Here is a 102,320-nt window from a genome sequence, read left to right as displayed (position 1 = left end):
GCTTCTGCACGAATGGGCCGGCTCGACCGAAGAAAAACCACGTTCTCACAGAAAACCGGCGTGAAACAGCGCTTGCGCTGTGTTTCGCCGAGTGAGTGAATTTACCGGAGGCCCGATTCGCTAACCTATTCCCTTCCCTACCCTCCCCTATTCCCTTCCCATCCCTACCCTCCCCTATTACCTCTTAAAAGGCCTGCAACGCACCTGCAGCTCTTCTGATGCTGCGAGTGTCCATGGGCGACGGAAGTTGCTTTCCATCAGGTGATCCGTTTGCTCGTTTGCCCCCTTATTTCATAAAAAAAAGACTGGTCCAAAGAATGATATGGACTATGGACTAACATAATATCGTTTTACCCACGAACATCTACAGAAAGTGCTAGAAACTACAGCTTCTTTCCTTTTTTTTCTTCATAATCCAGCACTAAACTAAGCCGGGTTTGATCAAACCTTCAAACGCGTCGGAACACGATCAAACAGCGCGTCAAACACAACGAAAATATGAAATTTCATCAAACAACCGTTCAAACTAGCTTTGTAAACTAATGTAAACGATCAAATCGGTTTGAGTCAAGTCAAAACTCAAACACGTAAATTTTGGTTTGACTCAAACCGATTTGATCGTTCACATTAGTTTACAAAGCTAGTTTGAACGGTTGTTTGATGAAAACGGCAAACCGTTTGATCGTCTTCGGGGCCCTTTACGCGAACATTTTTGTAAGGTTCAAGCTTGGTTGAGTTGGTTCAAGCATTTACACACACAGAGTCTTGTGGGTCAAGTGTGCGCATTTTAACTTTGATGCTTTAAAAAACTTAAATATTATTAGTACAATGAATCAAAACTGTTGTATTTTTCAGTCGCTTATATTTTAAGAAACTTTAAACTATCTATTTCAACTTGACACTGAATCGTCGATAGAAATTAAATAATTCTTTTAAGTAAGTACCTATATAATTATTATAATTATAAGCCAATAGGTGCGAAGTTTATAATGCCTATAAAATAGGCTGCTTACATAAGAAATTACGCAGATTTAATGAAATATTGTAATAATAATGTTTTGAGATCATGATTATGTCACACAATCGCTTCGTTCTCACGCACTTTTACAAAGGTAACGTTTCGGGCGATAAATCGTTATGCACTGAGTGTTCAAATTTCGTACGAATATTTTAGTTTTTCGTATTCGGAAATCCGAATACCTACATGGAATCAGTAGAAAATACATTAAGACTGGGTTGCACCAACTGACTTTAACTGTAACTTTAACTTTGACTACAGTGCAAAATGTCAAATCTTTAGGTAAAGTTAAAAATGGACGCCATCAAGACGCCATATTTAACCATAACCATAGAGCTCGACAAATGCACGTGGCGAAAAAAGGAACTAACGCTGTCATCATACAAAAACGCCATTTTTGACAGTTCTCCTTTACCAGCAGCGCCCCCGCCCACGCGCATTTATAACCTTGTTGGATCAGCTGTCATCTGTCAATTTCTCCGGGCAAAGTTAAGGATAAAGTTAAAGTTAAATTTACCTTAACTATAACCATAAATTTAACTTTAAATTTAACTTTACCCACGCCTCTGGTGCAACCCAGTCTAAGTAACTGCCGCACACGTTTGTTTTTAGGGTTCCGTACCCAAAGGGTAAAAACGGGACCCTATAATTACTGAGACTTTGTTATCTGTCTGTCCGTCTGTCTGTCCGTCTCACGTCTGTCTGTCTCCAGGCTGTAACTCAAGAACCGCTATAGATAGACTTTTGAAATTTTCACAGATTGTGTATATCTGTTGCCGCTACAACAACAAATACTGAAAACAAAATAAAATTAATATTTAAGGGGGGCTCCCGTACAACTAACGTGATTTTTTCGGACTTTTTCGCTCTATATCAATACTGGCAAGAGGTAGGCACTTAATATTTAATAATAATATTAAAATAAAAAAAAATAAGGGGCTCCCAATTCCCATACGAAAAAATTTTTTTGCCTATTTTTGTTCTGTATCGGTATGGAACCCTTCGTGTGCGAGTCGGAATCACACTTAGCCGATTATTCTCCGTACCGCGTACGTACGTTTCCAGCGGGGCTAAAATGGTCGCTTTGAAGAATCATATTATGAATCATGTTATGATTCATTCTTTTAAAATCGCAAAATGCAAGTATGCTTGCAATTCATATTTAGTAATTCGTACTAATTTGACATTTGTCAGTTCGACAGATCTCACCGTTCACGAGTCACGGTATTCCAAATCGTAATTTCACATTAGGAAATCGAATACGGAAAACGTGTGTACATGCGGCCAGGCGCCAGCCTTAGGCTGCGTTTCCACCAGAGATGTGACTTGCGAGGATGATGTGTTTCTGAGAACCAATAGAATCGTTTCATTGACATCGCTCAGGTGTTGCTATTGGATCTTAAAAAAACACGTTCCTCGCAACACATCTCTGGTGGCAACGCAGCCTTAACTTTTAGTCTTGCTGTTGCAGTACAAGTTATGAAATGGCTTTGTCCTCACTTCATAGTCCTAACTCCTATCGTTTGTTGTTGTAGCTACCGTTAAACCCCCGAGCACACAGGATCGACAGTGGTATCCATCTCATATCATTCATTAAATTGAAGTTTAATCAACATTTAATGTTAATTAAACTTCACATTAATGAAGAGTTTAACAGATATAATGTATGGGGCTTATGTCAAAATTTTGAATTAATTACATATTTTAAGTAAGTAATTAGTGTTCCACTCTGAGTGCGGCAGTTGTCTATTTATTTGAATGTAGAGCTATCCTCGGAACTTTATAGCGTTTGCCGTTTGGGTCAACGAAATATATTTTGTCAGAAAAAGTAAAAGTAGGATTCACCGCTCGATTACAGCCTCGATTGTATACATTATATTTTTATGTAAGTAAATAAAAACTTTGGATAGATTAAATAACTAGAAAATGATACCGGCCATTTGAGTCATTATCCAACCGATTTGAATATTTGGATGGCTAAAAACTTTTAAATATTCCCTTTTGGTGATGTAACGGATTAGAAAGAAATAATTTACCTAGTTTTATTTACGATATTGTTTATTTTTGTTTGAATATTTATGTTGTGGCACGGTTCGCTTTTAGAACATTATGTAATTTAGGTTATATGCGGTAGGCCCACTTATTACACGTAAACTTTACGCAAAGTACTAGTAAAGTATTGAGATTAAGCCAAAAATGATTTTTTTAAACTATTAAGTCTTAACAAGCTGCGAAAAACAATTTGGTCAAAAAACTCTAGGTTCCCCTGAAGGTTTTGTCGGGGGTTAGTTTTTGTGCTCTATAAAACAAAAACTACCTTTAAGCTCTCAAACTCGTACATGATAAATGTTTACTTTTCCATAAATCGGATACCTACTGCATAATGCGTTTAAGACCAGTGATCCTAGATAATAAACCTTTTAGCGTTAGATATGACTTAGATTAGCTCTGAGAATATCTTAATAAGGATCAACGCCGCCAGCGCTCTGACTCCGACTTTCACTGGAAGGATATGCCGCGAATCTTGATTGCAATTTGCACCGCCAGGTTTCGGGTTCTTTAGGAAGGTTAAGGTATTTCTAGGGCTCCAAAAAAATAATATGTTTTTAGAGTACCTCCTACATTCATTTCAAAGGAAAGTTGAAGTGAATTGGACAACGAAGAAACTGCAGGAGCCAGGAGGAACGATAGTACCTACCTCTGATATTACTAGTGTCTAGTACTTTAGATAGGCAAAACGCTCATATAATCTACATAGATGTCCAAATGCCCGGGCTATTTAGAACGTTTAGGGCCTGTCCGCACTGCGGATGAAAAAATTATTACATTCGCGTGAATAAAATCCGCGCGGATAAAATTTGTAGTGCGCTATGCGGACGTGCCGATATGGGCGATAGTAATGGGCCAAATACGGGTCTCATGCTTGAAGGAGTCAGCTCACACCTGACCGGCGTCTGTTGCTAATCGCTTACATAAGGTTAACACTTTACCCGGCGATTACGAGTGTTTAGTGTCAGTACAGAGTTGTTACAGAGACAGTAAAGGCCACGGCACATCACACGAGCCGCGGCGGCGACCCACATACCGCAGTTACATAGCGCCCGTAACCCGCAGTACAAAGGTTGAATAATTAGCTTACATAAATATCATAAAACAATGTAAACGGTCAAGTATGAATATGTAACCCTAGTCTTTAACTCCTTACGTGTTCAAGTGATAAGATATTATCTTCTACACCAAAGATAAATTTTAAAATCCACTGCTCTTAATAAATACACACCATCAGAAAAATAAAATAACTGGATTTCAAAGATATTTATTAGCCTTCTGATATAATATAAATAGCAGCCTACATTTTTTGTCCCCATATGTTTAAATCTTCTCTATACAGTCACGAGAATAAGTATAGGTATTATAATCTAGATTTTAGATTATAATACTGTTACGTGCTAGGGTTCGAAGGATTTGGAGAGAAAGACCTGCTGACTCTCTTGAAGACTTTATTCACTAAGTCCAGGTCACACAAGCACACACTAGGTCACAACACTTAGCACTAAGTCCAAACACTAATCACTAGGTCCAATCACTAAGCACTATCACTGTCCTAGGTCGTAGCCAAGTCGTAGGTTTCACTGGTTCACTCACTATTGATCACTTGTGTTCACTCCGAAATCGCCTTGATGATCGCTCGCACCGAACTGAACTCCGGGCCGTCTACCTGCGGCTTTTTCTATGGCGAGAGGAACTCCAGAAAGTTCCCGATACACGTAAACAAGTAAACAAGTGTGGGAACTTTCTAGGAGGCTCGAGCATGTACCACAATAAACATAAACAACTAAACACGTAAACACGTACACAAAATAAACGGGTAAACACGTAAACAAATGTTGGTTTTCTAGAAGGTTCGAGTATGTACTTGCGCACCTCATGCCATCTAGTATTGAGTAGGGGATTTATGTTGCTTGTGTTCCCTCGGTAAGTTTCGCTGGTTTGTCGCTAGATGGCACTACGTGTCCGTATACCATGTACCGTAACAATCCTATACTTATTACTGTGATGCAGGTACTTACATAATATAATTACCTATGTAAAGTAAGTAGTAGTGTCCAATCAAAATTCAGGCCACGACTTAGATATTAACCAAAAATAGAACCTTACCTTTGGTAGCGCTTATAGTAGCGACCAAGCGACTGTGTTCCCGCACCTCGTGTGAGAGTTCACCAGATCACCTGGACGCTGCGTCTGTTGTGACAGTGCCTTGACCCGACACCTGACACGCGGGCCACGGCCTGCGACCCTGGCCCATTGTTCAGTTCCGCACACCGGAGACAGAGGTAAACAATCACGCTAATCAGCTGTGCCATCTCGGAAATCTCTATTCCTCTTATTCTATTGTCAATTCTGTCCATCATTGGTTGTTATCAGAATGACGAGATGACAGAAAGAATGGATACGGAACAAGATTTTTGACATTTAAAGCTATCATTTATTTATTTATTTCCGAGATTGCATGACAACAGGCTGATGGGATTGACGCCATTGGCGTTCTACCCCTATTGATAGGGACCAAAACCTTAACCGTTAGCCGCCAATTTCCTATGAATAGGTATTATTTTGAAGAGTCTATCAGGTCCATATGCGCCAGTCTGGGTTTAAGTTATTGATCGTGGATTGACAATCAAAGGTCTCAGAGGAAGTAGCAGCACTTTAGATGATTTTTAAATGTAGGTATGTATAATACTAGCGACCCGCTCCGGCTTCGCACGGTATAAAATATATTACAGCCTATGTCACTCACTGAATAAATGATTAAAATCGATTCAGTAGTTTTTAATTATATTCATTACTAGATGACCCGCGCGGCATCGCCCGCGTAAATTAGGAATTTTACGGAAACCGTACATTTTCCCGCAAAAAAATAGCTTATGTCCCTTCACGTGGTCTTACTGTATATCTGCTATAAAAGTTGCTCCAGTTATAGTTCGTGATAAAAAACACTTTTCCCCGTTTTTTCACATTTTCCTCTGTTTCTTCGGTCCTATTAGTCTTAGCGTGATACTATATTATTATAGCCTATAGCCTTACTCGACAAATCAGCTATCTAACACTTAAATATTTTTTTAAATCGGACCAGTAGTTCCTGAGATTAGTACGTTGAAGCAAGCAAACAAACTCTTCGGGTTTATAATAATAGTAATTGTATAGATTTTTTTAAATCGCTTGACAAACTCGAGTCTCGATCTCAAAGACTATGAAAAGTACCAATAATAGGGTCATAATCATGGGACGATGCATGGTATGATGGTTTATGGTAGTGATGATGATGATAAATGTAATTTGCATAGTAGCATATGCTTTCCGTTCTTAAAACAACGCCGAAACTCCCACCCTTATCTATAAAGAGTCAGGAGTTCTTTCAGCACCTGCCGAACCATGGGTGGGTGTCGCTGGGTCCAAAATCTTACTTGTTGGTAGCAAAATAATTAATATGCTCAGAATACTTTGGAATACTCGGAATAATTTCGAAACATGTACTGACTTCGGTATAAATAGTAATCGGCCAAACTCTTTCGGACACACAAATAAATATAACACACATTAAGTAAGATTAATTATGTCTAATGACAGAAAATATAATTATAAATGCTTATTCAATTATTTCGACTTTAGAGGTTAAGGCGACGCCTTGATAATTTGGCTTTAGCGATATCGATTTTTCTCAGCAATGACTATAGCTAAGAAATTAAAGTTCATTGTCAGTATTCATCATGTTTTTGTCTTTGAATTACCCATAGCATAACACGATTGGTCAACTTTTATAACAGAATAATCAATCAAAAAGACCTCTGTAAAAAAAGGGAGGGAGGGATTTTGCCAACAGAAGAGAGTGATTTAAGCTTCCAAAATTTGTATTTTGTACATAAATTGGTTAAAGCATACACTTTAATAATTTGCTTATATGAAATATATTTATGGTTTTTAAATTACGCGACAAAAACCATTTTGTCGCTTACACCCTTTCCATTTTTTGCTGTTCCATTGCTTGTTTTCTATGAGAGGCCGGGCCGGCCAAAAACCAAGCAATCTAAAACATATCCAACACGGTTTTTTACTTTAATGCGGCGGCACCTTAAGTAGTAATAATAGTAATAAGTAATTAATTAGCGTAAATAATATTAATTAACTTCTATTATTTGGCATAATTGTTGCAAATGTCACCGATACTATAAATGTCATTAAAATTATGAAAATGTCGACTCAGGCCCATAAAGTTAAAATACCCAATTTCGCTAGGTATATTAACTTTATGCTCAGGCCAATACCGATATGTCTTGAATATCAAACGTGTGCCTTTGCGTTTACTAAGGCTCTACAATCAACAATTTTAGCTAGGTAAGGCCATACATACAATGAATTTTGTAATCTTGAACTTGATTATTGTTAAGAGGATACACGGGGCTAGAGAAATAAAAAAAAAAGTACGTGTAATAGCTATAGCTGTCTCCCTTACCTCAAGCCTATACCGCAGAACGCGATAGAGACAACGGCAGAAAATCAACGATTCGTTGTCCCCTGATTCCTTCTCCAAAACCTAACCGATTTAAGTACTTTTACATTAATGATTAAAGAAAGGCTTGAGCTGTGTTCCTATGTTTTATATATTTTTTTGTATAATCTAGCCAAATCTGTTTTCTGGATGTTTGAACACAGCGGAAAATCTGGCCATTTTTTTGGGTTTTTGAACGTTCATATCTTAAATAATTAAATTATGAAATAAAAGATAACATAGGGACATTGTATTAGGCCGGGCCGTAGACACAGTATAGCAATATGACATCTAGGAATATTGCTATACTGTGCCGTAGATATTCAGGAAAAAAATTATAACTCTACTAGCATTATCCAGGGAGGAAACAGGGGACAACGTTTGTATGGAAAAAAGAGCGTTGTGGACTCCTCTTAAAGATTGTAGAGGCTAAGAAATTGCTAGTCGATATCGACATTCGACATATTATTATTAAATTGTTTTTATCTCTACATAGAGCGGTACCGGGAATCGAAGCGAGATCAACATTCGCGCGACACACATTTTGGGCGGCTGTCGCAAACCTGCCCTTTCGGGTAAACAACTTGCACAATGTACAAGGAAGTGTGCCCATGCCCACTGCCCACTGCCCACTGCCCGTATGCTCCACATTTCCATTTTTGGGATTTTCTTCTGTGCGAGTTATTACATTACCTTAAATCACCGAGAGTATGCGAGCGAGCTAAATATTACGGCAACTGTGTCACCGCGAGTTTCCGCAGGATACGTTCGCGGAACGGAAAATCTCCAATTAGATTTACTTTTAAAATAATACTAGTAATTTGGGGAGCAATCGAAATCTGCATTATGCAAAGTCCATTACTATTAATAACGCGTAATTTAATATAACGAGCTAGTTCCTCGTCTAATGATTCGGCGTCGGAGGGAAACCGAGTCCCGCGAAGGTCGGTCTCCCGATTTCGTGCGGGGGCAGCGCCGGCGGTCAGCTGCGGGCAGCGCCGGCCGCCAGTCAGCATCGGTCGTGGTAGCGCGACAGTCATGTGTGAGTGTCAGTGACGCAACAGAAGATGGCGCTGTGCAACACTTTCAGGTACGTCAAATAGTGCGTAAAGCCGAGCGCGCGTTTGGTGGATTTGAAAAAGGATTTTTTTTAATACTTATAATCTCAATGTAATTTATGCGGAAATTCGTTACAATTTATGTAAAATCTAGAATCTAGTCGTTAGAGTAAATAGAGTTTGTTTACATTAATTTTATCTCGCGCCAAAAATGTAATCATAGAGGTTTATCCAAGGGTTTAACCCGTAAATTTAACCCAATTTTTTTTTAAAACAGGACTTGCAGTTTTCAAAATCAACACATTAAATTATGCTAAGATAGGATAGGAGAGTGGAGACCTTTCAAGTTTCAACCTGATCTTGGCTTGAGTTTGGCTTTAACTCTACCATGAACCATGTATACTTTGCTTATTTTTCGACAGTCAAAATCAGCCTAAATGTTTGTAAGTTTTTATGTAGATAGTTAATGTAATTTTAGAAATTTTGCTGTAGGCATCGTGTAGAGTTCAATTAACAAAATCGGTAAGTTTAGTAACCACTAACCTTATTAGTATGCGCGAATTTAACTGCACTGGCCACCGGTCGGGTTGCACATTGCACTTGTCAATGTGTTACAAAAACTATGTTAATGAATGGTTGCCCACTCGTCTTTAAAGGTCACTTCACACGTAGACGCGGTTGCAAATCAGGATAGTGATTTAAAATTTATTGTTACTTCGATGGATGATCAATTGATCGTGTACATTGATCTGGTAATTCAGTATATTCAAATAGATATAGGTAGGCCGGTTTGAATTATTATGATACATAATATAGTAAATAACGAAATATATTATTACGACCTCTGTGGCTCAGTTCAGTCAAGCCGGGGGTCGCGAGTTCGAATCCCGCCGACGGAACAAAAAGTTCATAATGTTCCTGGGCCAGACTGACGTGGTGTGAAGCGTCCATAGGTATTATTATTATGATATTATTAATAATTATTATATACACAGGCTGTAATATACAGTCAATTACTAATCGAACATTGCTTAGGTACTTTCGTTAAGTAAGTATAATAGTTAAGTGGCATTTAGTCGCGCTAAATGCCACTTAACTATTATACTTACTGCGGTCTCTGAGTGCCGCAGTAAGTATAATAGTTAAGTGATTTCAAAAATTGTTTCTGAGAGTCAACTAATTGACCAGAAAATTCTAGAAGATGCGTAACCAGTGGATAAGGTAATAATTCAGTCGCTAGTGTTGCGCAAATCAAACAGTGCGGGGCTGGCCATACAGCAGTCGCCGGTCACTACACACGCATTACGATGACAGCTGATGTGTTACATGCATATCCTTAATCCTAGGTATCTACTTACTACATAACTACGTAGGTAGATGACAGGCCACTGTTTATGCCGAATTTTGTCACAGACTAGAAGTACTAAACTAATGAATACTAAGGAAAAAATCGATCTTTCACAAAATTTTGAAAATAATAGTTAAATTTATCGTAAGTCGTAACTATAGTGTGAGTTATTATCGGTCCAAATAGCATGCCTCGAAATTATGATGTTCAATGATAATAGATGATGTGAAAATTACATGTTATGGAAAACTAATAATGATAATAAAAATTTGTAGTCCATAGTCTCTACCATAGATAATACAATATATACTAATATTATAAAGTGGAAGAGTTTGTTTGTTTGTTTGAACCCGCTTATCTCAGGAACTAATGATCCGATTTGAAAAATATATTTCAGTGTAAGATTAGCCTATTTATTGAGGAATATATTTATATATAATTATAGGCTATATTTTATCACGCTAAGACTAATAGAAGCGAAGAAATAGAAGAAAATGTGGAAATAACGGGGGAAATTATTTGAAAGGGCTTATTTGAACGCGCTAATCTCAGGGACTAGTCTGATCTGAAAAATTCTTTCAGTGTTAGATAGCCCATTCATCGAGTAAGGATATAGGCTATGTTTTATCACGCTAAGACCAACAGGAGCGAAACAATAGAGGTAAATGTAGAAAAAACGGGGGAAATTATTTGATAGGGCTTATCTCACGAACTACTGGAGCAATTTAGGCTATTTTTGGCGGGATAATTTGTCTGTGAAATATCTAAATTAGGCGGGAGAAGCCGCGCGGAACGTAGAGAGAGTCTCTACCATAATGAAATTCTAATTAGGATATTCTAGCTAGCTTTTTTCCAACGCAGATATTAAAGTAGCCGTGCGGTAGTACTTAGCAGTCGTCAGGTTCAAAATACAGTCGAGCCTTAAAATTCGTACTAACACTAAGTTATTTTGAGTAGAAATTCGTGAGAGCGGCATTGGCCATTGTGATGCAAATGAGCCAAAAGCCAATTACATGTAATTGTTCACGACTTATATCTCGAAAGTGATAATTATATGAATTAAAGTGTCATTTACAACTTACAAGCAACTACACTCAGTTGCCACTACTCTAGGTACGTCTTATTTTATGTGCTTAGACATTTCTTTTAGCAATGTTATGTGATTTGAGAAGTAAATTGTATCTTTATCTAAAAGTTCAACACGGTATGTAGCTAGTAAGTATCGTTGCATAGGCCATAGGCCATAGGCCATAGGCTGTTAAATTATATGGCTTGACACGCTATGTCTAGATTGCTGACTTAGCTTTTTTAAATTGGCATTTCTTATAAATAGGAAAAGGTACCTTATTATCTACTAGGTACTATCAGAGAAGTTGATTCCTAGTAATTTGGTCGCATTAAGTCAAACCCATCCGAGGTTAACATTGAATTGACATAAGCCGACCACATGACGTAGGTCCGTCAGCTGCCTAGGACTCAATTTCCTCGATGGTACTTATAGTAAGTACGTAGTAGTCATTAGTATTAATCGAATAAAATATGCTTATTCACAAGTAAAACATTGTAGAAGAAAGAGGACAATGGTAACCTTACAGAGAGTTGCAATACAAGAATTTTTTCTTGTTTCATTCAAGCTATAGTTGGATAGTAGATAACTTCATAACTGTAATTAACTTATGAATGAAAATTATGCAAGATAACATTTATTCACATTACCTTCCTAGATCTATTGTGCATTTTGAGTAGTTGATTAAATATAAAAAATACGCTTTAATAGCCACTTTGCGATGTAGAGTCTATACTCGAACCTTTTTTTTGATGACGCAGGGAAAACCCTTTATGGGTGCCCAGGGTGGGGATGTGTCTCGGTTAGCTGAAGCACCCCGGGGCCTCTACTAAGACCACCTGCGATTTGCCATCAGCCGTATTAGGAGGTATGTCCTGGATCTATCAAACACAGGAATACCCTCCACTATAACACTTATAGACTTGACTCTATCGTAATGTGAGTCTACACATAGAGTAGCCTACAATTACGTCTGTACCTACAATTACGCCAAATATCAAGTTTGTAGATTTTCCCATACCTTAAAAGAGCCGCTACGTATGTACATTTTATACCTAAGTCTAATAGTTAATACATAATAATAATTAGAGTCTAATTTGCTTCACACTACAAAGCTACATTTACAGTTTAAAAAAAATAATTAATTACTGAAAGAAATTTATTATAATAACAGTCATTAATTATATTAATATATTTTTAGATATTTTTAGTTTTAGACTTTAGTTGGAACGGGGTCCTTGCATTGCTTTCGAATTTCAAAAGCCTGCCTATGACTGGCAAGTAATTACTCGTTTTTATTAATTGAAGGCACGACTGTACATAATTGTCATCGGTTAATTTTGCTTCTTAATTTACTTTTAATCTGATTCATAGATGAAAGTTTTTGCTCACATGAATATGTAGAACCAAAGATAATAGAAAAATGCTAATAGATAATAGAAAATGCTAGTTTTTTTGTCGTTTCATAATCAAGAATATATTTATATATAATTATAGGCTATATTTTATCACGCCAAGACTAATAGGAGCGAAGAAATAGAAGAAATTGTGGAAATAACGGGGGAAATTATTTGAAAGGGCTTATTTGAACGCGCTAATCTTAGGGACTACTAGTCCGATCTGAAAAATTCTTTCAGTGTTAGATAGCCCATTTATCGAGTAAGGATATAGGCTATGTTTTATCACGCTAAGACCAACAGGAGCGAAAAAATAGAGGAAAATGTAGAAAAAACGGGGGAAATTATTTGATAGGGCTTATCTCACGAACTACTGGAGCAATTTTTCTGTTATTTGGCACAGATAAGAAGTAGACCACGTGAAGGATCATAGGCTATTTTTGGCGGGTTTCATAATATGTTGCAGGAATGCTATTCCATGTGTCAAACAGGATTAGCTCTATTTTAGGTAAATTATCGCAAGTTGATGGAAAATCCAGTTGTTTCTTATTGTTTAGGTGTTTTATTTATGCTAAAGTGGTACAGTTAGGCAGTGAGTGGGTGTAAGAAAACTCTTATTAGAAGAGCCATATTAATCCTATGGAAGTGGCTGCATGCGGCTCGCGAGCCGCGGTGTGCCGACCCCTGCCCTATGGCATTAAAAAGTCCGCCATACTTACTTCGTGAAAAAAGTGTAAAAAATTCAGGTAGTCGTTTTTGCAATACTGCAGAGTCAAATATATTGCGGAGAATCTTGCCAAATATATTGCGGAGTTATACTCGTGAACTACATCAATTTCGGACTTCAGTAGTTGGTACATAAGATTACAAGACATAAGATTGTAATGTTATTCATACAACAACACTTACAATAATTGAATAGTGTTTAAGACCGAATTACGTTAATATTATGTTAATGTGGCAGGTAATTTAAATGTGTTACAATTTATATTTGAGTAATACACGTGCTGTGTTTGATCTACATCGTCGCTGCCACTTCACAACTTATTACACTTATAACAGATTTCAATGATGTAAATGTCGAAGTTGAAGAAATGTTAAGGAAAACTATTATCAAAATAATTATTAGACGAGGCCTAAGATTTTAATTATGACAATTGTTTACACTTTTCTGGGGCCTGATTGTGACATGCTTCAGTTTTATTGCAGCAAGTCGCCAACGAAATGACACAGTCTCAGATCGAAGTGATATTATAAGTATGAGAATTGAGCCCCTGGTTAATTAAAATGGAATTTACTAAACTAGTTAGAGCAGTTATAGTAGTCAGATACGAGTAGAGATCTTGAACTCTATTTTATTTGCACAGCTGTTAAGTGCAAAGAGGAATCCTATTTTTTCGACCATGAACACTAGTAGTAAGTACTAACACACCAGTCGCTAATGTTGGCATAAGTAGTTATTATTTTCAATAAAAACAATTTAAGAGAAAGTTAAATAAATCATATTATCCTGAACTCTTTGTAAAAAGCTAAAGCCCTACCTAAGCCTAAGATTCGAACCGAGACCAAACTTGAAAGCCCCAGTTACAATTTACACTTAAAGCTCAAGCCGCGTACGAGTATGAGATAGTAAAATTACCACCTCATTGTCTGGGTGTACTCTATATGTGCCAAGGGTCTTCGTAGAACCTAAAGGTCGATGAACGTTCCCACAATCACCATTTAGCACTAACGAGGTGTTATATAAGGTGGTGGTGTGACCGACATACGGACGGGACGGACTGGTGAGGCCTGATCGACTCAACTTGACCAGAACAACACGTTATTGACGCGGCCTCAAATATTGCCAATCGTTTCTCCATCAATTAAAGTATAAAATGATATTTAAAAACAGGTAAGACGTTATGCAAAAATAACAAAATTTTTAGGACTACAAAATTAATTTAATATGTAAGTGTATAGTTTCGATAAGTAATGTTCAGTTTTGTTAATCAATTCTCCTTTTTAGCTTGTTGTGAGGTAAATCTTAGACCTTACAATGTCCAGTCTATGGTAGAGCCACTGGTTAACTGGTTCAGTGGGTAGAGCAGTCTACTATTCTTATATATCTTAATATATATATTTCTTGTGTGCGTGTGTATGTGACTGAACTCCTCCTAAACGACTGGACCAATTTTGATGAAATTTTTTGTGTGTGTTCGTGGAGATTCGAGAATGGTTTAGATTTACAGTTTGGTCTACTGGAAAATGTTTTTTCAATTAATTTCTTATTTATAAGGAGTTGTTGATTTTGGAATGTTTTACATTAGATCCGGATGGACGTTGCCATGGTGACATAATTATTTAGTCACTGCAATAATAATATGGGCGAAATACTTTATATGGCAAAACAACGTTTGCCGGAACAGCTAGTATAATATATTATTATATACTACATATATATATTATTAATTCTGAGGGTGCAGGTTCGACGATGGGCGAACGTAATGTTATCTCATGGATAATGAGCATCTTGACCACTGCGCCTTGTACTTAATTAGGCCCAAGGAGTTTACTTCAATGTAAAGGTCATTGGATCTAACACCTGCAGAACAATAGACGGAGGTATTTCAAACAGTTACGTTATTTTCATAACGCTTCGAGCATTGTCTATTGTTTAATGGCTCAAAACAATCTATCCCATACTCTTTGTCTGATTTTACATAATATACTTACTTGCGTAATGCACTACAATATGCAGGTATTCTTATCAGCTCGAGCCCTTATGGGTTCTACTTAATCCTAAGATCAAATCGAGCTCAAGCCCCACGGTTATGTTTTACATAAAATATGTTTTTATATTGTCCATTATTATAGTATGTAATAGAGATATTATGTAGGCTCTACATAAGCGAGCTATTAATAAAATACTTACATCATTAATTTGAAACAATGAGACAAGATTTATTTTCCTACAATGTTGTCTTGTAAACGGCGTAATTGCGAGCGAATCGCACGTTTCACTAGTTTTAATGGATAATAAAAACAAACAATTGCCCAAGTTCCGTTTATAGAAACAATAAATCAATTAAACATTAATCGACGTTACGTGAAATCTGTTGCAGGCTTCTTGCGGTGAGCGTGGCACTGGTGGTCCTCATCAAGAACGCAGAAGGGTTCTCGTTCCGAAGGACCACGACCCTTCGGAGGGCGGCGGACCTCTATCCAGACGAGACCAGAGCATCTGAAGTCAGGGAAGCGCGAGTGACGAATGCACACAACGGCAACGTTGCTTACGACAGAAATAGAACAGAAACCATACCCAACGTCAGTAACAAAACTTCGGGTACGAAAAGAACAAACGAGGCACCTGCAACGCCCAAAAAGAAGACATTTCAAGATGCTGTGACAACGTACAGACCCGCAGCTAAATCTGGAGACAGGAACGTGAATAATAAAGCAGTGAAAGACGACGCAGGTCCGAAGTCAACTAACAAGAAGACACCTCATTTACAAAATAAAAACATTTCGAATAAAAGTACGGAAATAATATCGAACGAGAAAACTAGAGAAAAAGTATACGAAAAGCAGGCGGCACCGCTGCCTTCGTGGAAGAAATATACCTTTATAAATCGAAATAAAGTTGAAGAATCCGCTCCAAGCGCAAAAGATACAGTCGTTAAAGTAGATGTGCCTGAAGTTCTCTATTCGGCTTCATCCTTAAGAGACACCATAACGTCTGATATACCATCACTCGAAAAATTAAAAAATGATTTGCTTTCCAATAGTAAGTCAAAATCAGTGGGACAAAAACAAAATGCGTCTTTCGCAAAAACGACATCCGAATCGAAGGGAAACGATAATTCCAAATGGAGTGTAGAGTCCAAACGAGCTGGCTACTTAGATTATTCAGAAAAGAATAAGGAGATTGAAACGGATAATTCAAAATCTACCACCGCCAGTGTCGAAAAATCGCCTAGCACTAAACAAGAGTCACCAACTCAACAGGTAAACCTAAAATCAAATTATGCATTATTTGAAGTTACGCTTAGGGAATTATAAAGTGAGGAACAATATTTAACTATCTTTTTTCTTTATTTCAGACGAAAGACTCACTAATCAAAGAGATTTTATTAAGGGAAAGTGTCGACAACAATGTGAGAAAAGATCAAGAAGAAAAACAGGAAAAATTACAATTAGCGACGCAAATTTCCATCACAGAAAAAAACGAGACACAAACAAGCATCGAAAAGTCTAAAAATGCATCTCTATATACGGTAAGCCCTAACTATAAACCTCTTAAGAAATTAGAAGTTCAGCCACCGAAGCCGTTCCTCAGAGACCCCGACGACAACAGCTGGAGAAACGAGAGCATCAGCTCATTGGGAATCGTGTTCAAGCCCAAGAACTCTTCGAAAGCATTCACTGAGGTCTTGAAAAACAAGACGGAGTCGGAATGGAACACCTTGTTGGAAAAGGAACGGAAGAACGACCTACCTGATTTGAGGGAAAGGCTCGAACAAATGGCCAAAATGAGAAAAACTAAACGAAAGAAAATCGATTCGATGGGCAACGTCGTTTATGTTGACTACGAGGAGAACGTCACTTCTAACGAAAACACCAACGAAAATAACAGTTCTAATGAAAACAGCAATCCCCTTCAAGGCGACATTATAATTCCTCTTCTAAGCTTCGACCCTCAATTCTTTTTGACCGGTTCTAAACTCCCCGACTCCACTCTGTCGGATCTGACAAAAACGGACCCCTTCACGACAACAGTCGCGACGAGCATCAACAAAGAAACCACGAAGGCTAGAAAACCAAAGAAAAACTACAACATACCGGATTACTACGAGAGTTCCGAGGACGAGGATCTAGATTACTTGGACCTCGCTAAAATAGATATCAAGAAATTCACCACGCAAAAGACCACACAGACACCGTTCGACACCTCGACGTGGCCGGTCACCACCTACAGGAACACAAACAATGACGCTCCCGAGCGCAAGCCCAATCTTCAATACTTCCCGCCGCTGAGGAACAAAAAGATAAGCATCGTTAAGTACAACGCTCCAAGGGAGGAAATAGACAAATACGTCAACCCCATAGATCAGGCGAACTTCGTGTCGACAAGAAAGCCAACCACGACTTATGTTCCTGTACAATATCCCGAAACGAACGCACCCTTCAACGATAAGTACTCGCCGTACGGCGTGGACGGTTTCGACGAGCTGCCGGTGACCAACAAACCGACTACGATCGCTAACGACATATATCTGAGGCAGCCCCCGAGAATAGACGAGGATCGAATTGACGAGCAGAGATTACAGGAGCGTAGACTAGGTGAGCAAAGAATTGGGGAACATAGAATAGGCGAACAAAGAATAGACGAACCCAGAATAGAAGTACCGAGAATAGAGGTGCCGAGAATAGAAGAGGAGCCCATCAATCGGTTCAAAATAGTCAGCGACGAGGGAAACCAGAACCGAGGGTCGTACGTCATCAAGAGTTACGACGATTTCATCAACGAAGCCGAGAAGGCGAACGAGTTCGATAGCCAGTTAGAGTACGGGCCGTACACGGAAGCGACGTCGGAGACCGTCACCACGGACGAGCTGGTCAAGCCGGACCACCTGAACGAGGACCTGGACTACGACACCAAGTTCCGCAAGGACGTCATCAACAGATTCGTCGAGAACTTCAACAGGAACACCGCGAAGTTCAAGTCGGAGTTCCCGATCATATTCAACAGCAGCATCGTCCACGACACGCACGGGGACGGCAAGGAGGTGGCGTCGTCCCGGGCCTTCCTGCGAGGCCTGCACGGGCACGCCAGGAGACAGAACAAGAAGTACAACCTGTACGACGTCAACCAGGTCAATACGACGGCAGAGCCGACCTACGAGCTCCACTACTTCATGCCGCAGCAAGACGATAAAGACGCGCGATACAAGTTATGATACGGATCGCCTGTACTTTATAGGTAGTCGGTGGACTTTCGAAGCGAGCGTCTATAGCGTCAGTGACGTCGCGACTGTGAAAAATTTATGGTTTTGCGTCAGTGACGTCACAGACTCCACGTTAGGGCGTTCGCTGCGTTGAGCGTGTGTCCGGCGCGATAATTTCGATCGCGCGGGTGTACAGTCGATACCTATAGATTTTTATAGACATACTATAGCCAACAGACGACGACGCCGACGTGTACAAAGGCGTCAGACAATCAGCCCATTTGTCACGTCTAGTTTGTTGACCAGTCGGCCGCGGGGCGGGCACCGCTGCACGCGCCGCGTGCGACGGCTGAACCGCCTCACGCAGCGCTGCTCTGTGGGATGACATGAAACAAGCACGCCTCGCGGGTGGTCGCGCCGGGCGCACGCTCAACGCAGCGAACGCCCTGTGTCGTACTCGACGCCGAACCGTACATTTTTCACAGTCGCGGCATCACTGACGCTTAAGACGCCCGCTTCGAAAGGCTACCTTTAGTCACGCCACCAGAAGTAGCTAATAGTCGATATAACCAAAATTACACGCCCCAAAGGTTCGAGTAGTTCTTCAAGACTTTTAGGTTAATAATTGTAATTACCGACTGATGTAACTCCGAGTTTAGCGTTAAGTAATTTATGTAATATAGCTCTGTACTTCGTAGTATTTATTGATCGTATTTAAGATATCGGGCGGACGAAAGTGAAATCCGTACAGCAGATAACTGTCTTGCTGATTTATGCGAGGTTAAATAATTAATTGTCGGTTTGCGTGTCAGCGATCCTCGCTCTGTATCAATTTAGTTTTCGTCCTAGTTTCTCAGGATACGTCGATCGAGCCATCGACGTATTTATTTTAAATTTCCTTAATAAAATCATTAGACTCGCTTATAAATATTGAAAGGATTAAGTGGAGCAGAGTCATCAAGCCATGTCGTTTCTCGAACGTTAACAATTATGTAGGTATCACGCTTTAGTTTAACGAAGACATAAATTTTGTAGTATCGAGGATCTTATCTAAACAGGCCCGAGCGAAACGTTTATCCGACTATTAAGTTTGATTTCTAAACCTAATGACATTATTATGATTTAATATGTAAAAATTATGGATGACCCGCTGTCTGCGTCTCGAACTTAGGGTCGTTTCACACCGAGACTCGAGGCGACGCGAGAATTTTAGTGACTACTTAAAAAAAATGTCACTCAAATTTATATTTTTTACTACCCCAGAAATTAAACGTTCAATACTTGCAGTGATGTCACTGTCACCGTTTACTTAAGTAGTTAAAAGTAAACTAATTTAATTTTGGTGTTGTCTCGGTACCTATGCGGACTGTTGAACTTACAGCACTGTAACTCCATCATCGCTTAGGAAACCAGCAGCCTCTCCATATCCTTTACTGTGAGGACTGACGATAGTGCATTGTTGACGTCATTTCGTCACATGTCAGGGTGATAGCACTGTGGTACTTTCAACCTGCTGGACTCTAAACACGTGTTTAGCCGCTGTGGCGAGGACCTTTACGGGTCGTTTGCATCAATAATTCGTAAGCATCTCTCTATGTAAATGTGTGATCTAATCGTTATATCAGATGCGATATTAAACGCTCAACTGTTTAACATACGTCGCTCGGGTTATTTAAATATAAATATGTTTAGAAAGCGCTGGGAGAGGCCGTCATGAGACATTGTTTGGTTCCGATGTAATTGGAAGTTTTGTTTCATTAGCCTACCGTTGCATTGTTTGTACAATTATCATATTTTCGTCATACGTTTGTAACGCGACGTTGCGAAGTGGAGTTTTAATGTCCAGTGCTAGCGTGCTGCGTGCTAGTAACTTGTTGGATCACTTGCCCCTGCGCGGGCTCCAGTGCCAGCGATGTGTTCAATAAATAAATGTACCAATAATGGAATTTTATTATCAAAACCCCCCACTACTGGAATACTGACCTGGTTACACTTACAAGCGTTACTAAGGCTAGTTTTTAAGACTTAGTAGAGTACTGAATACTGATTATTCATTTAACACGATATGTAATGATCATACAAGTAGTAGATATTTGAAAAACAAAATAAAGAAAATGTATGGACTTCGTCTTGATTTTGTTCGTATGTTCTAAGTCTTGGTCTTGTTAATCTTGATTTGGCATTGAATCTTGTTCTTGGATAACTTGATTGTATAGTTTTAATATGAAGTGGTTAGGTCATATAGACAAACACAAAATACTAAAGATTATGACCATTTTCTAAAAACTTTTTACGCACCTTATGACTTACTTAAATAAGTACTAAAAAATATTTTAGTGTTATGTTTTGTGGCACGCAGCCTCTTAACTTGGAATTCAATTGTTTACGCGGTCGCATCCGACCGCTTGGGAGTTTACGAAAAATAAAATAAAATATTACATATTGTTTGAATTTCTGTACCATGCTGTATGTTTGCGAAACGCAAAGAGAATATAATCACTACGTACGTAACGGTCCGTTCAAAAGTTTTTGCATCTATACAAAGAAGATGGCGGACTTATTGCGTATGTGTGCATGTACCGCAGTGCAACGTCATGGAAAATTACGATTTTGACTACTTTTACGTAATTATTATCAAAATGATAGTGTGAAACTAAAAAGAGAACAATATTTTACACTTATTATATGAAGTATCTCATTGGAATACAAAATACTTAGGCGTAAAAACACTAAATCTTTCCCTTACGGACTGAACTGAATGAACATGCAAACTTTGTATATCACTTTTATATCGATAAATGAATAAAACCAACGGAAAATTTTACGTGTACAGGTAGTAGAATACCTAAATATTAATAAAATGTATCATTTTCTAACCTTTAGTAGGGAAAATCCAGTAATTCAACACTTTTCACAGAAAACGATGTTGACTCATCGAGAACGGAAATTGAAGTAACTTTGATCGGCTAATGGCGCCTAAATTTGACAGATTGAATAAAGGTGAAAATAGTCTGTGATAGATTATTTTACTGGGAATACGATGCGAGCAATAAAAAACAGTAATACTTTATTATAAGATTTATTTCAGCGAAAACAATGACCCATGTACCGCCCGCACAGATCTGTGTTTAAGCCGTTGGAGGGGCTTACACAGATCTGTGCTTAGGCGGACGAGAGGTTAAGTTAGGAGTAATTAAAAACCATATTTGAGCGTTTTAAAATACCATTTTATTGACATTTCAGTAAAGTATGCAACAGCACTCGACGCCGCAGCGGGCGAGGTGACTACTGGACTGACGTTGGCTGCGGGACATACAGACATTTGGCCTCACCGAGTTTAACAGAAAAAAAAGAAACGTCAACTATTGTTGTGTCAAAAAAGATATAAGTATTATTTTTTAATTATGGGGAATATAATAAGTTGATAGTGTCTGTATGTCCCGCCCCCACTCACATCGAGTGTAAATGCATTCTGGATCCAATAAATAATACAATTTTATTTAAAAAAAGATCTCAAAATAAAAAGACAAATTTAAAAAATGAACACATAGCTCTTTGGATAAACAAGAAGTCAGATTATATACACCACTGATGTGTCCATTTTGCAACAAAATAAAATATAACAAAAGTGAAGGGACGAAACAGAGGTATATTATATTGCGGAGGTTTAAGTGCGGGCTGTCCAAATTATGTAATAATATACACGATATATACATTTATACACAATACATAGGAGGAGAATCGTACCTGCAATTCTTTTATACACAATAAAACGTCAAAACAAAAAAGTTGCGTAAACCAATAACGTATTGATATCCAACCAAATGTGCATTTCAGACAAAAACTTATAAAGTAACATGGAGAGAGGAGATTAAACAGAATGTCTTTTATTGAACACTATAAACAATATTATGAACAGCTCGCACTTAGCAGACATAGGCCTAGCAGTATACAGTAGACTATTATAGTAGACTATCAGATAAATTGTTTCATTGGCAGATGTCGGACCTACTTAATTTGATCAGATTGTATTACACTATCGACGGATGACGGCTAACATCGATCTGATATAACACGACGAAATAACTTAGGTCCGCCATCTGCCTAAGGATCAAATTCCCCGATAGTAAATATACAAAATGTCAGCAAATACAAAACATATGATACGGTCAAGCTGTAGCAATTGTCTCGAGCCGGCTCCGACTGGTAACGTTAACATACACTAGTATATAACTTCACCGATATGTCCTATTCGATTATATGTTAAAGCTCACTCACGTACAATTGCTTAGGATGTATCGAGATGCAACAAAACGTGCGAGCGAGACGCACTACATGGACGAGCATCTACCTGTCCCGCTTTCACGTTTCGTTGCAGTTCGATGTTGTCAGCGCTAGGTGTAGTAAGTAACGGTTGTAGCAAAAAATCCATAGCTTTTTTGCTATAGTCGTTACACTGTTTACATGTCGACTATATATTTGGACTAAGATGCTATCGACAAGGCCAGTATTATAATTATACGTAGTTTAAGCTATGTTGTTTCATCTTCCAATCACAGGTGACCCCTTGTAGAAAGAAAGAATCACTACGGTAAGTTTTAGTATTTGAATAGGTTACAATTTAGACCTAATATTTACTATACATTCTGCGTACCTTATACAGTGTATCGGAGAGGCGTGTAGAAGCCGAAAGTAATAATTTCTAATAACATTTACGCACTTTTAGACCAGAATTTCACTTACTTTAAATTCCAAAAACATAATATAGAAATTAAACGCTGTTTTCCTATACCGATGTCGTTTTGGTAGTTGGAATATAACAATAGTAACTAAACGATAAACACGATGTAAACGTAATAAATAAAGCACATAATAGCGCCACGCCACTACTCTACAAGCTATATACATAGAGCACTACACTACAATAACTTTACTCAGAAATGTAGTTATGTAGTAGTTTACAATTCGATATTCAGGGCTCCCGTAAGCGCCAGCGATAGATTGTTGGCAATAAATACAAAAATAATAGCTAATGGATAAAGAGAAATTCGACAACTGACCTTATGTTTGTCTTTTTCACACGAACAAGGAAAATAAGTTGGTATCTCGCTTACAATTACTATGTTACTACTATGTATGCGGCAAAACTGCCGAATTTCACTCTATCCTGTGATCAGACCATAGTATTTAAACTGTTTAAGATCCAGTCCTAGTTCTGCTTTCCCACTTACATGAAAACTGGGACCATAATTTAATACTCATATTTCAATTATTTTAGCAACATACTACCGGCGCCATCTAGCGGCGAGCAAGATCTTTTTGCTATCAAGCTTATTTCGGAATAAAGTTATCCTAGTGTTAATGCTAGGGGCACACCGCACCATCCGCCGCCCGGGCCGTTGAGCAAACAATATCCTATACCTGTATACTTGTACCGCACAGCCAGTTGTTACCGACCCTAAACTCACATACTAGCAAATAAAATTATAATAAAGCTGACAGTTGAATTGGCGTCGTCAGTGAAAAGGGTTTTTATCAATGGATGCAGCGAAAGCTAATCAAGCGAGGCTTTTTATAATGGCATTATAAACAATACTGTAATCAAAATAGCGAGGCAGTTGATACAAATCGTGACATTGTATATCAAGTTTTGTGCCTCGATTCGCCGTTTGGACATTTCGCATTGCATTTACTATAAATATTCAGATGTAAATAATATCAATAAATTCACAAAAAAAGTGTCATCTAACATCAATTCAACTGTCAGCAATCCTCCTTTGGCAATCCCCCCTCTATTCCTTCCCTCCCCGCTAGAGCCCGGGCCGCCGCGAGCCCACACCGTTACATTAGCCAGTCTTTCGTTTCCACTACACTACACTCTGATTTGTAATAGCAGGCGGTAAAATAACAGCAACACTGTATCTACTAAATTGATCAAAAAGAAGGCCCTTATTAATAAAAAGATACACAGTGTATACAGCTGTTTTAGTTAAACACTGTTTTGTCAGTGTCTGATACGCTACAATAGTTGATTGTCAGAAGACAAAACATTGCATAACAATAACGACTATACTATACGACTTTGCATCTTTTTGATAATAACGGAACGTTCAGAAACATTCATTTCATCTTACTCCTTCTTTGTAAGTTAGTAGAGACAGAACTACTATAATTTGACTGACTGTTATTACAAATCGTACTATACGCGGATATGGTCCGAAGCGGAGCGGAAACCAGTGTTCATTCGCACTTTTTTTTTTTTAATTTTATGTTTTTTTTTTACCGGGAGTGTGGACGTAGCTCGTGACTAAAACAACCAACATTGGCACCCACTTTTGGCACCGCTCGACCAAACCGAAGCAAAACCTCGTCCGAACTGACCGATTTTTAGGGTTCCGTATTTCGTACTTACATCATCTATTTCTGTATTTTATATCCTGTGATGCTAAGACAAACTATAATGTGAAGGCTTAAATTTCGAAACTTCTCGATTCGTACTTTCGGTGCTGTTTAAGCCCACTATAGTCTAGTATAGCGAGCAAAACGATACCGTCGCAATCCGGATTCAGACTTATCGGGGTCAGCACCCAAACGAAATAGGAACATAACACGCCACCCCACCCGACACGGCGCTAGCACCCGCCTCACACCCTACGACACGATATATCGGATGGATATCCCTACGACAAATATAAAAAACTCGCCATCCTGAAAAAACATCACTGGCAAAACAAATAATTTTTTAATTTGTGTTGCTATATCTATATAAGAAGAAATACTTCTGGTAGAAGAGATGGATTTTTTTGAATGAAAACCATATTTTTTGATTTAGATTTTCCATCATATAAGTAAATGTATTAAAATAGGCAAGTTTTTTATATTTCTCGTGTGGCAAAACTAAATGCAACGCTGTATTTGTTCTGGCAACATAAATACTGAATGTCAAATGCTGCACTCGTCCGAATATAATATTAATTGACTTCATATGATATTCAGGAATTCTAAAGCGCTCTTTGAAATAAAATATTGAGTAACATAAAATTGTAGTGACGTATTAAATGCTTTTATATCTTTGCTAATATAAAATTAATAAAAACGAAACATGTAACGTATACGATAATATATATATATAACGCGTAATATTCGCATTCGGACGAGCATGTATAGATATATCTAGCTTCTCGTACAAACGTAACAGTGAGTATGTTTATATCTGCGTATACTTAACCATATCCGTACCTAGAGGAAGCCTCGCTATACATATATCTAATTAAATATATTTAAATATCATTTCGTTACATTTACACATTCATACAAACACTACACTAAAGCGACCTCCGAGTCCGAACCGACCACATCCGACAACTTAAAACGATAATGTGACTTCAACAATTTCAACCAGGGGCCCGTAAGAATGCCCAGCAAAATGGAATGGAATGGAATTTCCCTATAAAAATAATCATGGACAAGTGTAATCCATTTAGGCTTGGGAAAAACTAAAGGAAAGCACTTATTCAGATATATTTTTAAATAAAGAAATATTTTAACTTAATTAGAAGTTATGGAAAATTAATTACGCATATCTTGCGCACACGATTAACTGCTTATCTGAATGTTAATATGGAAAAAACATACTAAAGAAATCATTTCATCGGTGACTCTCTTTAAAACGTTATTTATGTGTGACAAATTAAGTGTTGCAAAAAATTACCTTAACGACTTAAGCAATATTTAATGTAGCAAGGATCCGTAATTAGTTTAAAATCTTTATAGACAACCTTTTTGCTGGGCCCACCCGTGAGCCGTGGTCGCTCGGAGTAAGATTCATTTTCGACTAGCACTATGTTCCGTCGGCGGAACGAATATATTTGTCTACGTGACTCTCGCCCTAACGTCGTAAAGCTCAACTCATCAAATCACAAAGTGTCTATACTAACAAAGTTACACTCGAATAGTATTCACATTGCAAAAATACCGGTACGTAGTTAAATCTCTTTCATAAGACCACTTCTATGTCTAATTACCTAGGGCGCCTCGCGCCCGCTCGAGCGGCGCGCGCGCACGCACGTGCACGTACGCCGTTACGTGTACGTCCGCTCGCGTGTACGTATTCGTTGCGTGCGCGCGTGCCGCGTCGCTCGGTTTAAAAAAAATATAGTAAGCTATACATATGGGGTTCCGCAGGGTTCCGTAGCGGGCCCGCTACTGTAGATATAGGATAAATGCCTGTCGCGGTCGGGGCGCGCACTAGCTGGCCGCCGCGCCGAAGCTGCCGCGCAGCGACTCCTCCATCAGCCGGCACACCTTGTCCTGGTCGCCCTGGAACAACATAAAAGAAAATATAATACAGAGATTTTTATTATGTACAGTTAAAGAGTTAACAATCAGGCAAACAAAGTGGCAAGTGAGAGTTAATAATGACTTTGAATGTTTAAAAAAAATGGCTATCAGTTTCACCTCCTATGCGATTCTGCAGGCCTTGTACAAGCGATGCGGCGATGTGATTGACTCGAAATTAGCTATTCGTAAGAATTTGTTGTAACATCTGCCACCATATGTATCTTTCACGAACACGAACTTCATTGCGTATGATCAAAATGTTGACATTACAAGTGTTTAATAAAATTCAAACGTCAAAATTGTGGATAAGCAATAAAGTGCATGTTTAAGTTACATAATTAGGGGGGCTAAACCGATCACGCACCTCGTGCAGGGCCAGATTTATATATTTTATGAACATAGATCACTTTCATTTTGCCACTCCTATGTACGAACTCTGCCGCCATCCTAGGACGCTGCCGCCCCCTTTGGGAAACCATAAGATGCTGCCGCCCATAGGCTGTGGCCTATTTTGCCTATACGTAACCGACACACCAGCTGCCGGTACGTCTTGTCGTCCATCCGCAGCAGCACCGTCAGCATCAGCTCGCGCTCTGCTGCCGGCGCGGGCGCGGCGGGCTGGAGTGAGTGAGAACCCACCTCGTGTATGAAGCCGAGCTGGACCAGGTCGGCGGCGAGGTCGGCGGCGGCGTCTCGCGGCGACACGGCGCACACCAGCTGCCGGTTCATCTTGTCGTCCATCCGCAGCAGCACCGTCAGCAGCAGCTCGCGCTCTGCGGCTGTGGCTGGTGCGGCGGGCTAGAATAAGACATCCATTTTACAGTGCCGGAGCTTTTCTGTCAATGTCAGTCAATGTGCGCGATTCATTGACGCGCTAGTTTTGGTTCCGACTCACATAATGATAGTTGAAATTGATCAGGGTGGCGCGAATGTGGTTAAAACTTTGTAAATGACACATTACAAGGTGGCAGCGTTCTTTTTGCCAAGTCACCCAATGATAATTTCAAAGATGTCAGCGACAACTTTATATGTATACAGTTCGCTTGTCGGCTATATTATTTACTGATTTGTATAATTACATTTTGTCGTTTAGAAAAAAAATCTTGTTAATGTAATTAGTAAACAGGAACTACTCCAAACACAAACCACCTAGGTTTTTTAGATAATCAGCATACAACATTCACCTTAACACTACACATGACGTGTACAACCCGACGGCACTCGCGTTCTCGCGGCGGCGACGGCGGCGACGCCTGTCGCTCGGGCGACGCCGCGCGCCGTCCCCCGCCGTACGCCGTCAGCGGGTAGATGCCGTACCTGTAATGAATGACAGTTAGTGCTGTTGGAATTTGAGAAATTTAATATGATTTATAATGTGGCGAATATGAGTGGAAGAATTCCGATGACATTATCAATGCGGCTCGCATGCCGCATTGGAAGGTCTTCCGACTGAACGTCTTCCGTTTGGTCAGGCCGAAGCTCCCTAACGACAGGACGTCTAGTTGATCTCAGAAACTTCAATAACGGGATGCGGGATTGTGGCGCTAGTTGTACCGCTACCGTAACATAGCAATTATAATTTTTTGGTTGCAAATTAAAATAAATTTGTGTACTTTGAAATTTTGCGTGTTGTCTCAGTTTTTTGTGATAATAATTGCACAATTGCATAAGATATTGATCATCATTCTTTTTCGCCACGCCCATCACCTCGTCGTGATGGTGCGACCACGCCCTCCGCCCCCGCCGCTACTCACCGCACGTCCTCGACGAACTTGTCGAGCTTCTCGGCGTGCGCGAGGTCCCGCGCCGCCAGCTCCACCCGCTGTCCGCCGAGCACGCACCACGCCAGCGCGCCATTCGCGCCCATCACCTCGTCCGTGATCGTCTCCGACACGTTCGCTGAAACATTACGATACGAAATAAAAATTATGTAGCTACGGGCACATTTACAGCGGTGTTTCTGTGCTAACATTTGTTCGGGTATAAATCTGCGAAACTCTTACATGATCAGATAGGTAATATTGTCGCTGAGTAAAGTCTCATTCCTAGGACTCAAAGTATCTATACTAAATTTTATGCAAATAGGTTGAGCGGTTAAGGCGTGAATATGTGACAGACAGACAGACACACTTTCGCATTTATAATATTAGTAAGGATTACCATTAGTATTAACGAGCGTGTGCGCGGCGAGCAGCTTGAGCGAGTGCACCTCGAACAGCAGCGGGTGGAACAGCAGCTCGCGCGCCGTCGGCCGCCGCGCCGGGTCCGCGTGGATACATCTGTTATGATATAATGTGGCTTGTTATTGATGGAGATTATTGAGGGACTGTTCTGTGATTTTATACACCTAAGCTTAAATATTGATACCTAAATTCCACATCTGGTAGCCTGCAGACCTCTGTGGCAGTACTTTTCATGAAAGAACTGCCATCAAGCTTTCGCTTTCTGGAATAAATTCTGAAGAAACCAATATCTCGATTGACTTATTTGAGTAATGATTCTGCTGCTGCGGAGTGCGTACTTCCTCTCACACAATTCTCGAGCGACGTACCTCGTTCAACCTTCAACTCCCTTTATATAAACTTTTGTTATCTTGAAAGTTGTTTGTTAGTGGTATCCCATAACGTTAATAGTTCACCTGTATATGAAGTCCTTCTGTCGCGGCTCCTCCAGCGACTCGACGGTCCGGGCGATGTGGTCGTCGGTGACGTGGCTGCCGGAGTCGCCGTTTCCCTGGATCTCCAGCGCCGCCGTCTCCAGCGCGCACATGCCGAACGAGTAGATGTCCATCGCTGGTGTCACCATTTGTGACGCTGGAGATGGACGGAGTGAGTAAAGAGTACAAAGTTGGCAGGTAGAGGTTAAACAATGTTACACAATGAAGACTGATGATGGTTGAAATTGTACGTAATGCAACATCATTCAAAAGTTACTCAGCCAGTTGCGCTTTATTTTGTAGCTAAAGTGACTTTGATTAACCTGGCTTTGCCAAACTTAGCCATAGCAATAGATCGGCATCGAGCCCTGTTAATATCCTTAAACTCTATAATAATCCTTAGCTCATGATATTTGCTGCATTTGCCTGATGCATCAATAGAAAGAAGCCTGCTGGAGCTACGTCTGACACTTAAAGATGGCGCAAGTAGACATAACACATCAGAACAACTTACATCCATACTCCGGCGCGATAAGATGCATGTTCTTCATGTTCTCCCGGCACGTCTTGACGTGATGGTGGATGGCGTCGGGCGCCACGGAGCCGATCTTGACGAGGCCGTTGTGTTGGATGAAGATGGTGTCGCACGTCAGGTTGCCGTGGACGATGGGGGGGACGCACTCGTGGAGGTAGCTAGAAATATAAAGTTGGTAACTTAAAATATGGACATGGAGTTAGTCAAAGTGGGTGTGCAATTTTTGGATAGCACTTAATAAAATGTTGAAAGTCGTAGAAAGTAGAACCTAGTGTCAAACTTCACATAAAAGATGCAGGGCTTAATTTCCAAGCGCCAACATCATCAAATCGCTAAAAACTAAAAGAAAAATACAATAGAAATAAAATACATTATGTTTGGGGAGGTTTTGTGTTGTCTAAAAAGGCATATGTACATCTATTTAGATTTGCATAATTAGATCTAAAAGCATGTCTTTCTCTGTTTCGTACTTAACCTCTTGCTGTTACAGTACCTGAGCGCCGACAGGATCTGCGTGCACCAGCGCTTCCACGCCTGCAGCGGCAGCCGCTTGACGTTGCGCTTGGTGCGCTTGAGGAACTGCTTCAGCGACCCACACGACATGTACTCCGTTATGAAGATCACCTGGAAAAGCCAGCGTTGCCCTTTATAATACAGAAGTAACTAAGAAATATGCCAGAATTTCTGATTTCAGTCATTTCAGTGCCTGCCTTTTATAATACAGAAATTACCAAGAAATATAGAGTACCAAATTATTCCAGAATTTCTGATGTCAGTGACTGAATTTCGGAAAATTGTTAATTCTAGAGAATGTCAATGTTAAGTAGACAATGATGCTAAGGGCCTAAAAATGTCAGTTGCTATCGACGACAGCATGTATGACCAAAATATAATTGCGTTTTGCCTACACTAGAAGTTCACATTGCAGGAACAAAATGATGGATTATTTTCACCAATCTATCCACCTATAGAAATAAACTATTCCAACATGATAAGACCATCCCATGGTACCGGTCACCACTCACCCTCGGCTTATCGTTGTGCGTGTCGGTCCAGTAGCGGTGGAACTTGACGATGTTGGGGTGTTCGAGGCGAGTGAGGCTGTCGAACACCGTCTGGATCTTGTCCTCCTGCGCCTTGAAGTTCTTCCTCTCGGAGAACTGCACTTCGTTCCACACCACCTCGACTCCCTCCTCGGTGTCCATGGCGAGGTGCGCGCAGTCGATGCCCGGCACGTCGCGCTGCTCAACCTGGAAACAATAACAAAACAACAGGTTAGCTCTTGCTTAGTCTCACTCTGTCATACACCCATCTTTGTATACAGACGGAGTCTCTAGGATAGACACTATACTCTCTAGGGTAGAGCCCATCTTTCTTGCTATTCATTAGATATCATAAACTGATATTTATGTAAAGACATTCTTATTACTAAGAGACGTTCTATGCAAATTTATTTTTTTAAACGTCTTCAACGTATGAAAACGAAGAAACGTGATCTCATTGGACAGTTGTGACATTTTCAGGGTTGCATGTTTTAAAAAACGCCGACACGTCTTACTACTAAACATAATTTAGATTTGTATTACACTTATAGAAAGAAACCTTTATTTTTGCTCATGTACCAGAAAATAAACTCTGTACAAGAGAATATCAGGTTCTCACGTGAACACGACAGACACGATGGACGTAGAACACATCGGCATCGCGCTACATGTCTACATCGCGACAGCATCAGACCATCCATCATCCGAGTCGATACTTTGTATCGGCAATATCGCGAGGTTAGAGCGAGTGCTTCTCATATTATGAGTAATTTGCAAACAATGATCATAGTTTACATAAGACATGTGTTGAAGTATTGTAAAGTTATGGAAATCTATGTCTGTTAAGCTTGCAGTGAGTCATTGTAGAAATATCAATATAGAAATACGTCCAATGTGTCATTCGAGTTTGTTGTTGATTGGTTATATCTTGACTGAGACGTACATTTTGTGGTGTGACCTTGTAAGTTGTAGAGTAAGGACATGCAGAGTCAGAATTTCTTATCTCTTCGTGACATCAAATAAATTCTTTAAAATGCGGATTTTATATTTATTAACCAAGCTACTCTTCTAAGTACCGTTATCTTAATCATTGGATAAACTTCACTCTGCTATCCGTCTATCTTTTAGGTATTATGTGTAGTGGACGATTGATAGGATCACGATCGCATGGTGTGCTTTTTCCACCGTCAATCAACCTCGGTGTGGCCGTCGCATTAGTCGCCAGTCGTGTTGTCTTACATATCGCGTGTAACAGTACCCCCGTCGTGATTGTTACACGGAGCTCGTCGATATTTGCTCAGCTTTCCGAAAGGCATTAGTAATTGTATACCGACGACGACGACGACGACGACGAACAAATCACATTTCGTACGTTTCCCGTTACCCGCAATTACCAGATTACGTTACAGACGTTTACGTCACGTTAAGATAACAATGTCATGTGTATCAATTCCTTTTCCTCGACTTTTGGAAGTATTTGTGCCTCAAATAACGTGGAAAAAAACTTGAATCTACAATACTTATTCGAGTAATTGGAGAATAAATGATTACTACTACTTTTACATTTATAAATAAATTAATTTGTATTTCTGCACAAATTAGACGTGAGAGAGCCATATTCGGCACGAATGGGCCGGCTCGACAGGAGAAATACCACGTTCTTACAGAAATCCGGCGTGAAACAGCGCTTGCGCTGTGTTTCGCCGAGTGAATGAGTTTACCGGAGGCGATGGGCGACGAAAGTTGCTTTCCATCAGGTGACTCGTTTGTACCCGTATGAACATAACGTCTGGATAAAAAATGATATTCATAACACAAGTCTGTATTAACATAACATGGGATTAGACGATTTGATGCATATTGACTGAGCTCTATATCCACAGTATAATATAATGTTATGCGAGGTACTAAAGACCTTTTATAACATCACAAATTGGTCCTCCTACGGATAACCAAATCAAATTGCACAATGCACATGCTGTTATGTGTATTTTTGATCATGTATTTCGATGTATATGATATACCCCAAGTGAGCCTCGTGTATAAATAGGCGGTGTTTTGCACTGTGAGTTGTGACGTCACACTGCCATTACTATTCATTACTGCGTTTCGTACACTATACACTTATACAGTATACACTATACAGTATACACTCATGTTCCATATTCAAATCAGATGCGGGCGTGACGTAAAGCAGCAAAGTACTATAATTCGGTATTTTCGATCCTGCTTACAAATAAAATTGCACCGTATGTACTTTATATACTATTGTGGATTTTCTTCTACTCTTCAGTAGAGACTAGAGACGTACAGTAGACAATCTTTCTTTTCCTCTCTAGTAGAGGTGTTATATATATTTTTTAATGTCCTTCTCATTCAAGCGACTTTTCTAACCGATCTAACGTATTAGACAAGATAAAATACGCGCTGCTTACAACGTTTCGCGTCTGTATACACAGTAAAGACAATATTATGTTATTGTACTGTAATATCAAGAGCCAACCAGTCCTCTACTCCTCTCTTACTCAGACAATTTACAAATCAACGTTTAATCCAATATAAACGTGGCGTGCCAACCGAACGCGGAGCACTGTCGAGGGCAAAAGTTCGGACGGACGCGCAAATAGATCCCGTCCGCGTCTCCGCTACATCAATCTCTGGAGGGGACAGACGCGGGGACGAGGGGGAAGATGTAGAGGGAGGCAAGGGGAAAGGGGGAAGGAGTCGCGAATACCGCGGATAAATTAGCTAGGACATTTGCAGGAGCACGACATATAAGTATTGTAGTAAGATTTATACTCTAGTATAAAGATGATCTTCGTCCGAATCGCCGAAGGAGATATTAATTAATAATAATGAATAGCCTATAGAAACCACAGCAACACTAGGATAATTCCAACACATTTATTCGTTACAAAAATATATACAAACAACCAAAATTATTGTAACCGAAGTCTTGCAGACTGCCTTGTGCATTGATATAGAGCAGATGCAACTCATGGGAAGTGTCAAAACATCTAAATTAATTAAATTTTATTTAATTACTAGCTGTCGCGGCAAACGTTTCTTTGCCATATAAAGTATTTCGGCCGAATTATTTTATTTAAGTGACTAAATAAGTATGTCACCATGGCAACGTCCTTCGCTATCCCGTCGCACAAACAAGGGTCGCCGTCAGTCTCGAGTTGTAATAATTTACTATTATTTATTCAACAAATGCACTTATCAATATAAAAAGTACCCAGTAGCCGATTCTCAGACCCACTGAATATGCATATAAAATTTGGTACAAATCAGTAAAGCCGTTTCGCAGGAGTACGCTATCTAACATTGTGTCACGAGAATTTTACATAAATAAATTAATTTGTATTTCTGCACAAATTAGACGTGAGAGAGCCATACTTCGGCACGAATGGGCCGGCTCGACAGGAGAAATACCACGTTCTCACAGAAATCCGGCGTGAAACAGCGCTTGCGCTGTGTTTCGCCGAGTGAGTGAGTTTACCGGAGGCGATGGTCGACGAAAGTTGCTTTCCATCAGGTGACCCGTTTGTACCCGTATGAACATAACGTCTGGATAAAAAATGATATTCATAACACAAGTCTGTATTAACATAACATGGGATTAGACGATTTGATGCATATTGACTGAGCTCTATATCCACAGTATAATATAATGTTATGCGAGGTACTAAAGACCTTTTATAACATCACAAATTGGTCCTCCTACGGATAACCAAATCAAATTGCACAATGCACATGCTGTTATGTGTATTTTTGATCATGTATTTCGATGTATATGATATACCCCAAGTGAGCCTCGTGTATAAATAGGCGGTGTTTTGCACTGTGAGTTGTGACGTCACACTGCCATTACTATTCATTACTGCGTTTCGTACACTATACACTTATACAGTATACACTATACAGTATACACTCATGTTCCATATTCAAATCAGATGCGGGCGTGACGTAAAGCAGCAAAGTACTATAATTCGGTATTTTCGATCCTGCTTACAAATAAAATTGCACCGTATGTACTTTATATACTATTGTGGATTTTCTTCTACTCTTCAGTAGAGACTAGAGACGTACAGTAGACAATCTTTCTTTTCCTCTCTAGTAGAGGTGTTATATATATTTTTTAATGTCCTTCTCATTCAAGCGACTTTTCTAACCGATCTAACGTATTAGACAAGATAAAATACGCGCTGCTTACAACGTTTCGCGTCTGTATACACAGTAAAGACAATATTATGTTATTGTACTGTAATATCAAGAGCCAACCAGTCCTCTACTCCTCTCTTACTCAGACAATTTACAAATCAACGTTTAATCCAATATAAACGTGGCGTGCCAACCGAACGCGGAGCACTGTCGAGGGCAAAAGTTCGGACGGACGCGCAAATAGATCCCGTCCGCGTCTCCGCTACATCAATCTCTGGAGGGGACAGACGCGGGGACGAGGGGGAAGATGTAGAGGGAGGCAAGGGGAAAGGGGGAAGGAGTCGCGAATACCGCTGATAAATTAGCTAGGACATTTGCAGGAGCACGACATATAAGTATTGTAGTAAGATTTATACTCTAGTATAAAGATGATCTTCGTCCGAATCGCCGAAGGAGATATTAATTAATAATAATGAATAGCCTATAGAAACCACAGCAACACTAGGATAATTCCAACACATTTATTCGTTACAAAAATATATACAAACAACCAAAATTATTGTAACCGAAGTCTTGCAGACTGCCTTGTGCATTGATATAGAGCAGATGCAACTCATGGGAAGTGTCAAAACATCTAAATTAATTAAATTTTATTTAATTACTAGCTGTCGCGGCAAACGTTTCTTTGCCATATAAAGTATTTCGGCCGAATTATTTTATTTAAGTGACTAAATAAGTATGTCACCATGGCAACGTCCTTCGCTATCCCGTCGCACAAACAAGGGTCGCCGTCAGTCTCGAGTTGTAATAATTTACTATTATTTATGCAACAAATGCACTTATCAATATAAAAAGTACCCAGTAGCCGATTCTCAGACCCACTGAATATGCATATAAAATTTGGTACAAATCAGTAAAGCCGTTTCGCAGGAGTACGCTATCTAACATTGTGTCACGAGAATTTTACATATTAGATAATTTGTTATAATTAAAGCTATTTGTTTACAGTTTACACTGACTGTTGTATTAAACCAATCCCGATCCTACATAGTAAAACGAAATGTACAATTTATAACTTATTTTATAGCAGCTACGGAGTATCAAATAAATTGTTATTTTGGTCCGTTTCATAAGCTGAAAAACTTTACTTTCGTTTGTGCTAAACATTCATAATTTTAGATTATTGGGTATATTGGACCGGTTGGACGATTTATATGCGTCAAAAAGCTTGAACCTGAAGAAGACTTAGCTAGAATCACTCTCGAGACTAATTTCTTAGAAGTCCAAATCTATTTTAGAACGATAAATATACAGACATGTTTATTGTCTATAGCAGAAAAGTGTGTCGTGTCCGAGTGAGGTCGGTGGTCGGCGGTCTCGTTCCTCGAAACAATGGGCAAGATTGTGTTGGTTGCGAGTTGCGATAACGTCGTTATAAACTTGTATGCACTTTGCACGGACCTAGTTTACTCGCTTCGATAACAAATAAGCACCAGATTAAGGTGACGCCGCGATTAAAGTAAAAAATCGTTTTGGATATGTTTTTGATCGAAACAAGAAATGGAAAGGGCGTAAGCGCCAAAACGGTTTTTGTCGCGTAATTTAAAAACCATAAATATATTTCATATAAGCTTTAGGCAAATTATATTGTATGCTTGAACTAATTTATGTACAAACTGTGGAAGCTTAAATCACTCTCCTCTGTTGGCAAAATTAGAATCCCTGTTTTTATAGAGGTATTTTTGATTAATTATTCTGTGTTATAAAAGTTGACCAATCGTGTTATGCTATGGGTAATTCAAAGATAAAGACATGATGAATACTGACAATGAACTTTAAATAATATTATAACTATTAAGTATTAACGTATCGATTTAAAAAAAAAAAGCTTGTTAGGGTTCCGTAGTCAACCAAGTTTTCTTGATTACAGAACCCTAAAACGGAAACCTAATCAGCTGATTTTTTTTATATTGATATCTAGGTTAATGGTTATATTATAATTTAAGAGTATTATTGTCCTACAAATAGAACAATCCATATTTTAGGACCATCAAATCAAAGTATGAAATCCTTTAGCTATCTCTGTTAGCTACCACTTTCGAGATTATTCGCAAATAAAACTGAAGTCCGTCTATAGTAATAAAAATAAAAAAATGTTCCAGGGAACCCGGACCATACGAAATAGAACATTTAACCTAATTCTAACTTTGAACCCAGGTGCAAGTGGAACCTCTTCAACCGCGACCATTAATTACAGGTACATTTAAGCGGGGAGTGGAGCACCATGGGATTTTAGTAGGTAGTTCCTCGGAGTGTCCCACATACCCCGGCCGATGCCCCAATCCGCCGGGGATGCGCAAAGCATTTCCCCATGTAAAAAAGGTATTGCGTAGTACTACACAATAGTCTACATGTGTACCTACTACCTAGTACTTGTATGTAGTGTGTAGTAAACACAAGCGTGGTCGTTATCGGCGGTCGTTCACACGTCGGGCGGCGCACGCGCACCACGAATTGCACCCGATAACGACACACACGTGATTTATTGCCAATGTGTTACAAGCATATAGGGGGTGACAGACGTGCGAGTAAGTACGCGGACTTATGGCTCAACGATCGGCGATTAAGAAATCACCTGTGTGTCAGCAAAGAGCCGCGAGCCGCGAACCTGGGGGCATGGTAATCCAGTGTGAGCGATTCCCGTGTGTCACCGACGCGAGCCGAGTAAGTTCGCGAACTTTAAGTTCGTAAACCCGCGTGCTTTAAGTTCGTACGTCTATCAGGCGGCAGGCCTTTATAACTTATAAGGTGTACAATAGATGAAGAGTAACAAAATTAAAGATTTCCTTTATCAATCCTTCAATTTCTCTTAAGACTAGGGTTCCACGGTCAGTCTGGCATCAGTTCAGTCCATCAGTTTCAGACTGACGTCAGAATGATGGCCGGTATGAAAGTACATGATAAAAAAATGATCAGTCTGTCAACCATAAGTACGGTTACACAATCATTTTTTCCTCAGTCTGGATCAGACTGATAGACTGAACTGATACTTAGTGTGACACTAGTCTAAGCCGCACTCCTATACTAAGGCCCGTAAAAATAGTCAGTACTCAAGATGCATCTCGGTCTCAAGGCTCTGTGTATTGGTTGGCTGTCAAAATTTAGACCAATCACAGAGCCGAACCGCGTCTTGAGACCGGGTCGCATCTTAAGTACTGACTATTTATACCGGCCTTAGAGCATTACATTACATTACTACCTCCCTGAGCAACAAGCGTTTAGAATTTAGATGCTGCTAAAATAAGCCTATTGGCTTCATCTAAGCTTTTTTACTTACGGTCATGATTTCATTTCGTGATAGATCTTGCTATGATTGATCGGGCTTCAGAATAGCCGTAACTAGATTCTAAAACTTACAAGTTGTAGACTGTAGTTGCTAGAATAGATTTTCAATTTATTTGGACCTTCGAGTTTTTTACCTGCCTATTAAACCTTTAGGTTTTGCATCAGCTAGTCACTGACTGAATACGATCAATCATTGCGAATATTATCGATACAGATACAACGCTTTCTAGATAATACTGGGTCATAAGGAAAAATATTAAAAATATCTCTACAGAATACCGATATAGCTTCTACCGTTACAAATTACACGTGCTGTTACCTAACTTGAGTGTTATTTAACATTACAATATTAGGCAGGCACATACATGACACAATATATACAATTATACATATTTATTATTTACATTTAGACATTGTATAAAAAGTCGAAATTGTGTCTGTCTGGGACGAGACACAAATATATTGAATAATAGAGCAGTGTTGCGTATGTAACATGTAGAGTCTGGACTCTGGAAACAATACTAATAATGGATATTGTATTTGTTTGTACATAACCAAGGGTAAAGTTAAGTAGTTTCCATTATTTTTCATACGCGGCCTACCTAAAATAATAAATCTACGATGGACCAATACAAGTGATGACGAACGTGTAGAGGGATATATTGATTGCCCATTTTAGACGTGTGACGCTGAAGATAGTTTCACAATCATGGTGACAAATCACAAGGAAAATGACAATTAAAAAATATAATACCGACGAAAACCATCTTCCTACTAAGGGACATTATAGATTAAGACACACCATAGTTAAAACATACAACAAGTACGTGTTAACTCTCGTCTAGGCAAACATTTCATCCGTACATAAAACCTGCCGATTATAACCTAACCACCAAGTCTATACATATGATATTAGGTATCCCCTAACCAGGTGTATCTGATATGGCGATGGCACTACGACCTGCCGGCCTTCGCGCCCATCTATGGTCTAGACTCTAGATAAACATTTCATCCGTACATAAAACCTGTCGATTATATCCTAACCACTAAGTCTATATATAGGTATCCCAACGGCCGGCCTTCGCGCCCATAACATTAACACGTCACCGCAATATAAGGAAGGGAATCTGACGGATAACATTTCAATCGGAACGAGGCCCCAGTCTAGGCCGGGGGGTGGCTGTAGGGAATTGCATTGCAGGGAATACGTGGGAGAGCCATGCTTCGGCACTAATGGGCCGGCTCGATCGGAGTAATACCACGTTCTCACAGAAAACCGGCGTGAAACAGCGATTGCGCTGTGTTTCGCCGAGTGAGTGAGTTTACCGGAGGCCCAATCCCCTACCCTATTCCCTTCCCTTCCCTACCCTCCCCTATTACCCTATTCCCTCTTAAAAGGCCGGCAACACACCTGCAGCTTTTTTGATGCTGCGAGTGTCCATGGGCGACGGAAGTTGCTTTCCATCAGGTGACCCGTTTGCTCGTTTGCCCCCTATTTCATTAAAAAAAAATTGCCCGTAAATAAATACGTCGTTGGTTTCGGCAAAAATACTTCAAAAATATAGTGTGGATATTATCCAATATAAAATATTTTAGGACTTCTCGCCGCGGCGGGAGTCTAGACACTAGACCCTTTAGTAAACAACTTATCGTTCACTTTACTAGCTGTTATTATATAAAACTAGGTATATTATAAGGTGGCGGCGCTATAATGAGACATAATATTCAATCATCAGGCGGCGGCGTGACAGGGCCACAATTAAATTGTTACACATTTACAGCGGCTATTATTAAAGTAGGAACCGTCTGACGTTTGTGTTGACAAATAAGATCAAATAGACCATAGAGAATGGAGCATACGTGAAGTTGGCACTCGCCGCAGTCTCGAATCTCGTGAAACGTAATAAATCGCGACATGTGGCACGTTTTCAGGTAATTTTTTTAATACAATAATTGTGTAAATAATAATAATTAAATTGCTCTTGAATTCTTAAATGCATTCACTTATAGCCTTTTCCTTTTATCCAAGGTTCGCGGTCTTTCTCTGTCGAATGACTTTTCCAAAGTGCAAACATTGTACTGTTTGTCATGTAAATACTTTTGTTTACATACTAAGCTATAGGGAAATAAGGCAGTATGCATTTGGAAAATAGTTGAATAACAAACTACATAAAAGCCGTTAGAAAATGTCATACATTCGCGTGAATAAAACGCAGCCATCTCCCGGCCTACAGCGGTAGGTGTGTAAACACTAAACAATTTTTTGCGGCAGGCGGCAGGATATTCGCAACTAGCAGAAACCTGTAACTATGGTTGGCCGGTACTACGTAGTTGGTAGTACTACGAGTCTACGATACCAGAGTAAATACGATAATAGTGCAACGTATGTCGGCCACTCGACCGGAAACGTTCGGAAAATCTTGGGAATTCATCATCATCACCGACTGCGCGCTATTGAGCCAAATATCTGTTATTAAATGTAGAGCACTCGCTTTGCTGTAGGACTAACTGGTAATTTGACCTAAAGGACGCGGACGGACTTGTCTCAAAATATTAGGAGGTTTTTTGACTTCAACTTTTACTAACAATATCCCTGCCGCAAATCCGTCTCTTAAAGGTTAGGCAGATACAGTCCATTATCAGAATTTGCAGGCCTCAGTTAGTATTACCGCGTATTAGTTTTGCGGTGTTCGTGGTGTGTGCTCGGTCAACATTGGCGCGCGAACAATATTTATGCCTCCAAGAAATCGCGCACTTCCTTATGTACCCGCAGTCATTACGTTTTGTGCGTCAGTTCCATTTTATTGATGCGGCCTGAATGTTTTATTCTAAACATAAGGAAATTAAAGAATTTTAGAATAACTAACTAAATTATTATACAATATGAGGAAACGGTGTCGCTCTATCCAAATCCGAAAATTTAATAGACCGGTATTTGTTTCATAAACTGTCTGAATTTATTTACTTACTACAACTCTCACATACTTGGCTACATAATATCAATTTAATTCTTTCTTTCTAATAATTATGACCGTTCCATCTGTATGCTGTATGCTGTACCGCCTGTACCCAAGTACAATCAGTACGAGAAATCCGCACGCAACTGCAGAAATTTGCAGTATTTCATAGATAATGTTATAATTGTGTTGTAATTATGAGCCGCTCCTTATGAAGAGAGTTTACGAGCGTTTTTTAGAGCCGCGAATAAAAGTTAATGTCGGCTATCGCTATACAGTATACAGTATACTCAACCGCTATGAAGTCCTCTCGTGATTATTGCAGACCGCACCCAGTGCCGGGGTGCACGGACATTATATGGGGAATGACAAAAGAAATAGAATGCGGGAAATGTTTTCTAAAGTTCTTGAAGATGGATGCGTCTTGAGAAAACCTGGGAAATTTCCACATAACAAAATATATCCTGCATATTTTTCTCTTTACTAGAATAAGTGAGATATTGAAGTCGCTTCCCGCTGCCTATCTATATGCTTAGATATTTTATACAAAACGCAACGGATTTTAATGCTAGTTTTGTTAATAGATACTCTGGAGAGGCTCCCATACATAACTGCGAATTCGCATAGGCGATGTCATTTTTATTATGAGTTTTGTCGCAGATATTGCGATGCGCTGCGAATTCGCAGTTTTGTGTGAGAGCCCTTAGAGGCGGGTTTACTAGTTAATATTAATCGTGCCAAGCCTTGCGAACTGCGGGTTACGAATATTATACAAACAGTTCTATAACCATGCGTGGCATATACCCCAGTGATGTGGTGATGAGTTACATAACACGTAGAGAGGTCAGCGGGAAGCCGGTCGCGGCGCCAGCAACACTCCCTGACATTGAACCTCGCTGCCCCCCTGCTCCCCCCCTCTCCCCGGCCGTCGGTGACGTGCCGTGACGTCACAGTGACGTGTGTCCGTCTGATTAATGTCGGCGTAGCACGTGCCGGCGGCGTGATGGATCGCGTCCAACACAGTCACAAAGTCCTTGCCTTGCCTAAATTGGTCCGGCGAAGATAGCAGATAGTTTCTATCAGATTGGTGTTTATCGACCTGGCGATATTGTATAGGTAAAAAAGTTTATTCACCGTGTAACTGAAATGAAGAAGTGTCCAAGTGTGTGCATTATACAATATACGCAGGAGAATTCTTTTCTTTACTCTCATAACCCTGGCGAAAGATTAGGTGTAGGACCGACTTCTTACATGCATTTCTTGCATCCATTTGACGTATGGTATGGTTTCTTGTCAGATAATCAAAAAATCAGCCTGCCAGCAATGTCCTTACTAAACTACTTATAACATCAAGAGCTTCAAACCACTGAACTACAGAGGTATTTTAGAGGAATGACACAAATATTGGACGAAGTTCCTTATCGCGCGTACGGCGTAACTGCTAGATAGGCTAGACAGAACGATATTTGACCTCGACACTTTTTTATTAGTATCTGCATGGTAGGGGCAGAGGGCGTTGATAGTATTCCTGTGTGTCAACTAGATGGCGTTTTTTGAGAATAAACCGACGCGTTGTTTATATTTCTGGGCGTCAGCCGTCAATAGATGGCGTTTTTTTTAATATATTTTTTTATGTATAGAGGTTTTTTGAATATAAGAAATAGCTTCGTTCCATTAGGGTGTCCCTTGACACCTCTGAAGTTTTTATGAATACACTACATAATTATAAAGGCACACAAGTTATAATTCTAAAATATATACGATAGAGTTGAAGGACACGCAGACTTTTTTACCTACACAATGACATAACCTTTAACAGAGGTGTTATCAGTTATCAGTTATCACCTAAGTTCTCATTGTCTTAGCATTACTAAAGTAGAAATACAAATTATTAGACATACTGACAATTTAGAAAAATCAGGAACATAATAATAGTCTTTGTCAATACACACATACACACTCATTGATGCGTATTCACTTATACAACCTTCACCCCCCCCCCCCCCCCCCCCCCCTCCGTCCCTTTTGTCCTTTCTTCTAGGCACTAAGCGAGTCTAGAAACTGCATAGTGATAGTATCAGTAGCAATCTATCTCTTGTATTTATCGTGTACATTATCTAGCATAGCCCGGTCGGCCGCGACATAATATTTTATGTCCTACAATAAGTTTTACATATCTCCAGGTCTTAATGTAAATCAATAAGTTACAGTTGACTAACACCTCTACAATTCAGAGGTAGAGTCAGTCCAAGCAAATTACTAGGGCTGAACTGCTGATAACAAGACATGAAATATTTCAATTGCAAATTCAAATATTTCATGTCTTCTTCAAAAAATTATGAAAATATCGAGAAAGAGAAAGAAACATATTTAAAACAGATTACAGAACCCATTTTTACCCAAATCACTTTAAATTACTCGTTATAAAAATTCGTGAGCTTTAATAGGATGGACATTAACCTACTCACCTACTACTCACTATAAAAAAACTTGGTTCTAAATCTGGTCTTGCATGTAAATCAAGTCTCTCGCATCGGAACTCACACTACTTATAGTTAATCCTGTTCGTCCGCAAATAGTATGATAATGTGGTGACAATGGTGTCCGGTGTCAACGACCTCCGGACTCCAGGCCTGGCGACACTCCAACATCCTCAGGACTATTCAGGACTAGTGATCATCGTCACCTTAAAACCTAGGGGGTCTAGATGGATTAAACCAAAAATCTATATTGATATTATGAATGCGAAAGCATACCTTTGTTACCTCTTCACGAATCACGTATAAGCCAATTTTAATGGAATTTAGAGGTACATTATGGCTCCGAAAATGACATAGGAATTAGGATAGATGTTATCCCGGGAAATGTAATATATTATTATATTAATGTCAGCGCAACGAAGATGGGCAACATTTAACAAACTTTTGGAGAGTTTAAGAGATATTTCTTTAATTAATTAAAACAAACAGTAGTTTGAAACAAAGGGGCAAGTGTACTATAGTAGGTATAGAACCTCATATACAAGAGAATTGGCGGTCTGCGGCGTCTGTTAGTGACCTATTGTGGACTTTAATTAATGTTATAATTATAGAACAGTCGGGACTGCCTGTATCTATAGTTTAGTTCAAACAAAGTAAAGCATATTCAACCAAGATCACCACCATTTTAAAAAGTAAGTTTTCGCTCTTAAAGTGCTTGCAATAAAATATACTAACCGATCCGATAAATATTATGTTCATTTACATATTATAAAACAAAGACGCTTTTTTGCCCTCATGTCCCTTTGTTCCCTTTAATCTTTAAAACTACGCAACAGATTTTGATGATTCTTTCAGTGTTAGATAGCCGATTTATCGAGGAAGGCTATAGGCTATATTTTATCTAACTAACACTATTAGGAGCGAAGAAATAGAGGAAAATGTGGAAAAAAACGGGGAAAATTATTTGAAAGGGCTAACTTGAACGCGCTTATCTTAGGAATTACTGGTCCGATTTGAAAAATTCTTTCAGTGTTAGATAGCCATTTATTGAGGAAGGCTATATTTTATCACGCTAAGACTAATAGGAAAATGTGGAAAAAACGGGGGAAATTAATTGAAAGGGCTTATCTCGCGAACTACTGGAGCAATTTTTATGTTATTTGGCACAGATAAGAAGTAGACCACGTAAAGGATCATAGGCTAACGATTTTAAACATTTTTTTTTTAAATGTATTTATTCAAGTATTTTAGAAACTTGTTTCCTTATTCTAAAAACCGCCAAACTGCATATCAGTTTGTTGGCGATATTTGCAATACATATTTTATATAATATATCTTATTAAAGAATATAACGCATGTTATTAACAATATTAATAAATTAAAAATTATATAACAAAATATTTTTCTTCTTTCATTTAAAACAAAACAAAACCTTATAATGTAACATAATATAAGCTTAAAATTAATAATAACAATCAATGAATAATCAAGTGCTCTTATAAAATAAACTTTATTACTATTTAAGTATACTGTGTACATCCTTTTTCAGTGGCTATATAGTTTATACCCGTGCGACGCCGGGGTGGGTCGCTAGTACTATACTAAATAACGCCTCCATGGTCTAGTGGTTAGAGCGTCGCTCTCGACTCCGGAGGTCGTGGGTTCGAATCCCGCGTTGGAAACATGTTATTTCCAAGTTTGGTTAGGACAATGCAGGCTGATCACCTGATTGTCTGACAAGTAAGATGATCCATGCGTCGGATGGGCATGTAAAAAGTCGGTCCTGCGCCTGATCTCTTGCCAGTCGTGTCGGTCTTCCGTCCCACTGGGTTATGAGAGTAAAGGAATAGAGAGTGCTCTTGTGTACTGCGCACACACTTGGGCACTATAAAATTACTCCTGCGTACCTGGTCTGGTTTCAATGAAACCGGCCACCGTCACCGAAACCGGTGTGGGGAGTATTATTATTACTAAATAACACCGATATCGTATGGCAATCGTATCGAAGACGGATCGGATGAGATGAAAAAGCTGCTGGGGTTTGTGTTGTGTAATGTCTATCAGCGGAGTTGGAAAAAGTGTGAGTGAGCGTGACGTCACGTAAATCACAACAAATCAAATTACCAACGTGTCACTTGTCACGTTTACTCTCGATATGAGTAACGGGAATCCTATTAGGACCTGTTTGGTTGTAAATGTCAGTTGACTTACTGAATAAACAAATAATGTGCAGCAAAATACCTACTACGAAGAAAATAAATTATGCCCAGGTCTCGGTCAAGGTCAAGATGTTTTGGCAGAGCTCCCACAATTTCAAACTGATAAGGATAGCTTTTTATCGTGGAAATTGCAGTACTTATAGAAACTCCTATTTCTTAGATTTTTTTTACAGTATGAACTTATGTCTAGAAACCTCTATTTCTCAGCTAATTCGCAGTAGGAACGTCCAGAAAACCTCTTCAGCTCTTTTGCAGTAGGAAATTCTAGAAACCCTTATTTCTCATCCAATTTCCGACAAAATCTGTATTAGTAGCAGTAAAAGTTTCAACGCAAACGCGTTGCTAGAACTCAAACAAAACAAGCACACAACTTCATATGGCACCGTCGCATCCAAGTCCACCGGATAAATCCGTCGGATGCGGCTATTTCAAGGCTCACTAGTCTCAATCTACATAGCTCGGAAGAAATGTGGGTAGATACTGAGCTCTTTCACGCTTAAATCCTTAAAGAAACTTTATCTACAATGTTACAGTGTGTCATGACTTTGGCCGACTAGCCGATTAGTCGGCTGCAAGGAAGCGGACTAATCGGCCATGCCGATCATGGTTTCGGAAGTTTCGTGACGCTTTTTTACTGCTGTTTCGCGTCGCACACGCCGCCTGCTAACGTGGTAAGTTTAAAATAAAATAAAATAAATAAACTTCGCGTACGTTACTTTATTGTGTTTAGCTATGATACAGTAATGGGCATTGTCCAAAAAAAATCACATGTACTTTTTATATTTTTTTTTCGTTAAAATAGGGTATTTTAAGAATATAAATTAAATAATTTTAAAATTCATTGGCTAGTTTTTTCTCAATAAATTTTTAAAGTTTCGCTCTGACGTCATCATCGGCGGCCAATAATTGACCTCTGCAGTATGTTTTTTCCTTTCAATCTTATTTATAATGGCTGGTTCGTCAAATGCAAGTTCTCATTATGTGAAAGCTGATACGAGAAGCTTACCAAAAGTTCGAAACGTAATGTTGGTCGAATTTATTGCTAATTTAACGCCATTGAAGGTCAAACAAAGGTTAAACATATTTGTCCAAAAATATAAGTAACTAATGGGTATTTTTTTCGTTTATATACAGAAAAACGATCACTGGCCTTATTCCTCGAAATGTTTTTGTAATGAGCAAAATTAAAAAAAAATGGACAATCCCCGGTTTTCATTAAATATTTCATGTACTTACATGAAATCTCGATTCAATAGTACATACTTAATTTGTTGTTAAAATTATATTTACAAAAATAATATCTTTACTAGCAAGTAATTTCAGAAACACTTCATTTAATTTTAAAATGTGTAACACTGAGTGTGATCTGAACACATTATAAATAATAATCAAGGTTTTTCTTTAATATCATTTCAATTATAGCAAAAAAGTAAAAAGTCGGCGCTTTTTACCGACTATTCGCCGACTACAAAAGAGGCCGAATAGTCGGCTTTACTGACTAGTCGGCACATCTCTACTTTTCGCGCTTAAACAGCAGCAGTGAGCAGCAGAATATTTGGTATACAGATATTTTGAGTCCCAGAAAAGAAAATTGGAATCGGAAAGCTTATAACTAAGATCTACAAGATCAGTGCTTATTGCTTTACCTATTTACTGTTAATACTATTAGGGATTTTACCTAAGCAAGATGTTCGCAACTATCATTTTCATATGCAATTTTTACTTTCATATAGATAAGGTGTGTTATCGCGTCGAGTGCCGCTATCGGTGACGTCACGACATGTTCCACTTTTGAGTTATCACTTATCGCAGTGCAACGACTTGCAACATGATAAATTATTGACTACAATTTCTCTGCAAAACAATGGTGAAATAAAATATCAGTTGCAAATAATTCTGCAATTGCTTTTACACAAAGTGCGATCATAGAACACGTGGAAATTCGGCCATTGACCTATTGCTACCTGTCCCTTTCAATAACGTACGAATATCAAACTATTTCGTTTTCACAGGTATGCGATACTCGATAGCTATATGTTTGTGTGTGTAAGATAACAACTCTACAAATATTGTAGAACCTGGGACAAGGTTTTAAACGTCCGCGTCCGTATGGTTTCCCAAGCGAATACGGCAGTCTCGCAACATAGTCATTAGTCGGCCTAGTCCAGGGGAATAAACAGGTCTGGTCTCTAGTCTAGGATCTAAGTCTGGGACCAACTTCGTGCCGGTTTCCTTACGAGTTTTTTTTTAAATGAAATAAGGGGGGCAAATGAGCAAACTGGTTACCTGACGGAAAGCAACATCCGTCGCCCATGAACACTCGCAACATCAGAATGCTGCATGTGCGTTGCTGGCCTTTTAAGAGGGAATAGGGGAGGGTAAGGAAAGGAATAGGGAAGGGTAGGGAAGGGAACAGGTAGGGGACTGGGCCTCCGGTAAACTCACTCACTCGGCGAAACACAGCGCAAGCGCTGTTTCACTCCGGCTTTCTGTGAGCCCGTGCTATTTCTGGTTACGATGTTTTCCACACGAGAAAATGGAAGAGAATCATCAACAAAATAATGAGGGAATTAAGATGTGTTTGCAAATAGATTTTTTCGTTAATTTTGTGGCTCGTCTCACGGTATGAACTACAGTTATGTATATTTACATATCACAGTCTAAAACAAAATCTGCAATAATATTAAGTGATGGATGGAGACTGGAGAGGCTCGCCATGTTTATTGATGAGCCGACCCTTCATCGTCGATTAGAACAGAAAAATCAAAACAATTTTATTACATTTGTCTGCTTCTCTACATATTGGCAAATATTATTTTTGGAAATAAATAAAGCAAGTCTGTTTAATAGTTTCGAAATTAATGTAGTTTTCACTTTGGCCCATTGGTAGATAATACAAGCGATTAGAAGTTTATTACGGTAGCTCAAGCCGGGGGTCGCGGGTTCGAATCCCGCCGACGGAACAAAAAGTTTTCAATGTTCCCGGGTCTGGATGTGTATTAAATATGTGTATGATATAATAAAAATCTTAAATATACGTATAGTATAAAAGTATTAAATATATTTCCGTTGTCTGGTACCTGTAACACAAGTCCTTTAGGTACTTAGCACGGGGCCAGACTGACGTGGTGTGAAGCGTCCATAGATATTATATTATATTATATATTATATTGCGTATGATTGGCCATTGTGGTTTTAGAAACCGTTATTTTAAATACGTAATACGTCATAATATGTAACTTACATTGAAGCGATGAAGACTATAAAACAAAGTTGCATAATGCATAGTTTGTAGTTCTACATGGTATGCAAAATTTCTTTCATCCTAAGATGCATTATTATGGATATGGATTCATAGTTATTTTAAACGTAATATTATGCTTCTGTTGCCGGCCTATAAAAAGTGGCTTGCGATTTTCCTCATTAGATTCTGTACTGAAGTATCGTAAAACCCCAGTTACCACACAGGTTGTTTATATAATACGCATCTAACTTCACTGGGTTCAAGGGAGTTTGTCGCTGCGACTGCTGAATCACATTTGCCACAATATATTCTATTAGGGGCACATAAAATAAACAAATCGACTTATCACACTCACGAGATATTTATAGCGGGCGGTGTTACGCGATTGTGGACTTTGTTAGGGGGTGATAAGGGATATAGGGAGGACGGGAAGTTCGCGAATATACGAATTGCGCCCAGTAGGGCTCTTATATACAAAGTAATGGTTTCTCATCTTCATTTGAAACTACGAATATTATGTTAATACATGGCCAAGTAACGCTACGCCACGACGATATACCGCCCGCGGCCCGCATCTTCGTTCAGTGCCGAAATTAGTTTAAGAGAGCGACTAACCCAAAAAATCAAACATCGTCCTTCTCTCTTCACACTCACGCCCGTCTTTTATATGCCAGGTGAAAAGGACTACGCGGATTCATCGCCAAATTAGTTTTTTCTCTATAACTCGATAAATATACAACATTTAAAAAATCCGTTAGGTCGATCTCTCAATGATAGAATTTTATACAATGTGTTAAAATATTAACTTAGTTTAATGCACGGTTATGGCAATAAATGAAAAATTCATGAAAATTAGATGCATCTTTGTGATTTTTTTCTATCGATAATATTTTAAGATATCGTGTTTTTGTTTAGATCTAATTCTCGGAAATATAATGTAGTATCTAATTTCAGAAAATGAAACAATTCGGGGCTTACTTTCAAGTATGAAAATGAATTATAAAATCGACACTTTAGGGTTAGTCGCCCCCTTAAAACGCGAAAATCATTTTTAGGAAGTAAAAAGGATACTATGTCCTTTCCCGGGGCCAAGGTATGAAAATATCAAGAATTAATTTCGTCAAAATTGCTTAAGGCGACGCCTTGATGAATTGGCTGTAGCGATGTCGATTTTTCTCAGCAATGACTAAAGCTAAGAAATTAAAGTTCATTGTCAGTATTCATCATGTCTTTGTCTTTGAATTACCCATAGCATAACACGATTGGTCAAAAAGACCTCTGTACAAAAAGGGATTCCTATTTTACCAACAGAGCTAGTGATTTAAGCTTCCAAAATTTGTACATAGATTGGTTCAAGCCTACGAATAATAAAACTATTTATTATTCGTAGGTTCAAGCATACACTTTAATTTGCCCATAGCTTATATGAAATCTATTTATGGTTTTTAAATTACGCGACAAAAACCATTTTGTCGCTGCGCCCTTTCCATTTTTTGCTGTTCCATTGCTTGTGAAGCAATCTAAAACTTATCCAACACGGTTTTTTACTTTAACGCGGCCTCACCTTAAGCTTGAAGAGATAATAACTGTATTAAAAAAAAAAAAAAGATAAAACCGACTTCAAAATTGTACGTAGTTGAGAATTAAAACTCCCTATCTCCAAAACTACTGAACCGATTTCGATGAAACTTGCACTATTCCCTAAGTTGAACAATACCTAGATCAACAAAAAAATAATCACTTGAATCGGACTTGCGTATATATATGCAAACACAAACATAAAAACATACATACATTATACAATATATAACACATATGGTAGGCCCCAGTAGCAACAACGTTCGGAAAATGTTTGAAAAAAACTTATTCTGAATAAAAAAAAATGACTTTTTTTGACTTTGATATATACATTTGTTCAGACGCTGATATATAGACTACTGACGAAAACTGAGCAGTTTTGGAAATATTGATAACCTCCTTTTTTTGAGTCGGTTAAAAACAGAGAGAAAGACAGACACATTTTAGCATCCATAATATTATTAACATAATTTGATGATGGTAGTTTAATATTTTCTAGTAATTTATGGACATCAGCTAGTTAGTTAGTAATTTTAAAATATCTAATAAAGATTATTGGCATTAATAATTAGAGCAGCTTGGCCGCAGTCACTTTTACAACTTGATGGCTCCGGCAGTTAGCAGAAGAGCTTTTGGCTCGGGAATGGGAAACTTGGATTGTTTCTAAATTTTGCGTCAAAATATATGCATTAAGTTCATTTTATGTTAGAAATTTTTATGAAATTTTTAGGTACTTACATGCTACTCTTAAAACTCCCAATTTAGATTTAAAAAAAAATAATAGGTTTTTGCATAAAACCTTTCACAAGTTAAATAAGAACAATTATTACGGCGAGAATAATCTTTCATAAAATATAGTGATTTTCTCTTTTAAAAAGTATAAGTACTTACAAAGGTAACTTATACTTTTTTACTGTTTAATGATATTTAATATTAATGTCGCGTATCATTATGGGGTTATGGTCGTAAATGTACGATGCTCATGATGATTAATGTGTAATGCAGTACCGTAATTTTCCTAACCTAAAGCCATTACAAGCAATTCGCATCCAAGTATCTCCATAATATTGGCTACTTCCTGTCGTGGAGCTGCAGCCGTCTGTCTATACTCTATACCAGCATTTCCCAAAGTGTGGGTCGCGGGTAGATTTTCGGTGGGCCCTGAAACTATAGGACGATTGTCGTGCTTACGTACGGTACGTTTTTAATTGAAATGGATGTGGTGAGGAGCTTTAGAAAAGGCCCAAGTCCAGCAGTGAACGGCAGTAGGCTGACGATGATGATATGGTCAGCGGCAGCAACATACCGCTTTTTGTCTTCATGACACAAGGTGGGCCGCGAAACACTTTCATTATACTATATTCTAGTCTACTATGAACATTATAATAGTGATGTCCACAAGGTACTTTAAATAACAATAATGTAATAAGACTCTACTGTATTGTAATTTGTAATAACTAAATGAAAAACAAGTTTTTTCAGAATGCCAAATACCAAAACGAAAATCTGCCAACGCCGCTTCAACCTCAACCAGCCCAAAAACAATCGCCGAAAGATAATATGGAACGGTTACTGGTTAAAATGGACATACATAATATTCTACTCACTACTATTTTAAGTACTTACTTTAAAATTAAACATTTGCAAATTGAATACTTTGTTTACTTTGTCAGAGTAGACAGAATGATAGAGTATACCGACTTAGAACTGATGTTGCAATTTTTTAATTTGACGTATTATGACGAAAATCGTCGCTAGGGTTGTTAACTTGTTACCTACGAATTTAAAACTATGACATATTCGCTGGACTTGTTCCTCTTTGGTCGTATTGTTGTTTGTGTTTTGGCACATGCGGTTAAAATTGTCAGAATCCAATTTTAAAATCTTTTTTTTAAATATTTAAAAATAAATTATATCAGCCAGCGCGAGGCACATTCCGTTCATAATCCTAGTGAAACCCGACGAATTTGACAGATATTGAAACCTGTCCGTCTCTTTGCAGTCGAACTACTGGTCGTTATGTCTATTGTGACTTTGTTACTAGTTTACTTTGAGTATTTCACAAGTCACAACGAATTTACGTGACAGCAGACATTCATCTTAAGGTGCGTGCACATTGTCGTGACTATCTGCACAATAATTCGTAGCAAGTGCTACTCAGTGCGGTCCTGCTACGTTACAGCAATGTGAACCCAGCTTTAGACTGTAGTCTGTATGTATATTTGTTGTGAACCTAATACAATTAGCGTAACATTTACATGTATGTACGAATTGACTGTCTGTATGTATAACACTGAACACATATCGGCATCAAAGGACATTGCAAATTGCGCAGCAGACGTCCATACCACATTTATTGATAACAACTTGTAAAAACAACGATATTTCAATGATAATTTCTCGCTAGTCATCTTAATACAAAAAAGATAATATAATAATTATGTAAAAAATCATAGTTAGGAATAGAATTAACACTGAAAGAGAACATCCTACAGATTGTTGACCTATCTAGTAATCTGTGGTATTATATATCATCTTCATCACATTCATATATCACGACTCTACTTTGATGTAGTTAATCTTCATCTCTGTGTGATAGCGAAGCGCGGCCAGAATTGATGGAGTTGAGATTGATGGAGGTCCTGCCGGCCGCGATTGACACTATCTAGTATCTGCACTGGATTACTTGCACAGATATACTTGAGTGTCGCCTCCGTGGTCTAGTGGTTAGAGCGTCGCTCTCGACTCCGGAGGTCGTGGGTTCGAATCCCGCGTTGGAAACATGTTATTTCCAAGTTTGGTTAGGACAATGCAGGCTGATCACCTGATTGTCTGACAAGTAAGATGATCCATGCGTCGGATGGGCATGTAAAAATGTCGGTCCTGCGCCTGATCTCTCGCCAGTCGTGTCGGTCTTCCGTCCCACTGGGTTATGAGAGTAAAAGGGATAGAGAGTGCTCTTGTGTACTGCGCACACACTTGGGCACTATAAAATTACTCCTGCGTACCTGGCCTGGTTTCAATGAAACCGGCCACCGTCACCGAAACCGGTGTGGGGAGTATTATTATACTTGAGTGTAGAATATGCACATAGTGGACAGTTCAAGCAAATCATTGTTACTAATGTTTTAAATGAGTATGTGTAATGTATCTATCTATGTATTCTATCTTTTATCTATTTACGTTAAAACCGCTAAACTAATATTGAAGTTTTATACCACATGGGTTTTGGCTAAAATGTGCGGTTACCGTACGACAAAACGATTTTCGCACAAGATAGTTGCGAAAATTCGACTTTAATATAATACATTATGCTTATCTCGTTATGACATTTAACTATGTTTCCTCCTAAACAACTCCTAATCCAAGTTATTCCACAATCCACAACGTCTAGTATCTGCTCATTACTCAGCCCCATTTCACCAGTTCGGCAACATGACGCAACATCTGAATGTCACGTCAGCGGGGCTAAAATGGTCACATTTAGCAATTCCTCTCAATCAATTCAGCAAATGAATTGTCAAAACTGTCAAACTAACAAATGTCAAATCAGTACAAAAATACAGAAATGAATTGCAAACAGAGTTGCATTTTGCGATTTTAGAAAAATGAATCATATTATAATTCATATCATGATTCTTCAAAGCGACCATTTTAGCCCCGCCGGACGCACTCCGCGGTAACGCGATACTACGTGACGTCACACCGCGATATCAGCAATCAGTTATCACCGACGTCATACAACATACACCATAGTCCATAACAGAAACACATGGCAAATCGCACAAACACTCATTGACGTTAACGAGTGGAATATTTTTGTTTGTTTGTTGGGTAATTTATTTTAATGAAGTGCATAATAATCATTTAACCAAGTATCTTTGCAAAGAAAGTAAAGTCACTACTAATCCTGATGGGTTATTACTTATTACTATGGCGTTTTGCGGGTGTCACCAGATTATAGGTGGTTTGATCGCAGCGAACACGCGGTGAATTCGCGGCGATCTTGCATGAGATGTATGGGCATAACCGCCCGGTACCCCAGCCAGTGTGATAAGACCTTTACTGAAATAATGAGTTTATTAGAGCCGTTTTTTTTTTTCTATAGGCCGATAGTTTGACCAAATTGGGGTTTCAGTACATTATTATTTGCCGATACAAATCGTTTAGTGTGCGCAAGGCGCACCTTCATACATCTTCGGCCGACTAAAAGTCTGCAGTCTGCGGGGGCTCTTATAAGTTATAAAGTAAAAAAAAATAGGCCTTTACATCCGTTGTGGATGATCTATACAGTATTTTTCAGAGCGAAGTAACCTCCTCAAATACTGTAGTGCCTGGGACAAGATTTTTAAATGTCCGTATGGTTGCCCAAGCGCATACGTCATTCTCTCATCATAGTCGGCCTAGTCCAGAGGAAAGAACTAGTCAATACGTCTGGGACCAACTATGTGCGGGTTTCCTCACGATGTTTTCCTTCACCGTACGAGCGTCCGTATTATGTACTTGAGATCAGAAAATGTCTCATTGGTACACGCCTCCACCCGGGTTCGAACCTGCACCCTCTAGGAGTACGAACGGAAGGTCTACCCATTAGGCCACGGACATATAAAGTAACAAACTTTTTATTATAGTGTATGGTGATTATGGGCTAAATATTTTAAGACTAATTCCCCTCAACTAATTTTCCTCGACTTAATATTAACCCAACAAGTAAGTTAGCTCAGCGTATTTAATTACATAGGTCTCGCAGTCAGCGCCTAATAAGGCGGGTTATCGGCCGCCACAATCTGTACAATAAATCTAGGTTATACAGCTCACAGCCTGTACCTAGCTTGAGTCTAGACCGGCGACAAAGTGGCAAACCTTGTCGCTATCCATCACGGACAAGCCGGTCGCATTCTGACCCTTGTTACCAGAGCAGTAAGGTAACAGAGTGAGGTCGTTTACAATAATTATCATAATAATTTTTACCCGAGTTAATCTGTAATTTTTCAAGTGTAATGGCGCTGCTTAGCGTGAGAAGTTTCTAGATAAGGAAATTATAAATAGATGAAACTGGCAAGGGAAGACGAGCAGACAGATCGCCTGACTGAAACGATTCACCAGACATCTGCTCTCGAGCTACCACCGTCGTCCATCACTGAAGTTACTCATTCAGCTGACGGCTGCACTCAGAGAAATTGACGTTCCCCACAGGACATGCATCGCCTAGTATAGGGATCTAACAATCACATTAATATGTAAAATAATTTTTGGTTAATAAAATATTTGTATTAGTACTTAGGTTTCATTTTATATGAAGATTTTGAAAAAACTTCATATATCTTCATTAAATTTAAATGTCTCTAAGTACTGACTTTAGTCTTTTAGGAAATGAAAAAGCGACGAAAAAATCTCCTTTCTGGTCGCTGTATTACAGTCTTTTTCTTCGAGCTAGTAATCCTTCCAAAGCAGGGCTCATAAAACAGGTCACTGGACAATTAAGTCGTAAAAGTCTGTTTTTGCTTTTAATTTACATGAAATTTTCCACTCGTGAAGGTTGTTAATATCATAGCTTAGCTTCGCAGTAAGCAGTAAGCTGGCACACCACATGGGGATTATTGCGTTCGGAGGTCTACCGTCAACGTCACGACTTATAATGCATGCTTTTTTGCTTACATAATGTGGTTTACTTCCTTAAGGTGACGCCTTGATAATTTGGCTGCAGCGATATCGATTTTTCTCAACAATGACTAAAGCTAAGAAATTAAAGTTCATTGTCAGTATTTATCTTTGAATTACCCATAGTATAACACGATCGGTCAACTTTTATAACACAGAATAATTAATCAAAAATGCCAACAGAGGAGAGTGAGTTAAGCTTCCAAAATTTGTACATAGATTAGTTCAAGCATACACTATAATTTGCCCATAGCTTATATGAAATATATTAATGATTTTTAAATTACGCGACAAAAACCATTTTGTCGCTTACGCCCTTTCCATTTCTTGCTGTTCCATTTCTTGTGGAACAAGCGATCTAAAACATATCCAAAATGATTTTTCACTTTAACGCGGCGTCACCTTAAACTAATATCAGAGAATGAAAATTTGCTAAATCTACCCTTGAAGGGTACGTAGCGCATAGTTAGGGATACTATGATAGATATTATAGTTTGCCAAAAAAAATAAGCTACAGTTTACAGCTTGTTACTTTTAATACCTTTCTAGGCAAAATTAAACGTGCTTCTTTTTAGGTACTCAAATAATTATGTCCAGCACGCTTATAATCTATCAGAGATAGAGATTCTTTATTCGGTAGGAGAGACAAAGCGAATTACTGACAAAGGAAATTCGTCGTTTTATGTGACGAATTTCAACTATTTTTTCACATAGCTGCGTATCTATAACTGTGGGAATGCTTCGCCGGCAGAATGTTTAAAACACTATCATCATAATATTGCGTCCACATTCCCATACAAAATCTTCTCTTCAAACGTCTATTGGCGTCTGCAACCTGACATGGCTTGCTCATGATGACGGAGACAGATAGGCGCTATCAGTTTATTAATTCTAATGTATTGAGTAGTGATAAGCCATGTCAATTAGCGTAATGAACTGTACGGATAGCGAGCTGGGCGTAGTTCACAGCACTATATCCAACATAGACAGTCTGTGTTGCTAATCGCCTTATGATCAAAGAGTTTATTTGTGCTTGTTGCGGAGATGACTTAAAGAATTAAGCGTAGGTCAAAACAGCCATTCCTATCTTCCCATTTGCTGTCATAATCTTCTCTCTCTTTTTATCGAAGAGCCACACCACTGAGATTCAGACAACGACATACCCGGTAAGAGCTAGTTTTCCGGTTTTTTAACGATCTACTTGTTTAAAAACATAATTGTTAATAAAGGTAATTTGTAATGACGAAGACGTTAGTGGTGACTGGACGAATCCCCAAATAACCGTTTGAGGTCAAGTTGGCGAGTGCTGGGAATGACCAAGATGTCGTACATCATCATGAATCGTCTCAGATCGTGGCAGTTAGTAAGCGATTCTGTTCGATTAATAAAACACGTCTCATATCGAGGTGAGGTCACATATTGTGTTCCCGGACAATATCCCGCCGCCATTGTACGATATAAGGTTAGCAAAAACCACTTATTCTCTATTGACTATATATCGTTTGTCATAAGCTGACGCGCCTTTTACGCAAACGGAGGCGGTATGCGTTTGCGATGAAAGGTTATAAACGCTTGGAATACGTGGTAAATGTGTCTTCAAAAGGACTAGTCGTATTTTGTTACCGTTCTTGGAGATCGATCTGAGCTGAGAGATTGTTCTTAAATAGGCTTTATGTAAAATACTCAAAAAGAGGCGCTGTAGTTAATTTGATTTTGTGACTCGTTTATTTGTAGATTTTTTTCCTTTCATTTTGCCTTTTTACTCCAACACAAAAATATTAAATACCGCACACAAATCCTGGACTAACTTTAAAAGCCGAGCTTGCAAAACTTTTTCACACAGGATTGCAAACTGAACAAAATGTGGTGGAAATGTGAAAACTGAAAATCATTTCAACAAAATACGTTTCGTGTTTCAGTACATTTGTGGCAAATTTTAGTACCATCAGGTCTTCGCCGATCTATAAATACACGTAGACGGTAGACATAATGCCCACGTTTGATAAAAATCAATACGATTGCGTTTATTCAAGCACCTATAATCCTAGTACCTACTAAAAATAAGAAAGAAATGGTGTCTTTGTTTTCCATAAAATAGGATTCCTTTGTTGTTCGAGGTACCGTATTTCAGTTATTTCTAATGGCGTTTCCGTAATTTTACTTTAAGCAAAATGTCGAATACAAAAATGCAATTTTAAAATATACGCTTCATGCCTTCGGGCGTTTTCAATTTGGTAGTAGGTACAGGCTTCCCGGCAGTCTGGGACTTCCTCTGGGAGCGATCGATTGGACCAGAATTCTACTTATATTCATTTAATACCTAACATAAGCATGTATTCATAAACTAGTTGTTGCTCGCAAAACTCGTTGCGCCAAAATATCGCGCGAGAACCGTACATTTTGCCAGGATAAAACATCTATCCTATATCCTTTCCCAGGGTCCGGGACGCGTATCTTCAATCTTCATGTAAATTTTCATCTAAGGCTTCTTACAGACGAACGGCATTTGTAGACGGCAGTCGATGGATTTTTTTACACTTATCGACGGCTACCGTCGATCCTTGCCGTCGACTAGTGCCGTTCATCTGTAAGCGCTCTAAGTCATCATGATACAGTAATGCGACGTGAATCAACATATTTTATTGTTTTAAATCTCTATAACATTATTATATGGTGTAGTGTAGGTAATGCTTCGAATTTCACAAGCGTCAGAATTCAAAACCTAACAACGTTAAAGGTTTCTGCGGCTTAAACGCCTAATGCCTGTATAAATACTCGTATAATATTTTTAGCAACATTTTAAAATATTATGAGCGAAAATGCTGAATAAAACTTTAACATGTACCGCAGCTGGAGACCGGAGACCACTTGACGTCTAACGATGTTAGCTCGTGCATCTGATGCTGGTCAGGTAAATTGTGAATTTAGAATTTTATATTTACATTGGAAATAGATAAGACAATTTTGACAAGACTCTCTTCCCTAGCTGTTGTTCGTTTTGCTGCGGATATATGAACCGTTCAATCGAGACTTTTTCGATAAAAACGTTTGCGCCTGGTTTTGTTAATGCCGAAATTCGAAATGTTAACCGTAAATCGATCGACGCAAACGAGCAAACGGGTCACCTGATGGAAAGCAACTTCCGTCACCCGTGGACACTCGCAGCATCAGAAGAGCTGCAGGTGTGTTGCCGGCCTTTTAAGAGGGAACAGGGTAATAGGGGAGGGTAGGGAAGGGAAACGGGTAGGGGATTGGGCCTCCGGTAAACTCACTCACTCGGCGAAACACAGCGCAAGCGCTGTTTTACGCCGGTTTTCTGTGGTCCGTGGTATTTCTCCGGTCGAGCCGGCCCATTCGTGCCGAAGCATGGCTCTCCCACGTCGAATAAGTTAATGCTGTCATTAAATGTCAGAAACAACACACCTCAGCTGTTGACCCGAGCGGTAGACATGGTGCAGGTGGTATATATAATACAGCCTTCTCAAACTGAGGATTGACCAGCTGCGGCAACAACGACGGTAACTACGTACCTAATCCACTATTCAAACTAACTATTTAGTAATTTGTGATAGCATGTCGTGGTCGACGATGATCAAAGTCTGAACCTTGTACCACGAAACCGTTTTGAGACTCAAACAATGGAAAGAGAATGCCGCATCCTACTGTAACAAACGTGAAATGACGTTGTTAGAGCCAGACGCGGCATTCTCATCCGATTGTTTGAGTCTCAATACAGTTTCTAGCAGGCCTACTGTTGACGGTATTGCAGCCGTGACTGGCGCATCTAACGTGAATAACGTGTGTTTCTGGTGACCACGCTCCCCGGGTTTTCAGTCAACGCATCACGTATTGTTCTGTAATTAGAATGTTATTTTGTCTGCGATGGAAAGTTTCACAATAAAGATTGATTGACGATCAGTATGTCGTAAACTGTAATAACTTTACTTAGCTTAGCTTAAATAATATTATGTAGTTAAGGAGTCCAACCTAGGTCTATTTAAAAAAAAGAACGTTCTGAGTTACGTTTTAAGTTCTAAAGCCTCACCGACCATAAACTCAAGTCAAAACAATTGATAGGATGGTTAAACGTCAATCAGGCTGGTGTCTAGACAGTTAATAAACTGACCTCAATTGTTTGTCTTAGTAATTACTGTTAACAACACAATATCTCAAAAAGGCATCGGGCATTTAAAATGTATTGTAATTTGTAATACCGCTTCACCACGTTAGTCAATGTTGGACCTCTATCTATTAGATAGATTCTCCTCTATCTATCAGATAGATTCAGTTCTATCTATCAGATAGATCCTCGATCTGTCAGAGCATCCAGCGTTCACAATCGTGGTTATCTATGATGGCATCCAGAAGCCCTTACACTACACCTACCTCACCAACTTCAGATTGATATTCATCGTCTTGACTCTTGACAATAGCTAAAATTCTTCTCAAACTAACAAGTTGAGATAGTGCATTACCTGAAACAGAAACGGTAAAATTAGTAATGCAAGTAACCTTTTCAATCTTTAAATGTATGGTATAGGATGGAGGAACAAATAGAAGCTCTCGATTTAAAGGGGCTTACGCAGGGCTTATCCTATAGGGCTCGGCCCTAAAATTACATGGCGTGTACGTTAATAATCCAGGTTTAATTTTTAATCCTAGGCTTAAACCGAACGAGATATACCTACACAACTGCATAAATAAGCTTTGCTCCAAAAATTATGGTACAGTCCTTATAGAGTATCTATAGACCAATGCATCTGCTAACATCAGAAATAGTCTTTTTTGTATCCTAAAAATAATTCTCATAGAGTTTCCTATACACCACGGACTAATCAAAGCCGATGACGGATGGGCAATAGGAAAGGGATAAAGGATGGACGAGTTCGGAGCGAAAACGTTTCGTATTCGGCACGAATCCCGCCGGACAGCAGGACGGGAGCTTCCCTTAATTACATGAACGTGTTTTGTTCAATGTTAACGCCTCCGTGGTCCAGTGGTTAAGAGCGTGGCTCTTGACTCGGAGGTCGTGGGCTCGATTCCCGCGTTGGAAACATGTTATTTCCAAGTTTGGTTAGGACAATGCAGGCTGATCACCTGATTGTCTGACAAGTAAGATGATCCATGCGTCGGATGGGCATGTAAAAAGTCGGTCCTGCGCCTGATCTCTCGCCAGTCGTGTCGGTCGTCCGTCCCACTGGGTTATGAGAGTAAAGGAATAGAGAGTGCTCTTGTGTACTGCGCACGCGCAAAGAGTTAAGAGATAACGAGTAACGTAGGTATGGATTGTTAACAGACGCGCGTATTGTTAACGCGCGTTTAGTGTTAGGTAGAAAGGTGATGATGATGATGTACAGGCTTGTCCTCTGCGGTATGAAATGAGGCGTAGAGGCGAGTAAGGGCTGTAGTAGTACATATCGGATGTATCACGATTCACGATACCGCCCACCGCGGAGCGCGAACAATGAGGTGATCGTGTGTCCGGTGTTTGTGACAAACAAATATACCAATTATGACATTATAAAAGTGCGTTTACACGGGCAATTTATTGTAAAAAATCTGTAGTTTAAAAAACTAAAAACACGCTTTTTTCCAAAAAAACTTAACAAATTATTGCATTGTCATTGGCTCTTAATACGTATGCAAATTTTTTCATTTTATAAAAAAAACGTTTCGAATAAATTAGACTACTGGAGATAGGTAAAATTCGTGCTCAAAGATTCCGTTACATACATACATCCCAAGCTAATAAAAGCGTGTTAAAAAGTTAAAAACGGATTTTAAACTAGGTGAAATATAGAGTTAACTGCTTTATATTTTCTCACATGGTAGAAATCGACCATAGTGTGTGACCATTAACCATATATTTGTTAGGTGTTTAAAATAGATTATAAATATTATGTCATAGGTCACTCATAATTATTTATCACCAACCCAATCAAAAAATATCATGTACTTAAACATTATAAACTGAATAAAACTTTATAGTTAACGGGCAATAGCAGCAATATAACAATAAACAAAACTTATTAACTTTATAGGTCTACCATTATTTCGGATGAAGCCGTTTCATAATTTTAAACTTGAAACGAGGCTCACAATATATTTTACGAGCATCAAAATGAGTTACGTCGACATATCATTTCATTATAATTCGCGGCAATCCGCAGGGATATATAGTACTGTATGTCAGCAACATATTGTGTTACTAGCATAACGCTATGCCAGTGTTTTTCAAACTGTGGGTCCTGACCCCCGGGGGTACGCGAAGCTTCTATAGGAGGGAGGGGGGGTCGCCAGGGGGAAAGAACTATGTATTATGTATGTCAGTAAAAAACAATAAAAATTAAAAAGATTGAAATAAGTATAAAGAAGGAAAATTTTACCAAAAGGATAAATAATAATATTCATTTAAACATAATATTGATGAAAGAGCAAAAACTTGGTCGCGAAATATTTTTTATACCAGTAGCCTTAGCACGGCCACCAGTAGAAATGCGAAAGTATGGACAAACTGTGGAGATAAACTTAAGGTAGCGTTCCGATCTTTTTTCGTTCCCAAAAATTCAATTAACCCATCGATCGTGGAATAACGAGACACAATAATAATATAATAATAATATCTATGGACGCTTCACACCACGTCAGTCTGGCCCCGTGCTAAGTACCTAAAGGACTTGTGTTACAGGTACCAGACAACGGAAATATATTTAATACTTTTATACTATACATATATTTAAGATTTTTATTATATCATACACATATTTAATACACATCCAGACCCGGGAACATTGAAAACTTTTTGTTCCGTCGGCGGGATTCGAACCCGCGACCGCCGGCTTGAGCTACCAACGCGCTCACCACTGAGCCACAGAGGTCAACAATAGCTTTTCCATTGTTATCGCGGCCGGATGCGGCCGCTTAGGTCTTCATGAATTATACTGACTATGACAGCGAGGACTGTTACTCGGCGTCCGGCAGCAACATGTCGCTGGACTCCGAGGGACTGCCCGCAACCTCTGGACGTTCGACACCTCTGAAGAGGAGGATACCAGATGACGACGAGTTGGTGCCGTCCACCAGCAAGGTGACGGCGCCGGCACCACCCAAACGAGGACGAGGCCGGCCTCCTACGACCGGCAAGTACGTCGGCATGGCGAAAGCCAAGGCCGATTACAACAGGGAGAAGGCGGAGAGCCTCCGGCTGCTTGCTGAGGAGCAAGTCGCCGAGACGGCTCGGGCAGCGAGGGAGGCGCGAGCTTCCCTTCGCAAAAGCCCCACACCGGCTGCAGATGATGCAGCGAGGACGAGCGCGGCGCTGAGCGCAAGTGTGGAGAAGTCGTTGGAGACCATTTCCATGGTCGCTAGCAAATCCTCCAACCTTAAGGGGACTTTTCAGCGGTACCTCAAGGAGGCGGTCGCCAACATAAAGGAGGCCGTCGCCGACATGAGGGACCGCTGCCAAAGTGAGGAAATACGGGCTCTGGAAGCGCAGAACCAGCAGCTCCAACAGCAAATCGGCAACATGCGTCGGGAGCTGGAGGAGCTGCGGCGACAGGTTTCCAAGCCCGCCACGGACGAGATGCAGAAGTTGTTGTCGGAGGTCTCACGCTCCAGCATTGAGACCTTCGGCAACATGCTGAATGCGCGACTTGCCGGCCTGGAGGATCGTCTCCTACCAGAGCCGAGGCGGAGGCCGCCGCTAGCGTCCGATGCAGCGGCTGCAAACGTGGAGGTACCGGCTGAAAGGGAGCCGCCGATGGCTAAAAGTAAGCCATCGGCTGAAAAGAGGAAGAGGAAGGCGGCTGCGGTGGAGGCGGGGCCATCACAGGCTCCCGCCACCAACACGCCGCCCCGTGCGAGTTTCTTACGCCCCCGTGCGAGTTTCTTACGCCGGTTCTTCTCGGCGGGGTAGTTCCCGAACCGGTGGTAGGCAACGTAGTTTCTTCGTTCGACTTTCAAAAAGTGTATCATGATACCCATTTTGAATAAAAAGATATTTTATTTATTTATTTATTTATCTGTCATAAAGTGGCATTTCAATTGAATTTTTGTCGGTCGCGATTGGCCGCGGTAAAGATCGGAACGGCACCTTTAGTTTATGTCCACAGTTTGTCCATATTTTCGCATTTCTACTGGTGGCCGTGCTAAGGCTACAGGTCGCATCGTAAAAAAAGATTGAAAAACACTGCGCTATGTATGTCGAGGTCGGGGTGAACGACCCGAGATATAAACACGCTAATATGTATGAAATCTCATTAGTATACGCTATTTAGCGGGAAAAAGTGGCCGCGCCGAGGGAGGAACAGTTTTATCTCTTTACCGTTTAATATTTTTTAATCTAGTTGCAGAATAATATAATATACGAGTTAAACTTTCATCATTCATAATAATATATCTTTCTACGAAATATTCACTAATCAGTAGCAAACAGTAAAATACTTGAGACATATTCTATGTGTTCTACTTCAATGTTGTCTTTTAAAGAAAAAAAAATGGTAATTACTGAAAAGATTAACTAAGAAAGAATAGGGACCGTAGCCCTATTCGTTGGTCCAAATTCGCACCACACTCTCTATCGTCTACGCTGCTCCCCGAGAGGCGGAAGACAGGTAAAGCTTGTGCATATCATAAGGAGGAAGGTCATACCTCCCGAACGGATCTTCAGACACGATGTTGAACACGACTGGAGGACTGGCAAGTAGTATGGTTTAAAACTGGTACAGACACTAAAGTCCAATCAGCACACAACTTCATATAAAATGTCAAAAGTGTAAAATTCTGTGCCCAGTGTCGTCATTTTCGTTAGTCTGCTCATGATGAACACCAACTATAAACTCTGCATTAGCAACATGTGTTCAATCGGATCACCATTTTGGTACCGGCTTCCAATATCGTCTGACGGCAGCACCATTAATCTCTGTAGGACCTATATCCGCGGGCTGTGTACAGCGCCTTGTATGTAATGCCCTAAATGGTGCCACACCAGATGGCACCGATACCATAGCAATCGATATATTGTGGAGATAAATGCCGTTTAGCCGCGTCTCTTTTTGTAATGTGGACGCAAGCTTTTATTGCCTGTGGATTTTGGATCCTCATTTTATTCTTTTAGGTACTGAATATTCTTTTTTGGATCCGATCCTTATACCGGCGCTCGGATTAAACGCTGCCTAAGTCACGCATGGGCTAGCATGAGTGCGGGAGTGTGATAGTATGCGATCGAAGATGCCAATTCAAGGTAAGATAATCGGGCCCCAGAACAGAGTAACTTTCAACATGTAGTTATAGTTTATATATTATAGTATTTATATATTTATATTATAGTCTCTTATCTCCATATCAGAAGTCAGTAAGTGTTGCCTTTCAACTGCACTGCCCCCTGCAAACATCAATTAAAGTTCTATTATTAGCCGTGCGAAGCGTAGTTTATTGCTAGCATTAGCATAGTATGCGATATAAACAGAAATATGCGCATACGTAAACGAGTGCATTGTCTGCCAAAACGCATTACACAGTACGCGGCGCGTGAAACTACCGCAGCTATCTTCCGTACATATCTTGAAGAAACAAAACGAGTTTTCGTTACGTAAAATTACGTGTACAAGTCCAATATCTTAATTACCTCTGACGTTGCCTGCAGGCTGCAACTTCCATGCCTAAAGATCGTGTTAAAGCGTTTTTCCCGAGACTCAAGTTATCTCCATTCTCCATCGGCATCCACAATTTCACTAAAATCGTTTTAGTGGATCAAGCGTATAAGGTTTAGCTTTTTGTTCAGATAGAAACCAGATGGTTGCCCCACATAAGCCTTACAATTTTTAAGCCAATACAATATAAAAAGTATTACAAATCTTTGATCCGGAATGACATCCTCTGCCCATCTCAATTGTCACCTATACCTATAGCCACAGAATATATATATATATATATATGTATATATATATATATATATATATATATATATATATATATATATATATATATATATATATATATATATATATATATATATATATATATATATATATATATATATATATACATATATATATATATATATATATATATATATATATATCACGTCTTAAAGTATGCTATAGTACCAACTATAGCATACTTTAAGACACATTAAATAAAATTATGAAGAAAAGGAAAACATAGGGACATGCTAATAGTGGCCATAGATATTCAGGAAAAAAATCATAACTCTACCGGTATTATCCAAGGAGGAAACAGGGGACAACGTTTGTATGGAAAAACGGCGGTGTGGAATCCTCTTAAGTACTAGATTCTTTTGTTAAAGATTTTATGTTTGCTAATAAATATCTAGCAGAAAAACAAGAACAAGGTACAGAATTTTTTACACAACGAGAAGTACCCAGTTGTTTATTATTCTAGCTTCTTAAAAGCTCTCTACTGTAAAATCGAGAGTCATCATCAGCATTGTATTCGTTCCCCAGTATTCTGTATAACAATTAACAACAATGGCGCCTTCCAGGCCGGTCGCGGGAATCGGGAGTCGGGACAGGGAGCGACACCAATGTATGTCATTTGTCACTTGTCAGTGTTGTCACCGACACTGCGGGGATGCGAGTTGCGACACAGAGCACGCGATGATATGGCTATTAGCTAGATATCATATCTTAATATATATATTTCTTGTGTGCGTGTGTATGTGACTGAACTCCTCCTAAACGACTGGACCAATTTTGATGAAATTTTTTGTGTGTGTTCGTGGAGATTCGAGAATGGTTTAGATTTACAGTTTGGTCTACTGGAAAATGTTTTTTCAATTAATTTCTTATTTATAAGGAGTTGTTGATTTTGGAATGTTTTACATTAGATCCGGCGGACGGCGCTATCATCGCATTCAATATTATTCTATTTCAATTTTAGTTTGTCCTGACAGATGGTGCTACGATTAATTTGAAAAAAATTTTGTTATTCAATTCATGTGCTGATTAAAGTATTAAATAAATAACACATAGGCTACAATTTTAACCGACTTTCAAAATGGGGGAGGTGTTATGTTCGTTTTCTTATATTCAACGATTACTCCGCCGTTTGTTAACCGATTTTCAAAATTTTTCTTTTGGTATATAGGGTATCATCCCAATTTGGTATTATATTCAGAAAAGTGGTGATCTGATGAAGGATCCATAAGTAATCGAGGGAACTCCTCAAAACTTATAGGGAAACATATGGTGACTTCGGTTTCGTGAGAAGTATTCTAAGCATATGCTACCAACAAGTAAGATTTTGCACCGAGATATACCTGGTATACCGTGGTTCGGAAGGTGCTGAGAGAATTCCTGATTCTTTATAGATACAAGTTTGGGAGTTTCGGCGTTGTTTTAAGAACAGAAAGCATATGCTACTATGCAAATTACATTCTTCATCATCATCATCATCATCATCACTACCATATTATACCATTTCATAGTCTTTTAGATCGAGACTCGAGTTTGTCAAGCGATAATTAAAAAAAATCTATATCTACCTAATATTATAAACCTGAAGAGTATGTTTGCTTGAACGCGTCAATCTCAGAAACTACAGGTCCGATTTAAAAACTTATCTCAGTGTTAGATAGATCATTTATCGAGTAAGACTCATCATTTATCGAGAAGGTTATATTATATTATTACTCTAAGACTAATACGACAGAAGAAACTCAGGAAAATGTGGGAAAAACGGGGGAAATATTTTTTATGGGAAAATGTACCTACGGATTCTGTAAAATTTCTAATTTACGCGGGCGAAGCCGCGCGGGACATCTAGTTTTATATAAAATATTATCTTTAAAGTCTGTGTATTGTCTGTCGTCTTTTTATGCTTCATGAATCATGAGTTATGAACTCATGACGTGATGACATAATATAACACTACTTTAAGTTTCCATGATCGACATTCATTGAGTATAGACTAAGTGAAGCTTAATAATCATGTTGACAATGGGAAATCATGGTTATCCATCTTAGCAACTATACTCAAAGGTTTTTACAAACTTACTAAAGCTTGTTTTTGAATGATATATTTCTGTATTTACGTCAGGGTTTGAGAAACCTAAAAAGATACATACTATACCTCTAGTAAACAATCAAAACATATTTTACCTATTTGCCCTTTCATATTATTTGAACTTTCAATAGTTGGATATTTACTCAATTGTAACAATTTGTAATTATTGTGTACCTCCCTGCGGCGTGGTGTTACGAGGCGCGTGAGCTTCCCCCGAACATCCATCATCCGCTAGCTCCAAGTTCTGATTACTTCACCCTTATAATGTGTCTTAAAGTATGCTATAGTTGGTACTATAGCATACTTTAAGACGTGATATATATATATATATATATATATATATATATATATATATATATATATATATATATATATATATATATATATATATATATATATATATATATATATATATATATATATATATATATATATATATATATATATATAAATGATGAGTCTTACTCGATAAATGATCTATCTAACACTGAGATAAGTTTTTAAATCGGACCTGTAGTTTCTGAGATTGACGCGTTCAAGCAAACATACTCTTCAGGTTTATAATATTAGGTAGATATAGATTTTTTTTAATTATCGCTTGACAAACTCGAGTCTCGATCTAAAAGACTATGAAATGGTATAATATGGTAGTGATGATGATGATGATGATGATGAAGAATGTAATTTGCATAGTAGCATATGCTTTCTGTTCTTAAAACAACGCCGAAACTCCCAAACTTGTATCTATAAAGAATCAGGAATTCTCTCAGCACCTTCCGAACCACGGTATACCAGGTATATCTCGGTGCAAAATCTTACTTGTTGGTAGCATATGCTTAGAATACTTCTCACGAAACCGAAGTCACCATATGTTTCCCTATAAGTTTTGAGGAGTTCCCTCGATTACTTATGGATCCTTCATCAGATCACCACTTTTCTGAATATAATACCAAATTGGGATGATACCCTATATACCAAAAGAAAAATTTTGAAAATCGGTTAACAAACGGCGGAGTAATCGTTGAATATAAGAAAACGAACATAACACCTCCCCCATTTTGAAAGTCGGTTAAAATTGTAGCCTATGTGTTATTTATTTAATACTTTAATCAGCACATGAATTGAATAACAAAATTTTTTTCAAATTAATCGTAGCACCATCTGTCAGGACAAACTAAAATTGAAATAGAATAATATTGAATGCGATGATAGCGCCGTCCGCCGGATCTAATGTAAAACATTCCAAAATCAACAACTCCTTATAAATAAGAAATTAATTGAAAAAACATTTTCCAGTAGACCAAACTGTAAATCTAAACCATTCTCGAATCTCCACGAACACACACAAAAAATTTCATCAAAATTGGTCCAGTCGTTTAGGAGGAGTTCAGTCACATACACACGCACACAAGAAATATATATATTAAGATATGATATCTAGCTAATAGCCATATCATCGCGTGCTCTGTGTCGCAACTCGCATCCCCGCAGTGTCGGTGACAACACTGACAAGTGACAAATGACATACATTGGTGTCGCTCCCTGTCCCGACTCCCGATTCCCGCGACCGGCCTGGAAGGCGCCATTGTTGTTAATTGTTATACAGAATACTGGGGAACGAATACAATGCTGATGATGACTCTCGATTTTACAGTAGAGAGCTTTTAAGAAGCTAGAATAATAAACAACTGGGTACTTCTCGTTGTGTAAAAAATTCTGTACCTTGTTCTTGTTTTTCTGCTAGATATTTATTAGCAAACATAAAATCTTTAACAAAAGAATCTAGTACTTAAGAGGATTCCACACCGCCGTTTTTCCATACAAACGTTGTCCCCTGTTTCCTCCTTGGATAATACCGGTAGAGTTATGATTTTTTTCCTGAATATCTATGGCCACTATTAGCATGTCCCTATGTTTTCCTTTTCTTCATAATTTTATTATTAAAAAAGATAAGAACGTCCAAAAACCCAAAAAAATGGCCAGATTTTCCTCAGTGTTCAAACACCCAGAAAACAAAACTGGCTAAAATATACAAAAAAAATAAAACATAGGAACACAGCTCAAGCCTTCTTTTAATTCTTAATGAAAAAAGTACTTAAATCGGTTAAGTTTTGGAGAAGGAATCAGCGGACAACGAATCGAAGATTTTCTGTTCTTTTATTAGAACTTTTGTCGTGTTGTCTCTATCGCGCTCTGCGGTGGGAGACTTGAGATTGGTGAGACAGCAATACATTTTCAAATACCTATTTTCAATTTCTCTCGCCCCTGGTGTATCCTCTTAACGTTTCCACATCGCGTCAGTCTGCTAACACCACTATCTGAAGGACTTGTTCCCAGCACAATACAAAACACATACAATAATTATAATGTTAAAATACTCAAAAACAATAAAAGCATCAATTACACAACCATAATAATATGAAGGTGTCTTCTTGTGAGCTACAATAAAAACAAAAGACCCACAATGCAACCTATTGCAAAACCTCCGTGACTCAATGGTTAGAGTGTGTGGCAACTCAAGCCGGGGGTCGTGGGTTCAAATCCCGCCGACGGAACAAAAAAAAAGTTTTTCAATGTTCCTGGGTCATGGATGTGTATTAAATATGTGTATGATATAATAAAAATCTTAAATATATGTATAGTATAAAGGTATTAAATATATATCCGTTGTCTGGTACCTGTAACACAAGTCCTTCAGGTACTTAGCACGGGGCCAGACTGACGTGGTGTGAAGCGTCCATAGATATTATATTATATTTATATTGCAAAACGCACATGTCTGCACGGGTCGCAGGTCCGTGGGGCTGGTAATTGTGACAAGTGACATATATCCCGGCATGGGGGCGAGCTACGTGACTGGGCCCCAGTCACTGGGGGCGCGTGCGCCAAGCGACGCCGGGATGCACGCCGGACGAACGGATGGTCCCGGATCTCACGGGATGTTCCCGGAAAGCGCCCCGATGTTCCCTGATCTAGACGAGATGGGATAACGGCGATGATGGATACTTGACATGCAAATATGAAATGTGATGTACGTTCAGACTTCGGTTATTGAGAAATGTGCAAGAATGATACGGTGTAAGTTCTAATTTATGCACAGAAGTAAAGGCATTCAATAGCCTGTTGTATCTTTTTTTTTATTAAATAGACAGGCTGTATTCATGAAAACTAGATTCTCCAGATTTAATTTTCTCCAAGCGTACATTATACACAAAATGCACAATGCACATACCTCAGCGCGGTCTGGCAGGTTTTCAAACATCGATCCGCCCAGGCTCTATACGCGTAGCTCGTAAAGTCGTAACTCGTAACTGAATTAATACAAACCGATACCACGATAAAACCCCACTATGAGTTTTAGCCCCAATTTCACCAACAACTGTTAACGTTAACACTCGAATTATTATCACGCTACCTCTTTTGTTTTTCTTATGAATGAAAGAGAAGACATGACATTTTAACAAGCTGATAACACTAAAAAACTTTGGTGACATTGGGGCTTAACCTCCACCGATTTAGTTATTTCAATATAACCGTAATGCAGTTCCATTCATTGTTTGATCTAGTTCGTTTCTCAAATTACAAAATGGTATCGTCATAAAATGTCAAACATTACAATATCCGTGGCGTTACTGTATTAAATTTAAAACGTCTCCTACGGTACGACTTACAAGCTGTAATTGCTCATCATGTAAAAACCCAATAGCCTCATTACAAAATAATGTAATCCCTTCAAAGGTTACGCTCATACTGCTGATCCTTTATCACAACACCCAATATAGAGGGTATGTTCAATACTGTCCGGTGATCGCTCGACCAAAAATAACATTAGCGGAGCTAATAGCTTTCTCCTGTAGAACCTTCAGGGCTTAATTGATTTACCTGCCTTCTATTTCAGCTCACAAACTACGTCGAACCAGACATTATAGAGCCTTCATAGAAGTGGGAGCTTTCGACTCTAATGAGGTCTTTTTTCGCACCACACTTCTTTTGAATGCACGTGTGTAGAGTTACTAACTAAAGAGTTTAGCATTACGTACGTCGTAAACTCTTTCAATAAAAACTCTCGATGATGTTTGTGTCTGTATATTAACCTCTTTACATTTGAACTTTAAACTTCAACCGATGAACAGATTTTTATATAGATCAGCCTTTTATATCTGCAAGAGCATTCCAAGCTTTATAAAATAAGTCACCTTTTCAAGTCTTCCCACGTGCTAGCTACCCAAAACCCTACCGGATATCAAGAGGATTCCACAGCCTATTCCTTCACAATCCTTTAGGCATCAGCCAGCCTTATTAGCTGCACGTGCCGCCATGGGACACGTGGATGGAGCCATGAATCACAGACGGTGATTCACACCCGCCGCACACCATTACGACCTCTATCGCTGGGTGATAAGGGCTAGAACGCCTCTAAGCAGCGAACACTTTACTCATTAACTTTCGTAGACGTGTTTTATTACGGGCGCACTCAATCATCACTATCAGCGTTTAGTCCAAACAGAGGGCGTTTTAATACACTTAAAACGACGCTACTGTAGTACGAATGGCAAACAAATGACTTCTTTAAAGTCTGTTTCAGTTTTTAACGCCTATTTTCTGAAGTTTTTTTAGTAGGGGTTTATCTTTTAAGTAGCGTTGTTGAATAGTAAACATTATGAATACTGCCAATCAAAAGCGTTACTGAACCGAAAAACTCCAAAACTACAGCTGCAATCGGGTATAAGTCACATGTATGTACACTAAATGATTGATGATACTTTCCGGCGGTAGCGATATTTTGTGTAAGCGTGAACCCTGAACACCTTTCTTGAAAGTTTTAAGGTCCATTTACATAATTTGAGTTTGGTCAACTTCCAAGGGATCAAGTTCCCTGTTAAAGGTTTAGACCTAATTAGAACACAACCCATCTACGAAGTCCGAAACTTATTTTTCAGTGTCCAAAGATGCTTTGACGCAACGGGCTCTTCGGAACGTGGACTGTTATCATCTAAAAATCTATATTAATATTATAATTGGGAAGAGTTTGTTTGTTTGTTTGAACGCGCTAATCTCAGGAACTACTGCTCCGATTTGAAAAATTATTTTACTGTTGGATAGCCCATTTATCGAGGAAGGCTGTAGGCTATATTTTATCACGCTAAAACTAATAGGAGCGAAGAAATAGAGGAAAATGTGGAAAAAACGGGGGAAATTATATGAGAGGGCTTATATGAACGCGCTAATCTCAGGAACTACTTATCCGATTTGAAAAATTCTTTCAATGTTAGATAGCCCATTCATCGGGGTAGGCTATAAGCTATATTTTATCACGCTCAGACTAATAGAAACTAAGAAATAGAGAAAATTGTGGAAAAAACGTGGGAAATTATATGAAAGGGCTTATTTGAACGCGCTAATCTCAGGAACTACTGGTCCGATTAAAAAAAAATTCAGTGTTAGATAGCCCATTTATCGAGGAAGGCTATAGGCTATATTTTATCACGCTATGACTAATAAAAGCGAAGAAATAGATAAAAATGTGGAAAGAAACGGGCGAAATTATATGGAATTTCTTATTATCCTATGAACTACTGGAACAATTTTTATGTTGTTTGGCAAACATGAATAATAGACCACGTGAAGGGACATAGGCTATTTTTTGCTGCAAAATGTACGGTTGCGTGAAATTCCTAAATTACGCAAGCGAAGCGCGATTACGCGCGGAACATCTATATATAATAAAATCGTAGGAAAGTCAATTCTGTATATTGAATATTTTTGTACAATAAAATATAATATAGTACATATTATATTTTATTGTACAAAAATATTCAATGGGATGCGATCTACTATGATAACGCGGACGAAGTCGCGGGCAACAGCTAGTAGCTGATAATTTGAGTGGGTGCGACTCGGCAGCGAGTGGGCTATTAGACTAATGCTGGTCATTATTGGAAGACTCAATTACTGCGACGCTGTTATCTTGCGAAGGTCGGTATGAGTGCCACTCAAACTGGATTAGGAATAGTATGAGCTATAAGAACAAATACGAAGGATGCAAAAGCGTCAAACTTGACACAACTCCCTAGAGTTGTTCTTAAGGCTGGTTTTATCGTTAAGCGTTTCGGCAGCGCCGTTGGAGCGCCGCGCATTCGAAGATAGTTGCTGTAACAAACGTTTGTTTTACGCTCCAACGGCGCTGCGAAACGCCTCAAAGCGCGCTTCCTGAATTCAAGCGCGCATTGAGAACTTTGAGACGTTTTTTGTACATATTTCTCGAAGAGATGAGGTGGGGATGCGGAAAATGTTGCACAGGATCGAACGAAAGGCGTGGGTTTTCAGAGGCAAAAACTCAATTTAGTTCGCTTTTCCGTTTCAAGTAACATGATTATCGTACATTTGGAATGCACACATTAGACAAATAAGCAAAGTAGCCCTGTAATGCCTATTACAAGCAATAATCCTTGGTCTTCGTAGGTCGCGCTGACCTTCACTCGGTGATCCAGCGCCAGCCGGTGAGCTGATTCACTCATCTCACCTGATCCAGTTAATCCGGTCAGCGAGTGTGTTATTACAACTAGCCGCTATTGTACTGATCTGTCCTGCTGCCTGCAACATCCTGAGAATGTGGAATATCCTATAAGCTGGTTATTCTGCTCTCTATAACAGATGATACAGAACATCGGTGATTATAGCTACTGGAGGCACATAATATGCAGCTATAATGTCACCAAAATGCTAGATATATCTTGTCTTTGTGAGTGTAGGTGGATCAAACATAATTTTTTGGTCATTTTGGAGCTGTCACCATATAATCGTTACCTTGACCCAGATTCTGATGGGAAGTAAATGTAATCATTGTCAAGTACTTAACAAGAAGGAAAACTTACGACGACCTCCAGACGCTACGCACATCGCTTAACCTTCCGTCTGGAGCCGGCGGTAACTCGGCACCAATAATTACAGACCAAAGTGTACAAGCTTAATGTAATCTACTTACAAAATCCATACTAATATTATAAATGAGAAAGAGTGTCTGTCTGTCTGTTACCTCTTCACGCCCAAACCGCTGAACCGATTTTGCTGAAATTTGGTATGGAGATACTTTGAGACCCGGGATACGTTTTGTCCCAGGAAAATGTACGGTTTCCGCGCGATAAACGAGTTTTGGTGCAACGGAGTTGCGGGCATCATAATATATATATCTATGGACGCTTCACACCACGTCAGTCTGGCCCCGTGCTAAGTACCTAAAGGACTTGTGTTACAGGTACCAGACAACGGAAATATATTTAATACTATACATATATTTGAGAATTTTATTATATCATACACATATTTAATACACATCCAGACCCGGGAACATTGAAAACTTTTTGTTCCGTCGGCGGGATTCGAACATGCGACCCCCGACTTGAGTTACCAACGCGCTCACCACTGAGCCACAGAGGTCGTCAAGTCATCTAGTATGAATAATATATTATAATCTTTCGTAGAGGGAAAACTTCTTTGTTGAGTTATAATGTATGTAACGATGTTGTTAGCTCTAAATCCTAACGGTCAAATTAAATTATTTTAGGTTTGAGACACTTAAATGTAATAGATGGCTTTAACGATAGTATAATATAGTAATAGTATTAAAATGAATAATCTAATACTTGAATATTCGGTTGATGATTTCCAATCATGGTTATCTCTTATCAGTCTTATCACTGATCGTTATCAACTCATCGATGTCGTGATAAACCAAACCCGATACGAGGGAAAGCTCCCGCTGACTGCCTTCCGCGAAACCCGTCGTACAGCTGATAAACTGCATTACTGATAACTAAACCATCATTATCTGCTAGTTTCTTATCGCTCTATATTCTAGTTATAGTTAAAAACTAATCTGCAGTTATTAATATTATCATTCAATTATATGATTAGGAGTAGCCATAATATGCGGAGCTCTTTCCAGGTTAGGCTGCAGTTACATATTTCACGTGTGCTTCCTGTTATGACTCGTTTTTGGGGAATCGACAAGACACATAATAGCAAGGTTTTGGCGTGGTTTCCAATTTCCAAGACGTAACCATTAGTTTCATTTATTGACAAAACGTAAGCATCGATAAATTACAATAAAGCTGGACATGAGCACAACCGCGCCGCCCGGTGCGGTGGGCGCGGCTAGGGCTGATACCACCTGATACAGTTTAAAATTAAGCGTCGATCGTAGAATACTTTCAAATCGGACATAAACCTTTTGACCTTTCTTTCAAGAGCATCCAGAATATTGTGTCTATAACTCTATAGAACCATTCCTTAAGCAACGTTTGCTGTTTTGTATCCAAGTTTTTTTCAGCAGAAGTAGCTTCTAATACGTAGTGAACTATCAGCCCTCATCCTTATGCCATTAATCGGTACGGTGGCTCGGAAAGTTCGGCCATTACGCCCCGAGTGATTTACTACGTTTTATATGGCTTTCTAATACACCACATGTCTTCGCGTTATTGGAACTGATAGCAATATTTACGACCTGACTATTGATAGAATAGCGAATAGGATGTACTATGAAAAAGTACATTTTATTCCGTTCGCTGTAGCTTGGAACTTGGAATAACTTCTATAGTCTACGCATATTCTAATCTTTTAACAAATAATGCTTATCATCCGAAAACGAAGTAGCTCATTAGTTTTAACAATTAATTGTTTACATAACGATAGAAAGTCAGAATTTTAAAATTACGTAATTTTTAAAAACGTAACTAAAATATTTTATAAGAAACACACGCACGGAACACACGATGCGTACAAATTTATTCTTGAGGTCGAGGAAAACAATCTTGCGTTTGTTTTCCTCGACCTCAAGTCTTCCTCGACCTCAAGATTCGAGTTATATTATATACCTTTACATAACATCGGTACGGATTTGAAGCGGTCATAATTTGCAGTCTCGCTCCTGTTTCATGAAGCCCGTGACATCCCACACTGGAGTCGACATCATACGCGCTAAAATAACTAGGTTTACGATTCAATATTCTACGCAAATGATCATAAATTCACAACATTTGTGAACGTAATGATCTCAACGTAACCTCTGTGAGGAGCGCAGAATTGCGCCAACAAGATTCAAGAAACCTAAGATGGCGTCGGGATCAGCCGCAATGATACACGAACAATAATAATAAATCTGTGATCGCGATCTGGTGATTTAAATATTTAATTTGCCGTCGGTGGCCGAGTCGCCCACGCGGCGCAGCAAGCGGGAGGCCGATTTATGGACCCCTGCGGCACGCCCGACGCCCGGCCCGGTTGGAAAGCTGCTCAACGAGCCCCGGACCTGGACTATATAACTTTCTGACAGCGACATTACAATGTAGATACATTAGTTCGAGCCTAAAACAAGTGGGCCGTATCGAACCGAGTTCTCTAGAAATACTTCAGTAGAATCTATAAGGCGTAGCCGATAAAATGCCTCAATAAGTACGATAGCTTAGTGAGTAGTGACACAGCCTATAAGAATGTGAGAAGAAGAGATAACAGCTATCAATACGTAATTCCAACTCAAAAGTTTGTGGATAATTAGCTTATCGCGCAAAGATAAATACTCAATTCATCACAGCCGTCACTATCATCGCAGTCCGCAGAACAGTTCTCGAAGTTTTTAGTTTTTACTCATACCACCGGGAAATAAGTTGTAATTATAAAACAATCGTCAAGGCATTCAAACTCAAAATTTTGCTCCACCTTTTGAGTCCACTCGGAAAGTAGGATAAAGAAGGCTTAAGCCTAACTGCATGAGTGTTAGTAGAAAAAACGCGGAAAACATAATCATGGGGATCCGGTGTTCAGTTTCCACCTGTCACGGCTCAACGACTCCGTCCAATGTCACTGCACAATGTCTACATGCAGCTCGCCGATACTCCGACCTTCGGGGACAATAACATGGATGGTTAAACTAATGTCGATCAAATCACAACAAAATGCTGCCATTTTAAATGAAATAGTCTTCATCATTTATGAGTCTAATTTTAATCCGCAATGGAAGTTTTCGAAGACCAATTTGAAGGATAACATAATTTTACGAAGGCCCAGGACCTAAACAATGATTGGACGCTGTTAAGCATTCGTGTACTAACCCACACAAAAATTACGTATTGAGTTATGAATGCAGTTATGTTCTGTAGATGATTTAGAACAAGACTGCATTCAAAATTTAACAACAAAAAGATCGTGGGTTAGGACACTAATGCTTAACAGCGACCAATTAAGCTACTAACCTTTAGAGACAGATAAAAGAAAGTAGACAGTAAAGAGCTATTAAATGAAATGAAACAAGAGACCCATGAAAATAAAACAAACAAAGAACGATACATAATAAGAAAAAGATTTATCTTATTTCGGGCCCGAGGAAAACTTGGAAACTACTTTGAAGTAACTTTACAAAGTTGACAAAATACGTACTGAAGATCTGAAAACATTTCCAATGAAAGGTAAGTATTGGAGAAATCCCTAACTCAAGAGCTGTAATAAATGAATTAGGTTTTACTAACATAAGCATTAGATTTAGATTGAAATTGAAATTGGATGAAGCCTTCGACAATGCGCTCCAATTGTTTTGGGCTAACAAGCTTTTATTTCCGATATTATTCTATCTCATGGCTTGAAATCTTTGACCAATCAACGAGATTGAAATACCAAAGCTAAACATACATGAAATATCAAATACTCAAAATGTAAGCCTTTCTCACATTAAACAACAAAAGCAGTATCAAAGCTAAAATATGACCTGCAGAATAAGGGCTTGAACACTAAAGTAATGCACAAGCAAATACCAACGCGCGTGGGCAGCTAACCTATCGGGAAAGGTCTAGTTTGGAAAGTGTAGGTACTCGGCGTGGTGGCCAGACGGCTGCCAGACGAGAGAAAGGCTGCCCAGCGGGTGCGTTGATCTGTTACGTGAGCGCGGAACAATGCGCTTAGCCGCACATCGCAGCCGCCACCGCGCCATAGCTTCATGGTAGTTTCAATTACTTTTAGGACCATTTGATAGTCTGGATCATGTTATTTTCTAGTTCTTTTGCGCTAAGCAAAGTGCATAAAAATTCGAATTTCAATTCTCCAAATAACGCATTATTCTTACTCCTTTCCTCTTTCGATAAATTTCGTGGTTGATCCCAAAAAACCTTCGAGTATTATTTAATGTTTTGTTACAACTGTCGGTTCTGACCCAATGGCCCTGCAGCGGTGGGATGGCCATTCTAAAAAATGCATTGAACAACACATCTTATTATGAAAAACCTAATAATCTTCGCTAGAAAATTGCACGTCCGTAAATAATGTAGAGGTAATACGATAAGCAATAAACGTGTAGCGGTTACCGTGGGAAGTGATGGCCGGGATAAACGAGTCGAGGGACTCCGGAGTGGACTTCAATTAGCGCAGTCCGCAGCTGGTGCCCGGACGATGTTGCAGGAGTTACAAATTAGAAGGTAATACTAGCTCATAATATAAAGCATCATAGAGACTGTAATATATTATGTGGGCTACTCCCGCAAAAAAGTAGGAACCGTACATTTTTCCGCAAAAAAAGTAGCCTGAGTACGGGGAGGGACCCCGTGAGCCGTAAATCGTGATTCGCTCTATATCTGTGCCAAGTAATATTCGTATCTACTAGATTAGGTTATTGTTCCCGTCATGTTTCCGAGTGGGGCCATCAGAGGTGTATTTCTAACCACTGACACAACTTTATTGTTGATGACACAATGTTAGCACTTCCACTTCTCTCTCATAAAATTCAGAGGTAAAATATCTCTAAACGGCGTGTATTGGCGGAGTTTCGACGGAATGGGAATTCCTGGCGAATACCCTTTTACCGCCGAACATTATTAAATAACGTAATGGCTGTCGAATTCGTCGTGAGCCAACGTCCAATGGCCGAAAAGCTGGCCATTTCATTTATTAAATGAAATAAGTTGTACATATAAATAAGATACAAAGGTGTGTAATTGCATATTTTTTAAATACCATTGTAAGTATTATGGAGACAACTGATACGAAAGAGTTTGTTTGAACGCGGTAATCTCACACGCTACTGGACTGATTTTTATGTAATTTCGCAAAGATATACAGCAGACGACGGAGGACACAGGCTACATATTCTGCGGGAAAATATTATTTTCCTCATTTACAGAAGCAGAGCCGGGCGGAGTCTAGTCTTTCTATACCTAATACTTTTAATTTTTAGTCCTAATATTCTACCTGAGCTACAAACTTAACTCGTTTCAACCATTTATTAATTGTATTCAGTAAAACTTATTCTCGAAGTTCAACCGAGGTCATGTAATATACAAGTACAGCATGTCTTAGATATCGCGTGCACCGAGTCATTGTTGGCTGAGCAAACGCGATTCTCCGCCGTGCGCGCCGGTGACCTTACACAGCCGATCAGGGCCAAGGCAATTTGGGACTTTTATAAATTATATTGTTGATAATTGTACGTTTAACCTAAACCTGATGGTTATATCATAAAGTTAATATACTTAGCGGAATAGAGAAACAAAGGCCTGAGCAAGAGATATGTCACTATCAGTAACACTGCGTGGTAAAAAGAGACGTGATACATGACAGCAGCACTCTTTTTTTTATGTCCAGTCGGCACATGTCGCACGTTGACAATTTAATTTCATAGAATTCATGTTCAATCATTCTTGTGTAAGTGTATACGTACATATATTTTTACACACAGATGAAACCAGTTTTGGTTTCGTTTGACAGCTCGAGATTGTTGCTCTATTCCGCTAGGTAATTTAACTTTATAGGTTATATCGATTTTCATTCTGGTGACACACGGAGCAATGTCTTCGGGCGAATTGTAAAATGTCATTAACTTTTGTACCTAATTGAAAAATAATATTGTTATATTATTTTTAAGGCTTCGCTTGAACAAGCACTTCCTTTTATGTAAAGTTTACACCTCAATACATAAGTTCATATTACTTAATTGCAATCATAATATTAATAAGGAGAGAGGCATTCCATGTTAACTTTGAGTTTGTATAATTTAATGCAAGAGTAATTTTTTTACTAATACAGTAAGTAGTGTTTTAAAAATAAGGTGCAAAGTTCCACTTACAATCGCACTCAAGAGACATTTAGCGACTACTTAATTTAAATTTAATACATTTATGACATATTTAAAGTTCATTATATTTTCTGTCAAACTCTACATTCAATTAAAGTTAAGTGTACAGTAATTACTAATTGTGCCGCAGTTGCAGTCTGAGAAGACGTGGGGTAGGTGCTATAGAAAAAAACTGTTCCGGGTGCAACAGCTGAGAATAGAAAGAAAAGAGGCGTAAAAAAGGAACAACCACTCATAAGCTCTTGGGGAAAAATTAAAACGCTGTTGTGCAAGTTTGAAGATCGCCGAGCGGCGCGCGATGCGGCGCGCGGAGCGGCAACTACTTAGCACTTTACGACACTTTGTTAGTTGCTTCGTCGACAGAGAACTTGTCCCTTTTAGGCCTACTGTCATAAATTAATAATTATGAGATGAAAGTTGAAAAGACTACAATCTGACTACGTGAAAAAGGTATAAAAAGATCTACGCAAAAAGGGTTAATCAAAGTACAATTTTTAAATAAAAAATTAAAAAAAAGCGTATGTCATCATCACTCTCTATCGACACTTCATTTATTTAAATCTTACAAGTAGTTTAGCCGTTAAGAGGACACATACATACATGTACATCACATACTGACTTTGACTGCCAAAATCTCTTTTTGGCTTTGTCGTAGCCGGGTAAAAAAAACAAAAAAAAAATAGTCCATCGCTTTGGTACGCTCATTGCAGGGCCTTTCACCGTGCATTAAAAATTGGCACAAAAAGTCATCGACTCCCATACTTTCTTCGTCTAAATATAGCCCCGACCGACTCACTTTCGTTCAATTTGTCTGTACCAATGACCCATTGACTCCTGTGCTGGTGAATCGCCAAGGTATTCTCGACTTTGCTGCGTTACAATAAATGTTATATTACCCTGTTAATTTTGGAGCGGAGCTGCACAAAAAAAAACGATGGATAATGAATGATCATGTGTGGGTCGTCTGAAGCGAGAGAAAAAAAATATACAAATGTCTGTACATAAGCTAATGACCGTATGAACGTTGGCCTTTTACTACGAGTCGTTACTATTAACATTACTGTTAGACCAGTCTGGGTTATTAGTTATAATATTACTTATTGCTAATCGTTTACCTTTCTCTTCTATAAACATGAAGAAGGAGAGAGCCGCTCTTATAATAGGGATGGTGACAAGGTCAAAGATTAGCGAATTTTGTTAATAAAATAAAGAAATCATAGTAAAAAATAAGTGTTCCCAAAATTTCAGCTTGATAGCATTTGTATTTTTTTGTTATGCGCCTTCAAAGTTGGATATTCAAGTCGATTTTTTTTCAATTAAATTTCTTAATATTTGTATACAATTCGATAACTTATGCAATTAAAACCAACTTTTGTTATGAAACCACTTTCATAAACGCAATATTTAATATACCTGTCGAACAAAGTTGTCTCCCGATGCGTGCAAACTACGAAAGACTGACGTCATACTTTCATAGCACTTTGTATGGAGCGTTTCGGGCAGGTCTTTTTTATGAGATGTTTTAATTGTCATATCTTGGTGAATGTTTAAGCTATCAGAGCATTCTTTCAACGATGTTTCTATTTTTTAAGTGTCTTTCAATTACCGATAACAAAAAAAAATAGTCATCATGCCTATTAGCAGACAAGATCAGAGGAAGAAAGAGTAAAGAGATAGAGCGTCACGAGGATGATAGGTGGTGATTGTGAAAGCAATTAAGTGCGCTTAATTACACCAGATGGCCAACAGGCATCGACAATCAACAAAATTTCAGTTTCAGAAAATTACTTAAACTCATACCATAAATATTTTTAAAGTGATCGAGGGAATAGGGAAGGGTAGGGAAAGGAAAAGGGTAGGGGATTGGGATTCCGGTAAACTCACTCACTTGGCGAAACACAGCGCAAGCGCTGTTTCGCGCCGGTTTTCTGTGAGCCCGTGGTATTTCTCCGGTCGAGCCGGCCCATTCGTGCCGAAGCATGGCACTACCACGTAACAACGAATTCGTTTTTTTGGTCGAGCATCAACTTAGTTCACAGAACTTATGGCAGCTCACGTAGAGTACACCACGTGTATGCAGTATCAGCACGAAGCACGTACAATACAAACGTGTCTGACTACTGTCTCGCCTATCGACTAGAATAATTACTGTTTAATAATTATGTACTTGAAGTAGGGAATGTTATTATTCGACAAATTTACTATTCGAATAATTCGAATATTTTACAAAAGTTTTCGAATAATTCGAATATTATTCGAATAATTCAAAAATTTTGAAAAATGCTGAAAACTCCTTCGAAAAGTAACAAGAAGCTTCCTACAACCATGTACAACCTATTTTGTTAATACTATGAAGTGAGCAATTCTTATTTTTACTTTTATCAACATAAATCTGTGTAAAAAACTTACATAGTTAGTTTTTATTGTTAAACACTTTAAAAATGTATATTTTAAGGTTACAGCTGGGCAATAAAAGAAAGGCTGTAAAGTGTAAATCGTTTTCGATCGTAGCACTTTTTACTTTTCTCATGTGATTATGTTTAGCCTTAACTCTTAACTCTTAAGCAGTTGAGATTTAATAATAATATTATATTCGACGTTATGATATCTATTCCTTAACACTAAGCCAGCTCACCCGTCTCTTTTTATATTTTCGATCTACGTTCACCTAGTTGGCTTCATTTGTGTCAACGTGGTTCGAAATTATAAAAAAGGGCCGCTAGAAAACAAACACCACAACCAAGAAAAAAATTGCAACGAAGCCCTGGGGGAGGGTGAAACAATCCTAAAGCTGGTGACTTTAGTAACTTGAAGTTTGGTAACACTAATAACATGATAATATTAGAGTGATTCTTCAAAAATGATTCTCCGCGTCACTTTCGTGGGAATTTTTTATTTTCGAGTTATCTTTAAATAAATGCAAATACCTTTAAGGTGCTCTAAAGGTAATAAATACGATCTTAAAGGCATGTTAATCGGTCCATAAACTACTGAGATAATCAAATTTGAAATTTCGGTCCCCACGAAAGTTGCGACAAACTCCACGAAAGTTACGATTGAATTTTCTAGGAACAAAATATGGATTGAAATCTTTTTTTCCTTAAAAAATAAAATAAATTATTATTTATTTAATCAGTTTTTATTAAGATCGACGATACTAAAGAGCATGGAGCTTTAATTTGTTGCTTAATCTGTCAAGTAACCGGTCCTGAAATGCTGTGATTTTTTCGAGGTTCAGGTGATTTTATTTGAATTTCGTGAAGTTTAAGTGATTTAGGAGGTCATATAAGGGGGTTTTCAACTAAATATGGAGATTTAGGACTCAAGATCATAATATTTTCTTCGATTCAGTTTGTGGGATATATACGAGGGCTCGCTTCGCTCGCCCTCATCTGAGTATCGTATCGCATTGCATTCGGATTGAGGATGTAATATCAGTTGGTCATGTAAAATACTGATATTCAGGTAAATCCACTAGATTAGAAGCAGATTCGATATTTGGGGAAAATATCAGAAGGTAGATTGATGTATAAAGCCACATATGTTTTGTTTTTCAAAAAAAGCTTTTAGAGTGAAAAATTCGTTCTGGGTACCAAAACCATAGCTGGAAATACTATACTATAGCCAATTCACATAGGTAAATGGTGTACAAAACAGCCTACGTAGCTTTCGTAGGTCACTAGGTAACTTTTATTGGTGAAAATCCACGAAAATTGTGCCATGATTAAAGTAATAGGTAAATAAACAAACAAAGTACTAGGAAATAATCTCGATCATATACTTTATTCCTTAATTTGATATGAGTGTCATAATTATAAATTATTATTATTCAAAACATGCTCGCAAAAGTTACGTGACTACAGCGACCACATAATTTTTAAGGAATATCTTATCTTATATTCTCTTTGTTTTGAAGCAACGAGGGTTTGAGTCCCCTGTACTGATGCTGGAAAGACACTGAACGTTGGTGCAGCTAAAACGTGTAACCACAAATCGTCGCGTTTGGAACGTCGGAACGGCGTCGCGCTCGTGAAACTAGCAAAATCGTGTGACACAGACGTTATGCCTATTAACTTTTTTTAACTTAAGGTATAACATTATTTTATTTTAGGAATTAGGTAGCCCAGTTAATCTACATTATTTTGATGTATCATACTCTATGCTAATGAATAGAATACAAAAGTTATTAAAGCTTTCCGTAAGCGCGAACAGAGTGTGACACGCGGAGAACACCGATTTTGCCCCCGATTCCGACATTGAATTAACCATTAAACAAAAACTATAAATAATTATAGATGTTTTTTATTGAAATCAGATACTTAAATAAATGAGGAATAACGTGTGTTTGGTCCTAAGGCTTGTTTATTAGGGTAGTAGTAAAGAGCGTGTGACCACATTTTGAGGGGCCTCGGAGAATTACTCATTAAGGAGCCATCGACATTTTTTGATACTGTACTAACTGTTTCAATTATCAGTCGAGGACTGCTGCGGTAAAGCTATTGAATAGCAAATTTTTATCAACTTGTCGAATCATAGATCACATATCGTGAGCTTTAAGCCAGAAGTTTTTATTTAACTACATATTTTAAAACTCTCAACATTGCAATGCACTTACATCTATTACCTTCTTATAAAACGAGTTTGTTTTATATACACCCTTATGGCGTAATACTGAATGATATTATGACTGAAAGGAGTTTATATCAATCTTCATTTGCATGTCTTTAGGTAAAATAACGTCTAAAACATGGTCAACGGCGATGATGAATGGTCGTATACTCATTTGTTAGACTAAAAACAGATTTGTATATATCATTAAAGATGTAGAATATTCATAATATTATTTTTCTAAAATAAACTTAACTATGTTCTTATTCCATATAAATTTTATGTTTAATAGCATTTTAAACAAAAATAAAAAATATTTTTAGTATTCGAATTATTCGAAAAATAATTTGGCGAATATTCGAATAATAAAATCGTCGAATATTCGAATAAAATGAATATTCGAATATTCGAATAACATACCCTAACTTGAAGCATTCATTAATATTTAAACATAATGAAACAAAGTAATTACTTACAATAAACTTGCTTGGTGTAAAAAAATCTCCTCCATTTTTAGTGGGGGTGGGGCAATTCATCTAAGATTTAAGGCATAATAATATCTTCAATAGATTAAAAATCTACAAACATATTTATATTATTTAATACTAAATTAGGTATGTTTAAATAAAGCTATCGTGTATTGAATTAGAAATATAAAAATGCACTGAACATTTAAATTATGCAAAGTTATTCTAAAAACTAAAAGTTTCCAGAACGCAATGGCAAGACGACCTTGCGTTACAATCAAGATGGAAGACTTTTGCTTTATTACACGTCTATCAAAATATATCTACGATTACTCAATATTATGAAATTACAAACACTTGGTCTTATCAGTGATCTGACGTATTCAAATGAAAAATTATTCATTGATTAGGTAGACCGTAGAAGTAGTATTGAGGTTCATTTGAGTAATGGCGTGAGTCACAAATCAATCTAATTCAAGTGATGACGTCACCAAATATCACCATTAAAATCTACAATAATATTTTCTCACGGGTTTAAGATCGCTCGTCAAAAACGGAAGGGGAATACGCTGCGTCGTCTTCAATATTGAGGTCTCTAGTAATGCCTTGATTACATCAACCGAGTAGAGGGGCGAGACAGTGCCCTCGGTCGAGAACTCGGTGCTCTTGGCCAATTTAATTGGCCCAGGAAGCCAATTCTCAGAACGTGAGAAAATCTCACCTTCGAAAAAATTTCCCAATTATGAAATTTTGTACGAACGTAACACAGTTTGTGTATTCTCAAAACTTCACATTCGAGATATTCCGTGCAAAGATCGCTCGAGTCGAACGAGTAGGACCGGTTATTTCTACGATGGCGGAATTCGTACACCAATTTACACTCCTATTGGTGGATAGACGTTCGATTTGAAACCGGTTTCTGCACGATACAATTTGTTGCTGTGAGTTTTTGTATTCTCAGAACTTCACACTAGAAATGTTTCGTGTAAAGATCGCTCGAGTCATACGAGTGCTAGGGAGTTAGGGACCGGTAGATGTCGGAATTCGTACACAAATTCGCCCTCTTATTGGTGGATATGTAGCAAAGAAGTACAAAATTTCGTACTTACTTGTGTTTCTTTTGCGATATAATAACTTACTAAAGATAAGTTAATGTGTTTAAAAGAAACTATTTATAATTTCGTTAAATTAAAATATAGCTGAATTAGGCTACATATTTTTATCAGAACTTTTGTTCTATTATATTATATACTGTATACATCTATACAATTTCGGAAATATATTCTCGGAATATAATATTTTGTAAAGAACAACTATATAGTTAATATAATATAATTTAGTTTTTAATGCTTCAAGCCCTAAGCGGTCATCGGCGACCGCGATAACAATAGATAAGCTATAATTGTGTAAAAAATAAATAAATAAATACCAGTGGAGGGGCAACCCACACCGCCCACGCCTTGCGCCGCCTCTGTTAACTACAAATAATATAGGTAAGTATATTGCAAAACAACCGCAAAACAATTTGCCAAGATAGCTAGTAATATTATAAAATCAATTATTTTGTAAGCTTTATTTACTAGAATACACTTAAATATCTTCGCACGTTGCAAAATTTGTCCAAGCGTTTTTTTAATGCCGAAACGGAACGCAAAATTTAGTCTATGGCAGGAACACCTCAATAGGTCGATTGGTCCCCAGAGCGAACTTGCCAGTAGAAATGAATAGTTCAAGAAATAATTTTACGAGGATTTAGTTATTAATTACAAATTATTATATTATGCATTGAGATTTGAGATATTATAAGTACTACGTAATCATAATATGGCAAAATAACCGCAAAACAACTTGTCGGGATAGCTAGTGGTGTAATAAAATCAATTATTTCGTAAGCTATATTTACTAGAATACAATTAAATATCTTTGCACGTTGCAAAATTTATCGTAGCGTTTTTTTAATGCCTAAAGAACGCAAAACAATGGCAGAAACTCCTCGCTACTCTATTGGTCCCCAGAATACGAGTTTTACGTATCATTCGAACTTGCCAGTAGACATGAATAGTTCGTGAGATAATTTTACGGGGGAAAATGTTCACATCCTGAGAGTTGCCTCCCTGAGCACTGTTTCGCACTCTCGCCGCTCTACTCGGTAGGTGTGATCGAGCCCTGAGGCAAGAGGCGAAAACGGTTGGCAGGATTTTAACGCAGATGATGGCAACAGTGATGACGTCACAGATGTTACAGAGATTGTGTGACAAACATACATCGGGTGAGTAAACAAACTTTTATGGCGCACATTAAACACGCATAAATCCGCGCACGAGCTATAAACGAGAGACGTTCGACAACGGCCATTGTGTAAATAATAGTTTTTGTTAACGATAAAATAATGTTCACCGTTTGCAGTTTACAATCATAGTGGCCAAGTAAACGGGCCTAAGGTGACCTGTGCCTAGCAAAATTTACGATTCACACATACATACAGAATTCGAATATATTATATCAAAATAGGAGGAAATAATATATTTTCCTGATTTTAAGTTTAAATAATTCCTAAGTGTAAAGTGATATTTAAGTCCATAATTATTGTTGTTAGGTGTGTCGGGGGACCGCTAATGTAGATGTTTGATTTCACATAACATTATAGTTTAAGGGTCAGTTGACAACGAACCGAATCGAGACAATCAGTGACATGGCGATACAAAATGCAAAAGACAAACTTAAAATCAGGAAAATATATTATTTCATTACTTTTTAAAGTAGTTTGGCGGGGGTTTTTTGAAATTTCTTAATTTATAAGCTAAAAAATAACTCAAACATGTTAAATATTTTCGTATAAGAAAATGATTTTGGTATTACGTATGTAACAGTATGAGAATTTCGATGGCACCCGGCCTCTTAATTTTCGTTGCACAGAAAAATTGTAACAGCGTGATTCAGGATTCTTTAATTGGGTCGCCACAATAACGACAGGGCTTGCATGACAATTTCGCGGCATAATATCTTACCTAGGTTTGTACTAATATAATATTATGTACAGTATTCTGTGCCTAGGTACATGTTGTTTTCATGTACATTGTTATTTTCATTTTTCGAATTAAAGTATCACGGGGAGTGCTTTGAGGAATTGTTCAGAATCGATCCACGCGAAAAATATACCGTCCTCATCACCTTGATGAGTGGCAGTCTTCTACCGTGCTCTTACGCGCAACTTTCTGCCGCGCATTGTAAAAAGCTCTGGCACGAACTGTCACCAGTAGTATTTCCAGACCAATATGACCTGCAAACCTTCAAGAAGAGAGCTCCCTCTCAAAAGGCCGGCAACGCCCCTGCAGGCTACAGGTCTTCTAATATTGCGACTTGCGTCCATGGGCGACGGTAGGTAGTTGCTTTCCATCAGAAGACCCGTTTGCCTCCTTATTTTATTTAATAAAAACTAATGTTAACAATGATCACAAAAGCCATGGTGACCCGATTGCACGTTGCCCCCTTATTTTATTTAAAAAAAAAAACAAATAGTTACGTCAATGATCACATAAGGGTTGAGCGACGACTTTGGGCGACTTTCCCCCCGGTCAGTGACCACGGGCCACGGTTTCGGCGGCGTTGCGCAACCACTCTCGCTTTCTACCACTCCAATGTTGACTTAACTCTTAACACCCTCGTTTGTTTTACGACGGCGCCAGACATTAGCATTTAGCGGTCTTTTGCGCATCTGCCTTCACCAATATGATATCTTAATGTATGTTATGTAAATTATGCTGTCCAGTCGAAAGAAATTTCATTGAAATTGGAAATGAGAATTCTGTACCTGAATTATATCTGTTTGTCTGTCTCGACTGTCGACTCACCAGGCCATTATAGTCATACACTTAAAATTAGTGCGCTTATTCACTAAATACGCAGTCATAGAAAAAGGAATAGTAAGCAGCATAAAGTTTGACCATTTTTAATTCCTGTTAGTCACGGACCTAATAATTTGCACGTCAAATATAATCAAGAAATATTTCACTACTACTCAGTCCTAGCTATAATAATTATAGTCAGGGGTCACCAAATGGCGGATCGCGGTCCGCGTCCGGACCGCCGCGCCGCGCCGACCCATTATGTGCGGACCAAGCATTTTCGAAGATGAACTACGCTAAAAGTTAATTTCGGTCTCGACTTACCAACTGATGAACATTTCCAGGATTTAAATGTCTATTATAGCTTGCACCAATTGGGACAAAGTGAAATTTCACTACAAACAAGCAACAAAATTGGCACTTTTCAGTATTAAAATATTTATTTACAATGATTAATGAGAACATTAATCATTGTAAATAAATATTTTTTTTACAAAATGTGTGGACCGCGAATGTCATTTCATTTCTGAAAATGGACCCCGAGCGAAACTAATTGGTGATCCCTGCTATAGTCTATCTGCCTATAGCCATAGCTATACGACTACGTTTAATTTCCTCCACCTCGGCACAAATGGCTCATACAATATATCGGGGTGACAGATTCCAATCCGTCTCCGTGTTCATTACCGGCAGATACCGGGGCGCACACGTCCCGTCTCGTGCTACGTCACCGTACCGCTGCCAAAAACACAACGGCGTCGCAGAACAAAAATAACCTATTTCGTGTAACCTAACATCAAAAACACTACGTAAACATACATAATGAATCTACTGTACTTGATATTATAATTAATGTGATGTGTCATGTGTGTCACCTAACACCTTACGCTCAAACCTCGAACCGATAACTTAAGTCGGAAAAGCCTAAATGGACATGAATCATGATGTTATAGTTTAGGAAAGTGTACACTTTCTGAACGAATTTGCAACATCATGCCCAGTAAGACTTGAGGTAGAAATTAGGCATGTTTGGTAACATGATCATGGCTATAAGTACTTTGTGGCCATTATGTGGCATTGCATCAGTAAACTTACCACAAATTAGTAATTTATATTACAGTAAAATAGTATCAAACTCTTTGAGGTTTTTTTTGCATTAATCAGGGGTTGAACTACAAACAGGGGTAGAAACTGCTTTTTATTAAAAAACGGATTTCATACAAGTAATAAGTGGGTTTTCAATTACGATATGTAACGGAATAACAAAAAGTCGAAGAAGCTAATCCACGTTTTAAACGGTTGGTTAGATCGGCTTATGAGTGCAGAGGCATCTGTACACGCCAATCGCTGGTGAATTATTCATGAGATTCAATGAACTAAATCATTCTTATAATTCGAGTTTTGGTCTCAAAGATAGTCTAGAAAACCTAAGAAACTTTAAGAATTAATTTGTTTTGGAAGTTAATGTCAATTAAATTAATACACAAGCAGCCATTAGTACAGAATTCTGCACTGAGTAATGTAAAGAATTAAGAAATCCAGTAACAGTTCAGTATTCAGAAACTGGTTACTAAACTGGAACTTATTAGCTGCCCACCGAGAATAAGGATCACGGTTGCAATCAATTCACACTGATTTGAGATAAAAATCCAGCTCTCAGGCCGCCTATGAAGTATGAGTGCTTTGCACCAAATGGCTAAGTACCACCGGATATACCGGATATCCCGTATCTGGTATCCGGCCAAACTACTATCCGTTTCATCTCTAATTTTAAATAAAATCAGAACAAGAGGTAAAAACTTAAATATATTTTTATGGTTATTCAGCCATATGGTCTATCATTAGCTTACAACTTTAATGCACATGCAAAAAATAATAAATAATTAGTTTAATATGATATGTCTGTTGACACTTTGCATCAAAGGTCAAAAAGATTTCTGTACAGACAAGAGGAATTTAATTCTTTTTAAATACATTAAAGATATCTCTAATATAATAAACAAAATATATAATATGGCATTATCACTAAGAAACCTAGGAAACTTTTTCCTTCGGAAATGGAAACCCACAACATCCGGCATAGTGTCAACGCACAAGAAGTAAGCTACACAGATTTTAAAAATAATATATGTTGCAATAAAATATTTCAACAAGATTTGAATATTATTTTATCGCATCCATCAGATGCAACATTTGCTTTGGTGTAGAAAGCAAATGCTGCGTCACTAATGTTTATTGTCAAAATATAAAACAGATGAAGAAAATATTACCAAGAGTGAGTATAATTTGACTTTGTTAGTGTATACTTACATTTTATGCACATGAACAAGCTTTACCTTATGCACAATCTATGCTACGAGGAAGTGTTTTTGAGTGAAAATAGTCAGATTCTTACATTCAAATCAGGATGTAGTAAAAAAACATATTTAAAATCAAGAGTATTCGAATTTTATCTTTTTATTTGACTTAAAATTTTGTTATGTGACAATAGATAGCAAAAGTAGCCATAGGAAATCCACCTTGCTATCTCTCACACTCTTATCTTCATTAGACACCTTTTTTTCTCAGCATGTTGCACATAATATGTTCCTGTTATCTCTGAAAAGCGGGACTGAGCCTGTCCCATTTTAAGTAAGTATATATAATACCCAAATTGTGCTAATATTCAGCATAAGATGTAGTAAAACCTTAGCATTTAAATAATTTATGATTCGGACTTCAGAGGGTAATAATTTGTGAGCGTAATTTTGAATTAATAAGTAATTTAAAAAAATCTTCTTAGAACTGCAACACTGTATTGTTATGTCTGAAGAACATGTTTTAAAGTTTCTCAACCCATTAAATGTGTTACAACATCTACAATTATTATTCACTGCATTTTTAGTCAAACTTTGTAATAACAATCACTACGAAGACTATCAGACAAGAATTGATATTTTTAACAAATTTAGTCAATGCAAGATTATTTTACAACAAATGGGTTAAAAATACACAAGAAATTGCGTCTTATTTTAGTGTAATAAGGGTAACCTTGTGAATCAGCTGATGACACCTTTTGTTCTGGCCTACTTTGACTGATTACTTTGTGCGTGAGATTAATATTATGTGAAAACTAGACTTACCTCTTCTCGGCGTTTGAGCCAGCGGCCGCAGGGACTTTCCTCCAGGATCTCACTCTCATCCTCCGAGTCCTCGCCACTCTCCCTGGGCGACTTGCGCTCCTTGTCGATGCTCCTGCCGCCCGACATAGCACCGATCCGAGACCAATATATCCGAAACTGTACACGACACTGTCCACTAGTATCTCACAGGTGTTTCCCTCGTGAAAACGATCGGAAATATCTTCAAAATACACTTTTTCTCGTAATCATAACCGAGGTTGCGAGACTAGATGTCACTAACGTTTCATCCCAAAGCATTATTTATCCACGACACTATGTACGACGTGATCACGCGAAGACGATTCCCGAAGATTTATCTACGTAAACCGATAGAAGGCAGCTCGCCCAGCGAACTTACACATAATACCTAATTGAAATAAATTGTTCACCGGCGTAACTTTCGACGTATTTCTGTTCGACACAAATATTGACCATAGACTGAATTTATTTTTTGCGCTGTCTGGCAACTGGCAAATGGCAAGTGCGCCACAGACTTTCTCCAGGCTCCACGATCTTGTGACCATAGACAAGTTCTATCTAAAGAAATTTAATATTTTGCTGGTTTTATTTTCTTGTATGGAAATATTATATTATTATGATTTATAAAACAAGAAAACTCATAAAGCTGAGTTTTAAAGTAAAATTTTTTCCAGCTCGATATTTTTAAATTTGTGACGTAGCGCCATCTAGTGTAACTATATATAACAAGTACGTCCGTTTCAAAACCAAACCAGCTTAAATTATTATGTATTTATGTAAGATTGGATATTAGTTCTTTAAATATTATATACATATTATTTTAAAACAAATTCTCAAAACAATGAAATGTTTAATATTATGTTTTAACTTTTAATATACTCAATTTTAATAATGTACTGCCATCTAGACGTGATGTGAAGAACTGTTATTTGACTGTAGTACACAGAATGAGTTCATGTATTAGTTCCCTAGATGGCAGCACAAGTCACAACGAATTTTGCATTCTGAAAAGTTAATTAATTTTAAATAATTAACAGTTTACCGAGAACTAATTATTAAAAGAAACCTTTTATTAAATAACTCTTTGAAGGCACTGATTGTATTTTTTATTTAAAAGAAGCAGTTAAATAATTAGGCGTTGTTATGGTTAAGTAAAGTTTTTAAATTTGTTGAGTGTACTTAAATCACAATTAAGTTATTTAGTTGGATAAGGATTAATGCTGTATTTATTATAATTGCTTCGAAAATTAGCCATTATTTATCGTAAAAAGAAAAAGTCAAAAAAATGTTATTGAGGGATATCCATAAGAGATAGACATCCATCGCGAAGTTTTATGTAGGTACCTAGACCTTTTCAATGTATACAATTATACTTGGTACATTAATTTAATTATATTGAAAGCCTGCGTTTGTAATGTAAGCGAGAAAAAAAAGTTTTTTTTTACGACATCGCATTAGAAAGCCCAATAATAACAGCATTTCTCCACTGTTATTATACAGGGTGTAATAAGACCACTTCCGATAACTTTGGGGTATGATTATACTACATTTTCTGATTACGAATATGTATTTTTTAAATTTTTTTTTAAAATTTTTTTTATTTCTTATTTTTATTTTTTTTATAATTAATACCCTTTAAACATGATAATAAACGACAGAACACACAGAAACCCTAATGTATGTAGTGTCTTTTCAATTTCAAAAAACCCATGAAGCATGACGTGGAACTTAGAACTCTGACCTCTGACCTCTCATCTAAGCTACTTGCAGTATTAAGAGTTTAATGGTAGCTCATGTAGAAAACTGTAAGCAACTGTCTGTGCATGTGTAACAACTTACGACAGTATGGCAAACTTCTAAGATTATTAGACTAGTTAAAAAGTTCATCGTAACTCGTGAGTAACGAAACCGATGCGGATGAACTGTCTATCCGCAATCGTCACTTATCAATCGAAATTACAGATGATACACGAAAAAACCTCATATATAAAACTGGCAATTAACTTACGTGAAAAATGTTGAGTTCAAGTGTTCTTACTTCTTAAAGAATTTTGAAAATAGAACACCAAGCAATAAGACCAGTCACCACCAACAACGTCAAAAACATTTCTCGTTAACGAAATGTATCACACCACAAAGTATTTTATTACAACTGAAATAATAATCAATTACCTATTAACACTTTACACAATACTACCACGTTTTGATACTTGAAGTAATTGTTAAAAAATCAAGCTTATTTCCTAACAACTCTAACAACCTATTACCTCAATGCTCAAATGGCTACTAAATTAAAAAATCTATTTTAATTTTTTAAATAATGTTTTCGTCATGTATCGGCTTGCGGAAGTACCTAGTCAAAAGACACCGAACGGCGGCTTGCTTTGATCGCGGAGCCGACAAAGCGCGCCGCTGTGCAGGTGCACGACGCACGTCACACGTGTCGCTAATCCATTTCAAGGACAATCTAAGTGTTGTACCCTATAAATTCAATACTATTTTGTCGATATTTAAATTACCATTAAATAATAAAAATTATAACTATTATTTAGTAGATCTCATCTCATTTTTAAAATTCGATACCTACATTACCGTGATAAAGTGATTGTTAAACTATGGTACGCGTTATGCGCGTCTACGTATGCGCGTATACGCGTCTACGTACCAATGAAAATACTTTAATAATACTTACCTAATAATTAAATAACTTTTAATTATTGTCGCTTTTCTTAATATTGAGTAGGTATTTGTTTATTTTTAGTTTGACAGTAATCAATACGTACTCGTATGTAAAACAATTAATACGATTTATCGATAAAAAAATTATCGATTACTCAAAATATGCACATTGCACAGGGATACATCCCTATTATTTTACAAAGTTTTTTATTCAATTTTGTTCAGTCGGCTGTCTTGGGCTAACGCGTCTGCAGACGCGTTGGCCAACGCGTTCGCCACACGCGCCGTGCTGGTGTAGGTACTGTGACGTTTTTGTTTAAGTTTTGTAATTTTACGTTTAGATGTTGTCATATTGCTTGTTTTGTATATTGTTAACTATTTTTTTATGTTTGTAATTAATAACGGGCCGTGACAAGATACGTCCGATGAATGTGCGATGTGAACTTTTAATACCTACTCGTAAACCTTTTAAGGAACAGGTGAACATCGTTGTCGATAGACGATAGTGCGGTTTAAACAGTGCAATAAAAAGTGTTTAAAGAATTGGAATGTCTCCTGTAATTACTTTTGTTAAGTGTTGAATAACTCTGCAATCTACATCGAGTTAGATGGATCATGGAGCACAGTTCGAACTGCATTTCATAAAAGCAGACAGCTGATCACAGGTCAGTGAACATGTTATTTTTTTTTTTTATTTATTTATTTATTTAGCTTACATAACATTATAAGTAAAGGAGTTCACAATATTTAGGTTGCTTACAATACATTACATGATTCGAGTGTACACTTATTTAAATTGCATTAGGAATTACAATATTATTATTTAACCAGGGGACCCCAAACTAGGCAAAGCCTGTATCTTGGTGGCCCATTTTATTTATTTACAAAATATGATTTAACGTGAGTCCGTGCAAAAGAACAACCATCATTAAAATACTACATTAATTATGTTACAATTGTTACAAAATACATATCACACAGTATTATAGAAATCACTTAATGTAAACAATTTAGAACAATCAAAATACATAATATAATTATATATTATATAATAATATTAAACAAATAACGAAGTATAACTAGTAAGTACATTTGTTTTATTTTATTTTAGTTATTTTGAATAAATATGTTTTTTTAATTTAGTGATATAAAAATAGTGTTATAGTAAATTTGATTTTTAATTATAAGTACAATTTCACTAGATTAGATATAATAAAAGAATGTCAAAAAATTAATAAAATTAATTCCATTTACAGATTAAGTTGAATAAAATAGACCGAAAATAATTTGATTAATAACTACATTAAACTGAATGTAAGGCCAGTTAGAATAAAGGGAGAGGGGATGACGGGAACATGAATGTGCTGTGTTATGCGAGGTTTGTGTATGTATGACGTGAATTTACTCTTTTAGCCTGTCTGTTGCTGCTACAAACATCTACTAGTTTTTCTGTTTCTGCATAGGATTTAGACTTAAGCCATTTCTTTATTTCAGAAGGTGGGATTCTTACAAGTGATTCTGATGATACATTTTGGTCAGCGGCTGCAGATTGGCTTACAAAATTATGTATGTAAGGTGGTAAACGCGATGCAAAAGCCGTCCGTGTTCCCAGCAAAACGGGCACGGGCGTCTGTTGAGATCTAACATCCTTTTTTAGGACTCTTAGGATGAAAAGCTGTCTAACACTAAGAACGTCAAATTCTTGAAGCAGTTCCGTTGTTGGATATCGCCGTGGCTTTCCAAGTGCCACCTTAATTACTGCTCGCTGGGCACGTTCAAGTATGATCATGTGTGATTTGGCCGCACCCCCCCAAACGCCGATGCAGTACTGTAGCAGAGACTGGCACAGAGCACTGTACACCAGTCTTTTTACAACAATACTAGCAACCGGTCTCAAAGATCTCATTATATACATTAATTTGCGTGTTTTCCTAGCTACAGCCGCTATATGAGGTAGAAAAGTAAGTCTCTCATCCAAGTCGATGCCCAGGTATCTGACTGATGGAACTCTGCTTAGGCGTTCGCAGGTACAACTCCGGAGGAGGGGGAAAGACAGGGAGCAGCAATTTTCTTTGTGTAGCTTTATGGAGTTATGTTTAGGGCTAGTGGCGCCAGTTATGTGAAAGAATAACACCTTGGTTTTCTTGACATTGAGACAAAGGAGGTTTTGGTTCAGCCACTTCTGAATATGCCCGATGCCCCTTTCAGCAGCGTGTACAGCACTATTCCAGCAGGAACCACGAAAAATTACAACAGTGTCGTCTGCATAGCAAATAACCTCTGCATTGGGGATGTTTAACAGGAGAATGTCGTTCATATATAGAATAAATAGAGTTGGAGAGAGAATACTTCCTTGCGGGACACCTCTTGTTAGTTTTTGCTCCTCACTTATCCAGTCGCCTAGCTTCAGCCTCTGTTTTCTATCGCTTAGATAGCTTTTGAACCAGGAGAGGGCGACTCCTCGAACTCCAAGGCCTTCTAGTTTGCGCAGCAGTAGTGGGGTGGAAATTGTGTCGAAGGCTTTTGCAAGATCGAGGAATACACCTACACTCCTTTTGCCACTATCCAGGACTTCTCCAACAGTTGACGTTAGCAGCCCGACAGCATCTTCAGTGGAGCGACCTTGTCTGAAGCCAAATTGACGATTCGAAATCAGATTTTTGTTTTCCAGGAACTGTATTAGACGCTTATTTACGACTTTTTCTAAGATTTTTGACAAAATAGGTAAAAGCGAAATTGGGCGGTAATTTTCGATCTTGTAGAGCCTGACTTGTGAATCGGACTCACAATAGCTGTTTTCCAACAGTCAGGGAAGGTGCCTGTTTCCATACTGAGATTACATATATGTGTCAATGGTACGAGTAGCCTATTTTTTATATATTTTAGTAGGGAAGCTGAGAAAGAATCGATGCCTGGGGCGCTATCTGTTTTTAACTCTGTCAGTAAATTGTCGATTTCAGCCGGGTCTACAGGTTCGAAGAAGATTGACCCTGAAAAGTCGCTGTTGACCTTTACATTTTTGCAACGTGTGTCTTCATTTGTAGAAGTTGTTTTTAGAATTTCTGAAGCTATTTTTGTGACTGCATTTGCAAAGTATTTATTAAATGCATTCACAGCTTGTTGTGGAGTTGTATGATTTTTTAAGAGTTCTTGGGAGTCAGACTTATTTCCGGCAATATCGCAGACATCTTTTATAACATTCCATAGTCTTTTTGGATTTTGATGGTTCTTGGTAAGTAATTTATTTTCGTAGTTGGATTTAAGCGTTCGTAGCAAATTCGTAAAGAAGTTACGATATCTTATGTATGTAAGCTTAAGTGATATATTTAGGGGATCTTTTTTAGTCTTAAGGTGAAGGGAATCTCTATGGCGCATGCAGCGTATAAGCCCTGGTGTTATCCAAGGCTTGAGATTGTACTTTTTTCTACTCGTCCTTATTTCTGTGGTAGACTTATCTATTTCGGTTGCAAGAATGTTGTTAAGGGTCTTCGTTGCGTTATTTATATTACACTCATTAAGGATAATACTCCAGTCATAGCCACTTAGGTTATTAAGAATTTTGTCGTAGTCAAGTTTACGCTTAGTTCTAGGTAATAGTTTGCTGTCATTTTTTATTTTGCTTAAACTCATACCAGCAATGGTCAGGTGATGGTCGGTCAAGGAGCAGTTGCATACAATGCCTAGCGCTTTGGTATTTGGCCTTAAGAAGATGTGGTCTAGACATGAGGTTGAGGAGGAGGCCACGAGTTGGGAGAGAGATGGCAGGGAAAAACCCATGCTCGATCATCGTGCTCAGGTAAGAGTTAGCATTATCGGATGTTTCATCTAGTATGTTAATATTTATATCTCCAGCGAAGACATCATTTTTGATCTCCTTATTACATTCCAGAATTTGTTCTAAGGAGGTCAAAAAGTTTTCCGTATTCGAAATTGAGGGAGATCGGTAAATACCAATAATATTTACCTGCTTTTCAATGTTTACAATGAGGCAGTTTGCATCGGTAAAGATTGGTTCCCGGGCGCTAGCAGACCAACAGTCTCTGACATAGACAGTCACGCCACCGCATTTATTTGTTACCATTTTTATGTGAAAGGCGAAGTAGCCAGGTATCGTTGGAATATGAGGGTCTGGAGAGTTAAACCAACACTCAGTAAAAACCATCGCGTCAAAACATGTATCAAGCCGCTTCAGCATGGCATAAAGTTCAACAGAAGAAGCCTTATGGCCTAAGCTTCTCACATTGCACGACAGAATCTTGAAATTTAGGTTTGTCAAAGCGGTTCCACAGTCCTCGAGCTTGTCTAGTAAGCGACAGTTAACAGAAAGAGTATCGTCAATATCACTAAGCAGGTCCGAGTTATCCATAGTCCGATAAGTTAAGTGGTAATATTGTTTTGAATATCAATAATAACGCATGGTATAAGTTTATTCGGTGAGCAAGCTCGAGAAGTCTAACCAACGATCTAATTAGCTCGTTAAAAAGTCTTGTTTTTAATGTTAAAATAGGAGACGTTGAGGTTTTTACATAGTTAAAGAGTAACATTAGAGTAATAACTAAATAATAATAATAATTGTAGTTGTCAATAGCGGCAGGTTGAATAACTTGTTGATTTAGTTTAGATTTGAAGTTTAATTTGTTATGTCTATAAATTTTGCACTGATTAAAGTTATCAAAGAATAGAATTTCAATGGAAAGTGGGAATGTGATTTCTTTAATATTAGTGCAGCGTGATAACATTGAGTGTTTATTTTTCAGTAATTGTGCAGATTTGTGTAACCGGGTTGTATTGTATAGAATTCCTTCAGGTATTGGATATTTTCGGAAGGGAAGGGTTTGTGAAGAGAAATGTTTTATAAGTTTTAGGCTAATACATTTAGGTCTAACAAAATATAGTTGTTTAACATAATTTGTGGTAGTAGATAGTAATTTTGGATAATAAATTGGCAATAATATATTATCATGAATAAGTAATATTAATAATAATAAATTGATAATAAATTCAGGTAATAATTTTTGATAATAAATTGGTAAAGAATGTAATTCAGGCAGTTGTTGTTTGGTTAGATATATTATGTGTTCGAACGCGCTCGAGATCAGCCGCGGAGTTAATTGTAATAGCGGGACATCCTTCTCCCCTGCGCACCAGGTGACCACTACTCTATGTGGCCTTCTGGTTGTTGGGATTCTAAACTTCAAATAATACAACTGGTTCACTCGTAACACTATATATTATCATCTCATAAACTTTTCCCAACATTAATTTTACTAATTTTTATATCTTGCCAATATGAGCCATACTTTTAGACTTACTTCTTACAAATTGTCACTTGTATGTTTTTTAATAACAAAGGAGGTTTACAGAGGAGGCCTTATTCGATTCAACATGCCGCCCACCAAGGACATCTTGTAATGTCCTTAACTTCTAGACAGGTATAAAAATTAAAACTCAAACAATAGGAACTAAACATAACCGCCCACCGTAAGCTTAGTGCATTAACTAAATAAATTTCAGAAAACAAACTCTAACATACCTTTAACAATAACAATATAATAGTACTATAAAACAATTAACAAATTATTAACATTACAGGTAGTAAGCACAACTTAGAAGTGGGTCGTTTAATTAAGGAGCCGTTGCATTTGAGAGTTACAACCCGCGTGATCTGGTCACTACTACGATGTTTAGTAACTACCCGTCCCATAAGCCACCTAGCCGAAGGCAAACCGTCCTCATTAACTAACACTACATCACCCACGTTGGGCTCAGGCATTTGTTTTGCCCATTTGTATCTCTGCAACATGTACATGAGATATTCGTCGGACCAGCGTTTCCAGAAATTTTGCACCATTTGCTGGGT

General features: G+C 38.3%; 2 protein-coding genes across 3 annotated transcripts; one reads left to right on the top strand and one right to left on the bottom strand.

Annotated features, from left to right (window-relative positions):
- The first annotated feature begins 8,588 nt into the window (after nt 1–8,588).
- On the top strand, nt 8,589–18,762 carry LOC121731993. Its single transcript, XM_042121715.1, has 3 exons — nt 8,589–8,655; nt 15,539–16,421; nt 16,517–18,762. Exons 1-3 carry the CDS (start codon nt 8,633–8,635, stop codon nt 18,371–18,373), a joined length of 2,763 nt encoding a protein of 920 aa, XP_041977649.1. The 5' UTR covers nt 8,589–8,632; the 3' UTR covers nt 18,374–18,762.
- A 2,804-nt stretch (nt 18,763–21,566) lies between these two features.
- On the bottom strand, nt 21,567–94,242 carry LOC121731627 (nuclear receptor-binding protein homolog). Of its 2 annotated transcripts, none has more exons than XM_042121148.1 (10): nt 93,764–94,242; nt 30,918–31,142; nt 30,386–30,516; nt 29,872–30,050; nt 29,340–29,514; nt 28,862–28,980; nt 28,456–28,600; nt 27,886–28,018; nt 27,341–27,499; nt 21,567–26,680 (listed from the first exon to the last, which is right to left on the bottom strand). In XM_042121148.1, exons 1-10 carry the CDS (start codon nt 93,887–93,889, stop codon nt 26,609–26,611), a joined length of 1,464 nt encoding a protein of 487 aa, XP_041977082.1. In that variant the 5' UTR covers nt 93,890–94,242; the 3' UTR covers nt 21,567–26,608. The 2 variants fall into 2 exon arrangements, with proteins under 2 accessions (XP_041977082.1, XP_041977083.1); XM_042121149.1 differs by lacking the exon at nt 93,764–94,242 and adding an exon at nt 60,973–61,014.
- Nucleotides 94,243–102,320: the final 8,078 nt, after the last annotated feature.

The sequence above is a fragment of the Aricia agestis genome, chromosome 11 (genome assembly GCF_905147365.1).
Source record: "Aricia agestis chromosome 11, ilAriAges1.1, whole genome shotgun sequence".
NCBI classification, from domain to species: Eukaryota; Metazoa; Arthropoda; class Insecta; order Lepidoptera; family Lycaenidae; genus Aricia; species Aricia agestis.
Note: the sequence above shows the minus strand (reverse complement) of the source record. Positions and strands in the feature narration are given on the sequence as shown.

Excerpts from the sequence above, each read along its gene's own strand:
- LOC121731627 (XM_042121148.1), bottom strand. The coding sequence starts at position 93,889 with ATGTCGGGCGGCAGGAGCATCGACAAGGAGCGCAAGTCGCCCAGGGAG. Across the intron at positions 29,515-29,871 it reads TATCGCGCCGGAGTATGGAT|CGTCACAAATGGTGACACCA; the intron begins GTAAGTTGTTCT and ends GTCCATCTCCAG. Across the intron at positions 26,681-27,340 it reads AGCTCGGCTTCATACACGAG|GGCGACCAGGACAAGGTGTG; the intron begins GTGGGTTCTCAC and ends ATGTTGTTCCAG.
- LOC121731993 (XM_042121715.1), top strand. The coding sequence starts at position 8,633 with ATGGCGCTGTGCAACACTTTCAG. Across the intron at positions 8,656-15,538 it reads GCGCTGTGCAACACTTTCAG|GCTTCTTGCGGTGAGCGTGG; the intron begins GTACGTCAAATA and ends AATCTGTTGCAG. Across the intron at positions 16,422-16,516 it reads AAGAGTCACCAACTCAACAG|ACGAAAGACTCACTAATCAA; the intron begins GTAAACCTAAAA and ends TCTTTATTTCAG.